Source organism: Ornithorhynchus anatinus, chromosome 5 (assembly GCF_004115215.2).
Source record: "Ornithorhynchus anatinus isolate Pmale09 chromosome 5, mOrnAna1.pri.v4, whole genome shotgun sequence".
Classification (NCBI taxonomy): domain Eukaryota; kingdom Metazoa; phylum Chordata; class Mammalia; order Monotremata; family Ornithorhynchidae; genus Ornithorhynchus; species Ornithorhynchus anatinus.
The window spans coordinates 44,307,242-44,451,420 of NC_041732.1; the positions used below are offsets into that span (position 1 = coordinate 44,307,242).

Consider the following 144,179-nt stretch of genomic DNA (forward strand, 5'->3'; position numbering starts at 1 on the left):
ATTGTCTGCCAAATTTATTGTACTGTAACCTCCCAATTGTATAATTCTCCACACCCAGAAAGTATTTAATAAATACCATTACCTGTGGAATTCCCTTTTTGCTGGGATCTATATTTTCCCTTTAAGACAGATCCAAGATTTTTGTACTACCTGACCTGCTGTTGGTGTTCAAGGCCAAGCTCTGGGACTCCTGAGGGCAGCATTAGGGAGAATGAGTTTATACTGCAGGAGAGCAGCCCCAGGACCACCTTTTTGGAAGAAATATTACTGTAAAGGTTTCGGAAACACCAGATTCCTTTACAAAGGCAGATATAGAAAACAGGGAGGAAGACTCTTTTTCTCTAATTGCAGCTTATTTTATGGTAGGCAAAAGAAATTCTTTTTCTGTAACATTTGCAGCTGATTTTATGGGAAGCAAAAGAATGGATCAAATGTCATTGATATTGCTGTTTCTTTGAAATGTCTATACGATGTTCGTAGAAGATAGGGGAAGAGGCTGCAGTCCAATTGCTTTCATTGTCCACATGAGGGCACCAGAAAATCAGGTATTGTCTTACAGAATGTGCGGTGAACATTGCGGTTCACAGAAACAGCATTGATTTTTTTTCCCCTCTCAGATTGAGAGAATCCTCTTACCATTCCTCTCCAAACTCCCTGAACCAGTTGTCCACACCACGTGAAGGCACCAGAAAATCAGGTATTGTCTTACAGAACGTGCTGTGTATATTGCAGTTCATAGAAACAGCATTAATGTTTTCCTCCCCTCAGATTAAGAAAATCCTCCTACCATTCCTCTCCAAACTCCCTGAATCAGTTGTCTACACCACTGTCTCCAGTTCCTTTCCTCCAGTTCTCTCCTTGACACCCACCAATCTGGCTTCCACCCCCTTCACTCCACAGAAACCACCTTCTCAAAGGTGACAAATGATCTCCTTCTTGCCAAATCCAATGACCTCTTCTCCATCGTAATCCTCCTGGACCCCTCAGCTGCCTTCGGACACTCTCTACCACCTCCTCCTCCTGGAAACATTATCCAACTTTGGCCTCCTGGACACTGTCCCTTATTAGTTCTCCTATATAATAATAATAATGTTGGTATTTAAGCGCTTATTGTGTGCCAACCACTGTTCTAAGCACTGGGGGAGATACAGAGTAATCAGGTTGTCCCACGTGGGGCTCACGGTCTTCATCCCCATATGATAGATGAGGTAACTGAGGCACAGAAAAGTTAAGTGACTTGCCCAAGGTCACACAGCACACAAGTGGCAGAGTCAGAATTAGAACCCATAACCTCTGAATCCCAAGCCTAGGCTCTTTCCACTAAGCCATGCTGCTTCTCTCTCGCCACTTATTCTCAGTCCTTTCTTGGGCTTCTCCTCTGCCTCCCTCCACTAACTGTGGGGGTCCCTCAGGTTGTTTAGGATATCCTTCTATTCTCCATCCCTGTCCCCACTCCCTCAGCATGGCTCAGTTGAAAAAGCATGGGCTTGGGAGTCAGTGTCAGAGTTCATGGGTTCAAATTCCAGCTCCTCCGCTTGTCAGCTGTGTGACTTTGGACAAGTCACTTAACTTCTCTGTGCCTCAGTTACCTCATCTGTAAAATGGGGATTAAAACTGTGAGCCCCATGTGGGACAACCTAATTATCTTATATCTACCCCCAGCACTTAGAACAGTGTTTAGCCCATAGTAAGCGCTTAACAAATGCAAAAAAAAACCAGACCAAAAACTCATTTGATCCCATGGCTTCAACTACTACCTCTATGTGAATGACTCCCAAATCTCTATCTCCATCTCTATCCCTGATCTCTCCCCACTTTGGCTGTCTCTCATTTCCTCCTGCCTTCAAGACATCTCTACTTGGATGTCCTGCCATCATCTCAAATCTAACATGTCCAAAAAGGAACTCATCATCCTACCGAAATTGTGTTAAGAAGTTAGCCTGACACAAGATAAGGTAGGAAGGAACCTGCTGAAAAGCAGCATGGCCTAGAGGAAATAGCACCAGCCTGGGAGTCAAAGGAACTGGGTTCTAATTCCCAGCTCTCCCACTTGCCTGAAGGGTGACCTTGGGCAAGTCACTTAACTACTCTATGCCTCAGTTTCCTCATCTGTAAAATGGGGATTCAATACCTGTTCTCCCTCCCTCTCATATTCTGAGCTCTCCATGGGTCAGGGACTGTGTCCAATTTGATTAACTTACTACCCCAGTCACTGACATGTAACTACTCTAAGGTGAGCAATTTATTCACCAAAGTTGAAGAACTACTCCCACAGTCAGCAGAATAATTGATTGATTGAACAAGTTTCTATTTCTGCAATCTCCAGCAAAAAATCATAACCACATTAAAACTACTTTAATAATGTGTTATGCACTGAATTACTTTAATAAGGAATAGAAAGTGATTTAGTGGCAATTATGATTACAGGATATAGCAGAAAAAAGGAATTTTCTCTTTTCCAGTGGTCTGGGAATGGATCCTAATGAATATATTAATAAATCATGGGAAAAAATGCCCCACAATATAACCGCACTTTCAAGGACCAGACATAGCAGTATCATGGGACATGTCCATTAGAGAAATGGCCTATGTCTCCAAGGAGCACCATGCCCAAGCCAGAGGACCCAGTTTCTAATCCTGGCTCCGCCACTTGGCTGCAGTGTTACCCTGGATAAGTCACTTAACTAATCTGTGCCCCAGTTACCTCTTCTGTAAAATGGGGATTAAGACTGTGAGCCCCATGTGGGACATGGATTATGCCCAACTTGATTAGCCTGTATCTACTCCAACACTTAGTACAGTGCCAGGCACAGAGTAAGCACTTAACAAATATTTTTTCTTTAAAAAATTTATATCCACCTGCCCTCCATTGACAAAGGAATAAAATTTGTTCAGTTCTCTTCTGTGTTATTTACCAAAGGGCCCTGCAGTAGTTGGAATCATCAGGATTGTAGGAGGAGCTTTGGATACCATTAGCACTAATGGTATTTTATTTAGTATTTACCGAGCACTGATTGTGTGTAGAGATGTGTACCTAACTGCCCCTGGTAAATGTCACTGATTGATCAAGCATCATCATCATCATTATCAATGATATTTATTGAGCACTGTGTGCAGAGTACTGTACTAAGCACTTGGGAGAGTACAATGCAACAGAGTTGGTAGACATGTTCTCTGCCCACAACAAGCTTACAGTCTAGAGGGGCATGACAATAAATACTTGAGAATTCACAGCAGAAGAAAAAGCCACAGCCCCTGCCCATCAAAAGCTTGCAATCCCAGTTTTCCTGTGGTCAACTTATAATTCATTTGGGTCAGAAGGGCTGGAAGAACTGTTTATTATTATTACTACTACTAATAATGATAGCAATATTTATTAAGTACTTACTATATGCTGAGCCCTGTACTAAGCAATGATGTATATAAGAGATAAATAGATTGGACATAGTCCCTATCCCACCGAGGGTTCACACCCAAAAGGGGAGGGAGAATAGGTATTTGATCCCCATTTAACAGATGAGGAAAATAAGGCACAGAAGTTAAATGACTTGCTCAAGGTCACATAGAAACAACGTAGTTTAGTGGATAGAGCACAGACCTAGGAGTCAGAATGACTTGTGTTCTAATCCTGGATCTGTCACTTGCCTCCTATGTGACCTTGAACTAGTCACAACTTCTCTGTGCCTAATTGGCTTGTACCCATCCCAGCACTTAGTAGAGTGCCTGGCACATAGTAAGCACTTAAATGCCATGAAACATATCAAAATGAAAACAAATTAAAAAAAATATACACACAGAAGGCAAATGGCAAAACTGGGATTAGGAATCAAGTCCCTGACTCCCAGGCCCCAGCTCTTTCCACTAGACCACACCGCTCCTCTGCATTTGGTTCAGGGCAGGCAGTATCTTCTCCCCCACTACTCCTTCCTAGGAACAGTTGTCCTGCCTCTGGAGAAGACCTGGTGTGATGCTCACAGGCAGGTCAGCAGTTCCTGTGAGCATTAACAAAAAAGATTATTCCAAGAATCAGTGTGAGCTGTAGTTGCTCTTCTAGTAGCAGTCTTTTTTTCCACTCACCCATGTTGGAGCAGCACAGCAGTCCTTCTTAAACCCAAAGAACAGGAAACAAAAGAGCAGCACCAGTTTTATTATGAAAGGACAGATGCTCAGCATGTATCCTTGCAACCCCATTCTCAGAATTTTTCTTTTTGGCATCGATAAAAGAAACTCAGAACTCTGTGACATTTTTACAAAAAAATAGCAAAATCATTTAAGAGAAAAATCATACACATTCAAAAATGCAGATGAAGTCAGTAACAAAACTGCCGTAAGGAATTTTCCAAACAGGCTGAGGTCTTTATCAAAAATGCAACAATTAGTTGGCCATTGCAAGCATATTCCTCTTTTCACTTTGTGAAAGAGATGTTTAGTATTACAAATAAGGTGGCAATTTGAGAGCTTAGTCCTACTGAAAGAAATTTGATTAGGAGTCCTCAAAAAACCAGACTTAATCTAAAATAAGAAGGGAAGGAAAGCAGGAAATTTCTCAACTCATGTACAGCACTACATAGTTTTCTAGAGCCAGTACAGTTTAGGGTATCCTCTTAGGACAGCTCATCTATATGTATTATGTCTATGATATTCTCCCGAGGCTTTGTACACTGTTTTGGACATAGTAGGAATAGAGTACAAGCCTGAGAGTCAGAAGGGTCTGGGTTCTAGTCCCAGATCCACCAACTGTCTGCTGTGTGACCTTGGGCAAATCATTTAACTCCTCTGTGCTTCAGTTACCTGGGGATTAAGACTGTGAGCCCCATGTGGGATGGGGACTGTGTCCAATCTGATTACTTTGTATCTACCCTAGTGCTTAGAACTGTATCTGGTACATGGTAAGCGCTTAACAAATACCATTACAAAAAAAAGTGTGTGTCTGCATGTGTGTCTGTGTAATTGTTGAATCTGAGTCCCTATCTCTGAGCATTTCATTGGCCCACAAATGGACCCAAACAGTGACTGCTTAAGAGAACTGGGACTCTAAAGACATGGCCAAGACACCCTTTCCCTGAAGGGCAAAGCATTTGGAAAAATAGCCTTGAGGAATGGCCGTCTCCTCCTTCTTAACTGCCTGCTCTCCATCATAGTTCCATCTCCCACAGAAGCATCGATTATTAATCAATCGTACTTACTGAGCACTTACTGTATGAAAAACACTGTACTAGGAGCTTGGGAAAGTAGAAGAACCTGACAGGGGACTAAATTCCACAGATGAATTATCTTCCTCCAGACTGCTGCAGCCAGGACCTTTCTCCCGTAGGAGGATCGGCCTGGTGGGACCTGTAAAAGCTCTGCTTTGGGTCCCCGTAACTACGTTGGAGGTAGCAGTAGGGCCCCTGGAGGGCATTTTCAGATGTGAGACTCGCCGGCCCTGCCCATCCATCTTCCTCTGGGTCACCCTCCACTAGCCTCCCCTTCACTCTAAGTGATCCTCTGATGGTCACCTCTTCTGTCACCCTTGATCATAGCAGTGTTTCTGCTGGCTATATGTTATCTTTTCAATTAATGCCATTTATCGAGCACCTACTCTGTGCTCTGTGCACAGCACTGGACTAAGCGTTTTGAAAATTTTACTCTTTATATACCTATCAAGGGCCGACTGCTTAGATTGTTGAGTTCCATGTTCTAAAATATATAAATATAAAATACAAAAAACATATCCTGGCTTCGCCACTTGTCTGCTGTGTGACCTTGGGCAAATAGTTTTACTTCTCTGTTAAATAGGGTTTGATAATAGTAATAATTATTATTATAATTAATAATAATAGTAATAATAATTATGGTGTTTTTTAAGCACTTACTGTGTGACAAGTACTGTTCTAAGCGCTGGGGGAGATACAAGGTCATCAGGTTGTCCCACATGGGAGGCTCACAGTCTTCTTCCCCGTTTTCCAGATGAGGGAACTGAGGTCCAGAGAAGTGAAGTGACTTGCCTTAAGTCACACAGCTGACAAGTGGCGGAGCTGGATTAGAACCCACAACCTCTGACTCCCAAGCCCAAGCTCTTTCCATGCTGCTTCTCTAAGAAGATTAAGATTGTGAGCCCATGTAGGATAGGGACTATGTTCAACCTAATTACCTTGTATCTACCCCAGAGCTTAGTCCAGTTCTTGGGACACAGTAAGCACTTAAGTGCCATTATTATTATTATATTTGATTACTTTATCTTCACTGGTGCCAGGCCAAAACAATTCAATGATAAATATTCAGATAAATCAAGATCTGACACCCTATAAAGGAAGAATAAATTGGGAAAAGATTTTTATACAATAAAGCACCAAAACCCAATACCAAGTGTTGGATTTATTGCTTCAGTAAAATAATATCACAAAGTGCCTAATGTCATTCTGAAGATTGGAGCCACTGTTAAATTATTTTTTTCTCCATTGTGAAACACCCAGTATAATTTTACATAAATTCAAAAGTAGTGTAAAATAGTTCCATACATTCCTTATTAGATATTACACTATTTTACATAAACAAACAGGGGAACCCCCCCCCCCCGCAAATAAATGAAACAGATACATTTTATCTTTGGCTTCCAAAGTTTCTAATATACAGTACTCTCCAGTTATTTCAGAGATGTTTTATCAGTCTCCTTTGAAAACAAACACAAGTTGTAACTCTTTTGACAATGGCCAACTCAACCAAAGAGACCCCCATGTGTTTTGGGTCTCTTACTGGTACTGCTGGAAGAGACATTACCCTTTGTAGGTGTAAACCATTCTGGTAATTTCCTTCTCCTTGAAACCTGTGGAGTTAAGGGGAGTAATCATGTTTATTTATCCTCAGAGTACATCATTAGATCAGCTATGCAAAGTAACACAAGTCCTTGGGACTATGGCCTAAAACAAATCAGGCTAAACTTAGAATTAGCATTCCATCGGCAAGCAATAAAATTAGACACCCCTCCCGCTCCAATCACAGCAATCCTATAGGCTCATTTAAACACATCATCAGAATGGCACCAGTATGTGAGGGAAGAACTGGTAAAAACGCCACATAGGCACATGGGCACACCCAGTCTCCAGTCACCCCATACAACCTAATGAGAGGATGCATGGATGAGTAGAAAGGGCACGGCTTAGAGCATCAGGGGACCTGGATTCCAACCCTGGCTCCTTCATCTGCCTGCTGTGCGATCTCGGGCAAATCACTTGATTCCTCTGTGCATTCTTTTCCACATCTCCAAAATGGGGGTAAAATACCTGTTCTCCCCAACCCTTAGACTATGAAGCTGTGTCCCTTCTGATTATCTCATCTCTATCCCATTGCATAACAATCCATAACGAATACCACAATTATTATTATTGTTATTATTAACTTAGGGATTCAGCAAAAGGCCGATCGCTATGGTCAAGTGCTACAGTAAAAATAACACTTGTGGTATTTGTTGCCAAGGATCACACAGAACTCACAGTCTTCTAGGGAACCCTTCACTTATAGGTAAGTCTCTCCCCACCTCTTCTCACCTGGCCTGGCCCAATCAATCAATGACTGGATCTTGGAGCAAGCTCTGCTCACACATTTACTTCCTCCATATGGACAATTGAAAACAGATCTTTCAAGCACTCAATCACCTTGCCCCCTCCTATATCAACTCGCTACTCTCCTACTACAACCCAGCCCACACACTTCACTCCTCTAATGCCAATCTACTCACTGTACCTTGATCTCATCTATCTCGCTGCTGTCCTCTCATCCATGTCCTGCCTCTGGCCTGGAATGCCCTGACTCCTCATATCCAACAATTACTCTCCACCACTTCAAATTCTTATTAAAGGCACATCTCCTCCAAGAGGCCTTTCCTAAGTCCTCTTTTCCTTTTCTTCCACTCTCTTCTGGATCACCCTGACTTGCTCCCTTTATTTATCCCCCTTCCCAGCCCCACAGCAATAATGTTGGTATTTATTAAGCGCTTACTATGTGCAGAGCACTGTTCTAAGCGCTGGGGTAAACACAGGGGAATCAGGTTGTCCCACGTGGGGCTCACAGTCTTAATCCCCATTTTACAGATGAGGGAACTGAGGCACAGAGAAGTTAAGTGACTTGCCCACAGTCACACAGCTGACAAGTGGCAGAGCTGGACAGCTCTGGATATGCACAGCACTTACATGCATATCCATAGTTTATTTATATTAATATATGTCTCCCCCTCTAGGCTATAAACTCACTGAGGTCAGGGAATGTGTCTGCTATATTGTTATACTGTACTTTCCCACACATTCAGTACAGTGCTCTGCATACAGTAAGTGCTCAATAAATATGACTGATTGACCAATCGATTGATTGATCTTTGTAGTAATGAAAAGAATGCATAGTACATTGCAAGAGTCCTATACCATTTTTACATGAATCATGTTCTTATTATCTGAGAGGCATCTCCAACAGTATATATCTGCCTGAAGTTTGTAGTAACTAGGTGTGCCTGATATGTTTTTGAATTTTGCAATAATCATTCAGTTGAACAAATACATAGTTTTTACTTGGGCAGAGAGAGAAATGAGGTGATATACGGTTGCCATGAAGAAGTCAACTTTGGGACTAGAAGGGAACGGTTGCCATGAAGAAGTCAACTTTGGGACTAGAAGGGATTGAAATGTTCTGCCAGAAGTGCACACACATTCCCAACTCAACCTACATCTTCGTTGCCAGTGCTTGCTGGATCACTGTTTAATGAAGCCACCTTTACCTTTAATTGATTGTCTGAAAACAACTCTTCTTCCTCAGAGTCTTGAAGCGATTCATTCCAGGAGGCGAGACTGAGGGCATCCTGGGAGTTCTCACCTTGTCGCTGGGAACCTGAAGGCTGGTTACAATTAACCTGCACAGTTCATGAGAAAGCAACAGGGTACTAAGCTTATTTTATGATGAAAAGACCGTCTAAAAAGAGTTGAATTCAAGTTGTGTTTTATGAGATAAAAAATGAACAATTATGACACAATCAACAATTATGAGTTTTTGAGGGCACGTGAAGGATGATAAGAAGGCAATCATCACATAGTTCTTGTAAGCATCTTTTGCTGCTGCTTTCAGAAGCATATTTCTGCCCCAAATTGACCAATGGTCTGACCCAGTGTGACAATGATTAGTCAGTGTAACACCCAGAAAAGTGTGAAATAAATGATTTTGATGGAGCTAAACAACAACCTATTAGTTCAATACAATATCAAGCAAAAATCTTAGTTTATTAGAATTCATCTTACACAATTGAGTGTCAACGAACCTTGGTTTCCATCCATGATACATCTTCCTTTTTATAGGCCGTTGCTGACTGCTTCTCCTTAGATTTGCACAATGCGCTCTGTTTGGTGTAATCACATTGCTGTGGGCCCTGCAACCTTCTGTCATCAGCCTTCTTCAAGAGCTCAATTGTCATCCTGATGAGGTACAATTCAATCTTTTCTGGAACCAGTGTCCTGATGGTTAGCAGTCGAGTGAAATCTTAGAAGACAAAAATTAAAAAAAAAACACTTTGAACTGTTCATTTCAAATATCTGAATTATTATTTATATTAACAGGTGTATCCCCCTCTAGACTGTAAGTTTGTTGTGAGGGAACATGTCTACCAATTCTGTTGTACCGTACTCTCCCTCATGCTTAGTACAGTGCTCTTATCACACAGTTAGTGTTCAATAAATGATATTAATTGATTTGAATTCTAAATAAAAGGCAATTACATTGTAACACTAGTTCCTCCACTTTCCTCAAGGAGAAGCACTTTTGTCCTTTTAACTGCCAGGACAAGCTAAAGTTCATTTTTCTATTTTTATTCATAACTTTAATATGATTTTCTAAAAAAAAATTAAGGAAACTATTCTAAATAGCACACTAGAACTGAGTAAAATTATAGCACATAACCAAACAGGCTGCTATGGGAGCATTTCCCTCCAGAACTTCAAGTCTCATATTGGACAGGGACTGTGTCCACCCTAAATATTTTGTATCTACCTCAGTGCTTAATACAGTGCTTGGCACATAGTGTGCTTAAACAGCTCACTATAATAATAATAATCATTATCAATGTTATTATTAAAAGTTTTCACTAGCAACAATAGGTTTTAGAACACAACATGATACAATGAATAAGATCTTTGCTGAACATCATGCACAGGGCAGAGAACCACATCAAAACCTCAAGTCGACTGCATAAAATATTTGGCATCACATGTACACCCAGCATACAGCGGCTTTTAAAAATACTTGACCCTGAGACATTCACCAAGATTCTAAGTCCAATTCACTATGCAATGGCTGGACCCAGGAGAAATGACCCATTCACATCAGCAATGAAGTTATAACAGGATTGTGGAAAAAGGAGCAGTTTTATTCAATCCATTTTATTGCAACTCTGAAACAAAGAATATAGTAGCTGGTATTGAGATATACTTCCAGACATCTGAAAAACTCCTTTAAATCAACAGGCTACAAGGATAAAAGTGCCTAAACCAATAAAACTGGAGTAGAGTACTTCTGATGACTGTATTCTGGAAGTGTTGACAAAAAACATGACAATAATTTGGAATTTGGAATAATTTGTTTTAAGGGTATTGGTTCGGCACTTACTTTGTGCCAGGCACCATACTAAGCACTATACTAACTGCATTAAAGAGTCAGCAGTGCACTGTGAACTGGTAGGCCTGAAGAAACCTTCACCCTACCATGACTCTTCAGCCAAAACTTCTCATAGGAAAAAATAGGGCTGAAAACTGTTATCAAATTCTGTTATCTGTTACCTGTGTAGTACTCTCCCTCAGCACGGTAAGAGAGGCCAAAAAGATACAAAAGGTAGAGAACTAAAACAAGGTCATCAAATCCTTAGACAACCTGAGGGTATATGTATGAAATCAAGGAGAAAAGGACAATATGTGCCAGGCATGTCAGAAGATGGATGGAAGCGGTGGTAGAATCACATCTGGCTTCTTGCAGAGATTAACAAGTATCTCCATAGTTCTTAATATAAAACTACAGCCAACAATGCAATGCGGGACTGTAATCATCCTAAAAATATTAAAGTAATGCCTGATGCAATTTAACTCCACTGGACATGAGATGAGGTTCAACAAGAGAATACCCAAGTAACTGTTCTACAGTGACCTGAGGCTATGGTTACCACACGAGAAAGGCAGAGAAACTCAGTGCTGTAGACCACTGGGAAACAACAGCAGCATATGATCTAGCAGGCAGCAGGCATGAACGGGGGGTTCTTTTGGGGCAAAAGCCTCAGTCAGACTCTGTAGAAGCTGAGTGTGCAGTCACAAAACAAAGATCACTTTTACTCAGTTACAGGCTGGAAGGGCTTGCTGGTTGCACATTGTTCCTTTTCAGTCACATACAAAGATAGCACTTTCACCACACCCTCTCCCCACCAGCACTTAGGTATGAATCTGTAATGTGTTTGTATGTTCGCTTCCCCCTCTAAACTGTAAGCGCCTTATGGACAGGGGATGTGTCACTCAACTCTCTCATATTTTACATTCCCACATGCTTAACATAGTTCTCTGCACACAGTAAGAGCTCAATAAATACCACTGATTGACTGATCTGCCCAGTGCTTTGAAAAGTGCTTGACAGCAAATAGTGGATAAAGCACAGGACTGGGAGTCAGAAGATCATGGGTCCCAATCCAGGCTCCACCATTTGTCTGATGTGTGCCTTGGGGAAGTCACTTCAATTCTCTGTGCCTCAGTTTCCTGTGAGCCCCAAGTGGGTCAGGGACTGTGTCCAACCCAATTTGCTTGTATCCATCCCAGCACTCAGTACAGTGCCTGGAACATAGTAAGGGCTTAACAAATACCATAATTATTATTAGTAGTAGTAATACATACATCATCTTCATCATCATCACCATCATCATCCATGAATACCATTAATTAACCCATTAATTCATCTTACTCATATACTGGTCACTGTACAATGATTGCGCATATTCTCTTTTCACATACAGAAAAATATGTACAAAGCAAATACAACTGAAGAAAACTACCTCAAACTGCCTCACCAGCCCCCACGAAAGGAAACATGCTTCCTAGTTGTAAATTACTAAGTGACCTTGGCTAATTAGCTAAATTCCATATAACCATAAGATAACAGAGGCCTAGAAAAACTTGCCTAGGGAAACACAGATCAAACTATGAAAGATGCATTACCAGTATTGGGATTAATCCATCCATCATTGCTACTTAGGGAGCACTTAGTAAGTGTTTGGGAGAGTGTAATATAACAACTCAGGATGCAACAACTCGCAGATGCTGCCAAACTGAAGACCAGGATCGTGTCTAACAATTCTGTACCAAGTAACAGTGCCCTGAGTAAGTGCTCAATAAATCAATGTTATTTATTGAGTACTTACTCTGTATAGAGCACAGTACTAAGTGATTTGGAGAGTTCAATACAAAAGAGTCAACATGTCTCCTGCCCACAAGGAGCTCAGTCTAGAGGGGACGACATCAATCATTCCATCAATTAGTGGTATTTTTTGAGTGCTTACTGTGTGCATAGCACTCTACTAAGCACTTGGAAGAGCAAATACAACAGTTTGGTAGACATGTTACATGACCACAAGGAGCTCAGTCTAAGGGGGAGAGATTTATTAAAATAAATTATGGATAGGTACCTAAGAGTTTTGGGACCAAGGGTGGGATGAATATCTAGTGGTTAAAGGGTACAGATCCAAGTGCATAGGTGACTCAGAAGGGAGAGGGAGTAAGGGAAATGAGGGCTTAGTCAAGTAAGACCTCTTTGGAGGACATATGATTTTAATAGGATTTTGAAGATGGGGAGAGTGGTGGTCTGACGGGTGGTAGGACCAGGGAGGGAATGCCAGGCTAGAGGGGAGATGTGAGCAAAGGATTGGCAGTGAGATAGATGAGATCGAGATTCAGTGAGTAGTTCGGTGTAACGGTGAGAAGTGTGCTGGCTGGGTTGTAGTAGGACATCAGTGAGGAAAGGCAGGAGGAAGCAAGGTGATTGAGTACCCTAAACCCAATGGCATGGAGTTTCTGTTCTATGTGGAGGTAGATGGGCAACCACTGGAGTTTCTTGAGGAGTGGGGAGACATGCCTGAACAGTGTTTTATCAATCATATTTATAAAAATGATCCAGGCAGCAGAGTGAAATATGGACTGAAGTGGGGAGAGACAAGAGGAGGGGAGGTCAGCTAGGAGCCCTGATGCAGTAGTCAATAATAATAATAATAATAATAATAATAATAATAATAATAATGTTGGTATTTGTTAAGTGCTTACTATGTGCAGAGCACTGTTCTAAGCACTGGGATAGATACAGGGTAATCAGGTTGTCCCTCGTGAGGCTCACAGTCTTAATCCCCATTTTACAGATGGGGTAACTGAGGCACAGAGAAGTTAAGTGACTTGCCCACGGTCACACAGCTGACAAGTGGCAGAGCCGGGATTCGAACGCATGACCTCTGACTCCCAAGCCCGGGCTCTTTCAAATAATGTTGGTATTTGTTAAGCACTTACTATGTGCAGAGCACTTTTCTAAGCACTGGGGTAGATACAGGGTAATCAGGTTGTCCCACGTGAGGCTCACAGTTAATCCCCATTTTACAGATGGGGTAACTGAGGCACAGAGAAGTTAAGTGACTTGCCCACAGTCACACGGCTGACAAGTGGCAGAGCAGGGATTCGAACATATGACCCCTGACTCCCAAGCCCGGGCTTTTTCCACTGAGCCACGCTGCTTCTCTTAAGTCGAGGGAGGATATAACGAGTACTGGGATCCAAAAGTGAGGAACGACCCCAAAGAAGAATCTAAAATCAAGGGCTAGTTGAAAGGTCCAGGAGGTAGGGAATAGAAAAGGACACAGTGAAGAACTTGGTCCATTTCAGCAGTGGAGGTGTGGACCAGAACAAGATGACAGGGCACTGTTTGGAGGGGGAAAATGAGAGGTCATGAGGGATCATTCAAAATGTGACTAACCACCTTCACAATTCCCTCAACATTTAAAAGTTAAATAAGATGGTCTCTTTTTTCCCCCCAAATAACACCCCATTTACCAAGTCGATCCATTTTTAATGGCAGCCTGATGTACAAGGGAAAATGGTCAACAGATTCCTTGTTCATCTCACTTAATTTTCAATGACTTTGAGTCATTAAAAGGCTACAGACTAGGGCTTCTCACCTGAGTTGATGGGAGGGTTTCGGATAACATCCGTAATGATCTTCTGAACCTCAGGAGTCAAGCCTGCTCGTTCTGTGTCAACAGGGTAGCCCACTTTCACCGCTTGGGATAAGTGAGTGCCAACCACTGTGAGGGGCAGAGTTCTGCTCTCCGCTATACTTCTCTGGGGAGACAATAAGAATAACAGAAATCAGAGAGTCTCAAAATGGATAAGAAGCTATAGAAAAATAAAATAACCAGGTTCTGGAGGCTCTAATACGCTCTAGCAAAACAGCAACACCAAATTAACTAATCAAATTAGAATATCATTTTCTTTTTCATTTCCTATTTATAGTTGTCTGTCCAAACAAAGCCTACAATAGCAGCAAGTCTTTCTTGTTAAATATTCTACATAGCAGACACTGGAATTAGCAAAATGGAACTTGGTCTTGGACAAGAATTTATCCCTCTGTTTCTGCATTCTCTCACTCTGAAAATTTCTATTAGGGTTGGAGAGAGTTGCCACTTTGTGCTGGTCTAATGATTGTCACCACCTTTTCAGGATGTAATAAACTGTAATCTGAGACCCTATACGAGAAATAGGTCTGCCGTACCTAATGTGTTGGGTAAATGGACAAATTTCCATAACGGCACATTCTTACTGCTATCCAACATGAAGCTCAAAATGCTTTTAGTAAGTGGTCTGGAGGAGGCATTAACAGAAATCTGACTGGCTCCATCCTTTAAGGGAATAACAGCTTTATTACATTGGTGCACTTAAAGTGAATTATGCTAACAGACTTAACTGGTTTTTGATGTGATAATGTGCACAGCTCTATTTTGGCTATGCTACCTAAAATAATTCCTTGGTTACATTTATGAACTCAGAAAAAGTTATGTTAAGAGAACCTCATTTTAACATATGGTGATACACTGACCTTGTAAAATTGTCCTGCAGTATTTTGTTTAGCGAGAGATTGACACACACAGGTTCAAATTTAACAAAACACTTATTCCTGCAAACACTGGTTTAAAGTTACATTCATTAGCTTTTCATCTTTACCGCCTAGGCAGTGCACCATGTGTAAGTAATATTAAGGACATCTGATACAGGGCATCAGGTTACATAACACTAATTGCACAATTGCTCCCAGTTAATTAATCCTGGGACATTTAAATTTTGTGTTTAACTGACAAGACATTCTCTGACCCTAGGGAAGGGCAGCTAATTGCATCGTCATATCACCCAATCAAACGCCTAACAAAAACATAAGCAAAGGGTATCTCTAGCGACCCGCTTTCCTCAAATTTAGCCCCAATGCATTTTTCTGCTTAAACCATAATTTAATGCATAAAGTACATCTGTAAGTGAAAGTCTATTTCCAAATCGCCCTATTCTGCTACATTACATTTGGTTAGTGGCCCACCTTAATCTTCATACTGGTACATCATGCTATGAAATATGTCTAACCATACAAACAATAAAGTATAACAAAAGTATCAGCCACTCACAGTTGCTGTTGAGAGATATGCAACTCCTGACTATTCTGGGCTCAACTTCAAAATCTGTGCAACAATCTCACTCCTGAAGATTTCCATTTTAAAAAACTATGTAGATATACTTAATTTAAATGACTATGAGATGGAATAATTAGAGAAGCACCGAGCCCTTTTGGATAGAACCTAGGTCTGGGAGCCAGGAGACCTGGATTCTAATTCCAACTCTAGAACTGGCCTGCTGTGTGACCTGAGGCAAGTCATTTGACTTTTCTATGCCTCAGTTTCCTTATCTTTAAAATAGGGATCAAATACCTGTTCTCCCTTACCCTGAAGCTGGGAGCTCCATGTGGGACAGAAATTGTGTGTGACCTAATTGTATTTAGCCAGCATTAACAAACACCACAGTTATTATTATTACTGTTACTACAAAATTTTTTTACTAAGTGCATCCGGTGGTTCTTGTCAATCTGCATTCTACCATTAAAGGGACAAGAAGTTAGAATAGTTTCGGCTAGTCGTCAAAGAGGTGGAGAAACGCAAAAAGACCCACAGATGAACTGGTTTGTTGCAAAGTCAACTTAAATGGGAGAAAGGAACAGGGGCAGAATAAGGATCAAATTGAGCCTCCTTAGATGCATCTCAACCCATAGCCATTACCTGGCCAATAATTTCAAACTTCACATTTACGCTTACTAAAAAAGAGAAAAAAGGAACAATACATTATTCCTTTTTAGTGAACGGGTAAACTCAAATGAATTGGGGATTTATGCCAAAATGACAAGGGGATGAAGAGGACATTTTTAAAGAAAATTAAAACATTTTCCATTTACGTCAAGACATTTGATCTTGACACTAAGGGTTATTAACAAACCTCTGCTTGCTTTGTATAATGCCCTCATAATAACTTTATAGTGAAAAATATGCATTTGTTTTTTCCTCTTGGCTAGAATTTAGAAGACAATCAAACCTAAAGAAACTGCTGCCAAACTACATGCAGAGAGTGAGCGATGACTCAAATAACTGGTGAAAACGAAAGTCTTCTTTGTGTTAATACAGAATCAAATCTTTTGGTAGGGCTTTTGACACTATAGAAAAATAGAATCTTAATTCTTAAATAAAAACCACAACCCAAAATATCTATACCAAGTGTAATAGGTAACTTTCCGCTCACACACAAAAACACTTACCATAGACATGTTTTTGTCTTGGAACCAAGAGTAAGTGATGGCCTCTGATGGAGAAAGGGAGCTGTATACTTCTTTCTTCTGTAAAAGTTGTGTTTCTTCTTTCGGTCTTGAGCTGGAAAATAAGTCTGTCTACAAAGTGAAGCAGAAGGTTTGCCCAAATAAAATTTCTGGAAAGTAGACATAAATATTTCCCAATTTTCTCCTATAATTGGAGCTACATATGAAAAAAATGATGCAATTTTGAGGTGTGGAAAAACATTTTTCACATAAGCCAAAGCACAATTATGTTTTTGGCAAAAATAACAACAAAACACTTTTAATACTGACAAAAAAGAATGACAATGACAAATGTGAATGTCACTCCCTCTTAGGAGTAGTTGAAACAGCAACAGCAAAGAGTTGTGCAGATGGGTGACAGAACACACTATTCTTCAGGCATATTACCTGTTTTTCCTCAATGCTTGCTACCAATCCTCTTGAGGGTAAGCTCGTTGTGGGCAGGAAATGTGTGTGTTATATTGTTGTATTGTACTCCCTCAAGCGCTTAGTACAGCACTCTGCACAAAGTAAGCACTCAAGAAATACAACTGATTGATTGACTGACCCCAAGGTACTTCCACCCCAGGATATCTGCTCTTTTCATTTTCTACCCCATCTCCGCTGAAGTGATAAGAGCACCGTAGATTATGTCCCATAAGTCTAGAAACTACATTCTAGCTCCATAACCACCATTAGTTTGGCTTTGAACATCATCATCATCAATGGTATTTATTGAGCAATGTGTAACTCTGTTCCCCCTGCTGTAAAACGGGTACAATCACTCAATCAATCAATTATTGAGCACTGCCTGTATGCAAAGCACCGCTAAACACTTGGAGAGTACAATACAACAGAGTTGGTAGGTTCGCTCCCTGACTAACCAATCTTATAGAAATTTAACTAATTAATATTTCTCAAGAAAAAAACCCAAATGTCCTTCATGTTCTCCTCTTAGAAAGAGCTATGTTAAAAGTTTAGGTGAACCTCAAACTGTGCAAAACTGGTAAATAACCAAAGTTCCAAACTTAATAAACATTAAAATTTATTCAATTATCCATCCACTAAGACGGCTTCAATTCGCTAAACTGTTTGACTAGGACGCCTAACCCCAGTAATTAATACTCAGTTTCTGTATCCTGATGCATAACACTAGGGAGTACTCCCCTGGGAGTCTTTAGCCCTCTGCCCCACTTCAACATCTTCCCTGAGAATTGAATCAGCCTTGGCACTAACCCCGACTCATTTCTCTCATTCAACTCACATATTCAGTATGTCACCAAATTGGTCATTTCAGTGTGGTTCAGTGGAATGAGCAAGGGCTAGGGAGTCAGAGGTCGTGAGTTCTAATTTTGGCACCATCACTTGTCAGCTGTGTGACTTTGGGTAAGTCACTTAACTCCTCTGTGCCTCAGTTACCTCATCTGTAAAATGGGGATTAAGACTTTGAGCCCCAACTGGGACAACCTGATTACTCTGTATCTCCCCCAGCGCTTAAAACAGTGCTTGGCACATAGTAAGTGCTTAACAAATGCCATCATTATTATTATTACCTTCACAACATTTCTTTATTCTCCATCCAAACTGCTACCATGCTTATCCAAGCACTTATCATATCTCATTTTGACTACGACATCAGCCTCCTCACTGATCGCCCCATCTCTTCCTACTTCAGTCCTTACTCTGCTGACCAAGTCACTTTTCTAAAACATTCCCCAGTCCTCGAGAATCTTCAGAGCTTGGCCAAGCATCTCCTTCCTTACCTCACTGATTGTCTACAAAACCCAACCCACGTGCTCTGTTCCTCTAATAGCAACCTACTCACTGTACCTCAATCTTGTCTTTCTAGCTGCTGATCCCTCACCCACACACTTCCTCAGACCTGGGACTCTCTTCATATCTGACAGATTACAACTCTCCCTATCTTCAAATTTCTCCTAAAAGTCACATAATAATAGTGACATTTGTTAAGCACTTCTTATGTGCCAAGCACTGTACTAAGTGCTAGGGTAGAAACTAGATAATAAGGTCCCACATGGGGCTCACAGTCCAAGTAGGAGGGAGAAAAGGTATTGAAGCCCTATTTTGCAGATGAGGGAACTGAGGTACCCAAGTTGTGTGACTTGCCCATGGTCACATAGCAGAAAAGAGGTGGAACGGGGATTAAAACCCAAGTCTTCTGACTCCCAGGCCCAGCTCCTTCCACAACTCCAATAAGAGTCCTTTCCTGTCTAAGACCTCATTGCCCCTACTCGCCCTCCTTTCTTTATCACCTGTGGAATTGAAGCTAACCCCTTAAGCACTTAATATTCACTCCACCCTCTAAGTACTTGATATTAGCCGCACTCTCATCCCAACAGCACTCATGTATATTTTCCTTATTCTTATTTTTAAGTGCCATTGAGTTGTTTCCGATTCATAGTGACTCCACGGATATACTTTTTCCAGAACGTCCTGTCCTCTGCCATTATCCGCAACCTTTCTAATGGTTCTTCCGCTATCAGTGCTATGGTCTCTAACCATCTAGAGATGCCTCTTCACATCTTCCCTGGATTTTTCCTAATATTAGTATCTTCTCCAGAGAATTAGTCCTCCTGATTATGTGTCCAAAATATGCTAATCTAAGTTGAGTCATCTGACCTTCCAAAGACCACTTTCGTTTAATTTGCTCCAAAATCCATTTGTTTGATTTTCGGGCAGTACATGGTATTCACAAAAGCTTTTCCCAACACCACAATTTAAAAGAATCAATGTTCGTTCTATCCTGTTTTTTCACCGTCCAGCTTTCAGATCCATTCAGTGTCACTGGAAACATCAGAGTTGAAAATTTGTACTTCTATGGCAATTGTTACATCAGCACATTTCATGACTTTTTCAAGGCCCTTTATAGCAAATCTTCGGCGTAATTTCTTGGCTACTAATTCCTTTATTATTGATTATAATAGGGAATCAGCATGGCTCACTGGAAAGAGCCTGGGCTTCGGAGTCAGAGGTCATGGGTTCGACTCCCAGCTCTGCCACTTGTCAGCTGTGTGACTGTGGGCAAGTCACTTAACTTCTCTGTGCCTCAGTTCCCTCATCTATAAAATGGGGATTCACTGTGAGCCTCACATGGGATAACCTGATTACCCTGTATCTCCCTCAGCGCTTAGAACAGTGCTCTGCACATAGTAAGCGCTTAACAAATACCAACATTATTATCCAAACCTTCCACCATTTCCCCATCTGCAATTTATTTTAATGTCTGTAAGTATTACTGATTCACTGTCTGTCACCCCACCTCTAGACTTCAAGCTCTTTTTGGGCAACTCTATTGCACTGTACTCTCCCAAGCACTTAGTACAGTGCTCTGCACATAGTAAGCATTCAATTACCACTGACTGATTGATTTGATCCCTCCACTATTAAGCACTGCCACTGATGCAGTGATGGGTTGCATGACTAACCACTGATAAATGGCCACTTCGTGTTTCAATTAGAAAGAAATTTAATTTAGGTATCACTCAACTAAAGTCATTTCTGCTATAACATGAGTTTTCACTATGTAGTTTGGATAAAAGGCAATGAAAGAATAGGGGAACATAGGTACATTATTGGGGTGAATTGGCAATACTGTCATGCAGTTCTCCTGGGAATCAGTTTTATTCAGTGACAGGATTTGTGATAACCCTGTTAGCATAACAAAGGAAACCAATTAGAACTATTTAAAATTTACTGTTTACTGGAAATTGATTTTAAGCAGTGCAAATTAGTTTTCATTCAATCATATCTGTTGAGTGCTTACTGAGTGCAGAGCACTGTACTAGGTGCTTGAGAGAGTACAATAATAAACAGACACATTCCCTGCCTAAAACAAGCTTACAGTCTGGGGGGGGAGATGGACATTAATGTAAATACATAAATTACAGACATGTACATATGTTGTGGGGCTGGAGGGGAGAAGTACAAAGGGAGTTTCCCTTAAGATGCTTATGACCACTCATATGTGTCAGAGAAATGTACAGAAACAAGTAAAACAGTTCACTTCAAGCTTTAATCTTATAAGTGGTCTGATTATTTCCCTCCATTTGTTGGCATTACTTAGAACCCTGGCACTGAAATTACCCATTACAATTGATTTATCGGACATTCATATACCTGCGATGGGTTTGTTTAGATTTTTATAGAAGAATTCTCTATCTTTATTGCAGTTCATCATTGTAGGGTCATAAGTGCTTATGGTGTCAGCAAAGTGCTTTTGTTTCAGGGGCATACAAAGTGTCAGCGACCATCACATTATTCTGGGAGGCCTGATATTAGTGACTGTCACTGCAAATCTAACCCCTAATAGGCATCGATTCTCTAATAGGCATTAGAGAAGGAGCGTGGCTCAGTGGAAAGAGCACGGGCTTTGGAGTCAGAGGTCATGGGTTCGAATCCCGGTTCTGCCACTTGTCAACTGTGTGACTGTAGGCAAGTCACTTTACTTCTCTGTGCCTCAGATACCTCATCTGTAAAATGGGGATTAAGACTGTGAGCCCCAAGTGGGAGAACCTGATTCCCGTGTCTACCCCAGCACTTAAAACAGTGCTCTGCACATAGTAAGTGCTTAACAAATACCAACATTATTATCGAACTGAAGAGGGAAGGCCCCTCCAAAATAAGGTGTACCTTTTACCTAACTCTGTCAGCTGCATATCAGTAGGTAGTCTAAGCTCACTTAGTGCTATACCTGGCTAGTTCATGTGCTATCAGAGCTGTTCTTATGTGCTGATGGGCTGTTTTTATTGCCACATAGAATCCTAATGTTCCTTTTTGTTTGGGACTGAAGATAAACAACTGGCCAGTTCCAGTTTACATGGAGTCTCTTTGCCTAGGAGAGACCAGCATGACTTACTGCTATCAAGTAGGGAGGTTGCTTTTTTCTAAGCTAAAGTTTTGGAGAGAATGAGAAATCATGAACACCAGGTGTTAAACATAAGACAACAAAGGTATATGCTAAACAGTGCAGACCACATTCTATTGTGCTGTTTTTGTTTCTGCTGATGTCTCGACGTTTTATTTTTTAAAAAAGATCCACTCCTTTCTCTACTGCAATGCACAAATCTGGTCTATATCCTGCAGATGTTCCCCTGTTTTCAGCTGTGATGCCTGCCTTTTTGGTCTCTTTTACTGCTTGTAAAAACATTCCTTGCCTCTTTCGATTGCCCTGTTTTAGCCACCCTATAGAAAATATTTGGGAATCCTTCTGTCATCCATTTTGCCCGCATATCTCACCTCAGAATAAAATACATGCAGGTGACAAAAAGTTAGTAGACCCCAAGGAGTTGTAAGTTTTCCATGGATAGGAGAACATAGGTTATGATGCAACACCTCAAGTCTTGAAATGGAAAAATGAATATAGATTCTCAAAAATATTTCCATTGCATCTTACCTGAAGATTATTTGTTTGACAAAATATTTTGATGACATCCAAAAGTGGGGCTAGCATCGTGGACTTGGCTTCAGACACACCATCAATCGTGATCAAGTTTTGAACAGAAGTAGGTCTGTTGGAGAAAGAGAGAAAAACCAATAAAATAGTTCTAAAAGGCTTCAAATGCATTGAATAAGAACTAGTGTACAATTAACAGGACATGGGTTCTAATCCCGCCTCCACCACTTGTCTTCTGTGTGACCTCGGGCAAGTCACTTAACTTCTCTGTGCTTCAGTTACCTCATCTGTAAAATGGGGATTAAGCTGTGAGCCCCATGTGGGACAACCTGATGACTTTGTATTTACCCCAATGCTTAGAACAGTGCTTTGCACATAGTAAGTGCTTAACAAATACCATCATTGTTATTAACATTCTAACTCTGGTTTCTCTGACACTGTCTTCTGACTTTCTGGATGTTCCTTTCTTGGGCACCATTTTGCCACCTCTTCCTCTGCTTCCCACTGCCTAACTCTGAGAGTCCCTGAAAACTGAGTTCTGAGTCCCCTTCTAGTCTCCATTTATATCCACTCACTTGGGCATTCATCCATTTCCATGATTTCAGCTATCATCTATTTGTGGATAACTCCTAAATCTACCTCACTAACCTGACCCCTCTCCTCCTTTGTAATGTCACATTTCCTCTTCGTTCCCAAAAATCTCTAAATGAATGCACTGCAGGCATTTCAAGTTCAACATGTCCAAAACTGTACTATCTTCCCTCCAAATCTTCCCTCTCAAACCCTAAGCTTTTCTATGACCGTTTACAATACTACCATCCATCCTCTCTCAAGTCTGCAACTATGGCATTTGGGGAAATGAGAGGTCAGTCAAGGGAAGTTTATTGGTGACATATGATTTTAGTAGGGCTTTGAAAATGGGGAGAATGGGTCTGTTGGATACCTCTCCCCACAGCACTTGTGTATATTTGTATATATTATTTATTACTCTATTTTATTAATGATATGTATATATTTATGATTCTATTTATCTATTTTGATGGTACTGATGCCTGTCTACTTGTTTTGTTTTGCTGTCTGTCTCTCCCTTTTAGACTGTGAGCCCGTTGTTGGGTAGGGATTGTTTCTATCTGTTGCCAAATCGTACATTCCAAGCGCTTAGTACAGTGCTCTGCACACAGTAAGCGCTCAATATGATTGATTGAATGAATGAATGAATACTGTGAGCAGAGCACTGTACCAAGCACGTGGGAGAGACCAATACAAAATTGGTAGACACATTCCTTGCCCACAATGAGCTTACAGTATAGACGACTGTAGTCTTTTAGAGAAGCATCATGGCCTAATGGATAGAGCACAGGCCTGGGAGTCAAAAGGACCTGGGTTGATAATAATAATAATCATAATAATGATGACATTTGTTAAGTGTTTACTATGTGCCAAGCACTGTTCTAAGCACTGGGGTAGATAGAAGACAATCAGGTTGTCCCATGTGGGGCTCACACTCTGAATCCCCATTTTACAGATGAGGTAACTGAGGCACAGAGTAGTTAAGTGACAGTTGACAAGTGGCATAGCCTGGATTAAAACCCATGACCTCTGACTCCCAAGCCTGTGTTCTTTCCATTAAGCCACGCTGCTCTCTCCAGGCTCCACAACTTGTGTGCTCTGTGACCTTGGGCAAGTCACTTCACTTCTCTGGGCCCAAGTTACTTCATCTGTAAAATGGAGATTAAAACTGTGAGCCCCATCTTGGTCAGGGACTTTGTCCAACATAATCAACTTTAATCTACCCCAAAAGTTAGTACAGTGTCTGGCACTTAGTAAGAGCTTAACGAACACCATAAAAAATGGCATTACCCTTGTCTCCCCTCTCTCTTTCAACCTATATATTCAATCAATCACCAAATCCTTTCAGTTCTTTCATTGCATCTCTCCACCCGAACAGCAATCTCACTGTGATGGCATTTTTGATATCCTGACTCAAATACTACTGCCTCTGCCTCCTCACTGACCTCTCTGCTTCTACACTCTCTTTTCAGTCCCAGATTGCATCCTGGTCCCGGTATCATTTTTCTAAAACATCATTTTGTGCACATTTCTCACTCCTCAAAATCTTCCACTGGCTCCCCATTCCTTTCCATATCAAGCATAAACTGACCATCAGGTTCAAGGCTCTCTCTCGCCCTACATGTTTTGGCCTTCTCCCACTAAAACCCAACCTACATGTTTCATTTCTCTAACACCAACCCACTCCGCCCTCATCTCTCTCATGGTCAACATCTTGCTCACACCCCTCTTCTGTCTGGAACTCCTTATCACTTGACATCTTGTTTAGACCACTACCCTCCCCATCTTCAAAGCCCTACTAAAATCATATAACCACCAGAAAGCCATATCTGATTTAATTTCTCACCACCCTAACATATTTTCCTCCCCAGTGTCCCCTTAATACTTTTCTGTCACCGATTCACTGCAGCCTTCACTCACTAAGCAGTGAAATACTCAGGCCCTTCTCTTTCCCCTTCAGATTTTGGAGGAATGGGGAGACTTGTAAAGAACAGTGTTTTTGGAAAAATTACCATGATTGCAGAGTGAAATACAAACTGGAGAGGGGAGAGGCTGGAGACAGGGAGATCAGCAAGGAGGGTGACGGAGGTAAGAGGGCACTCTATGAATTAACCACTCTTCCCTTCTCTTTCTAGCCTGGAGTTAACACTTCTCATGAAGAATCTCCCTTCCTCCAGTGCAACCTGTCTCCACCGGCACTACTGCATTCTGATCCTGCTCCTGTTCCTACCATGTCGAGTGCCATTATCATAGTTTACAATTAGGTACTGCAAAAAATAATCTTTTTTTTCCTCGAAAATAAGAGTGGGGAAATTATGCAGTGGAGACAATTATGTGAGAAAACAATGTAATCTGATGATAAAGTTACGATTTTATAATATACTTAATTTCAAATATTAAAGTACACAGTTCATCAAACTGCAGATCTGGCTAGACAATGGGTCAAATAATACCACTGAAAGGCAAGTTTGATTGAACCTCCAAAAGGAATCTGGGCTTGTTCTTATCATGTTACTTGGTGCAGAAAGAGTTCAAATGCATTCTAGTTTAATGTGATTTCACTTATTTTAGTCTTTAACAATATTTGTAGTTCTAACACATTACCTCATTTTGGCCATGTCCACCAGGACTTTATTGGTTGCCAATATTGCTGGGGGGATATCCTTTTCATTGGCATATTTTTGTCTAGCAGCCAACAATTTGCCATACAGCATCATCTAAGGAAAAGGAAAGAAAGAATTCCACAACTTCATTTTTAAAAACATTAACTGTTTAGGAGTCAAATTATGTGCCCTCAAAAGCACAAAAAAGAAAAGAAACCTAGGTGGCTTACTAGATCCCACCAATTAAGAAAAATGAAGAAAACTCTCTTTTAACTTGAATGGGATCAAGAATATACAATTAGAGTATGAATGTATTTTTTAATGAAATGAGATGCACTTTTTGTAGGAAACATACCTGATAATCCGGTTCACTGGAGGAAATGGCAGTTTTGGCAGATTTATATGGCTCAGGAAGAAGTTGCATCATGTCACTAATCAATTAGTAAAAAAACAAATAATGAAGTAGTATTTTATTTTTCCAAGGTCACAGTTCTTATTTTACAATTCAGTCATGGTCATTACTGAAATGACATCCTGACATTTAATAAACTCCATATCAACTCCACTCACTGTGAATTGACAAGGCTAAAATGAAAGTCTGAGCTACTACAAGATGTATGTGCTCCCTCAAAATCTTTTTCCTTTTGGAAATTATGAATTCCCTATCCTCAGTGAAGTGTAACACCACTCCCAGTTTGATTAATTCATTCTACAATGAATTGATTTTACATCACTACCTCTTAGATAGCAAAAGAGCTCATCCCATAAGTAATCTTTCTTCAGTTTTGCTTACAAAATATGATTTGCTGCCTTAATAAACTATGAATCCTTGAGTAACCAAAAATAATTCACTTATCAGATGACCAAAAGAGAAAAGCAAAAGTACATTCTAAGTGCTTGTACATTCCAAGCACTTAGTACAGTGCTCTGCATATAAGCGCTCAATATGATTGAATTGAATGTATGAATGAATAATATACTTTTAAGTTAATAAATTTGTTTAGAATTTTGGAAAACTGACTAATTTCAGGATAATTATATCAAAATAAAAATGTTAACTTTAGCATGTGAGATAATTTTCCCTGATGAAGAATATTTAAAAGGATTGCACTGCAAGAAGTGTTTTAAACTGCTACAAGTACACTGTCAATGCCTTTCAATGTCTCTTACATTATGAACAGTAAGAAAAAATGAGGAACACTGAATTTTCAAAAATCATAACCAAATGGCAGGCCCCAGCGTATTAGAATATTGCAATGGATTTATCAAAACTGATGTTTCAGGGGTGAATTCTCCAAATTGGCTGTCTTCAAAACCTCAGGAGAAAAAAAAAATTAGAACACTACCTCCAAATACTAGCCAGTGAAGTCTTCGAAAGTTTTTGTAACTGACATTTCATGTATAAAATGGGGATTAAGACTGGGAGCCCTACGTGGGTCAGGGACTGTGTCCAACCCAATAGCTTGTACCTACATCCCAGTGCTTAGTACAGTACCTGACACACAATAAGCACTTTACAATTACCATAAAAAAATTCATATGCATATTTCTTTAAGAAGCTCTGATCTTCAAGGATTATATACCCTCCCTGGGAAAGCAATCCTGTGTTTTATAAATCAATCAATCAATGGAATTTATCAAGTGCTTACTATGCGCAGAGCACCACAGTAAGCATTTGGGAGAGTGATTCAATAGACTTGGTAATAATTATGGTATTTGCTAAGCGCTTCCTGTGTGTCAAATACTGTGATAAGAGCTGGGGTAGAAACAAGTTAATCAGGATGAACACGGTCGCTGTCCCACATGGGGCTCAAAGTCTAAGAAGGAAGAACAGGTATTGACTCTCCATTTTATAATTGAGGAAAGAGTCTAGAGGGGGGAGGGAGACATTAAAATAAATAAATATGAGAAGCAGCAGGGTCTAGTGGAAAGAGGACAGACCTACGGGAGTCACGGCATCTGAGTTTCAAGCTTCGTTACATTACCTGTCTATGGCATAACCCCAGACATGACACTTCACCTCTCAATGCCTCATTTCCTCATCTGCAAAAGGAGGGCCAAATGCTCATTCACTCTCAAACCCATACTGTGAGCTCCAGGAAGATAGGGACCAAGTCTAAACCAAACATTCTGTACTATCCCAGAGTTTAGGACAGTGTTTAGCCCAGAGTAAGTGCTTAACAAATCTTATTACTATCACTGCTATTATTATTATTATTGCTATTATTTGAATAGCCATAGAATCTTGTCAGGAAGTCCTCTCTGTACCTAACCTAAAATTACAGCTCTAGGTCTTAGTCCTTGCTCTTTGTTTCTGTCCACAATGGAGTCATAGATGGCTAGTTTCCATCAAACATACGTAATCTCTAATCTCCTTGAAAACTGGTAAATGTCCCGTCAGCTTTATTTCCTCTGGAAAAATACTCTTAACTCTCTAACTTTCCCTCTTATTTAGATTGTGAGCCCAAAGCAGGACTGGGACCATCTCTAACCTGACAATCTTGTATCGATCCCAGCTTTTAGTCCAGTGTTTGGTATATCGTAAGTGCTTAACAAATGCCATTATCATTGTTGTTGCTGCTGTTGTTCAATGATCCATGAGGTTCTCTTATTTTATTATTATTATTAATGGTAATAATAATAATTGTTTTATTTGTTAAGCAATTACTACCTGCCAGGCACTTTTCTAAGCACTGGGGTGACCACAAGCAACAAATCGGGTTGGACACAGTCCCTGTCCCACATTGGGCTCACAGTCTTAATGCCCATTTTACAGATGAGGTAACTGAAGCAAAGAAAAGTGAAGTGACACCCCCAAGGCCACATAGCAGACAATTAGTGGGCCCGGGATTAGAACCCATAGCCTTTTTACTCCCAGGCACGTGCTCTATCCACTACACCATGCTACTTCCCATTCTGACATCATTCGACGCTTTGCCTAAAGACTCTAAATTGTAGGACACAGAACAAAGCCTGGACACAGCTGAGTATAACAAAATTATCTCTGCTTCCTTCAAATTATTCCACCTATTCTTGATGCATTTCTGCATCAAATTTGCACTTAAAATACTTTTTTGATGGTATGTGTTAATCACTTACTATGTACCAGGCACTGTACTAAATGTTATGGTAGGTACAAGCTAATCAGGTTGGACACAATCCACATCCCAGATGGGGCTCACAGTGTTAATCTTCATTTTACAGATAAGGTAACTGAAACACAGAGTAGGTGAAATGACTTGCCCAAGGTCACACAGCAGACAAGTGGAGGAGGCGGAATTAGAAACCAGGTCTTCTGACTCTAAGGCCCATGCTCTAGCCACTAGTTTGCTGACTCATGTTCAACTTGTGGTTCATTATTATCCCCTAACTCTCAAATCAGCATTATAAGTATTCCCACTTTCTTCTCTAATACAAAACAAAACAGAACTTATATAGAGAAGAAAATTAAACAGCATACCTTTTATTTCTGGAAGAAATCTTTTCGGCAACTTGATAAGAATACATCTTCTGCAAATTTGCCTGCTCAAAATATGCAAAAATGTAAACTAAAAATCAACTAAAGGACTATGAAATCATTTATTCAAGGGCATATTCTTCCCCTTATAACATTACTATAAGAAAATCAACACTGTTTAATTAGCTGAATCATAAAATGAAAGAGAACTCTAGATGCAATCCCAAACCAAGCCAAACCAAAAACCTCAAAAATTTTTAAAAACCAGATTTGAAATATTTCAATTCGTTCATACTAGAAGGAAATTTAACTTTTAAAATTATCACTGCAACATTAAATAATTGTATGAAAGTAGTTTATCCACTCATGTGGTACTTCTGAATTAGTGTTATTTAATCAATCAATTGTATGATGAGTGCTTACTGTGTGCTGAGCACTTACTAAGCACTTGGGAGAGTATAATAAAATAGAGTTGGAAGACACATTTCCTTCCCAGGAGTATATTAATCATGAAATTATAATACTAACTTTTATCCGCAAGTTCTTCACCCTTGATTTAGCCACTCTGTTATCCCATTACACCCTAGCTCATCCTCTTTGCTCCTGGTAATCTATTCTATTCATTATGCCCCATTCTCATCTCTCCCACCTACAACCTATGCCCAGGTCAGAGACTGCCTCTCCCTTCAATTCTACCAGACTATAGCTGTCTCCACCTACTGAGCCATTTGGAAATTTGATCTCTTCCTAAAGTCTGCTTTTCATAATTTCTCTTCCCCTCAGGTTATATCCTCCCAATTATCACTTGAGCAATTTTCCTGAAATTTACAAAACCATAAAGCACTCACATACCTTTCAATGCAAGCATTAACTCCTATACATTTCTTCTTCTTCATTCTCCTATCTATGAATTAGTTCAGTATCTGTTTCCCCCACTAGACTGTAAACAGTTTGGGGCCAGGAATTGTGTCTAATTCTATTGTATCCTCCCAGGTGCTTAGTACAAGGCTCTGAACAAAGTAGACACTGAATAACTATTACTGACTGATTGATCTGTATGATCGGTGTCAATATTTCCCAATATTTCCAATCTAAATACATTTTATAAATCTAAATCAATAGCTAAAGAACTAAGCCTCCTGGAAAAAATAAAAGGAAAAAAATATTTTTAAATCAGACCTTCTTCTCTGGCGTTAATTTAGTTAATCCCTTGCTGGGAAAATGCTGTTCTTTGTCTGAAGAGGTTGTTGTGGCACTGCTAAAAAGAGAAAAGAGAAAAGCTAGTTGTTACTCTGAAAACTTGAATAATCAAAGCACAAACAAAAATGTATATAGGAAATTACAAATCATCATGACTGGTGCTCTATGAAACCAGTAATCATTAATCCCCACAACATTACTGTGGTGTATGATAATCACCACCTGTGTCCCAAGGAGTGGCTTATCATAAATGCACAAAAGACACCTTCAGACTGGTTTACACAGGGAAGACCTAAATCTCTAGTCTGTGTCATCATCAACGGTACTGAATAAGAGCTTACTAAGTGCAGAACACTGGACCAAGTACTTGGGAGATTACAATGCAACAGAGTTGGAGACAGAAGAATGCGCTCCTGTACAATTGTTGGTGACAACGTAATAAATGGGCTCTCGGCAGTTACTGCACGAGCATGGCAGCCACTGCTCCATTCCCTTCAAGATGACTCCTGCATACCTTTCAGGACCTATCTGGGAGGAGCATTGAAGTGAATATTTACTTAGACAGGGTATAAACCTGGTTGAAGTCATCAGTCAATCATTCATATTTACTGAGTGCTTACTGTGTGTAGAGCACTGTACATAATACTTTTGATAGTATGAAACAACAATATAACAGATATATTCCCTGCCCACAACCAGCTTACAAATCTAGAGGGGGAAACAGATATTAATATAAATAAATGAATTATGGATTTGTACATAAGTGTTGTGGGGCTGGGAGGGGGTGGAAAATGAATGGAGCAGGTCAACGTGATGTAGGAGGGCTGAAGAGAGTGGAAGAAAAAGAAAAGAGGGCTTAGTCGGGGAAGGCTTCTTGGAGGAGATGTGCCTTTCAATGAGGCTTTGAAGGTGAGGGGAGAGTAAGTGAATGTTGGATAAGCAGAGAATTCAGGAACTGGGTAGGAGGCTCTACTTCAATCTGCACAAGTAGTGGATGCATATTCTGCACCCCTAGTTACCAGGGGAGAGTGTTGTTCAGCAGAATGACAGTGTTAACAGTCAGAAAAATTCATACTGCTTTTCAGGAAAACTCTTGGCTGGCCTGAGAAGCACAAAGGAAGATACTGACAATGATATTTAGATCCTGAAACTACGGTACTTAAAGGTAGATAACATATCTATTCACTTTCCACTCTCTGTATGAAAGAATGAAGAACAAGGCTTCATAAATGTGTTCTTTTAAAACTTCTTCTTTAATCAATGGGAAGATAATAATAATAATTATGGTATTTGTTAAGCACTTACTATGTGCCAAGCAGTGGTCTAAGCACTGGGGTAGCTACAAGGTAATCAGGTTGTCCCAAGAGGAGCTCACAGTCTTAATTCCCATTTTACAGATGAGGTAACTGAGGCAGAGAAGTTAAGTGCCTTGCCCAAGGTCAAACAATAGTAATGATGGTATTTGTTAAGCACTTACTATTTGCCAAGCACTGTTCTAAGCACTGGGGGAGAAACAAGGTAATCAGGTTGTCCCATGTGGGGTTCACAGGTTTCAACCCCATTTTACAGGTAAGGTAACTGAGGCACAGAAAAGTTAAGTGACTTGCCCAAAGTCACACAGCTGCCAAATGGCAGAGGCAGAATTAGTACTCATGACCTCTGACTCCCAAACCCATGGTCTTTCCACTGAGGCACGCTGAGAGCCAATGCTGAGGGAAGATGTTTTGATACAATGCTACAGTTAGCCCCTTCCTCTCAACTTCAAAAGTCTTCAGTAAGGCATATCTTTCTGCCACTGACCCCCACAAGATAAAGAACTATACAGATAGAAACAAGAAGTCTACCTTTATTTAGATTGCCTATGTGACCTGGAAATTCCGAATATAACATAATTCCGAATTGTTTTAAAATACGTTTTTTTTAAAACCTCAAGAAAACATAAAAAAGGCACCTCGGGAGAAGAAGCTTCCTTGGGCATAATTCTTCATTAGCCTGAAGCATAAGTTTCTGAGATGATATGCTCTGAGCTTCAGCAAACCAATTTTTACCCTGGTAACAAAGAAAAGATCCTTTAATACAATGTGGAAAGAAAAACAAATTCTGACAAACTAATTCCTCCACTTTGTACCTTATTTGTCAGAACACAAATGGCTGTAAATTTATTTTGTCCAGACACTTCTTTCAATAATCCCTCAAGAATGAGCTGTCGTCCCAAAGCCTTCCACCAATTACTTGGCTGACCCTTGCCAATTCCAAAGAGATGGTGGCACCGAAACTTATCTGGAAGACGTTGAGAATTCTGTAATCATGAATAAACATACCAAATAAAAAACTCTGCACAGTTACATGAACAAGCCCATAAAATGAAACAAGCATAACCTGTCAAAATAAACATTTCTTATTAACATGACTTTTAACATACGGCACTCACTGGAAAGATGTTATTTACTCAAGTGAAGGTCAGTTTAAATAACAAAAAAACAGTTGAACAAAACTGGGCAAGCACTTGTCTGAGAAAATCGGGCACAGAAATCCAACTTCATATAAACCATTCTTCATCCTAGTTAATTCAAGTTATTGATTTTCTATGGCATCACAAGCCAGGTTTTTATCTTCCTAAAATTACATATCATTAAAACTCAGTCATCTCCAGGTAGGTGGTTTAGGTAGAAGAAATGATAAGATGTAGAAATGGGCCTTCAAATTTGTCTTATTGGAATTTCAACCAAAGATTAGACAACAGCAGTAGGAAAAAAAGGCATAGCTTTGAAACTTTTCAATTATTGGCTACGTCAGCAATAAAATAAATTTGAAAATACCATGTGACTGGCAGCAGGATTCTTATGCCTTTTAGACCAACCAAAGTAATTGAACTGCATAATAAATACCGCAAGGAATGATTAAAATGGAACTATGAAGTAGCTTATTTTTATTTTTAAAGATGAGGGACCAATTTATTTTTTCCACAATGAAAGTAGAAACCAGGACTATATTATTTTCAGTTAATCAATGGTATTTTATTGAGTGCTTACTAAGTACAGAGCATTGTACTAAGCATATGGGAGAGTTCAATACAACAGAATTAGTGGACTTTTCCCTGCCCATAATGAGCTTACAGTCTTGAGAAGCTTTTGTCACCTCTAAATATGTGGGGGCAGTTCCAAGTATCAGTTTATCAATTTATACCAATTTTATATGCAGTAATACATAGGTTTTCAACCTTTTTTTAAACAATATTCCTTGAGTTTCAAAACCCAAAGAGAAGCAGTTCTTACTTCCACACTTAATACGGTGTAGGAGCAGCATGGCCTAGTGGAGAAAGCACGGGCCTCGGAGCCAGAAGGTCATGGGTTCTAAGTACTTGGGAAAGTACAATATGATAATATAACAGAGTTGGTAGACACATTCCCTGGCCCCAATGAGCTTAGTATATGGGGGGAGATAGGTGTTTTAAGTCCCTGCTTCCAGATGACGAAACTGAGGCATAGAAAAGTTAAGTGACTCACTCAATGTCACAGAGCTGGAATTAGAATGTAGGTCCTCTGACTTCTAGGCCGGTGCTCTTTCCACTAGGCAATACTACTTCTCCAATTCTCTCTAAGAGTTGGCTTTTTTTCTGATATTTGTTAAATGCTTACCGTGTATTAGGACTAAGCGCTGGGGTAGGTACAAACTAATCAAGTTGGACACAATCCCTATCCCACATGAGGCTCAGTCTTAATCCCTTCTAGATTGTAAACGTGTTATGGGCAGGGAACATGCCTGGTAATTCCGTTGTATTGTACTCTCCTAAGTGCTTAGTAGAGTGCTCTGCACATAGAAAGCGCTCAATAAATAACATTGATTGATTTATTGATTAATTGATTTTACAGATGATGTAACTGAGGCACAGAGAAATTAACTGACTTGCCCAAGATCACAAAGCAGACAAGTGGTGGAGCCAGGAATAGAACCCAGGTTCTTCTGACTCCCAGGCCCATTGCTCTACCTATTTAAGCCTCAATGCTTCTCTAATTGGTTCTTTCATCAAAAGTTAATTTGCTCTTGGGTAGACACTCCTATAGAATCTTTATGAGAAATCGAAAATAAAGTCTTCAGAAGGAGAAAAAATATTCTCCACTTCTTAGTTTTTAAGGAGTGACTTTTTAAATTGGTTCTATTTATATATTGGTCTTATATATTTAAAGGTGCTAAAAAAAACCAGTGGCCCCTAAGTCTCTAAGAAAACAACGGTTCGGCTTACAGACCAACATGGTTTATATTTAACTGCTCCTCTGACAACTAAAATAATCAATCAAAGCCTGCTATCTGAGTAAACTACTCAGCAGATACAAGTTAGCATGACTATGTCAGATTAACTCTCTTAGGGTTCAAAAATACGATGTCATAAACTACTCCTCCACTGTGCACAATGGAACCCTGAAAGAACTAATGAAAGATTAGGAATGATCAGTTCACAATAGTCAGCAATTCATAAATGGCACTACTTTTAAGATACACTATGAAAGTTTGTGAGATTCACTGATTCTTCCTTTAAAGTAAAATCATTTTAAGTAAGCAAAAATGTCAAAAGTGCCAGCTGTAACCCTAGTTCAAAGAACATGCTAAATAGCTAGGCTTCCAAACAGATAGTTATTGCCTGTTATATTAAAATAAAGTTATTCCTTTAATGAAAGATAGATGATGGAGACAATCTTAGAAACAAATATTACAAATATGTGCAGATATTCAATAATAAGATGGAAAGAAAGTTTGCTTTTCTTTTTTTACTGTAATGAATAATCCTTACATTTATTAAAGTGACACTTTAAAAAGTTCTACAGCTTTCTTTGTCTAGCAAGGGTGGTATAAAATTTCACCTAGGACAACTTCTTAATTTGAAGATTCCCAGAAGGACTTGTTCAGTAGAGAGATCTGTCTCAGTTTTCAAATAATAGGTGAAATCTGATCTCTCTTGTGTCCTACCTGAAGTCTGTCTCAGAGCCCACTTCTACTTGTTTGTTGCCAAAGGGCAGTGCTGGGTTACACCAAATTAAAACCACACTTTTTTAACTATAAATCCAACTGGGACAAATACATTTTTGGGAGAGAGGGTCAGGTGGAACATTTAATGGGCTTGTTAATATATTTAAACTCTTTGTTTCCAAGTGTTAAAAATACTGAGGTTTTAAATTGAGGATCTCACATACTTGATAGAGCAAACAGTAATAGTCTGCTATGAATGCATTTTTTGGCAGTATCTCACAATTCATTTTTTACAATTTTCAACTTAAAAATCTAAAATTTTAAACAACTTGCATTCTAAAATGATTAGCACAGTAATTACCAAAATGAAAAATTACAAGAAAGGAATCCTGGATCTATAATTTTACTGAAATCAATACTGAATTCTTCCTTAAATGATAATCAACTAATTTCTTCAATTGAAGGTCTACAAAGTTATCACATCCTCAGACAATTTCCTTCCATATTTTTCTCAAAAAAAAACCCCAAAACACTCAATATCTTAAAAAGTAACCATAAATACTGTGAAATTCGCAATGTACTTCTAACTATACATACAGAATGGACTGGAAAAAAAATAATGGCTAAAACCTTCCTAAAATAATCTACTGTTCAATAAGTACCTGTTGAAAAGAAAATGTTTTATATACAAAGTCTAAAATTTTAAATATGCTTTCACTTAAACATTTCTTCTGATGTGCATACTTTCAGAAAATACTGGAATGTTAAAAGTCCTATGTGCATTTTTCTACTCTAGTATAAGCAAAATTAAAGTGAGTGGATAAGTTCTGATAGGAATGACACTAGATAAAAAGATCAGATTCACTAGAAAGTTCACCTTTACTGTGGCAAACTATTACCAATGTCCTAGGTTAACAGAAAATGCTCAGCATATTCAAAGGTTTGTTCACATATCACTTTCTGAGTGTCAAATTAACAGCTGAGCATCAATTTCTCCTGCCCCTTGACATCGTCAAAGTTAACTTCCCTAATTATCCTAAGGAAGGCCAGTTTAATAGACTTAGTGGACTTTCATGTAACAAGTTACTAAGTAACTTGGCTAAATATCCAAACATGAGTCAAAGCCTGGAGAAGAGAAGAATATGCACAACTTTCAATTTGTCAATGGTCAGCATACCCGTCAAAATTTATATTTCATTGAGCTCATGACTTGAAACTTTTGTCTCTGCCACAGGACTCACTACGACCCAGAGCTTCCACTGGGAATAAGAGAGGCAACAAAAAGAAAACAAAGAGAGAAACTCAGAAGGTGCAGAAATGTGTTGGGAATTTTATCACACTTACAGAACCTCGAAGAAACAGAACTGGAAGTCCAATTCCAAACTTTTCTCCTAAGACTTTCACTGCAGATATAAACTGAAACGCCTGTGGCCCAAAGTCTTGTAAAGTATCTTCTGGGACATCAGTAGTGTAATAACTTGATCTAAACAGAAAGAATGATGTGGAGACCAGGATTAACAACCAAGTATACATTTCAAAATGGAAAGAGGTATAGTGGTAACTACCAGTTTTAAAATGATGGATTCACACTTTCTGTCAATCTAATTTCATTATTTATCTAGCAAGTAGAGGAGAGACAGTAATGAACGGGCTCCTTTCACTTTAATCATTATGGAATCCTAGATAATCTGAATGATGCCCCTGTCTCCAGGTAAGAATATGTTGGTATTTGTTAAGCGCTTACTATGTGCCGAGCACTGTTCTAAGCGCTGGGGTAGACATAGGGGAATCAGGTTGTCCCACGTGGGGCTCACAGTCTTAATCCCCATTTTACAGATGAGGGAACTGAGGCACAGAGAAGTTAAGTGACTTGCCCACAGTCACACAGCCGACAAGTGGCAGAGCTGGGATTCGAATTCATGAGCCCTGACTCGAATTCATGAGCCCTGACTCCAAAGCCCATGCTCTTTCCACTGAGCCACGCTGCTTCTGAATATGACTAAATCCGGTAGACAGATTGTTATTTATCCTTTTCTTAAAGATCTTCACAGGTGGAGTCCCTGACTAAACCTCTTTCAGAAGTCTACTCCACTATTTCTTGACTGGCAAAGTTATTACTTAATACATCTGAAGTCTTTCTGTTTCAGTTTAAGGTACTTTGCCTCTTCTTTGGTCCTCAGTGAATATACAGAACAATCAGTATTCTTGAAGTCCCTCTGCCTTCTATAGGCTAACAATCTCTTACTTTAACCTCTCCTCAGAGGACTTCGTCTCCAACCTTCGATTTATTTTCAGTCTTCTTCTCTGGACCTTCTCCAGTTTCTCAATATCCTGCACAAAGTTGGATGACCAAACGAGACATAGCACTCCAATAAGGGCCTGACCAATGCAGAGAAGACAGAGCAAGAGCCTAAAAGTCAGAAAGACCTGGGTTCTAACCCTCACTCTGACACTTGTCTGCTGTGTGACCTTGGGCAAATCACTTAACTTCTCTCTGCCTCAGTTGCTTCATCAGCAAAATAGGGATTAAGACTGTAAACCCGATACGGGACATGGACTGTGTCTAACCTGATTAGCTTGTATCTACCCAAGTGCTTCATATAGGGTCTGGCACATAGTAAGCACTTAACAAATACCATAGGAGGAAAAAAACTGAGGTTTCTTAGAGAAGCAGTTTGACCTAGTGGATAGAGCACAGATTTGAGAGTCCGAAGAACCTGGATTTTAATTCCAGCTCTGACATTTGTCTGCTGTGTGATCTTGAGTAAGTCACGTAACTTCTCAGTGCCTCAGTTACCTCATCTGTAAAATGGGAATTAATTCTGTCAGTCACATGTGGGACATGGACTGTGTCCAATTTAATTAGCTTGTATATACCCCATCGCTTAGTACAGTGCCTGGTACACAGTAAGCATTAAACAAATAAAATGAAAGAAGAAAAAGAAAAAAGATCAATTTCCCCAGACTGACATTTCCTGCCCCTGTTGACATTTTGTGGTACTATGGTTGTGCATTGCTGACATTCAGTGGACCATGTCTACACTTGATAACGAATCTGAGCATGTAGCTATGAAAGTTTTGGAAAGTACTCTTTCACCTGTGGCAACCTCAGAGTTCAGTTCTTCTGTACCCACCAATATATATGTGCATATGAAACCCTGTAAGTTAAAGAAAGTAAATATACCTGATAGAATTAAAACCTATTAAAATTTATACTATGGGCCGATTTCACCATTTCAAGGGCTTCCTTCAATACGGATAACTTTAAAACATAAACAGGAAAACTTCTGTCCTTATGGACATGAAATTGTGAATATAAATTTGCTTTTTAGCAAGCTGAAATTCCTTCTTTTAAGTCAAAAACTGACTTTCCAATTTTTTGAATTTTTTGGCCTATATACCTTGAACCTTGGATACTCATTGAGTGAGCTTTAGAGCACTAATTACCTAAAAGAAAAAGCGAATACCCTTAAAACTATAAAGGTAAACTTCTAAAAGCTTGAGTACACTATAAAGCCACAGTATTTTAATTAAAGAAATTCAAACTATTAATAATCTCAATAACTTTTGTTTTTTGGGTTTTTTTTTTATTTGTCCAGAGAATAAAAAGGAAGTTCTTTTAAATCCTTTAATCCTCAGGGAGCAACATTTACCTGGACCTGCAGTTATCACAGCATTTTTCAGTTCCCATGATACCTGAGGAGGCCTTTCGGAGTTGTTTGTCTTCGAAGTGAGACAAGATGATTCTACCCAAGAGAACATTGGGAATTGAATAAAAAGAACAAGAATTTACATGTTAAAATTCATTGTAGAAAATAATGAGTTGAAAAGCATCATTAGTTGATTCATCTGGGAACACATTATTTGACTTTGATTCAGATGCAGGAAAGTTTACCTTGACAAATTCCAAATGTAAGAAAAATTTGATCAAATTCTAAAGGTCTTTCAATGTTGACAATAATAGACCTAATTGTAAAGTAAAATTGTGAGTGAGGGGGAGTGAGTAATTTCTTGCTAATTCATTGAAAATGCACAATACTTACTTGCGCCTACACATACTTGAGTGAAGATATTTCTCAATCTTTGCCATCATCTTCAATTTGTACAGGCGAAATGTATCATTCTTTATCTCATTTAGAAGATGCCTGTCAATTCAAAAGAACATAAGGATGAATCAAATTACAAAGCGCTTCCAAAACTAGCTTGAAAATCTTAATGAAAAGTTTGCATTTTACATACAATCAATCACAGCATTTACAGTGCATTGTGTGCAGGGAATATGTCTTTATTGTTGTATTGTACTCTCCCAAGTGCTTAGTACAGTGCTCTGCAGAGAATAAGTGCTCAATAAATATGACTGACTGACCAACTGAGACCTTATAGTGTTTAGAGTACCATACTAAGAGCTTGGGAGATTACAATACAAAATACATCATTACGGTACTTCATACATCTGAGTTTCTGAGCCCATCCCTTCATGCCTTAATCAAACATTTGCCACCACCCTTTTGCTTCCATGACCACCCCATCTTCAACTGTTCGCTTTCCAATGGCTCCTTCCCCACTGCTTTCAAACATGCTCCCATAACTTCTATCCTAAAAAACCCATCCCTTAGTCCCACAGCTCCCTCTGATTTTTGTCACATCTCCCTCCTACCATTCCTCTCCAAACTCTTGTAGCAAACTACCCTCTGCCTCCATTTTCCTCTCCATCAATTCTCTCCCTTACCCCCTCCAATCTGACTTCTACCCTCTTCACTTCACAGAAACTGCCCTCTCTCTAGGACCACCAATGACCTAATTGCCAAATCCAACCATCTCTACTCTATCTTAATCCTTCTCAACCTCTCAGTTTTGTGGACCACAGCCTCGGGAAACGATATCTATATCTGACACTTCACTGACACTTTCCTCACCTAGTTCTCCTCTCTCTCTGGCTGCTCATTCTCAGTCTCTTTCATGGGCTCCTCCTCTGCCTCCCACATTCTAACTATGGAAGTCCTCTAAGGCTCAGTTCTAGGTCCCTTTCTATTCTACATATACACCAACTCCTTCAGAGAATTAATTCACTTGCATGGCTTCAACTACAGTTTCTATATGGATGAAATCCAAATATACATCTCCAGTCCTAATTGATCTCCTCTGCAGTCTCACAATTCCTCCTCCCTTCAGGATATATCTGCTTTAATGTCCTTCCAGCACCCTAAATTTAAATGTCCAAAACAGAACTCATCTTCCCGCCCAACCCCTTTCCACCCCCGGACTTTCCCATCACCTTAGACAGGACCCCCATTCTCCCTATCTTACAGGCCTGTAACTTTGGTATTATCCTCAACTCATCTCTCTCATATAATCCTCATATTCAATCCTGTTGGTTCTAGATTCACATCACTAAAATATGTCCTTCCTCTCCATTCAAACTGCTATTTTACTGATCCAAGCTCTTATCATAGCCCTTCTTCACTCCTGCATCAACCTCTGTGCTGACCTCCCTGCTTCTTCCCTCTCCCCACTCAGTCCTTACTGCCCAGATAATTTTTCTAAAGAAGGTTCAGGACTCCTCAAGATCTTCAGTGGATGCCCATCCATCTCCGCATGAAGCAGAAACTCCTTACAAATGGCTTTAAAGCACTCAGTCATCTTTCCCCCATCTTACTTCATTCATTTCCTAGTACAACTCCTCTAATGTCGATGTACTCACTGTTCCTTGATCTCACCTGTTTCACCACCACTTCTTGTCCAGGTCCTCTATCTGGCCTAGAACTCCCTCCCCTTCATATCCAACACACCACCTCTTTACCTATCTTCAAGGCCATATTAAAATCACAACTCCAAGAGAACTTCCCCTAAATATGCCCTCATTTCCGCTACTACCTCTCCCTTCTGCATCCCCCTTACCTTTAGACTTGTATCTTTTGAGCACTGGATATTCACTCCATTTTCAGTCCCACAGTATTTATGAACATATATTAGAGAGGTACAGTGGCTCAGTGGAAAGAGCACAGGTTTGGGAGTCAGAGGTGATGGGTTCTAATCCCAGCTCCTCCGCTTGTCAGCTGTGTGACCTTGGGTAAGTCACTTAACTTCTCTGTGCCTCAGTTACCTCACCTGTAAAATGGGGATGGAGACTATAAGCCCTAAGTGGGACAACCTGATTACCTTGTATCTACCCCAGCGCTTAGAACAGTGCTTGGCACATAGTAAGTGCTTAATAACTACCAAGATTATTATTATTATTATTACATATCTGAAATTTATTTTAATGTCTGTCTCCTGCTCTAGACTATAAACCCCTTATAGGAAGGGAAGATTTTTACCCACTATGTTGAGCTGTACTCTTCCAAGCACTTAGTACAGTGCTCTGCACACAGAAGTGAGCAATAAATACTGCTGAATGATTGATTCACTGATAAAGAGTTATTATTATTATTATGGTATTTGTTAAGTGCTTACTACGTCCCAAGCACTGTACTAAACACTGGGATAAATACAGGGTAATCAGGTTGCTCAACATGGGGCTCACAGTTTTAATCCCCATTTTCCAGATGAGGTAACTGAAGCACGGATAAGTTAAGTGGCTTGCCCAAGGTCACAGAGCAGATAAATGGTGGATCCAGGATTAGAACCCATGTCCTCTAAGTCCCAAGCCCGTGCTCTTTCCACTAAGCCACGCTGTTTCTCTATAGACAGTGCCTGCTCACAAGGAGTTTACAGACTAGAAGGGGAGACAGGCATTAAAATGCAATACAAATGACTATGTACCTAAGAGGTAGATATGGATGGAGGAAGTGTAGATATCAATGTCCTTAAGGGGACCATACCCAAGTGCACAGGTGACACAGAGGCAGGCCTATGATAGGGAAGTGAGAGCTTAGACAGGGAAGGCCTCCTGGTGGAAAGTGATTTTTCTCGGGTTTTGAAGATAATGGGAGAGAGGATGGTTGGTCAGATATGAAGGGGGAGGGAGCTCCAAGACAGAGGGAGGACATGGGCAAAGGGTCAGCAATGAGAAAAAATGAGAAAAATGATATCAAGGTACAGTGAAAAGGTTGGTGTTGGAGAAATGAAGTGTGCAGACTGGATTGTAGCAAAAGACCAGTGATACAAAGTAGGGAGGGAAGATTAGATTGAGTATTTTAAAGTGGACAGTAGGGAGTTTCTGTTTGATGTCGGGATGAATGGGTAACCATAGGAGGTTTCTGAGGAGAAGGGAGACATGGACCAAGCAGTTTTTTTAGAAAAATAATCTGTGCAGAAGAGTGAAGTATGGATTAGAGAGGGGAGAGAGGAGGCAGGGAGGTCAATGAGGAGCCTGTTGCAGTAGTGAAGATGGAACATGATAAATTCTTGGATCATGATGGTAGCAGTTTGGTTGGAGAGGAAGGGAGGACTCTAAAGATGTTGAGAAGGTAGACCTGACAGAATTTGGTGAGACAGTGCAGGCTGAATGAGACAGATGCGTAGCAGATAATGCCAGGATTACGGGCTTGTGAAACAGGGAGAATGGTGATGATGTATATAGTAATGGGAAAGTCTGGGAGAGGACAGGGATTGGGTGGGAAGATAAGGAGTTCAGTTAAGACATAATAGGCTTCAGTTGGTGGCTGGACATCCAGAGATTCCCTGAAAGCAGGATGAAATGCCACACCAGAGAGGGAGAGAGGTCAAGGCTGGAGAGATAGCCTGGGGAATCATCTGCATAGCAATGATAGTTGAAGCCATAGGAGCAAATGAGTTCACTGGTAGGGTGAGCGTAGATATGCATGTACACACTTATTGTGAAGGCTAATACTACCACAAACATAGTACCTGCTGAGTTTAAATTGCAGGACATGCCACAAATTCCCAAGTGAATACTGTTTACATTAAAAAAAAATGTAACTTGCACCTTTGTCCAAACCCACTTCTTAGCCTGAATTTACACACAACTATTAACTTTCATCAAATACCTGTTTAAGCTCATGTCTCCCGGAGCCCACAGCGTATGGCAAGAACTAGGAAGTCCGTCCCGGCCAGCCCGGCCAATCTCTTGGTAGTAGGATTCCATTTCTTTAGGTGCACCATAATGGATGACCTTGCGGATATCAGCTTTGTTAATGCCCATTCCAAAGGCAACAGTGGCCACAATACACTAAGAATAAACAGAAAAACTTAACTAGCATGCTTAATTTAAATGAATCTGTTTTTTTAAAAAAACAGAGGAAAGTGAGCATGTGGGGGAGTGGCATGAAGGAGCAAAGTGACAGGAGACTTGCTTGGGGGTTGTGACTGATCCCTATCCTCTTATGAAAGTGTCGTCTTGCTGGGCAATGCAAAATCCCCTCTTATCAGCATTCAAGCAATTAATCAATCAATCCATGGTATTTATTGAGTGTTCAGAGCATGGTACTACGCACCTGAGAGAGTACAATACAACTGAGTTGGTAGATATATGCCCTGCGCACGACAAGCTTACAGTCTAGAGGGGAAGACAGATATTAATATAAATAAATAAATTACAGCTTAATACATAAGTGCTGTGGGGCTGAGTGTGCAGTGAAGAAAGGCTGCAAATCCAAGAGGAAGGGTGATGCAGAAGGAAGTGGGAGATGAGAAAATGGGGTCCTAGTCAGGAAAGGCCACTTGGAGGAGAAGTGACCATAGAGCATGGGCTGGGAGTAGAGGACCTGGGTTCTAATCTCTGCTCCACCACATACTGGTTGTGTGATCTTGAACAAGTCACTTAACTTCTCTGTATCTCAGCTCCCTTATCCGCTAAATGGGGACTCCATATCTGTTCTTCTGACAGGTATATGAATATGTGCAATATGTGAATATGTGGTTACAGAATATCTGTCCTTTTTCAGGAAAGCCTTATGCAGGCAAAATTCCCAGAATCCAGTCCAATATAGACTGGGCCCACATGACCAGTAGCTGTGAGTCACTTTCCTCCCACAAAGAAGTGCATGGATTAGCCTAGCAATCCATGACTCCACCCATAATGAGCTCTACATTCTGAACCCTATTTTAATTTTTTATGATGATGATAATAATGGCATGTTTTAAGTGTTACTATTGCCAAGTGCTGGAGTAGATAAGACAGTCCCTATCCCACATGGGACTCGCAGTCTAAGGGTAAGGGAGAACAAGCATACAGATGAGGAAACTGAAGCATAGAGAAGTTAAGTTACTTACGCAAGGTCACACAGCAGGCCAGTGGTGGAGCCAGGATTAGCAGCTTGTCTCAGTGAATACAGCATGGGCCTGGAAGTCAGAAGGACCTGGTTCTAATCCCAGCTCCACCACTTGTCTGCTGCGTGACCTTGGGCACGTTACTTCACTTCTCTGGGCCTCAGTAACCTCATCTGTAAAATGGGTATTAAGAGTGTGAGCCCCATGTGGGACAGTGACTGTGTCCAAATTGATTAATGTGTATCTACCCCAGTGCTTAGAACTGTGCTTGGCACATAGAAAACACTTAAGTACCAATATTATTAGTAGTAGTAGTACAACCTCTAACTCCCAGGCCCATGCTCTTTCCACTAAGCCATGGTGCTTCACATGGATCTATGCATGTATGCAGTAATCTCTCCTTCATCCACCAGGACTCCAAATTCTCTAAGTAATAATTTTCAGATAAGAAGAAAAAAGATAACATTCGTTGGTAGAATTAAGCATTGGACAACAGACATAAATGCTTCCTGTCCTGCTCTGATTTTGGCCACTGGGAACATCCCAAACACAATGGGTGAAACTGAGGGAAAAATGATTCTCAGTATAAAGAAAAGTATCTTTTATTCTGGAGGCCACTCCCTTCCAGCAATTCTTGGGTTCCCCTCAATTTCTTCCAGTTCATCTCCTGGCACAGTCTCTTTTTAGCTTACAACTGGCCTCTCCATTATGCTTGCTGGAATGAGCTCAGCTTCTCCCCAATATTTAGGGGAGAAGGGATCCCTTTAAAGGTGGGCAGAGGCTCTACTTTACAAAAGTCACAAATACGCTTCTTAACTCTTGATAAAAATAACAGCCAACTAATGCCTCAGAGTACTTGCCTGTGCAAGAGGTAGAACAGCTCTAATCTACTTCAAAGATCTCTTGGGAGACATTAATTATTACAAAGGCACTTTGTAATAATTCTTGCCATAATTCAGTACTCTAAAAAACTAAATGATAATATAGTTATCAATCCAAAGGAGACTGTATTCCCCACTGCAAGAAATAACCAATTCATTTCCCCTATGAGACCATGTAAATGCAGTATATTCTCCTACCTGAATTTCATCTCTCATGAATTTATGATGGGTTTCTCTTCGTAAATTAATCCCCATGCCTGCATGATATGTACCACAGACTATATTCAGTTTCTTCAGTTCAACAGCTACTTGTTCTGTTATCTTTCTGGAAGGACAGTAGATAATGGTAGGACCTTCAAATTCTAAGACTGACCTAAAGAAGAAGAAATCAAAAACATCAACAGCATCAGAAATCTGAGAATATAAAACTGCATCTAAAACACAGTAGTCCTATAATGTGTAAGTTAGAGTCAGGGAAAATGTTGTGTCACAGAAAACTAGCATTATAGATCTCAAGTCTTAACCAATACCAAGTGCTTGTGCAAACCCGCTTCTTCTGATACTATTGTGTTAGATTCAAAGATATATTGTGGGGAAAATGCCGCTAATTTCCTATCAGTCAATCAGTAGTGTTTATTGAGTGCCTAGTGTGTACAGATCTTTGTACTACGTGCTTGGAAGATAGAGCACAGACCTGGGAGTCAGAAGAACTTGGATTCTAATCCCGGCTCCTCCACGTCTGCTGTGTGCCCTTGGGTAACTTAACTTCTCTGTGCCTCAGTTACCTCATCTCTAAAATGGGGATAAGAGTATGAGCCCTATGTCCTACCTGATTTACTTGTATCTACCCCACTGCTTAGAACAGTGCTTGGCACAAAGTAAGCACTTAAGTATTGTAATTAGCAGTCAGGATCCTTGTCCTCAAGTATTTTACAGTTTAGGAGGTGACAGTCACTAAAGTAAATTAAGAGAGTAGGAATTAATAGACAATACGAGAGATTTATATAAGTGCTATGGCTTGGGGATTGTGCATACTTAGGGTTTTAGTTGACATGGAACTGCTGATATGGCAATGGGAATATAGTAAGATAGGGATACTGGAAATTGATCTAGGAAGGCCAACTGGAGATGAGATTTGAAGGCCTTTGAAGAGGAAGAGAGCTGCAGGCTGTTAGATAATATATTCCAGCTATCCCCCATCTAAAGTTGCTCTAGCCCCTGATCATTTTAATTGTCCTTCTTTAAATATTGTAAGTCCTTTGTACGATGTGGTAGCCACAACTGTATATAATATTCCACAGTTTTACAAAGTAGCAAACTATACTTTTATAAAATTTTGTATTTCTTCATGGTTATACCTAAAATTTTGTCTTTTTAAGACTTTTGCTCAAAGGATGCGTCGATGAATTAGGGGAGCAGCTGACAATGACCTCAGGATTCGTTAATATTGGTGGGTAAGTGTAGTTGAGATAATTTTTCCTTATATGCATTACGCTATTTAAATTGAAACTCATCTCCCACTTTTTGGCCTTTTCACAGAGCTTTATGATATCTTCTTACACGAAATTCTTATTTGCACATTTCATTACCCAAAGTGTTTAGTTATCATCTAAAAACTTGGAGAGTTCACTGCATACAACTTCTTCCATGTTACTTAGGACTGTTTAATAAAACTTGGCCATACTTCACTCTGCTTCCCGGATCATTTTTCCAAAAAATAGCTCTCTACACATTTCCCAATCAATCACATTTATTGAGCCCTTACTGTGTGCAGAGCACTGTACTAAGTGCTTGTGTGAGCACAGCATAACAATATAATGAAGTGTGAGATTCATTCTCTGAAGGGCAAATCTCAAATGGTTGCCCATCTATCTCCAGATCAAACAGAAATGGCTTAGCTTTGGCTTTAAAGCCCACAGTCAACTCTGCCCCTTCTATGTAACCTCGCTCATCTCCCACTACATCTCAAACTGCACATTCACTTATGTAACATCAATTTACTTACTGTACCTTGATCTCACCTTCCTTGCTCATGTCTGCATTCCTGCCTGGAATTCCTTCTCCCTTCATATTGGACAAACGACCACTCTCTGGATCTTCAAAGCACTAGTAAAACCATTTACTTTCCAAGAAGCCTTCCCTAACTTCTTATTTCCCCACCCTATTCACTTTCTCTTCAGAGTCACCTATGCTCTGGGGTCTGAAACCTTAAAACACACTGATACTCAACCCACCCTCCCAGCCCCACAGCACTGAAGTATATTAACCTTTTATTCTGCTACTTTCCCTCTCTGTATTTTTTTTAAAACATCTCTCTCCCCCAGTAGACTGTAAGCTCTTTGTGGGAAGGGATCACATCTTCCAATTTCACTGTATTGTACTCCCCCATATTACAGTGTTCTGCACACAGCAAGCCCTCAAAAATATGACCGATCGACTATTCATTCAACTGATTCATTCAATAAGGAATGCAGAATTGGCACACTTCAAGGGCTAAACTGTTTTATATGATGAAATCAGAAAATGAGCTCTTTTTCATAAAGATTGCTTACTGACGTAAATGCTTTTGCTATGGTTTAAATGATAAAAGTGACGCGTACATGTGGAAGCAGAATGAGCTAGTGAAAAGCCCACAGGAGACTTGCGTTCTAATTCTGCTCCACCTGAAGAGCTTGCAGTGGCAGTCAGAGCAACAAAAGGAACCTGATAAAGGGCATTTAGAAAAATATGTAAATAAGCTAATCAATTTATAGACATTTTTGTGATATTTCTATAAGAAAAGAAACAGGACAAACTGTGCCTGCTTGTATCTTGCCTGCTGTGTAACTTGGGGTGAGTCAAACTCTGTTCTAAGCACTGGGATAGATACATGTTGATTAGGTTGGACACAGTCCCTGTCCCGCTTGGAGCTCACAGTTTAAGTAGTCTCCCCCAGAGAATGAAGGGCAAGCCTCAGTCTTAGACTACAGGACTAAGAGCCTGTGCAAAGGAATAGATTATTGTGATACTGGGCTTTAGAGGTGCCCCTCACACTCGACCATGCCAGGCCTTGCCAGTCGTACTCCTGTTGGGGCCTGGAGGGCAGCAAAAGAGCAGGCAGGCAAGGGTACAGCACACTGCCAAGTGGATGCAAAAACAGGGCCTGAACCTATAGCTAAGGGTGCTTTTAACAGCTGACTATATCCAACCCCTAAGGAATATGAACAACAGTAGTAAAGTGAAAAGGCTTTAATTCTGCATCTTCTGAGATTCGTGGTCTCAACCTATACATTCTCATTTGAACAAATGAATTACAGAGAGGAAATTAATAATGGCTACAAATATGTATTCTTGATTTTATGTCTGTACCTTTACATGATGATAGAACTCCTAGAAAAGTTTACATTTCAATGTCTGAGTTTCATATGTAACAAATGTGTTAAAATTTAGAAACATTACTTTCTTTCAAAATGGATGAAAGTTCAATAGAAATTATCACAATTACTTACGCATGAATTTGAGGTAAATAACCCCCAGTCATTTATAATAACAGACTACTTTCTGAACCAGACCATTTAGGAACCTAAGAGCCCATTTTAATATAATTTTGGCTGCATCCCCTAACCATTTTATCTGAGAAAAAATAAGTAGAAAACATCTAAACGGAATAATGTGGTAACTAAATTTAACAAAAGATTAAATCTCACCCTGTCTTTTTAACAAGAAACTGTTTTAGATCCTGAAGAACATTTCCTGTTTTCCGTCCAACTTCTAAGTATAGGTTAGGTCGATCAAAACCAGTACAGGTAACTTGAGGATTCTTCAACTTCAGGCAATGCATAATGTCGTCTCTGATTGAAGAGCTTGCAGTGGCAGTCAAAGCAATAACAGGAACCTGATAAAGGGCATATGGAAAAGATATGTAAATAAGCTAAAAAATGTATAGACATTTTTGTGATATTTCTATAAGGAGAGAAACAGGACAAACTGTGCAATAAGTACGCCACTAAAGATCAATTTATCCACACCTTTTACTCTAAAAGAAATATCTCTTAAACCTTAAGAGATAAGGTTTATTACTTTCCTTATCCGGTCAGCACCCTTTCCTATGTGTCTGTCATCTTTTGTAAAAGGACAAAAACATATTTTTAAAAACAGTAATATGAATTTGTCATTTTGGCTCAGCAAATACAAGGATAAATCATGCTTGGAAATACTGTCAGGTCTGTTTAGAGTGTAAGCTCCTTGTGGACAAGGAACATGCCTTGTGATTCTGTTGTATTTTCCCAAACGTTAACATAGTGCCTTCTAACCAATGGGAGCTCAACTTATTACCAATTACACAAGGATCAGGTGACTGTAAGCTTGTTGTGGGCAGCGAACATGTCTACCAACTCTGCTTTGCACATACCATCAATATTGTGGTATTGTACTTTCCCAAGCATTAGTACAGTGCTGTGCACACATGCTCAATAAATAACACTAACTGACTGATTACAAACAACCAGCAACCTCCCTGGGCCAGCCCCAGTATACGAACATGGAACTCAATGGAAGGAGTCATCTTTCTTTCTTACATACTTCAGTTCTGAAGTCAGTGGGTTTGAATGAATTCCTAGAGGACTGGGTCAGGGCTGGTACCATCCAGGCACCCACAAAAAGGGTCTGTTCCCACTGATGTCAGTACTGGGGAGAAAGGAGGACAGCAGGGAACGTGTCTACCGAATCTGTTACATTGTATTCTCCCAAGCACTTAGTACGGTGCTCTATATACACAGTAAGTGCTCAGTAAATACGATTGATGGATTGAGACAAGAGTGGACAAGCTCTAATCTCGAGGGAACTGGAAGAGCTTTCATTGGCTCCCACCTGAGTTTCAGGTCACTGCTGGGCAGGCCGAAAGTCCAGTTTGGTTTTGCCTCCCTCACGGGCATCCAAGGGCTCTTATTGCATCAGCCTCGTCACAGACCACCGTGGTTCCAGTCTTTCCCCTCATTGTCCCCACTTCACTCTACTGCTTGAGTCATTTCCTAAAACACCATTTTGCACACATCTACTCTGTTATCTCATCTGTGACATTTTAGTGTGCTAATTCAGCTAGAGGTCCAATGAAAATAGATTAAAATCATTTTTGAAATAGCTTGAAAATTGATGTGTGAATTTAAGGAATAATGACAAACCAAACCTAAGAGTTTCTTATTTACAGTCTGTTTAGGGATGCATTGATATACATGATATTGATGAGTTTTTTGTTTTATTTAATGGTATCTGTAAAGTGCTGACTGTGATCCAAGCACTATATTAAGAGCTGGGGCAGATACAAGCTAAGCAGTTTGGACACAGTCCATGTCCCATGTGAGGCTCAGATCTTAATCCCCATTTTACAGATGAGGTGACTGAGGCACAGAGAAGTTAAGTGACATCCAAAGTCAGAGAGCAGAAGTGTGTTGGGGCAAGGATTAGAACCCAGGTCCTCTGACTCCCAGGCCCATGCTCTTTCCACTAGGCCACACTACTTCCAGATGACGTGATCTAAAACCAAACTATACCCATTGATTCAATCTCAACTCACTATATTAGCACAATGCTCTGCACAAAGTATATACCCAATAATTGCTATTGATATATTCACCAGATTATCCTGAAAAATATCTGGACACACAGGAGTGACTGGGCTAAATACACAGAGCAGCAATCAATAAATTAGCTACCAAATGGAGCATTATGGATGTAGAGGAGAATTGAAGAGATGTTAGATGGTACAACCTTTACTGTTTCCATGGATGTTCATTACATAAGACAAGCATCATTCTTCATCCAGATACCCCATGCCATTATCGAACACAGAACTCGGGATGGAATAGACTGCTACTCTAATTGCTAGGTCATGGGTTCTAATCCCGGCACCATCAAATGTCTGTGTGACTTTGGACATGTCACTTCACTTCTCTGGGCCTCAGTTACCTCATCCGTAAAATCGGGATTAAGAGTGTGAGCCCTGTGTGGGAAAAGGACTGTGTCCAACCTGCCTACCTTGTATCTCTACCCCAGCGCTTAGAACAGTGCTTGGCACATAGTAAGCACTTAGCAAGTACCATTATTATCATTATTAATCCAGGAATGCCATTTCTTATATCCTATCATTCTTTTGGCTACCTGGACCCAATTTCATTACAGGAACATCTTTAATACTGGAATTTTAAAAATCTGTACTTTTAATAGGAAATAAAAACATCCTGTAAAAATGAAAGCAAGATTATTATCCAATAGGAACAACTAGCCACCCTAAATGGAATATGCTCTACTTTCAAGTCACATAAGAAAAGACAGTATTTAAAAGGAAGCAGCTTAGCCTGGGTCTGGGAGTCAGAAGACCTAGATTCTAATCGTGGCCCCAACATACATCTGCTCTGTGACTTTGGATGAGTCACTTAACTTCTCTGTGCCTCAATAACCTCATCTGTAAAATGGGGATTAAGACTGTGAGTTTCACATGGGATATGGAATGTGTCCGAGCTGATCAGCTTGTATCTACCCCAGTACTACAGTGCCTGGATCACAAATACCATTAAATAAAACACAAAAACCCACTGACATCATGTGTATCAATGCATACCTGAACAAACTATAACAAGCTCTTAGATTTGGTTTGTCATTATTTCTTATATTCACACATCAATTTTCAAGCTACTTCAAAAATGACTTTAATCTGTTTTAATTGAAACTCCAGCTGAATTAGCACACTAAAGTGTCACAGGGGAGATAAAAAAGTAGATGTATTTATTATTTTTCTAAGAATACTATGTCTACACAAATTGTTTTAGAAAAATTTTGCAGTATGTGAAACCCTTAATTAGCAGGTGGCAGTACTCCTGATAATAACAGAAATGGAAAAACAAGCCCTGACTTAAATAAATTGACTGTTTTCAAAACAGTAATTTGATCTCTACAAAACATAATTATAATTCTGCACTTGTGTGGCAGTTTCCTTCAAGACACTGAAGGTGTTTCACAAAGGGTTGTTTTTATATAGATACAGTTATGCCTTATTCTTGAATATTCAAATATGATAAATTTGTTTATTAGTGTATTTATTGTATGACTGTATGCGCAGACACATACACATACACACTCTCTCTCTCTCTCTAAAGCACCTAGCTCTAAATACACAATAAACATTATGAGTGATTATTTCATAGAAATGGCCTTAACTCTGGCATTTAATGATTTCTCTGGAAAGGGTATGGGCCACGGAGAAAATGTCAGAGGATAACAGTGAAAATATGGGAAATACAGAGAACCTGAAATAAACTAAAAATAAGGCACAAATATAGTAGAAAAAACTCAACTCAACAGCCACCAGGCGGCACTCTTCACCATTTAACAGCAGAAAGGGATTTTCAAAGGTTCAAAAAAGAACCACACCTAAAGCAATTCCTACAGGAGAAGGAATTACTTTATTTTTAAAGCTTTCCAAAGTTAGTGGATCCTATAAAATCCCTTGGAGAAACCCACTGCAGTGGCTTTAAATCCTTCAATTCAGGACATTCTTCCTTATACATTATCAGAGTAACATCAATAGTTTGTTTTGGATGCCTGTTATATGCAAAGCATGGAACTTTCAGTTTTTTCATACCATGTGTTTTTATTAGGCATTTTACATAGATTACTGTTAAAGAATGGTTTTCCTATATAGTGCATCTTCCTAGATAAAATATAATGCTGGGAAAAATGGATTTGTGGACGTGCACCACCCAGGTTATTATAAGACCTGTGTTCGTATTAGAATGTAAATTTTGTTAAGATTTTATAGGGGAACTAACTGTATGATCTGCTTAGGAAATTTACAGATGATCCCTGACCTCAAGGAGTTTACCATCTTTTGGAATGAGGCAAGCAAACAAAAAATCAAATATATATGATGATGATGATAGTCTGTTAAGCGCTTACTATATGCCAGTCACTGTACTAAGCACTGGGGTGGATACAAGCTATTTGGGTTGGACACAGTCCCTGTCCCACGTGGGGCTCATGGTCTCGATCCTCATTTTACAGATGAGGTAACTGAGGCAGAGAAGTTTAGTGACTTGCCCAAGGTCACATAGTAGACAAATGGCAGAACTGGGATTAGAACCCATGCCCTTCTGACTCCCAGGCCTGTGCTCTATCCACTACACCACATATATGTTTGAGTATAGATCCCACCACCCAAATATATATATATATATATATATATATATTCTCTCCAAACACGAACACACTCACACAAAAGGTAATGCCAAGTGCCAGACTGCTGAGGGAACGCACTGGAATTTGGCAGAGGAAGGAGACAATGTTACACAGTTGTGCCCTACGATCCTGCAAAGGGGAGGAGGGAGGACATTACAGAAGGGCTGACCCCATCATTTCTCCTCATGAGTGGGGCAAAGTTGAGGAAAGTTAGGTATGAGGGATGGCTAAGATATTACCTTGAAAAGACTGGGAAATGTGAGCTGAATCAGGGACTAGCATAACTAAAAAAACTAAGTAGGAAGGAGCCAACGGATAGACAGTTTTAAATCTGACGGTTTGCAGTTCTGCTTTAGACAAGGATCAACAGGACATCGATGGAGGATTATGGGAGGGAAGTGATGTGTATTTTGGTATTTCAGAACCTACAGTAAATCCCTAGGATAAAAACATAAGCCATTCCTCAGGTCCTATGTATCCTGTACACAAAAAAAGGACAGAATGCACATCTAAAATAGGAAGGATTATAATTTTTATATCTGCTTCCTTTGGAAATGCATGATGCCTGATTCTGACCTAGTGGAAAAAGTATAGGACTAGGTGTCAGATCTACTGGTGAATTCACCTCAGACCTGCTTTGTGACCTTGGGAAAGGTCTTACCCTCTCTGTGCTTAAGTTTCTTCATCTGTAAAATTGGGATAAAATATTAGGTCTCCTTACTTTGATCTCCCTATCTTTTAGTTTGTGAGCCCCATGGGACAGAATGTTCGATCTGACTGTAGATCTGACTCCAGACTGCAAGCTTCTTGTAAGTAGAGATTGGTCTGCTAACTCTTATTGCATTGTATTCTCCCAAATGTTTACTACCTGCTCTGCACACAATAAGACAATACCACTGATTATTTTATACTGCATTTTATAAAGAAATTCAACCCCACTAAAATCACACCACCTCCTCCTAGTAGCCTTCCCTGACTAACTCTCACTTTCCTGTCTTAGCCCTCCCTTCTGTGTCACCTATGGATTTGGGTCTGTTCCTGTTGAGCATTTGATATTCAGCCCACTTCCAACCCCTCAGCACATACATATATATTCATCTGCAATATATTTAATGTCTGTCTCTCACTCTATAGTCTGGAGGCTCCTTATGGGCAGAGATCTTTTATATCAACTGCATTGAATTGTACTCTCCAAAGCCTTAGTACAATGCTCTAAACAAAGTAAGCACTCAATAAATGCCATTAACTGAATGTCTGATTGAAAAATATGGTGAAAAGAAATCCTAATGTAAAAAAAAATTACAAACAGTTGACATTTAAAATAAGATTTAACGTTTCAAGCTTGAAACAAAGGCCAGCCTTATAATTCTCATAAGTAAACTGGCCTAAAATTAGGGGGAATAGTCATATGGTTGTACCTTATTGATACAGCCACAGTTTCAAGGAAGCAAATCTGGTCATGGGGTAGTGGCAAGTGCACGGGCTTGGGAGTCAGAGGACATGGTTTCTAATCCCAGCTCCACCATTTGTCTTCTGTGTGATCTTGAGCAAGTCACTTAACTTCTCTGTGCCTCAGTTACCTCATCTGTAAAATGGGGATTAAGACTGTGAGCCCCACTTGGGATAACCAGACTGAGCTTCCCCTTTTCCATCTGCCCCTTCTGCTGCCCCTCTACCCCCCCATTCACCTCCCCTCAGCTAAGCCCCCTTTCCCCTCCTTTCCCTCTGCTCCTCCCCCTCTCCCTTCCCCTCCCCTCAGCACTGTGCTCGTCCGCTCAATTGTATATATTTTTTATTCCCCTATTTATTTTGTTAATGAGATGTACACCCCCTTGATTCTATTTATTGCTATTGTTTTAAACTGTCTGTCTCCCCCGATTAGACTGTAAGCCCGTCAGTGGGCAGAGACTGTCTCTATCTGCTGCCGATTTGTATATTCCAAGCGCTTAGTACAGTGCTCTGCACATAGTAAGTGCTCAATAAATACTATTGAATGAATGAATAATCAGTTAGGATCAATTCTTAAACCAACTCCCAATGCAATGACTGAATACTACCAGTAAACAGAAATTGCCCTGCAAATTCCCCCATCCGTCAATTCCTTTTGTGCCACTCTGGCCATCATCACCCATTCGATGGTTTTCAAGTCTTTCCTCTCCACCACAGTACTTACCATTCCACCTCCTCCCTGTCTTCCTAGTCCCCTTCATTTTTACATTAACCATAGAGACCACAGTCGCTGCAGTCACAACCCCCATGGCTCCCCACAACTCTCCAATTGTAATAATAATAATAATCATTATTATAGTATTTATTAAGCACTTACTATGTGATGATGATGATGATGGTATTTGTTAAATGCTTACTATGTGCGAAGCACTGTTCTAAGCACTGGGGGGATACAAGGTGATCAGGTTGTCCCATGTGGGGCTCACAGTCTTCATCCCCATATGACAGATGAGGTAAGTGAGGCACAGAGAAGTGAAGTGACTTACCCAAAGTCACACAGCTGACAAGTGGCAGAGCCAGGATTAGAACCCATGACCTTCGACTCCCAAGCCCATGCTCTTTCCACTGAGCCACACTGCTAAGCGCTGGGAGGATTCAAGGTGATCAGGTTATCCCAGGTGGGGCTCAGAGTCTTAATCCCTATTTTACAAATGAGGTAACTGAGGCAAAGAGAAGCTAAGTGACTTGCTCTAGGTTACACAGAAGTCAAGTGGCAGAACCGGGATTAGAAACTATGTCCTCTGACTCCCAAGCCCATGCAGTTGCCACTAGGCCATGGTGCTTCTCTGTAGCTTCTGTTCTTCCCCACCCCAGCCAAAATCTCAGAGGCCAAGATTGATCTGGGAGAGGGCCTCTGGCCAACCCCTCTGCCATCACCTTGACTAAGATGGAGGGGAAGGACTACCAACGAGAAGGAAAAACCAGGGGTGGTGGTGGCTGGAACCACAGCAATTAACTGTAACTGGGAGGGGCTGGGGGATGGGATTCAGGATGCAGAAAGAAGGGCAAAGAAAGACCGTGACAACAGGGAAGGGTGGGGCGGGCGCTGTGTGGGTTTGATCTACCCGTAGCGACTGACTGGATATTAAATCATTGCCAAGCTTACAAATGCTGTGGTCAGGAAAGGAACAGTGCAGATCACAACCTTGAGGTGGTCATAACCAGGGACATGCCTGGATTGAAATGGATTCTGGTAGCCCCACTTTGATATAGCTTTCCAATTACCCGGTGGTGGACCAAGAGAAGTAGTAGGATTAGATGAAGCCATTTCCCTATCTTACTCTTCCCTACCCCAATATATAAGCAACACCCACAAACCTCTTTGCTCCTAGCTATCCGTAAGATCAGAGCCATACTTAATCAAAAGAGCACTGTACTAAGTACTTGGGAGAGTACACTACAACGGAGTTGGTAGATCCATTTCCAGCCCACCACAAACTTACAGTCTAGAGAGAGAGGCAGACAAGAATACAAATAATTAATTTATGTCAGATAATTGATAGATATGTTCAAAATTGTTGTGGAGCTGAGGGTGGAGAAAATATCAAATGTTTAAAGGTCACAGATCCATGTATATAGGCGACACAGAAGGGAGAGGGAGCCAGGGGAAAAGAGGCCCTAGTAGGGGTGCACTTCTTGAAGGAAATGTGACTTTAATAAGGCTTTGAAGGTGGAGAGAGTGGTGGTCAGGCATATATGGATGGGGAGGAACTTCCAGGCTAGAGGAAAGACACGGGAAAGGTGTCAGCGGCAAGATATATGAGATCGGGACACAGTGAGTTTGCCGGAGATAGAGGAGTAAAGTGTACAGGCTGGGCTGTAGTAGGAGATCACTGAGGTAGGATGGGAAAAGCTGACTGAGTGCTTTATAGCCAATGGTAAGGAGTTTCTATCTGATGCAACGGTGAACAGGCCACCGCTGGAGGTTCCTGAGGAGTGAGGAAGCATAGATGAAATTTGTTTTGGAAAAATGGTCCATGCAATAGAGTGAAGTATGGACTGGAGTGGGGAGACAAAGGAGGCAGGGAGGTCAGTGAGGAGGCAGATGCAGTAGTCAAGGTAATCCATAAGCTTAAGAACCTGGATTCGAAGGTCATTTGTGTCAAACAAGATAGCCCTTGGAATCCATTACATTAAGGTAAACTTACCAAAGGGAGTGTTGTCTTTAATGAGCCCAGAGTCCTAAATGAATTTCTGAAATCATGACCCCATTCTGAAACACAATGGGCCTCATCCACAGCTATCAGTGTAATGCCTAGAAAGACGGAAATAAACACAAATTCACGTAAAAAAAGTAAGTATCAAACACTCATCTGCATGGACTTTGAAACAAAATAAAAACCAATGACTGCATTTCAGAAAATAAGACTATTCCAAAAAGAAGAACAAACATTCTGATTCAGCCTTCAGTCTTACCCAAACACAGGCATGCATAGTTTCCAAAGAAATCTAGTTATTATTTCAGAGGGAGGGGATGGGAAAGAAGGGTAGTAAGGGAAGGAATATCATCCCATATCTCCAAGAAACGTACTTATTAGATTTTTGCCTTTTTCCCATTATTCCTCTGAGGAATGAACTGCTGCCTTAATGATTTATTCTGTCCTCAAACCTATCCTTCAGAGACCATCTTCTGCATCCACATTCTAGTAAAGAGCTATTCAATTCCACTTCTGTGATTCTTTCAATATCATTTCATGGATTATCTATCAAGAGAGTTGGACCTAGAACGCCACCTTCAAGATGAAGTGCATCGTTAGCCATGATGGGATAGGTTTTCAAGAAGCAAGACTCGCATCACCATCCAATGGAAGCCCTCTGAACATTCAAAGTCCTGCCCGAGTGATGTGCCCCTACTTAAGCACTCAAATGAACACTGAGAGAAGAACCATTTTCTTCCTTTAGATGACTATTTTCTATATATCGAGGATCAAGACAATACTAGATACACTTCAGAATAACAAGACGTTTTCTCCTCAGATAAACAAGATGACACTGTTCAGACGGGAACTTTAAAACATTAATTTTGAACTGCTTAAATTCTTGAATTATATATTTCCAATACTGAGAGCCCATGTCAGTTTAACACATACATTATTGTATTTCCCAGCTGATTCACAGACTAAAACACAGGTGTAGGGTATAATACACATGATATTGTCAAGGCAGCCCTAAAGCCCTGGGCTACTAAATTGGTTTGGTGTCCCTAGGCCTAAGGAAGCCCTTTGCCTTGCCTGATACCCTGGAGTAGCCTGTCTCTACCTCTTGGAAAAGCGGTGACAGTTTGGACAATGCAGTCTGAACTGGAGACATATAGCACAGTGAAGAGAAGTAATCTTTTACTGCCGAAGTTCTGAATTATTTGTTTCAATTTTATCCTGTTATTTTTTTCCCCTCTGCATGTCAAAGCTTTCCTTATGGCCTCTTAATCACGAGCCTTTTGTGGGCCAGGGATTGCGCCCAAAACAATACCCATGTATTCTTTGAAGTATTTAGTACAGTGTGATCTCTGCAAAGAAGTACTAGTACTAATAATAGTAATTTTGAACATTTTGAGTTTGGGATGTCCAGTTAGAGATGCCCTGAAGGCAGGAGGAAATGTGAGATGGCAAAGAAAAGAGGTCAGGCCTGGAGAGGTAGATTTGGGAGTCACTGGCGTAGTCGAGGTAATTGAAGTTGTGGGAGCAAATGAGTTCTCCAAGGAGGTGGGTGTAAAGGAAGAATAGAAGGGGAATTAAAGAAAAGAAGGGGAACTAGAACTGAGCTTTGAGGGACTCCTGCAGTTAGGAGGTGGGAGGCGGAGGAGAGGCCTGGTGACAGAACAAGAAATAGTGATCAGACAGATAGGAGAACCAAAACAGAACCATCAGAGAAACCAAAGTTTGATACTGTTTCCAAGAGAGGGGGGAGGGTCCACTGTAACAAAGACTGCCGAGAGGTAAAGGATGATTATGATGGAATAAAATCAATCAACAGAAATTACTGAGTGCTTATTCTGTGCAAAGTACTGTACAAAGAGCATAGGAGAGAACAACAGAATTAGCAGATATGATCCCTGCCCCTTGGAGTTTACAAGCAACCATGGGAAACAGACACTAAAATCAATTACAGATAGGAAGAAGTAATAGAGCGTAAAGACATGTACAAAGTGCCCTGAAGTTAATGATCAAAGAGCTCCTGCATGCTATGGAGGGAAATGGGTAGTCACTGGAGATTTAGGGGCAACAAATGGAATATGAACATTAAAAGATAATACCAAGGTTGCAGGCTGCTAGAACATGGAGGATGGTCAGGTTGTGCCCAATGGGGAAGTTAGGAGAAGAAGAATGGGTTTAGGAGGGAAGATGAGTTCAATGTAGCCAGGTTCTCTTTAACGAGTCAGCAATATCATCCCACCCCATACCATCTCTCACTGGAGCTCATCTGTTCACAAGGCTTCAGCTACCACTTCTAAATGGTACCTACCTATATACCTGCCTGATCTCAACCTCTCATCTAACCTACAATTCTAAAGACCCTCTTGCCTCCCAAATTCCTCAACTTGGTTATCCTACCGGCAACCCAAACTTAACATGCCTAAAACCGATCTTAGCTTCCCTCCTCACCCCAACTTTCCCATCTCTGTTGATAACACTACCATCCTGTTGACGCAGAAGCCCACAACCTTGCTGCCATCTTTGACTCCTTAATGCCTTGCACCTCTCCCATTCAATCTACAGCTAAATCTATTGGTTCATCTTACACAACATTTCCCTGATCGGCCTCTTCCCCTTCCCCACCCAAAATGCCACTACTTTGGAATATGTTCTTGTCACAGGGAGCTACACTATCCGTCTAACCTCCTCAAATGATCTCTCTCCTCCAGCCTATATTTCACTCTGCTCCATGAATCATCCTCTTGAAGTGTTCTTTTGCATGACTCTCCTCTTTACCGTTTAAATGGCTAAAATGACTTCCTATTCCCCCTTTGACCTAGCAAAAGCTTTTTTGTGATCAGCTCCACAGCTCTCCACCAAATCTCCTCTGCTTTACATACTAGTTCTTTCAACCCGCCAATTCCAAGTTTTCCCTCTTCATTCTTCCAAGATAAACTCCCGTGTTCTTTACCCTAATCCTGGCTCTATCACTTGTCCACTGTGTGACTTAGGGCAAGTCTCTTCACTTCTCTGTGCCCCATTTACTCCATCTGTAAAATGGGGATCAACACTGTGAGGCCCAGGTGTGTCAGGGACTGTGTCAAACCCAATTTGCTTTGTATCCTCCCTAGGGCTTAGTATGTTGCCTCGCATATTCATTCATTCAATAGTATTTATTGAGTGCTTACTATGTGCAGAGCACTGTACTAAGCGCTTGGAATGTACAATTCGGCAACAATTCAACATGGGAAGCAGCGTGGCTCAGTGGAAAGAGCCTGGGCTTCGGAGTCAGAGGTCATGGGTTCGACTCCTGGCTCTGCCACTTGTCAGCTGTGTGACTGTGGGCAAGTCACTTAACTTCTCTGTGCCTCAGTTACCTCATCTGTAAAATGGGGATTAACTGTGAGCCTCACATGGGACAATCTGATTACCCTGTATCTATCCCAGCACTTAGAACAGTGCTCTGCACATAGTAAGCGTTTAACAAATACCAACATTATTATACTAAGTGCTTAACAAATACCATAAAAATTATTATTATTATTATTATTACTCTCCCATCTCAATTTCCTCACTCATGTTGCTTTCAGGGCTTGGAACTCCCCTCCTCATCCCTAACCTGACAGCCCTTAGCTCTCCTTATGTTCAAAGCCCTCTTAAAAATTTCACAATCCAAACAGAGCAAAAGCCGCTGTGGCTAAAAGAGCAGAGTTTTCAGCTACTCTTGCCTCAGCATACAACAGTTACAATAGTCACAGACATCTAACATGACCACACCTTTCCAAACATTTTAAAGGTTGAGGAGACCCCGTGCTGTTGCTTTTCCCTTTCTAAATCTATTTATTTATTTTATGTTACTGGTTAAGTACTCACTCTGTGCAAGGCACTGTGCTAAGCTCTGGGGCAGATATGAGCTAATAATAATGATATTGATGGCATTTGTTAAGTGCTTTCTATGTGCCAAGCACTGTTCTAAGCACTGGAGGGGGGTGTTACAAGGTAATCAAGTTGTTCCACATGGGGGTCACAGTCTTAATCCCCATTTTACAGATGAGGAAACTGAGGCCCAGAGAGGTGAAGTGGACTTGTCCCAAGTCACTCAGTGGACAAGTGGACCTGGGACCTTCTGACTCACAGAACTTCTGACTCACATCAAGTGGATGTACTCTATCCACTAAGCAACCTTCCTTCTCCCTATGTGGTGGAGGAAGGAGAGGTCTTCTCTTTTTCATTCTCTATTCTCCATCTGGCACCAATAGTTTTCTGGGCTTTGGAGACGGCCCTGGGGCCAGTAAAAGACTAGGGCATAGAGCTGGAGAGGTGAGAAGTGCTACAGTGTTCTGACAATCCTAAGGTCATGCTGACTTCAGGGTTTCTGAAATGCATGGCTTTACATCCTTGGTATTGTCTGCATGGCTCAATTACTGCTAATCTTTGGGCAGTATTTACTGTGAGGCCAGCCCTATGCAAATCTGGGGGAAAACCTGCCGTTGGAAAACTCTTCTCCCAAAGACATGATTTCCGTGCAGACATGTTCTGAGTCTTCCCCATATATGGATGTTTTCTATCTCTGCTATGAGCTCCCACAGGGTACTTACATAATTTAACATACTCTGTAACAACTGTAAATGCTTTCAGTGAAATGTCAGAATACTGCCCACAGAAAATTTTCAATGTATTCATTTCTATGGAATTAATCTCATTTCCTGCAGGCAAACCCAAGGATAATATTTCAAAAGCAATTTTCAATTCATTTTTCTTTATTGTTGAACCCTTAACAGTTTACTCAAAGTAGCACAAATCCCACTCACTTAAATGAGCTAGTCTAATAACCTGAACACTTGCAAATATAACTGGAAAAAGGATATTGATAATGTGCTTCCCAAGGGATTTAATTAATCAGTAATATTTACTGTGGGGTTACTGTGTGCAGCACATTACACTAAGCACTTGGGAAAAATTCAGTACAGGAAAACTGGTAGGGACATTCCTTTCCCACAGAGAGCTTACAGTCTAGAAGGGGAGTTTAGACTATGAGCCCCAAATAATAATGTTGGTATTTGTTAAGCGCTTACTATGTGCAGAGCACTGTTCTAAGCGCTGGGGTAGACACAGGGGAATCAGGTTGTCCCACGTGGGGCTCACAGTCTTAATCCCCATTTTACAGATGAGGTAACTGAGGCACAGAGAAGTTAAGTGACTTGCCCACAGTCACACAGCTGAGAAGTGGCAGAGCCGGAATTTGAACCCATGACCTCTGACTCCAAAGCCCGTGCTCTTTCCACTGAGCCACGCTGCCAAATGGGACATAGGTCTGTATCCAAGTGATTAACTTGTATCTACCCCAGCTCTTAGAACTGTTCTTGATGGAAGTTTTGAATGATCATGATGTAATTCAACTTTTGGCAAAATACTGATTTCATCAGCGTTCACTTACCAACAATACTGTCAATTTCCTGAAGCAGATGCAAGTTCATTGAACAGAATTCTGGAGTTAGGAATACAACTCTGTAATTGCCCCTGTGGAATAAACAGGAGAGGACAGAAATCACATTGCTAGAAATGAAACAGGTAAACAATTTATTTCACTGACAGCTGTGCCCCCCAAAAAAAACCCACACCATTTCAATCTGTCAGTGACATAGGTCACTGTATTTCTGCAATTCAACCTGAACTTTCAAATCCCCTGGTAGTAATAAATCTTGGTAGCAGTTATAATTTTTGAGTTTCCACAGAGCGCAATACACTGTACAAAGCACTTGGGAAAGTAATAAAGAATCATAAGACGTGCTTCTGGCCTACAAGGAGCTAATACTCTAACAGGGGAGATGAATATAAAAATTGTTATGAATGTATAATTCTCACTTTCTACAGCAATGAAATTAGGTCTCAAGATCAATATTAAATGATGAGAACATGGGTATGGCCAAAATAGAAACAAAGTCCTGATTTCTAGCACTCTGGAAGCAATGTGGTCTAGGAGACAGAGCACAGGCCTGGGAGTCAGAAGTACCTGGGTTCGAATCTCTGTTTCACCACTTGTCTGTTGTGTGACCTTGGACAAGTCACTCTGCCTCGCTCTATGCCTCAGTTACTTCGTCTGTAAATGTGGATTAAGACTGTGAGCCTCTTGAGAGATATGGACCGTGTCCAATCGGATTAGCTTGTATCTACCCCAGCACTTAGAACAGTACCTGGCATATAGTAAGTATTTAACAAATACCACAAAAACAAAAACCTTAAGTTGTCTCTGTTTTTCCACTTTATCAATTGATGATCTAGAGATTGATACGCAATTTGATTTTTCTCCAAAATTTTAAAAAAGTTCTTCCCCTAATAAAAGATAATCTTTCTAAGAACACAAGGGACAACATTGGGAATACATGGAAATACAATGCACCATTAAGATCTTATCAGCCAACTTTAAAAGGGTGAGAAGTAGCAATAACCCTCATAAGAGATCAATATTCTGCCTAAAACCTCAAATCCCACACAGATGCACCACACCCCTTTATAGTAAATATGCTTAGTAAATGAATACCACGGATTGACTGGGTTAACACCTAAAAACTAACAAAAGACATTGGAAGTGAGGGGGGGAAACAATAACAAATACAGTCTATTAAACCAAATTACTCCATTTACAAATAAACTCACTGTTGGCAGGGAACATGTCTACCAACTCTGCTATATTCTACTCTCCTCAGTGCTTAGAACAGTGCTCTGCACATAGTAAACACTCAATGCATATGACTGACTGATTGAAAAATGACTCATGCTGATCTCCACTATTAGAATGTAAGATACCCATGGTCAGGGAACATACTTTTCCTTTCAGCTGTATCTCTCCAAGAACTTACTAAAGAGCATTATATCCAGTGGGCACTGAATAAAGACCATTACATTCAATGCCTTTCGTAAGCCTGTTCTGGGGTAAAGAATTATATGGTTTACCTCTTCAAAAGAAGCAAGTTTGGGGAAAGGGAGGCATGTGCATCCTGAGAAAAAAGAGCTTCAGGCATTATGCATGGCCCAATTCTACAATGAAACCAAATATACAGCTCCTGGAAACTGAAGTTTATTCTGACAGTTTAAAGCCCCACAGAAACGTTCATTCCTTTCTCAGTTAAAAACTTTAGCCATATTCTCATCCTCTGACGGGTCATTTCTTGTTTTGTTTTACCCTCCTACTGTTTCATCTGCCTTCATCTGCACCTACACTTACTTAATATTACAGTCTGTACACATACCTTTTCTTAAGCAGTTCAGAGTAACTTAAATTCCTCGATTCTTTCTCCCGTTTCTTTAACTGATGCTCATTCGCTCAACGATACTGAGTTTTTCTTCCACATGCCTTTTAGCTATATTCTCATTTCCACTCCTACTACAGTTTTCCCAAGCAATGCCTTACATGGGCAACATTCAAAGAGGTTCCTCTATTTTATTATAGAGGATGCATTTCTACTCCCAAGGCATGGCACAAAAATAAAGTCTTATATAGAGATTAGTTAGGGAACTAATCTGGCACCTTAGAAACTCAAATTTGTAGATTTTACACAAACCAAAAAAGACTTGTAATTTAACTCTAATGTGTGATAACACAAAATCTAGTTTATGTAAATATTTTCTGATTTAATGACTCAGATATCTAAACAGTTATGCTATGGTGCAAACTTTTCTCAAATAGAAGCAATAGAGAGGAAATGAACAACTTACGCTTTGATTCCCTCTAGGTCATTTTTTTTCTGTGCTGATCCAAGAAAGCAAGCTGGAATGTTGGACATCCTGTGAGAGTGATGGAAGTTTGAGACAAGTACATATGTTAAAAGCGGCACACTCCAAAAAAGGAGTTAAATGCTTCCAAAAAAAAAATTGATATAAGCTTCACTCAATATGTAATGTAGTAAATTACAGATAGGGAGAATTCCTCAATCAGTGACAGACAGATTATAAATACATTTGGGAAATAGTGATTATAAATACAAATGGCAAACAGTGTGGCCTAATGGAAAGAGCGCAGGAGTGGGAGTCAAAAGACTGGTGTTCAAAGCTTTGCTCTGCCACTTGCCTGCTGTGTGACCTTGGGCAGATCTTTTAACTTTTGTGGGGATTAAATGACTGTTTGCCCTCCCTCTCGAGTTGTGAGCCTGATGAGGGACAGGGACTGTGTCCAACCCGATTATCTTCTATCTACTCCACTGCTTAGTGGAGTACTTTTTATGTACTAATTGCCTTTTTTTCATAATATTTGTTTACCAGGCACTGTACTAAGCGCTGGAGTAGATATAACCTAATCAGGTTGCATACAGTCCATGTCCCACAAGGGGCTCACGGTCTTAATCTCTATTTTTCACATGAAGTAACTGATTAACAGAAGTTAAATGACTTTGCCCAAGGTCACACAACATATAAGTAGTAGAGCAGGGATTAGAAACTAGGTACTTCTGACTCCCAGACCTGTGCTCTATTTGCTAGTCCACACTGCTTCTCTAGAGCTTAATAATAATAACTGTGGCATTTGTTAAGTCATTCATTCATTCATTCACTCAATAGTATTTATTGAGCACTTACTATGTGCAGAGCATTGTACTAAGCGCTTGGAATGTACAAATAGGCAACAGATAAAGACAGTCCCTTCCCACTGCCGGGTTTACAGTCTAATCAGGGGAGACAGACAAAAACAACAGCAATAAATAGAATCAAGGTGATATACATCTCATTAAAACAATAGCAATAAATAGAATCAAGGGGATGTACATGTCATTAACAAAATAAATAGGGTAATAAAAATATATACAAATGCGCGGACGAGCACAGTGCTAAGGGGAGGGGGAATAGGGGAGGAGCATAGGGAAATGAGGGGGAAGGGGGCTTAGCTGAGGGGAGGTCAAGGGGGGGTAGAGAGGCAGCAGAGGGAGCAGAGGGAAAGGGGAAGCTCAGTCTGGGAAGGCCTCTTGGAGGAGGTGAGCTCTCAGTAGGGCTTTGAAGAGGGGAAGAGAATTAGTTTGGCAGAGGTGAGGAGGGAGGGCATTCCAGGACAATGGGAGGACGTGGCCCAGGGGTCGATGGCGGGACAGGCAAGAACGGGGGACAGTGAGGAGGTGGGCGGCAGAGGAGCAGAGCGTGTGGGGTGGGCAGTAAAAAGAGAGAAGCGAGGAGAGGTAGGAGGGGGCAAGGTGATGGAGAGCCTTGTAGTCTAGAGTGAGAAGTTTTTGTTTCGTGCGGAGGTTGATAGACAAACACTGGAGGTGGTTAAGTAAAGCAGTAAAGTCCTTACTTTGTGGCAGGCACTGTACTAAGTGCTAGGGTTGATTCAAATAAATCCCCATTTTGCAGGTGAGGGAACTGAGGCCCAGAGAAGTGAAGTGACTTCCCCAAGGTCACACAGCAGACAAGTGGCACAGCCAGGATTAAAACCCATGACCTTCTGACACCCAGGCTCGTGCTCTATCCACTATGCCATGCTGCTTCTCAGTACCAAAATTATTAATTATAGTTATGATTAAAACATAAAGCAAAAAGAATAATATTGACTATCTCTAGAATAAGATGTCAATGAAAACCAGGGGCGTGTCTCTCAATTTTTTCTTTCTTTGCCTTCAAGCAAGACACCCTACCCTTTCAGACACAAATCATTCAAATAAAATTCTTAAAACAAAAGTTTATCAAAATGGTGTACAACTGACGGAAGGCAGAGAGGTAATGGTAGGGAAAATATTTCATAGACTACTTTTTCACACTCTTTTTCTCTTGATAACTAGCTGAATTCTCAACCAAATTCCCTTAAAAGACGAATAACCTGGCTCAGTTTTCTCTCTTAGAAAACATCAAAGTTTGCTGGAAGGATCTATAGTCTACCATTTAAGAAGTAAAAATTTTTTCCTTTTAGTAAGTCCCTGGGGCGTTTAATCTATACCAAACAAGGAGCAATGAGAGAAAGATGTAATGATCCACATTTTTCATAAAAATCTGTGTTTTTATACAAGTTACAAGACATTATTCCTAAGAATGATGTAGCAGACATTTCATTCATGAACGAAAACGGAAAGCGGAGGAGTCTGTGGCAATCTACCATGAAAGCATTACTTACTCCAGCTGTAGAACTTGATCTTCCATCAGAGAAATGAGAGGAGAGATGACTATGCCAAGGCCGCCTACATAAACTGGTGGAAACTGGAAGCATAAACTCTTTCCATATCCTTAAAATGAAAACAATGCGCTAATGAAGACACCAAAAACACATTTCATTTCCTCCTTAACCACCTCTCAGACCTATAACTGTCTTCTTAAAAAAACAGTAAATATGTACAATGAGACTTGAGACAGATGGTTCCATATTTTACATTATAAATTCAATGAAAGATTAAGTATTTAAACCCTGCTATTTATCCTTTTTAAAGAGAATGTTTGATTAAGGTTAACTCACCAGTTGCCATAACAACAAGATTATCTCTCCTTTCTTGTAAAACGGAATGGATCACTTTCCACTGAACCCTTGAAAAAGAAATTTAAAAAAAAAGTAAAAAAAAGCTGCCTTCACTATCCCAAGGAGAAACCCCAAGTCTCCAGGGAACAGTTTGAAGTCCATTTAACTTTCTATTTCCTTTATTGCTCCAATTCCCTGTCATTTTTACAACATCCTAGAAGATCCTGGATAAACCCCCAAACTGAGAAGAAAACATTCCCATTCAGCTAAGCAGCCCCATCACAATAGAGATAAAGTGAGCCTCACGTGGGACAACCTCATTCCCCTGTATCTACCCCAGCGCTCAGAACAGTGCTCTGCATGTAGTAAGTGCTTGACAAATACCAACATTATTATTATTATAAAGTTAGGTTCAGGTCTTCTTAGAATAGACATGTGTCTTTCACGAAGACATATATGAAGGGAGAAAAATTAGACAAATTAGATGCCCAAGTCATTTTACAACTGATCCTCATTTTGTCCTATATGTTGAAAACAGCATTACATTATATGCTAAGGTTTCTGAGGCACTTTTTAATTATTTTATGAAACTGTCAGACAACTGCCCTGTATTCATTTTAATAGGGATGCAGTAGCCAAAACAAGCAACCTCAATGAAGAGACTTAGAAGAATAAAATTTAGTTTGAAGTCAAAATCAGATGGGAATTTCAGTTACAAACATATAAACTGTTTTGGAACTTCTTTTTTTTTATTTTCTACAAACAGAATTTTGAGTAATAACAAATAGGAAAAAGTTCCAAGGTCTAAAGGTAATTAATTCCAATTGCAATTATCCAAGTTTGTAGGTACAGATAGCTGAGTGGCTGTAATATGGACCTGAGAGTCCTGGGCTCCAATCCCAACTCTACCAGTTGCCTGCTGGGAGATCTTTGGGCAAGTTATTTAACTTCTCTGTGCCTCAGTTCCCTCACCTGTATCAATCAATCATACTTATTGAGCACTTCCTGTGTGCAGAGCACTGTATTAAGGTCTTGGGAAAATAAAATATAACAATAAACAGACACATTTCCTGCCCACGACGACCTTATATTCTAGAGGAAATATGAAGTGCTTCACGAATTTGCATGTCATCCTTAAAAAGAGGCCATGCTAATGTTCTCTGCATTGTTCTGAATTTTACTATACATGCCACCATAGCAAAATGGGGATTCAATACCTCTTCTCCCTTCCTCTTAGACTGTGAGCTCCAGAAGGGGCATAGACCCATCTTTTGACCTGGCTGCACTGTATATATCCCAGTGTTTAGAAGAGGGCTTGATACATAGTGTTTAACAAATACCACAATTATTTTTATTATTATCACTATGCAACAGACTTAGAGGAAAGAGTGACTATGGCAAGACTGATCATCAGCACTGAATAGAAATTAAGTTACTAATCAAACTACCCAGGTAGAATGTCTTCTAAAGAAAACACTTTGTCACTAGTGAGCAAACGAAGGTGCTCCATAAAACAATCATGGCAGTTTATTCCTAAGGAATACACAGCATTATGGCTGCATTGATAGAGTTAAACTGGGCATTTCACTTTATCCTCATACTCACGGTTTAAAACGAGAATGTCCAAAGTATGTCTTTAGGCAACTGATGTGTTTTGCACTGGGTTCTGGTAGCAACGGGTCTTAAGAGGAACAAACACATGAACAATCAGGTTGGAGGTGAAAAATACTTTCATCAAATAAAAGACTTACACGGTTAATATTACCAAAGATACATCACAGAGTCATGGACAACCGGAAGCTGAGAAGTTTCTATTGAATGTGCAGCTACTGTGTGGCTATAATTATTGGAAAGTGATTTAAGCCATACTTCGATATTTACCCCACTGATCTTCCTCTTCGATAGCTACACTGAATGAATCTTCATCATCTTCCTCAGTGGAAATATTCAGCTTGCTTTTTGTTTCCAAAGACTCAGAATCAATCTGCTTCCTCTTGCCACTGTCTATTTCTTCTAGCGCCTAAAAATTGAGAGGAAATTTAAAAAGTAAAGCCACCCATATTTGGCATATTTTTCAAAAAAAAACATAAAAAGAAAATTGCTAAGATTTCAATTTTGTTTGAAACTGGCAAGTGCGCAAGAAACATCACCAAAAAAAGTAGCATTCCATTTTAAAAAAGACACAGGAAGATGGAATCCTTCCAACATTCTAAAAGGGCCAACACAAGAGACCACACTTCACCTACTGGCAGTTGCTATAAATTCTGTCACTGTGGATGAGTTTTCTTTTACTGATTTTTTTTAAGTGTCCTTATCATGATTCATAATGAGTTAATCGTTCATAAACTAGGCAAAACTTTGTTCTGGTATAGAATATATCAATTTTTTAAAGCTAATCTTCCCTGGAAGCCAATTAGAGGAGTGCTTGATTGCTGCCTATGACAAGGAGCAGTGAGACTTAGTGGAAAAAGCATGGGGCTGGGAGTCAGAGGACCTGGGTTCTAAACCTAGCTATGCCAGTTGCAGGCTGTGTAACCTTGAATAAGTCACTTAGGTTTGCTGAGCCTTTTTCCTCATCTGTACAATAGAGATTAACTCCTTCTCCCTACTACTTAGACTGTGAGCCCTTTGTGGCACAGAGACTGTGCCTTAACCTGTTATCTACCCCAAGGACTTAGAACAGTGTACCACAATCCAAAAGTGCACATTTGAATATTTTTAAACTTAGTTTTCATGATGATTTGCTTCACTGAAAGGTGTGAAGAAATAAATAGCTGTCAGATTTTAGTTCCCACTTTCCCCAGGAAAAACTGCTGGGTGATCCCTGACTGCCAAAGGTGTTGAAGAGTGAGAGGAGAAGGCATTAGTACCAATATTACTTGCTGATTAATTTAGCTCTGAAAAATTGATTTTTGAGAAGGATTTTTGAGAGGGAAGTCTTCAAACCTATAACACAATTAATTGGGTGCCTTTGGGAAAGCTTACAGTGGGTAGACGGGGGCTAACCAATACCCTACAACTGCTATAGAGGAAAGGTTCTGCACATGGTAAGCCCTCATAACATTCTAACACTTTATTTTTTATTTTTAATATAGCATTTGGTAAGCACTTATTCAGTGTCATTCATTTATTCATTTGCATTTATTGAACACTTACTATGTGCAGAGCACTGTACTAAGCACTTGGAAAGTAAAATTCAGCAACAAAGAGAGACAATCCCTGCCCTCAACAGGCTTACAGTCTAGAAGGGGGTAGATGCAGCTTAATTAGGTTGGACTCAGTCCCTGTCCCACATGGGGCTCAGAGTCTAAGGAGGAGGAGGAACAGGAGAACTGAGGTACAGAGAAGTTAAGTGACTTGCCCTAGGTCACAAAGCAAGCAACTGAGAAAAACCAGGATTAGAACCTAGGTCCTCTGACTCCCAAGCCAGTGATTTTTCCACTAGGCCATGCTGCTTCATTATGCTCTTCAAAATTAGAGTAGCAGTTCAAGTAGAAGGTGCCTGCCAAGCAAATTCTGAGTCCTGGAAAAGTCTATTTTAATAGAAAAGACCACTCTACAAGCATAAAGAAGAGAAAGGAGGCTTAGTAAACATATATATGCATATTTATATATATATATATATATATACACACACACATATACATTCACATGCACTGTTGTTGCTTGGGTCATCACTTCTGAATATTTTGATTGGCTTAGATATGGTTCCCAGGCAGCATGGCTATCTGTCTAGACTGTACCTTCACTGAGGGCAGGGAATGTGTCTACAAACTCTGTTGTACTGTTCTCTCCCAAGAGCTTAGTGCAGTGCTCCGCACATAGTAAGCACTCAATAAATATCACTGATGATGTGAGAAGGGTTGGGTGCAAAGGTCACTCATGTAGCACATGTCCCCAGTAACTAGCCCCCTCCTGTAGAGGTAGAGGCCAATTTGGCCTAAAGAAAGTCAACGGCTGGCTTTATCTTCCCTGCCCTGGCCAGACAACCACCTCAACTCTGCCTCCCATAGGAGTCAGGCAGCAGGCTGAATCTGGGCAGGAAAGGGTGGGCCCCCACCTTCCCCCTCTTCCCAGAAGGCCGCTGATGTAATCTAAGGGGCCACAAAAACCTGTGCTTTGCTAAGGTACAAAGGACCAAGAAATGACTGATCATCAGAAGACCTTTGAATATATTCTCTATATTCAGCCTCTAAGGGCGCTCAAGGGGCCATATCTACTGAGTGGTTTCTACAGAGAGCATCCAAAACAACTGCATCTTGGAGAAAAGACTGGGGAACTAGTCACCAAAAAGTCCCACTCTGCCTCCTCCCCAGTCCTGAGGTTAAAGAGGTTACAGAAGGTTGCACCAACATTGTTCAGTGCCAGTCAATTAAATGATCTTGGAGTTCTCCAAATAACAGGACTGCCGTTCACAGAGAAGCTCTTCCTTCACAGAACTGACAAAATCTTTGGTGAGGTGGAACACTGTTCTGCCTGCCGTCTTTCTTCCTCCTACCCACATGGTCCCCACCACTGCCACCACATTCCTATTTTCTGCTATCAAAACCAAAGAAAATTGCAGTGAATAATACAAAGCTTAAGAAAAAGCAGGATGGAAGAGTGACAGAAACAGAATGTGAGAAAGGGAGAAGGGGAAAGGGGAAAGGTATACGTGATAGAACTAGAGACACCCAACAAAGGGTATAAAAAGGAGAGCAAAGGAGAGAAGAGGAAAAGCATAGCCTAGTGGATACAGCATGGGCCTGGGAGTCAGAAGGACTCCTGATTCTGCCACTTATCTGCTGTGTGACCTTAGGCAAGTCACTTAACTCCTCTGTACCTCAGTTATCTCACCTGTAAAATGGGGATTAAGACTGCAAGCCTCATGTAGGACAAGTGATTAGCTTGTTTAATAATGTTGGTATTTGTTAACCACTTATTCTGTGCAAAGCACTGTTCTAAACACTGGGGTAGATACAAGGTAAACAGGTTGTCCCATGTGGGGCTCACAGTCTTCATTCCCATTTTACAGATGAAGTAATTGAGGCACAGAGAAGTGAAGTGACTTCCTCAAGGTCACACAGCTGACAAATGGCAGAGCTGGGATTAGAACCTACAACTTCTGACTTCCAAGCCCGTGCACTTTTCACTAAGCCATGCTGATTCTACCCCAGTACTTAGTATAGTTGCTGGGCACATAATAAGCGCTTAACAAATATCATAAAAAAGAAGGAAAAGGAAGAACAAAGGAGATGAAAAGGTAAGGAGAAAATACATCAAATGGATGGAAAGACGAACAAGAGAGGTTCCAAGAAGACAAGGCAGTGGAGAAAGAGATGATTCCAACCAAATTAAAAAAAAATAAAGCAATGTTGAATGTCAGAAGAAAAAGAGAGTGAGGAGCAAAGAAAGTAAAGTCATAAAAGGGATCAAGCAAGATAAGACTAGGAGTGCAAAAAGAGGGACAATAAGAAAAAACAGACCAACACGTGAGTTGGAAACCCTAAACGAAGAGCTGGAAAAATTTACAAGAAAAGAGAGGGAGAAAGGATCTACGGGTGCAGATCACGTTGTTCTACTGATATATTATGACAAAAATAAAATGCTGAAAGCTGGAAAATAGTATTTACTAAGGGAAATGTCAGGATTCTTCTTCATAAGCCAAGTTATTCACTTGGCAATAACTTACATTCCATTTTTGACTCTTGTTAGTTGACAAGACATGTACTGGGGATTTAGAGTAAAGGCTTTCCCTTTCAGATCATCTTTGATTTTTGACTTTTCTTATTTCTATTTCCTCAAAAGACTGTGGTTTTCTAAAGCTGACAAGAAGAAAACGGGAAACAGCCAAACAAGTATGCACAGCAAAAATAATCTGCAGTCTTCAAGAGAAAGTTATATATGAAGCATATATGGGAAAGGTAGGAACCTGTGAAAATGTAGTTTAGAAAAAGGGTAAGAAATGACAGATAAAATGTATTACAAAGATCTACCACAACTAGGAGCATTAAAATTATATGTGATTTCAATAAGTAAATGAAATGTACTGAGTCCTACACATATAATCCAACATCATTTAACTGATTAGGACTTCAGTCACTATATATTAAACAAATGGAGTACTGGCTCGTGGTCATGGGTAGAGTTGAATTCACCATGGCTGAGAATAACATCCACATTAACTGCTTTCTCCCCTCCACCAACCCAGGATTTCCTGCTATCAGTAAGCACTACGCAACCCGGGCTGGGGAGAAAAGCTGCTGCCCCAAGCTCTCAGACTCCTCCATCAGCTCTGAGAATATTTGGGGTGACCGACCCCTTCCCTCTTGCCACAGAGAGACCCCACTCCCAGCATCTCTATGCCTTCTGGGTCAGAGATAAAAGCTGCTCCAACTGCACCACGACACAAGGGCTCCACAAAACCCCAGGAATACTGGTGGCTGCGGTAGTGCCCTGGACCCCCTAAAATTCTGTTCCTCTACCTACAACACCCTACTGATTTTGTCAAAACACAGGCATAATAATAATGTTGGTATTTGTTAAGCGCTTACTATGTGCAGAGCACTGTTCTAAGCGCTGGGGTAGATACAGGGTAATCAGGTTGTCCCACGTGAGGCTCACAGTCTTAATCCCCATTTTACAGATGAGGTAACTGAGGCACAGAAAAATTAAGTGGCTTGCCCACAGTCATACAGCTGACAAGTGGCAGAGCCCAGATTCAAACCCAAGACCTCTGACTCCCAAGCCCAGGCTCTTGCCACTGAACCACGCTGCCATGGGAGGCAGAAGAACCTGGGTTCTAATCCAGGCTCTGCCAATTGTCTGCTGTGTGAATTTGGGTAAGTCACTTGACTTCTCTGTGCTTCAGCTACCTCATCTGTAAAATGGAGATTTGGACTGTGAGCCCTATCTGGGACAGGGACTGTGTCCAACCTGATTAGCTTGCATCTATCCCAACACTTGGAAAAGGGCTTGACACAAAGTAAGTACTTAACAAATACCATCATTATTATTAATTTGTGTTGTGTTTTAACATCACTCTGTTCCTGATGTGCCTGTCTCCAGTTCTTTCTCCCCATTTATACACTTAGACTGTGAGTACCCCTTGGGACAGGGACCATATCTAATTCCCACATGTGATTTCTCTTCCAACTCGTTGTCTCTCCCAGAATTTTAATTTAAACCTCTGCACACAGTAAGTTTTTAATAAACACTGTTAGTACCTTTCCACCATATTAAACTCAAAACGTTTCCACAGTATGAAACTGCAGGCTACTTACCTGAAGCATCTCGGTTTCAAATTCCTCATCACTTTTAATGGCACAGGAAAGATCTTGCTCATCATCCAAAGAAGCTAGGTCCTGGATAAATATTTTTAAAACATATACAACATTTTTCAAGTGGCTTAATTTACATCACTCCCTCTTCCCCCTTAAAGTCAGTTTCTGGTTGTGGTTTTTGTTTTTTGATTTAAAGGGAATGATTTAAAGTTTTCTATTTTCAATCCATGAATAAGCAGTTAGAATAATTTAACAGGCTCTTTTCCAACTCTGGAAGTATCAGAGATGCTGAGGAACAAGAAATACAACTGACATTAAACTCTCTCATTTCAATAATTTAGCTTTACTCTCCAGTGGTTTCAATAATTTAAAAATGCCCACCAAAATAGTTTTCAAACCACTATCATTGTGTTTTCATTGTATTTTCTCAAAACCTGAACACAAATCTGTTATTTAACTCAGAATTGGGCACAGATTTCCAAATAACAACATATAATTGAATGGGGAAAAAAATCAGAGCGGGAACTTAAATGAATGTGGAGGTTATGACCAGTTCAAGAGACTCTACATACTAAGAAATTGCTTCACTAATTGAAGCAATGAATATGTATTAAGAAGTAAATGTAGAACATAAAAACCAAAGACTAGTATATTTCAGTCTGAGATGGAAGAACACTTAAGAATGATCAGAAAAATCATAATTAAGGCATGCTACCTAAAGATACATAAAAAGAGTACAAGGTTCTTAAATACAACTTGCCAAATGACTCCCCTGTGATCCTGAAGGAAAGCATGAGCAGGAAATGAAGAAGAAATGAAACAGGTATATATAGAACACCCAGTTTTCCTACACCATAGATGCTATGTTCAAGCAGAAGCCTGTGCTAAGGAAAATTCACACTGTAGTCTTCTTGCTGTGCGTAATGTTGCATGTATACACATAATGCATCATAGGATATACGCCCAGGTATAGGGTATACAATCAATGGTATTTATTGAGTGCTTACTATGTACAGAACACTGCACTAAACACTGGGGAACACAAAATACAACAGAGTTGATAGTCAAAAATCCCTGCTCTCAAGTAAACCCAAGTTTGGAAATGCACAATGTCGGAAGAATGGTCACTATTCTGCCACTGTGTAAGATCTGTGGTAACCTAGAGTTCCATAATAACTGTGTATATGTTGTTTTTTCTTAGTAAAAACTATTAAAATGTGATGAAAATGACTATGGCTAGGTAAAAACTTGATAGTTTGCAATGAGCAGAGTGTAAATTACACCAAATGAAAAGTACTTCATTTGCTACTAGGAATATGTATGTATTTTATTGTCAGTGGCATCTTACATGGAGCACAACTAATGATATGGGCTAGGAATCATGGAAGCAGCATGGCCTAGTGTAAACAGCATAGGTCTGGGAGTCAGACAAACTGGGTTCTAATCCCACCTCTGCAACTTGCCTGCTGTGTGACCTTAGGCAAGCTGTTAACTTCTCTGTGCCTCAGTTACCTCATCTGTAAAATGGGGATTAAAGTTGTGAGCCACATATATAGAAGAGGAACTGTGTCCAACCTGAATAGCTTGTATCTACTCCAGCGCTTAGTACAGTGTGGCATATAGACAGAGCTTAACAAATACCACTTAATTTATTTGTATACTGAATATTAAACTATTATATAAACTATTAAATAGATTTTTCTTCCTGATATATAGATTTATGTCTATGTATAATCTCTCTCTACATATATATGTAGATATATGTCTATCTATAGATCAGAAAGGAAAAACTATAAATCAAATTTCTCACAAAACGCTAAACAATCATGAAGTCAGTCACTAGAATATGAACTACACAATTTGTTAGGGGTTTTCCAGTTCTGATTTTGGATTCAAATGATCAATTCTTATATCAAAATTTGAAAGTACCATCTTTTATTCTAGCATTATACAGACTATGGCAACTCTTCACAAAATCCCCAAGAGAACATTATCCACATAAAAGATGGTGGTTGGTGCTGATAGCCTAACTTGATTCATTATGAGTGAAATGGGGGCAGTATAGCACCAAAAGAAGGAAGAAGCTTGTTTATGACCCCAATGCCAATTCCAAGCACAAAAAACAAAAGATTGAGCGGGCAAGTCAAACAGATGCTAGATGGGTCTAAAAGAAGGATCCCACATGGATGCTGAGTTTAGCTTGATATGCTACATTACAAAATATGACACCAATTTTTGAAGGAAAGCATCATCCTCATCTCTGAACGCCTCAAAATCATCAAGAAGAAGACAAGCCGAAGGAAAAGTATCTCACCTTCTGTTAAGCTCTGTATCCACATATTAAACATGATCATTTATATATATTGCAAATTATTTATTCATATTAATGGCTATGTATTATAAATTAGTAATTATTTACATTTAGGTCTGTCTCCCTCTCTAGACTGAAAGCCTGTTGAGGGGCAGGGAATGTGTCTATCAATTCCGCTGTTTTGTACTCTTGTGAGAACTTAGTACAGTACTCTGCACAAGGTTAGCACTCAATAAATACCATTGATGATGATGACTAATGATCCATATAGTATACTTTCTTTAAACCTCACTGGTAATTTTCATTTTGAATCACAGTAACTTTTTAAAATAGAAGTAAAATTTCCTGGTGAAATGACCAGGAGTTAAATTGCCCAGTAGCTAAATGACCCAGATGCATAAATGCCAGAATTTCAAGCCCATCTTCTAGACTGTAAGCCCACTGTGGGCAGGGATCATCTCTCTTTATTGCTGAATTGTACTTTCCAAACACATAGTACAGTGCTCTGCACACTTAAGCACTCAATAAATATAACTGAATGAGTGAATACATCCATGTAACAACAGTTAAATACCTCAGCAGCCACAGAAGCAGCTTCATTTAGAATTTCTTCCTTAGCTTGATGTTCCAACATGTCAAGTTCATATTCCGTAATATCTAATGACATTAGACAAATTCTGTCCATATTGTCTATGCATCGATTGATTCCAAGTCCACTTTTTGGTCCAATTTCATTACATGTCAGTGCACCCTCATTCAAATCTTCTCCTTTATGCCCAATTAATTCATCACCCGCTGCGTCCTTTGACTCCTCTGTGAATTTGCAAAATTTCAATTCTTCACATATTTTCTGCCCCTCGACTCTTGTAGTTGAATTTTCCAGTGACGACATGCTTAAATCATTGTTGGTTCTTGTTTCAGAGGTAGGTACATCAACCAAAAGGCTTCTTAATATCCCTATGTTTTCAGAAATGTCCTTCATTAGCTTTGAAATTCTATCAGTATATAAAAAAAGAAAATTAAATTAGAAGATAGTTTCTAGTACATTGAATGTTAACATACTAGCAGAGAAGGGCCCATGACTCATGAACTGAGAGGCCCCAACTATAAACACTGCATGGCCAAGACCCACAGAGCAAAATAATTTCTTAACCAGAAAGCCAAGCAGGAATTCAAGGGGGTGTGGGTGGCGAGTGGCAATGGTGGACAAGAAGAGGCTGGGGCTCGGCATCGCCCGCCTCCACCTTCCTGGACCCATGTAAGAAGGAACAACATCCCTACCAAAACAGCTGGACCAGCAGCACAGCACACCCCACCCTTGCTGTGATAAAATAACAAATGAACCATGGATCACCTCATACGTGACTAAGTCATGTGTGGTTTGCGAGTTGAGGCTGGGCCACCCATATACTCATGAGTTAGTCAGTGGCAAGAGCACAGGCTTGGGAGACAGAGGACAGGGGTTCTAAAGAGGACAGGGGTTCTAAACCTGGCTCTGCCACTTGTTTGTTTGTGACCTTGGGCAAGTCACATAACTTCTCTGTGCCTTAATTATCTCATCTGTAAAATGGGGATTAAAATTGTGAGCCCCACGTGGGACAACCTAATTACCTTTTGTCTATTATAGTGCTTAGAACAGTGCTTGGCACATAGTAAGAGCTTAGCAATTACCATTATTATATTATAAAGAAAAGTCTCGCTGTTCACTAGTGTTGATCACGTGTGGAATCTCAAAAATCTCAAGGATGCAGGCATAACCTAGGAAAAGGTGAACACCACTTTTGCACAAGGACACAACAGGCTTTAAACATTACTTGACATTTGGATCCAGCATTTATTACACTACTTTCTCCTGATAAACTTGAAGAACAGAAAAGATGACTTTATTAAACCTCCTGAGGGCAGTGGGGAAGTTGGAGGGGAGAGAACAGTCTCTTAAGAATCTCAAACTTCACTGTAGCTGGATGAGTTGTAATCATATCTTGTATTGGAAGGACATACTTTCCAAAATACTTTTGTTAGGTAGTAATGGGTATTATATATCAGAAGACACAGAGAGAAAAGAGTGAGAGTGAGGAAGGGAGGAATGGGCAAGTGGAAAGAAAAAAATACACATGTACACACGTTAGTGTTTAAGAGTGGAGCAAATCATTCCTTTTTCTTCACCCCCTATATTTATACACCTAAAAGATTGGCTATGCACATGCAAATACCCACAGCCCCACACACACAAACACACATGCACATATATAGAAAGAAACAAAGAGTTAATTCTCCTGTAACACATTTCATTACAAAATGTCTTTAGAGAAGAGTCTTTTTATAATGCACATCTGTCTGGATAGAGCACAATCCACAAGTCAGGGAAGTCGATCCAGTGTAAATAAAAATGGTTGTGCACATGTGTTTGATGACAATCAAAGGATGGATATTATAACTCAGTTTTTCCATAACACAAAATGCTTCAAGAACATATCTATTATAAGGGAAAAAATAGACACATTCTGAGCAATTTAACATCAAAAATAACACTAAGAATTGTGGTGTTTACACACAATGTGTAAGGCACTGTAATAAGCACTGAGGTAGATACAATATAAACAAAACAGACACAGTCCCTTGTCCCACATGGGACTCACATTCTAAGACGGAGTGAGAACCTCTAGACTCATTGTAGGCAGGGAATGTCTCTGTTTATTGTTGTACTGTACTCTCCCAAGTGCTTAGTACAGTGTACTGCACACAGTAAGCGCTCTATAAATACGATTGAATGAATGAATGAACAGCTATTTTATCTCCATTCTAAAGATAACTTAATTGAGGTTACAGAGAAGTTAAGTGACTTGCCCAGGGTCACAGAGCAGGGAAGTGGCAGAGCCAGGATTAGATCCCAGGTCCTTCAGAACCATGCTCTATCCACTAGACCACGCTGCTTCTATTTATGTCTGAAAGGTACCCAGAGAAACTTCTGCCCTTGTGAAGAGAACAAGGAAAATAAACTGAAATGGCATAACACCACAATTAGATAGATATCTTACATTAACATATATACGTGGGTGTTTAAATTCATATGATCAACTACCATCTCTATGCAGATGACTCCCCAAATCTCCATCTCCACCCTAGATCTCTCTCCTTTTCTGCAGTCTCATATTTCCTTCTGCCATCAGGACATCTCTACTTGGATGTCCCTCCAACATGTCAAACTAAACATGCCTAAAACACAACTCTTTACCTCCCCACTCAAACTCTGTTCTCCTCCTGCCTCTCCTATCACTGTAGACAATACCACTATCCTTCCTATCTCACAAGCCCATAATCTTGGCGATGTCAACTCATCTCTCATTCTACCCACATAGTCTGTCGCCAAATACTGTCCATTTTACCTTCGTGACACTGCTAAAATCAACCCTTTCCTCTCCATTCAAACTACTACCACATTAAGTCAAGCACTTATCCTATTCCATCTTAACTACTGTATCTGCCTCCTTGCTGACCTCCATTTCCTGACTCTCTCCACTCCAGTCCATACTCCACTCTACTGCAAGGACCATTTTTCAATGAAAACGTTCAGTCCATGTCTTCCCACTCCTCACAAACCTCCAATCGCTGTCCATCCAACTCTGCATTGAACAGAAACTGCTTACCATTGGCTTCAAAGCGCTCAATCAGCTTGCCCTTCAATTCACCTCACTGATCTCCTACTACAGCCCAGACTGCACACTTAGCTCTTCTAGCACCAGCTTACTCAGTGAGTCCCAATCTTGTGTAACTCACAGCTGATCCTTTTCCCCACATCCTCCCTTTACCCTGGAAGTCCCTCCACCTCCACATATGCCAGACTACCACTCTCCCTATCTTCAAAGCATTACTAAGGTCACATCTCCTCCAAAAGGCCGTCTTCAGTTAACCCCTCTTTTTCCCGGTTCCTTCTACCTTCTGTGTCTTCTATGCACTTGGATCTGTGACCTCTGTTCATTTGATATTCACCCGACCCTCAATCCCACAGAACTTAAGTACATATCTTTAAATTATATATCATAAATTACTTACTCATATTAATATCTGTATCCCTCTCTAGAGTGTAAGCTCGTTAAGGGCAGGGAACGTGTCTCCTAACTCTGTTATATTGTACTCTCCCAAGCGCTTTGTACAGTGCTCTGCACATAGGAAGTGCTCAATAAATACTACTGATTGACTGACTAATTTTGCCTCGTGAGAACCTTAAATTTAAAATTCCTGAGAGGAATTAAATCTCAATGAAAAATCACTTGCTCAGCTCAGCTCAGCTTCTGAGATTTCTGTGTTGTTAATGTTTTAAGATTAGATTACCCCAGTGCAATCTCTCATTCCACAGGAACTCATGCTGCTGGAGAGTCACCAGAAAGTGACTTCACAGTCTGTGCAGAAATAACTGCCCAAGAGTACAGAGAAGAAAGCACCTGCGCTATAAAGATTATAATACAAATACACTGCATTTGTACTACACTCTTCACCAAATGTTACAAACCATCTACTTCCTGTTCTAAATCTGAACACCATTTCTAAATGGTTTTCAAAAAGAAATCCCAGTCTCTTAATGAGTCAGTATGTACCTGAAATTGTAAAGGAGGCTTCCAGGGGAATAGAGAGACTACTACATAGTAAAAAAGCACCTTCCAACTTCCTAGTTTCTAAGTAACAGGGGTGGTTAAATTATATTGCACAAATTTGAACAAACAGGCTCCAAACGATTACTCAGAGTGGAAGGAGATATGAATCTTACAGTTCTCTCTCTGGTGTATGTGTTTAAATGAATTTTATCGACACATAATTTATGCTCTCAGTTTAAGACTTTCATAAAACATTCTACAAAGTACGCTGCCAAGTCCCTTTGATGTTTTAACTGAGAAAAGATGAATTATTCCTGCCTGGATACAAAGTTTTCATTCCTCCATGAATTAGCGTTCTCAGAACAAATGTTCACATACACAGCTATACTGGAATGGCTCTGTCAAATATCTTTCAAGAGCACAAATTGAAAGAAGCTTTACCTGAAGGAAATTTGATTATAAGATCCTCAAGGACAGGTACTAGGTCTTTTATTTCTACTGGAACTTTCCAAGCACTTAGTGCAGTGTTCAGTAAAATAAATAAATAAATGGTGGTATTTGTTAAGCACTTACTATGTGCAAAGCACTGTTCTAAGCGCTGGGGGATACAAGGTGATCAGGTTGTCCCACGTGGGGCTCACAGTTTTAATCTCCATTTTACAGATGAGGTAACTGAGGCACAGAGAAGTTAAGTGACTTGCCCAAAGTCACAAAGCTGGCAAGCGGTGGAGCCGGTATTTGAACCCATGAACTCTGACTCTCAAGCCTGGGCTCTTTCCACTGTGCCACGCTGCTTACATAGCAGTCACTCAATAATAGCTGTAAACTAGTTATGGTCAGGGTACATGTCCGCTAATTCTCCTGCACTGCACGCTCTCCAGTACTTAGTACAGTGCTGTGCACATAGTAAACGCTCAATAAATATGACTGACTGATTGAATGATTGAATAGTTGTGAATGGTAAAGAAGAAATAAAGGATATAGAGGAAAAAAATGTACAAGTAATATTTACCTCTGTGGACATTCTGGTTTTTGAAAAGTGACAGGAAGGTGATTAGCCAGATCAATTATCTCTTCAGACATTGATGTCAATTGCTCCTTCAAGTCTCTGGGTAACATCTCCTCTGGAACATCAGGGTCAATGACACCTTTACAAACAATCAAGCTCTAATCGAAATTGATCCACTACCAAGTCATTTTGCCACTTTATTTTACCAATTCTCTGGGCCTGAGATTTCTTTTCTGAGTAAGTAAATTGACTGCAGACCAGGCTGAAATGTTGAGCTTATTTTTTTCTTTGAGATAAAATGTGGGGACCTAAAACTGGAGGTTCCCCCCCACCCCCATCTTCACACAGGTACTGCAAATGAGAAAATGTATGGCTATTCAAAGTAGGAGTGTATAAAACATCCGGGAAATAAAAAAAATAAGAATACACTGACATTACTATGCACTTGGCATATCAAAAGAAAATGAAGGGTTGCTTATTTTTCCACTTCACTTTGGCAATGAGCAATCAATGAGTGGTTCCACTGCATGGAATGGAATGCAAGAAAGCAGTACGGCCTAATGGATAATAATAATAATGTTGGTATTTGTTGAGCGCTTACTATGTGCCAAGCACTGTTCTAAGGGCTGTGGTAGACACAAGGTAATCAGATTGTCCCACGTAGGGCTCACAGTCTTCATTTCCTTTTTACAGATGAGGTAACTGAGGCACAGAGAAGTGAAGTGACTTGCCCAAAGTCACACAGCTGACAAGTGGCAGAGCCGGGACTAGATCTCCTCTGACTCCCAAGCCCGGGCTCTTCCCACTGAGCCACGCTGCTTCTCAGATAGAGCACAGGTCCGGGAGTTGGAAGGACTTGGGTTTTAGTCCCGGCTCTACTACATGACTGTTATGTGATCTTAGCCAAGTCACTTAACTATTCTGGGCCTCCGTTATCTCAACTGTAAAATGGGTAATGAAACCATGTGCCCCATGTGGGACAGGGACTGTGTCCAACCTGATTAGCTTTTATCTACCTCAGTGCTTCAATCAGTGCTTGACGCATAGTAAGCGCTAAACAAATAGCATTATTACTATTATTATAGTATTATTATTATTATTATTGCATGAAAGCTGCCGACTTAATGGGGGCCATCTAGTTTATTTGAATGCAGAGCCCTGTTATTAGTTCAAGAACAACAAGAAGGCAAATTGGAAAAAATGATCACTTATAAAAACAGCAAATCCACACAATAGCATTTCAAATTTGGCTAAAGGTGCATGATACTGAATCCCAGCACTGAACTTCAGCCTAACATATTTTACTCTATTGAATGTTTTCCTAAAGCAAATAGATGGCACATAGCTTGAGTGTCTGTTTAATAAAATTAAGCTCACTAGATAGAATCCCACTATTCTAATTTTGCTAACCTCAACTTACCTCTTTTTACATTGAACAGTATTTGCTCAGCACAGCCCAAGGTTGCCAATTTTTGGTAAATTATGAAGCCAGCCTGAGAAAGAAAACAAAACTCAATTCTACAAACCTACTACAATATAGGTATTTAGAAAAGGGATCTATTTTGTATGTGGACAAGCTTCAGACAGATTCAAAGACGTTAATGTTACTTACCATATATTGTGAAATGCTACGAGACCACTAACTCCCTACTCCACTCTGAGAAATGCCAAGATACTGCACAAAACATTAGATTGAATTTAAATGTCTCACTTAGACACTGAATTTTCCTAGTGAACAGTGAATAGAGTCCCTTGGGATTTAGGACATGCTCATGGAAAATCTGATGAAGAATTAATGCAAAAGATCGCCACCTCAATTAAGTTCTAGATTAGCTCACTTCAATTCCTTCCCACTTTCCACTGTTCCCCAAACATTTCTCCAGATTCAGAGTGGCAATTCTAGGCTAGTCAGAAGGTCTTGACTGTTCCCAACCCACCAATTACATTAATCTACCCCTTTGGGCTGTTAAATGTAGAAACCAACGCTTATCCATCCCTGTTCCATTTTGCTTTGAGAATCCATTTTGTATTTATTCTAGCTTGTTTTCCTAAGTCATGCTTCAGCACACCCCGACCCTGTTGTCAGTTACAAAGACCGCAGCCACACTTGATGGGACCCAATGGATCATATGATCAGGAGCACCAATACTTGATTGGACTGATTGGATCACTTGATCAAAAGCACCAACTCTTGACTGAATCCCATTGATGGTGTCAGGGAACACCACATCCACCATGGACTCTAGCTACCTCTTCCACCTTTCGGTTGAACCCGCTTTTAGGACAAGGGATTCTGTCTTTCCTCACCCATACAGATCTGTACTACTAGTGAAATAATAAACCCCTTGTGCTGTGTTGCTGAGACAAGATTCTTTTGTTGGACCTGACTAGGCAAACCCAGGCCTGTACACCCCCATCCTACCCCACCCATTCTCCAATTCTGAAGTTTCCTCTTCGGTGAAATGGGGACTAAATACCCGTTCCCCCTCAAATTTGGACTGTGAACCACATGTGGGACAGGAACTGTGTCCAAACTGATTATTTGTAGCTACCTAGTGCTTAGTACAGTGCCTGGCATAAAGCAAGTGCTTAAAAAATAGCACAATTAGTATTATTTATTATTATTACTATTATTATGAAGGACTCAGTGAATGCACCTTAGAAAACTAATATTTCAGTATAGCCCTCCTAATTGCCAGTTAGTTTAATGACCTTCACCCATTTGCGAAACAAAGGGAATTACCAAACATTTTCCTGCTGAAGATAAAAGTTATTCCCTTGGATACCAGCCAGAAGTAATAATAATAATAATTACTTGTTAAGCGCTTACTATTTGCCAACCACTGTTCTAAGTGCTAGCATAGATACAAGTTAATGAGGTTGAACAGTCCCTGAACCTCATGGGGCTCACAGTCTTAATCCCCAATTTACAGATGAGGTAACTGAGGCCCAGTGTAGCTAAGTGACTTGCCCAAGGTCAAACAGCAGGCATGTGGTGGAGCTGGGATTAGAACCAAGGTCCTTTTGACTCCCAAGCCCATGCTCAATCCACTAAGACATGCTGCTTCTCATCTCCATTCCACTCCTGAGACAGGAATCAAGTAGGAAAGTGGCTTATTAATTTGATTTACCAAGAAACTTTGGGACAAAAAGCGTGCCTCAAGGAAAGATTAACAATAAACCTAGGTCTGATAACCTGAGGGTTGTGCAAAACTTAACCCTAAAGAAAATTCATGCTATAGCACTAACTCATTCCAGTATCACAGAATTGCACACAAAACAATTCCACTGACACTGTTTACATTGTAGGGCAAACTCTCCCTACTTTCCTGACAATGCCAAGCCCAATGTGCAGTGAATATACTGTTATGGCAGGGCTGAGTATATTTGTAAAGAGATATACCAATTGTTCACTGTGAATGAATTCACTGTTAATGAAAACATTTTTCACTTACCACAACAAGCCAAAACCAGAGGTCAAAATTTCAGTGATTAAAAAGGTTTTACATTAATCTCATTTCCTTATGTATTGCAATTATTTTTAATCTGAAATTTTAACAAGCCTATCAAACAATAGGAAATTAGTGCCTGACAATGAAAGGCTTATAATGTTTTCTATTTATATAAAAAGCCTGAAATGCTGGAATTTAAATTTACACAAAGAACGGGCCATTCTGTTGGCTCAATGTTAATGATATTTCCTGGAATTCAGCCATCTGTGATTAATACTAGTTGCCTGGTATTGAGAGAATTAAATGGCAAGAAAAGTGTTTCCATGAACTTTGGATCCAATTTTAGAGGTAATAATTTGGTGATACGCCAGGATCTGCAGGGTTAAAATATTTCAAACAATAAAATAGTGAGCAGGTTTCAAACAACTTATTAAATGAGTAGGATTTTAGTAAAAGGAGACAGAGATAGCAGTGTGACCTAGGGGAGAGAGCACAGGCCCTGGAATCCGAGGACCACGGTTCTAACCCGAGCTCCGCCACTTGCCTGCTGTGGCACCTTGGGCAAATCATTTAACTTCTTCATGTCTCGGTTTCCTCAACTGTAAAATAGTGTTCGATACTTGTCTTCAAGTACTTAGACTGTGAGCGCTTTGTGGCACAGGAGTGTGTCTAATCTACATATTTTATATCCCCCTCAGTGCTTAGCACAGTGCTTGGCACGTGACAAGCTCTTATTAAATACCATATTATTTTAAAATACATACGTAAGCATCAGTAGCAGCATATAACTTCTGGTCCTCCGTGAGTGGAAATTCATCCCAGCTACTACAGCGGATGGCCTTGTCCTTCAAAAGTTGCTTGTTAAAGAGGTGTTTCACCAGACTGTTGAGGCTCCATTTCTCTTTACATTTAAGCTAAGAACAGGGCAAACCAAATGCATCAAACAGGAATTATTTTTCCCAGGTGTAATCAACATTTCCTATTCACCTTTCCGTGGGTTTCAAATTCAAAGTTTTCACCAGGATACCAACCAGTTATAACTTTACATTGCTCCTGAATGAAATGACTGTCATTTCAAAGAGGATAATGGGGCCATGGTAAGGGAGGTACCTTTGATTATAGGGTGTGGAAACCAACTCTTAGCCAGCCTTATTCCACTTTGTTTTCAATCTCCATTTTCTATTTAATCTAGCTTGTTTTCCTAAATCATGCTTTAGCCACACCCTTCCGCTGTCATCAGTTAAGAAAACTGAAGCCATGCTCAATTGGATTCTATTGATGGTATGAAGGAATACCACGCCCAGCACTGACTATAACTAACTACCTCCCCCAACCTTTCAATGATGAGGTTGACCCCGTTTTTAGGACAACAGACTCCATCTGTCTTCACCCATACAGATCTGTATTAGTATTGCAATAATAAACCCCTTGTGCTGTGTTGCCATGACTGGATTCTTTTGTTGGACCCAACAATGGTATAAACGAAATCGTTCAATTAGATTCTTAACTTGGGAAATACAGTTCTGCTAGAGCATGAATTTTCACAATGCATTGTGGATAGAACATCAGAGCAGAATTAGGAAACGTTCTTCCAAAAGTGCACATCTGCTGGATTTGCCTCGTGCAGTGTCAGAAGAAACAGTTGTGGGCATGCATGAGGGACTGGACACGGAATGAGTATTACAAGGGACGTTTTCCTTAACGCAGGGCTCTGGAAAACACAATCCCTGCGTTATTGGAAAACTCAGCATTCTAACCACCATTGGCAAAGCTCTTGTATATTTTAGATCAATGGCTTAGGGGATTCTATATTTGCTACTTATTATTCACATTCATCTATTTCACCTTTCCTATTCTTGCTACTACCAGTTATATCCTTGTTCTTCCTCCTACTTCCATAATTTTGAATAGGGAAGGTGGGATTTCACAGAGGCTAAGAAGATGGGGAAAGCTGAAAGATTTTGAGAGAGTGGGGAAAGTGGGCTTAGGAGTGAGACAGTTCCAGCTCAGGGAACAGCAGGAGTGAAAGGATGGGGATTGAAGAGGTGAACGTGGGGTAGAATTAGAAGTTTAGAAGGAGTAGAGAATGCTAACCCAGGGACAGAGAGTGAAGAGACCTCATGTGTAAAAGACAGCTGGGGCAACAGTAAGCAGTTTCTGCTTGATGTAGAAAATCATTCCACGGCAACTATTCAGTCAGAACTGCTTCTATTTCCTTGGAAAATATTTGAGCAATAATAATAATGTCATGGTATTTGTTAAGCAGCATGGCTTAGTGGATTCGAGCACGGGCTTGGGAGTCAGAAGTCTGTAAAATGGGGATTGGGACTGTGAGCCTCATGTGGGACAGGGACTGTGACCAGCCCAATTTGCTTTTATCCAGAGAAGCAGTATGGCTACAGAAGCAGTGTGGCTTAGTGGAAAGAACACAGGCTTGGGAATCTAATCCCAGCTCTCCAACTTGTCTGCTATGTGACCTCAGGCAAGTCACTTAACTTCTCTATGCCTCAGTTCTCTCATCTGTAAAATGGAGATTAAAAGTGTGAGCCCCACGTGGGACAATCTGATTACCCTGTATCCACCTCAGTGCTCAGAACAGTGCTTGGCACATAGTAAGTGCTTAACAAATACCACAGTTATTATTATCATCCATCCCAGCACTTAGTTCTGTGCCTAACACATAGTGGGTGCTAAACAAATACCATAATTATTATTATTACTATTACTGCTAAACACTTACTATGTGCCAAGGACTGTACTAGGCACTTAGACACAAGACAATTTACTCGGACCAGTACCTGTTCCACATAGGGCTCACAGTCTGAAGAGGAGGAAGAAGTGGTACTGAATCTTCATTTTACAGATGAGGAAACTGAGGCACAGAAAAGTTAAGTGACATGCCTGAGGTCACACAGCAGGCAAGTGGTAGAGACAAATTAGAACCCAGCTACCCCAACTTCCAGGTCCATGCTCTTTCAGCTAGGCTGCCCTGCTCCTCAAGTTCTAGTTTAAATGGCTAGAGGAAAAATTTGTATGACTGTCTTCTACGGTCCAAAAATATAACAATTATATAAAAAAAGTTTGACCCAAGATTGAAAAGAAAAATAGAAGCATGAGAAGCAGCATGGTGCAGTGGATTAGAGCATGGGCCTGGGATTTAGAAGGTCATGGGTTCTAATCCCAGCTCTGCCACTTGTCTGCTGTGTGACTTGGGGCAAGTCACTTGACTTCTCGGTGCCTCAGTTACCTCATCTGTAAAATGGGGATTGAGACTGTAAGGCCCACATGGGACAAGGACTGTGTCTAACCTGATTTGTTTGTATTCATCCCAGTGATTAGTACAGTACCTGGCACATAGCATTTAATCATTGTCATTGTTATTGTTTAAGGAAAGATGGCAACTTGTATGCTTTTATGATTGGAAGTCATTGGGGGTGTCTTCAGGATTCCAACTATTCGAGAACACCTGTAGTATTTCTTAAAATGAATATACTCAAATAGCTAAAATGGTCCTTAAGAATAAAGAACAGTCATAAGAATTTTAAAAAAACCCATGACGCTTTTACCTTTTCATTGGCAACATCTGCAAGTTCCACAAAGCTTTTCAATTTGATTTCAAAGTCACTTAAGAGTTTCCACTGATCTCCTTCAATTCCTACACCAGCCTTTCTAATTGCTTCATTTTCCAGCAGCATTTTCAGTCCCTTCGGAAAACCTGCGACAGATTTTAACATTCCTATTAACTAAGGTTTAAAATTGTTCTTCCAAGTAGTATTTATTTCATGAACCTCAATGCTATTTTTCACACCCTTACACTTGCATCCACATTAATTATATTAACTTCTATGTTGAGTTAACATACATTACAGGAAACACACTTTTCTTGGGTTGAATCGCAAAGGGCTCTTGCAGATGAAACAATATAATCTGACAGGGAAATATTTTCCTCCTTGAAACCAAAACAATAACTGTACCAACCTGACATAGAAGAAATATGAAACAAGTAACATTTCTGGTCTGAAACACACAGCTGAATTAGTGCAACTCTTCCAAGTTTTCCTTTGGAATATGTGGGTGGCCATTCAATATCAAATCCTATCACAGATCCATCATTTAGACTTGTCCTGCAGCGGGAACAAATGTGCTTTTATGAATCATAGAGACATCTAGGACTATCTGTCCTTTACAAGAATACACCTACCCCTATAAAATGTAAGCAGTTTTTTTTTTTAAATCAGGTTGATTACTCTTCAAGTAAAACCAATTATGTAAAATGGTTGACGATCCATATTACTAAGGATACCTGTGATTTATTTTCATAAATCTTACGGCAAAGCAAGTCACTGTATGCAAGCTGATATACCTAGCCCATTCCTTAGCTTCCCCATAATTATACTCTATTTCATGCAAAATAAAAGAAGTTAAAGACCATCTTATTCCTATTGTGTTTAATTCAGCCCTTAAAATTATCTTACACCAGCAGGCTTGGGGCCTAAAAGCAATTAGGCCACATATTCTTTTGAAAAGTCATCCAGCAGCAAGCAAGAATTAAAAATGTATCATAGTTATGCCACTGGCTAGAGTGGGATGGGATGATGAAAATTTTGTAGACCAGGTGAAATTTTTGTAGGGCAGTATTTTTTTTTTTAATTTTTTTTCAAAATTGGTTGAATTCAACATTAACAGGAAAGGTGAAAGCTATTTCTTGTTTCAATTGCTTACTTCCATCCATTTATTCCTCCCTCAAAAATTCTCTATTTCCATTCTCCCACAGGATACTAATAACAGTTATGATTTTCCACTCTCCTCTCCAGAACAGATCAACATTCTCATGGCTTCAGCTGAACAAATCTATCTTGCTATCACCAACCTCTCATCTCTTCTGCACTCTCACATTGTCTTTTATTATCATGAAGATAATTATTAAGCCTTTACTATATGGTAAGTGCTGGGGTAGATACGCAACATAATCAGATCAGGCACAGTCCCAGTGCCACACAAAATTTATCACCTAAAGGGTAGGGAAAGCAGGTGTCTTATTTCTATTTTACAGACAAGGAAACTGAGCCTTCTACCTCACTGATTAACTCAGCCCCAATCACTCCCCTTGCCAATCCATAATTCTCTCTGCTGCTTGAATATTTTAAAACACTCAGCACATCTTCCCACTCCATAAAAACTTCCAATGGTTGCCCATTCCCCAACACATCAAGCAGAAAAACTCCTGACAGTGGGTTTTAAGGCACATAATCAGCTCTCTCCCCAATCAACTAATTGACCGATGATATTTACTGCATGCTTACTGTGCATATAGCACTGTACTAAGCAGTTGGGAGATTACACTACAGCAGAGCTGGAAGACATGTTTCCCGTCAAGCAGGACCTTACAGTCTAAAGAGGGAGACACACAGTAGTTTTTAGATATGTGCATAAACCTTGTAGGGCTGAGGTTGGAGTAAATATCAAGTGCTTAAAAGAGTAATAATAATAATAATAATGTTGGTATTTGTTAAGCGCTTACTATGTGCAGAGCACTGTTCTAAGCACTGGGGTAGATACAAGGTAATCAGGTTGTTCCACGTGAGGCTCACAGTAAATCCCCATTGTACAGATGAGGTAACTGAGGCACCGAGAAGTTAAGTGACTTGCCCACAGTCACACAGCTGACAAGTGGCAGAGCATAGATTCGAACCCATGACCTCTGACTCCAAAGCCCATGCTCTTTCCACTGAGCCACGCTGCTTCTCTACAAGTCCAGGTGTATAGGAAAGGCAAAAGGGAGAGAAAATGAAAGGTGATTCAGGCAAAGTCTCTTGGAGGAAATGTGATTTTTAATAAGGCTTTGATGGTAAGGAGAAGGGTGGTCTTTCAGATCTAGCAACTCTGATCTACTGTAGTCTCCCAAATGCTTAGTACAGGGCTCTGCACACAGTAAATAATAAATACAATTGATTGAGTGATATGAAGGGGGAGAGAATTCCAGGCCAGATGGAGGACTTAGGCAAGGGGTCAGCCATGAGACAGATGAGATTAAGGTACAGTGAGTAGGATGGCTGAGAAAAGTTTGTGGGCTAAGTAGGCTGTAGCAGGAAATCAGCGAGGTAATGTAGGAAGAGGCGAGCTGATTATGTGCTTTAAAGCCAATGGAAATGAGTTTTTGTTTGATGTGGGGTGGATGGGCAATCACTGGAGGATTTGAGGAGTGGGGAGATGTAAACTGAACTTTTTTTTAGAAAAATGATCCAGGTAGAATAAGGAAGCAAGGACTGGAGTGGGGAGAGACAGGAGCAGGGTGGTCAGTGAGGAAGTCGATGCAGTAGTCAAGGAGGGATATGATAACTGCCAGGCTTTGGAGGCAGATTCAATATGTGGATTGAATGAGAGAGATGAGTCTAGGACAATCCCAAAATTATAGGCTTCTAAAATGGGGGGGGGGGGGGGAATGATGTTGTCTACAGTGATGGGAAAGATAAGAGTCTGGATGGAAAGATGGGTTAAGTTTGAGGTGTCAGTGAGACATCCCAGTAGAGACATCCTGAAAGCAGGAGGAAATGCAAGACTGCAGAGATGGAAAGAGGTCAGGACTGGAGAAGTAGGTTTGGGAATCATCCACGTAAAGATGGTAGTTGAAGTCATGGGAGCAAACAAATTTTCCTCGTTCTTCTCCCATTAAACCCCTACTCACACATTTGCAAGCCCACCTATTCAATCAATCACTCAATCAGTGGTATTTATTGAGCACTTACTGTGTGCAGAACACTGCACTAAGGGCTTGGGAGAGCTCCTTATGAGCAGGAAACATGACTACCATCTCTGTTGCTTTGTGCTCTCCCAAGTGCTTAGTACAGTGGTCTTTGAGCAGTAAGTACTCAGTAAATACTTCTGATTGATAAAATACAATAGAGTTGGTAGATCTGATCCCTGCCTTCAAGGAGTCTACGATCTAGTGTGGAGAGTCAGACACTGAAATAAAGGAAGCAACAGCGAATAAGTGCTGTGAGGCCAGGGGTGAGTGAGTATGAAATTGTTTAAGAGGAACAGACCTAAGTGCATAGGTGACTCAGAGGGAATGAGGGCTTAGTCAGGGAAGGCCACTTCGAGGAGATACGATTTTAGTAGGGCTTTGAAAATAGGGAGAGTGGTGATCTGTCAGCTGTAGTAGTAGTAATAGTATTTATTAAGCGTCTCTGTGTGCAGAGCATTGAACTGAGGGCTGGAAGAGAATATACAGGTGAGATTTAGACATGGTCCCTGGCCCTCAATAGGCTCACAATCTAAGAGTATAAGTGGGAAGAAGGGACTGGAGACAGCCACCTCAGGAATGATGCAACACTAAAACAAGACAAATACACAAAATTAAGATAATATCAGTAGGATGCTGTGGTTAGAGGAGTATAATGTCAGACACCAAGGCACACCCGCAACCACAGCAACCAGTCTTCCAAAGGTTTTGTGGACACTTCATGCTTTCCTGTTTCCTAACAGGGTGTGGAAGACAGCATGGGATGGATTCTACTGAATGGCCCAGAGAGTCAGTGCTGGTTCCTGGAAAGGACACATGGCTGGCTAGCTAATGGCGGTCATGCTGACAGTGCACAGCAGCAGCTTTTATCCCTGGCCTAGCACAAAGAGCCACCACAAGCCCAAACTCTGCTCTTCTGGCCAAAAGGTTTTATCTTCCTCATTATATATATATAAGATGTCAACTTTCATGTTGTTTTTCTGTTTTTATTGTTTCATTCCTCCTCATTTGCCTGTTGCCCATCCCCTCTATCCTCCCTTATTCTGAGAGCCTCTTGACGGCCAGGGACCATGCCTAATTTTCACATCCATTTTTTTGTTTCCTCCTAGCATATAAGTACCAAGTGTTTAAAAAACCATTCATACTTTATCATTCCTCTCCACATTGACCAGAAACTCCTGATCAATGGCTTTAAGGCACTCCATCATCTCTTTTATTTTTGCATTCTTCTCCCACTACACCCCAGTTCACATCTTTTACTTCCCAAGCTCACCTTTCCCCTGTGCCTCATTGTCAACTCTCCCTGACCAATCTGTTCATGACCTTCCTCCTACCTAGAAATCCTTCCCCCTTCAACTCCACTAGAGCCCAGCTCTCATCATCTTCAAATTCTTCTTGAAGTGCCACTTCCTCTGAGAAGCTTTCCCCAATTATTTCTATTCTCCTCCCAATCACTGCCTCAGCACTTTCACACTCATAGTCTTCCACAGCTGCTGTGTAGAAAGTAATTTACATGCTCTTCTATTTAAGTACTATTCATTCACCTATCCATCTCTCCATATTCTTTTCTCACCTGTCTGTAAACTATTTTGTCTATCTCCTCTAAGTACAATAGCTTACCTGTAAAGTATCCATTCACAAAACCCCACCTTTTTACTTTAAAAAAGTTCCCTTTTGGGAAGAAAGGAAGGGAGCTTTCCTATTGTCATCTGTCCTTCAGGATAAGTTACAACAAAGCTATCTCCACTCTGAAGAGGGGGCCCCAAGATGCCTAGTTCTGGGGAATTCTGAAACAGGAAAGGCAACAGGATACTTTCCTTAGGTATAATACAAAGTCCAGGCTTGCAATCTCATTGATGGTCTTAGAGAAATTTTCTCATTCTTCCTATCTACACAATAAGGCCAGTGTAGTGAGAAAGTACAATAGAAGAATGTAAGGAGTTTGTTAGCAAAATGGCTTAAGATCCTTGGGTGACACTACTGTGTTACTCTTAAGAAATAATGAGCTTGCAGCATATGCCAAATTCAGGCATATGAGTTGTCAAACTAGAATTCTGTTGTGATTTGTGTCTTAGCATTATCTTGGCCTTCTATCCTCTCCATAATTCCAGTGTTGAACAGATACTCTCTTCAATTCTGTCCACAATTTGGGGCAGTAATTCTCAAGTCCAATTTCTTCCATCACTGTTTCATACAGGTTGGACTGAACATTTACAGGATGCCTGACACATAGTAAGTAAGCGCTTAACAAATACCGTCATCATTATTACTATTATTATTATTAGCATGCATCCAATCTATTCTTAGCTACTGCATAAACATAGGCAGCAGCACAACTGAGGATGCTCAGGGCCTTCATGTTCATAGAAGACACAACCAATGAGGAACATTCCTAGATGTGTCCAAGTTGGCTAAAAACAGCTACACATTTGAGATAGCTACAGAACATGAAAGAAATGGGGTCTGCCTTATACACATATCTCTGAATGGCTTGTATATGAAGAGGGGGGCTGATGATGGACTGAGGCACAAAGTATCTTAAGTCTTGGACTTCCCACCGAGAAAGGATCTAAATGTTTCATTCTGGCAGCGCTGCTTTTCACTCTGGCATAGAGCCCAAATCAGTGCGTTAGTTTTTCCTGACGAAAAAATTCAGCCTACTAAAATAGTTTCATTTGAAATCATCCTCGACATTCAAAAATGTTATCCTCATTCAAGTTTTCCATTCACCCTCGACATTCAAAAAAGTTATCTTCATTCAAGTTTTCCGTTTACAAGCTGGTCTGTCTACCATGACAGTTAATCAATCAATCGATCATATTTATTGAATGCTTACTGTCTGTGTGCAGCACACAGCACTTGGGAGAGTACAATATAACAGAGTTGGTAGACATAGTCCCTGCCCACAACAAACGTATAGTCTGTAGGGGAAACCAGACATTAATATAAATAAATAAATTACGGCTATGTACATAAGTGCTGTGGGGCTGGTGGGGATGGTAAATAAAAGGAGCAAATCAGGTAATGCAGAAGGGAATGGGAGAAGAAGAAATTAGGCTTTAGTCTTGGAGGAGTGGTGACTCTGTAGCTCAAGAAGGGGAGTACACATGGGGATTCTCTTCCAGCTCCCTTCTTCCCTTCCTTCCACATCCCCATGAACGAAGCATAGGTTCCATTTCCTTTCATAGGAGTTGGCAGTGCCAGCAGAAGCAGCCACAATAGCCACAGCTGGACCTACCCTGTAACCCCATGTCAATGTGATTGCTTTTTTAATGTTGCTAATATGATTGCCCTTTGCAATATGATACATTATTATTTAACTTTAATTCAGTACGCAATTCAAGATAATTTTAGTAAAATACGGCAAAAATACAGAGCTGCCCTGCAATCCCGTGTCAATAGATTGCTATTTATAGTAAAATGATTGCTGTTTACAATATAAAGTACATTAATCTTTAATTGAATAAATACGCACTTCAGGGTAATTTTGGAACAAAAAGGATACTGGCCATAGATCAGGACCCAGTAACCACTTTTAATACTGTTCCGTAGCGGAAAATCAGTCAAATTTACAACGCTTTAACTTAAGATACAGATTTCAAGAACCAATCATGTCTTCCCTTCTAGAATGGAAGGTCCTTGTGAGCAGAGCGTACTTATCAAATCTGTTGTGCTCTCCCAAGCACTTAGTATAGTGCTCTGTACATAGTAAGTGCTCAATGAATACCAATGATTAAGTCCAAGGACAGCTCATACTGTCTTCTGGATGGCGATGCTTCAGTGAATCTTTTAACTGTTTCTTCTCCCTTCTGTTCCTATGGCCTTCCCACTTTAAGTTCATTTTGTAGCAACTTCTTGGGTGTTCAGGACTTTGTTGTTTGTGATTCTGCCTTGACATGTGTTATGAAGAATGGCATATCAATGACACTGTGGGAGCTACGGCTCCTTAAAAAGTAGAATGTGGCATCCATCATAAGCTCAGCTCTCACAGCAATATATGTCCAAACAAGCATCAGGTAGTATTTCTTTGGCAATATATTAACTGTTTACAGTGGAACTTAATTTCCCCAAGGTGACTAATTTTCAATTGACTGTTCTGTAGCTTTATAGAGACACTTACTTAAATGTTAATCAGTCAATCAACTGTACTTATTGAGCACTTACTATGTGCAGAGCATTGTACTAAGCATTTGGGAGAGCACAACACAACAGAATTATCTCCATTCTTACTGACTCCCATCCCCACTGCCCTCAGTCTCTGACCACGATGAGTTTAAAGTCGAGAGGGAGACACACATAAATATAAATAATTTATAATATGTAATTTATAGATCTTGACATGTTACATTCCAGAAAAAATGATAAAGATATATCACACTTTCAGACTAATTTATAAGCACGCTTAAAGTCTCCATGTACTAATTTTAGACCTTATATAAACCTTATTTAAAGGAAAATTATACATTTTTTACAGAAAAAAGAAAGTTATCACATCGAAAAGAGAATAATGAAATACAATGATATAATGAGCCTATATCTATTCTGACTGTGAAATTTGGCATACAATCTACAGCATTATAAATTATTATTACTCTTTAAAAAGGAGAAATTCAAGCTTCAGAGAGCCAACTCCCTTACCGAATATCTTCTGACAAGAAAGAACAATCACCAGCTTCGTAGCTATAAACAATGGATCCCGTGAATTCTAAGAAGGGAAGGTCATCTTCCAGAATGATCTTCTGAAAATAAGTGTTACAGTTTACAACAGATACAATTACAATGCATGAATGATTAATTTTCTTCATTCAGATGTAGGTCTAGATTCAGGGAACAGAGTAAAATAGCACCCTAAACTAATAAAATTAATCAAATTTTAAATTATTTTATCCCCTATTCAGGTGAATTCCATGCATGTTTAGCTTTAGCCTTCCTGGTAAATCTAATGAGAGATTACAGTTACCATTAAAAAACATAGAAACAACTGATAAATCCTAAAAGATTTAAACTGGTCTGATAGCAATCAAAACTGATCACAGTAAAAAAGGATCCATTTTTGAAGCAAACTCAAATCTCCCAGATTAGATTAAATCAGGAGACAATAAGAGATATTCTTTGGAGTCAGAAAAAAAGAGACGATTGACGACGAAAGTCTGGCTTCATTTATCTCCCCAATACCAAAGCAGTCTCCCGACTTGCCCTGCCTTAGAGTAGCACTAAGAACACTGGTACTTTTAAGCCCAAAGAATAAGGGATTTGGAAATAAAAGTAAAAATTTTTTAAACTGGTTCCTGGAAAGCTCATGCTAATGAAATTTCAATAAACAGTCACAGTCACAATGAGAATTAGGAGGCAGGGTATGAAATCCACCCCACTGCCCTCAAATCAAATTTGACAGCATATATGGATGAGATGGTTTTTGGGGGAGAGAACAGAGGAATGCTGGTAAATGCATCTTATCCAGAACAAACTCCAAATTAAGATGTAGTTATGGGTTTCTTCCTCCAGCTAAAAAATTGGATTTAAGGGTCTGGCATCAATACTCAACAATACAAATTACAAATATGATTGAAGACCCTAATGAAGAGAAGAGTTCAAAGGAGTGCAGAGATCTTCAGAAGAAGTTAGCCTGCTACAGGGTGCTTTATGAAGAAAATAAGAAAGCTATTGAAGGCTAAATTGAACCAATTCTTCCCTAAGGTAATAAAACCATAATCAGCTGAACAAGCTTCTAGTTCTGCAGCCTCTTGCTAAGACACTTAACCATATTACAGCTCATTTAATATCGCAATGTTATATTTTAAATTACTCTCACTTAGTGACATTTATCTTTATTGTACATGGTGTGCAAAGAAATTTCATGTTACCTTTCCAGAGGTTCTAGAATGGGTCCTAATTTATAAATGTTATAACAACATTTTCAAGGAACAGAACATGGGTTATGCCTTTAAAAAGGATCCAACTCCAAGGATAGGGATTGTATTGCATTACTTTTACTGGAATCAATCAGTAAAAGTTTTTTATTGAGTGCTTACTTTGTGCAGAGCACAGTACTACACCCTTGGAAGTGTGTGCTCCCAAGCACTGAGTAAAATGCCAAGCATCCAAAAGATACTCTATAACAACATTTTCAAGGAACAGAACATGGGTTATGCCTTTAAAAAGGATCCAACTCCAAGGATAGGGATTGTATTGCATTACTTTTACTGGAATCAATCAGTAAAAGTTTTTTATTGAGTGCTTACTTTGTGCAGAGCACAATACTACGCCCTTGGAAGTGTGTGCTCCCAAGCACTGAGAAAAATGCCAAGCATCCAACAGATACTCATATACATGAAGGAAATAATTTGTACAGTGTTTAATTTGTACAGGAACAGGCATCTAGCTCCTAGTTAGAACACCCAAGTGACCTGGGAAGGAAGATGAGGAGCACAAGAAGAAGCATGGGAAGCAGTGTGGTCTAGTGGAAAGATCATGGGGTTAGGAGTCAGATGATCTGGGTTCTAATCTCTTCTCTGCTACATGACTGCTGTGTGATATTGAGCAAATCACTTAAATTTCCTGTGCTTCAGACACCGCATCAGTAAAACAGGGATAGAATTCTCCTCTCTCCAACTTAGACTATAAGCTCCACGTGGGACAGGGACTGTTTCCAAGCTGATAAAGGTGCCCCCGCCCCTCCAGTGCTTAGAACAGTGCTTGATACAATAAGTGCTTGACAAGTACCAATTTTTTTTAAAAAGCTACTTTTCTTTCTGCAACTAACTTGGGCTATGCAGCTGTCAGTCCCGGAATTTCAAATACATCTCTAATAATAATAATTATTATGGTATTTGTTAAGTGCTTACTATGTGCCAAGCACTGCTCTAAGCACTGGAGTAGATACAAGGTAATCAGGTTGTCCCATGTGAGGTTCAGTCTTAATCCCCATTTTACAAATGAGTAAACTGAGGCTCAGAGAAGTTAAGCAGCTTGCCCAAGGTCACACAGCAGACAAGTGGCAGAGCCAGTATTAGAACCCACGTCCTCTGACTCCCAAACCTGTTCTCATTCCACTAAGCCATGCTGCTTCTCTGCTTCTTGCATGCTGCTGCAACCCACAACATAAGGGCTCAATCATACACTTCAAATGTGCCAGGTCTCTGCCCAAAGATACTGGTGCTCCAGGCATGGCTAGTCAATGGACGAATTAAGTCCTTGGGGGAGGTGGCAAGCATCTGAACTTGGCTACTACACACATCCCAAATCTGATGTTTCCCAAATCTACCTCTCCAGCAGTGACTTCTCTCCTTCTCTGCAATCTCACATTTCCTCCTGCCTTCAGGATATCCCTACTTGGATGTCTTGCCAACAACTTAAACTTAACATGTCCAAAACAGAACTGCTTATATTCCCACTCAAACCCTGTCCTCCCCCATGTCTTTCCCTTAATTGTAGATAATACCACTATATTCCCTGTCTCTCAAGCTTGTTAGGCATTATCCTTGACTCATCTCCCATTCAACCCACATATTCAACCTGTTACTAAATCCTGTCAGTTCTACCTTCATATCATTGCTAAATTCTACCCTTGTCTCTCCATCCAAATTGCTCCTCGCTGATCCAAGCACTTATATCCTACGTTGACTACATTAGCCTCCTCGCTGACATCTCTGCCTGTCTCTCCCCACTCCAGTCCACACTTCACTGTAGTGCCTGATCATTTTTCTTCAAAAAAAAAAAAACCCAAAACATTCAGTTCACATCTCGCCACTTTTCAAAAACCTCCAATAATTGCTCATCCATCTGACCCACAAATGGCATTTTTAATATTCTCAAGTATCTCTGTCTTTAAATCAATTAATCAATTAATGGTACTTATAGAGTGCTTAATATGTGCAGAGTACTGTCCTAAGCACATGGGAGAGTACAATACAAGAGAATTCTCTGCCCATAACGAGTTTACAGTCCAGAATGGAAGACCACATTGCTGTCAGTGATATCAATCAATGGTATTTATTGAGTATGAGCGTGTGCAAAGCACTGTTCTAAGTGCTTGGGAGAATGCAGTAGAACAGAGCAGGAAGACATGCGCCTTGCCCACAACAAAGCAGTATGGCTTAATGGAAAATGAACAGGTTCGGGAGCCAGAGGACCTTGGTTCTAATCCTAGTTCTACCAATTGCTTGCCGTGTGACTTTGGACAAGTCATTTAATTTCTCTGTCCTACTTAGACAGTGAGCTCTGTAAGGGACAGGGGGACATGACTAACCTAATTAACTTGCATCTACCCCAGCACCTGCATGACATATAGTAAGCACTTAAAAAATGTAATAATAATAATCTTATAGTCTAGAGGGTGATACGGATACTAACAAACAATTTACAATATAAAACTTATAGGTATGTATGTAATTCCATAGAGTTGAAGGAGGAGTGAATACCAAATGCCCAAAGGGCACATATTTCATCACTGTGTGCAAGTGTGGCTGAATCTCTTCCACAGAATCAATTAATTTTTTTGGTACTTGTTAAGCGCTTTCTATTTGCTGAGCACTGTACCAAGTGCAGGAGTAGATATGAGATCACCAGGGAGGACACAGCCTCTATTCCAAAGGGAGCTCAGAGTCTCCAATATGTAGGGAGAGGGAGAAGGAGTCAATCTCCAGTATACAGATGAGGAAATGCTACTTGAGTGCTTACTATTCGCAGAGCAGAGAAGTAAAACGACAGTGAACATCATACCTTATCCTGGGAAGACATCCATTCAGGAAGTTTACGTGGCTGAAGAGTCATTTTGAAGTTCTTTTCATCCACCTTAGGGTAGCTCTAGTTTGTAATAAAAAAAAAAAAGACAGGGAGTAATCAGAATACACCTAAATAAAAAGTAGACAGTAGACTTTCATAACCTTGCCAAGCCCCAATCTATCATATTTTTTCTGGAAAGTACAATACAACAGAGTTGGTAGATACATTTCTTGCCCACAACAAGCTCACAGTTTATAGGTGTGGACAGATATTAATATAAATAATGTATGTATTTAAGTACTGTGGAGCTGAGGGACGGGTGAATAAAAGGAGCAAATCCAAGTGCAAGGATGATGCAGAAGGTTACGAGAAGATGAAGTGAGGGCTTAGTCGGGGAAGGCCTCATGGAGGAGATGTGCTTTCAATAAGGCTTTGAATACAGGAAGATTGCTCATCTATCGGATATGAAGAGAGAGGGCATTCCACGCCAGAGGCAGGATGTGGGTGAGAGGTCCCAGGGTGAAATAGGCCCCAAGGTCATCAGGTTAGAGAAGCAGTGTGGCTCAGTGGAAAGAGCACGGGCTCTGGAGTCAGAGGTCATGGGTTCAAATCCTGGCTCGGCCATTTGTCAGCTGTGTGACTTTGGGCAAGTCACTTAACTTCTCGGTGCCTCAGTTACCTCATCTGTAAAATGGGGATGAAGACTGTGAGCCCCACGTGGGACAACCTGATTCCCCTGTGTCTACCTCAGCACTTAGAACAGTGCTTGGCACATAGTAAGCGCTTAACAAATACCAACATTATTATTATTAGGTTATACACAAGTACCAGAAGATCAAACCTTACCCATCAGATGCTAAAATTCAAACAGGCTCTAAAAGACCATCATCAATTCCTAATTTCTCCATCATTATCAATCCTACCTATCTTAACTACCCTTTCACTTAGAACACACCCTCTTGGGTTCTTGCAAGATGTCTCCTTCTGGTGTCCCAGATTTCAGTCTTTCCCGGCTCCAATCTAACTGGCAGAATGTACTGTCCTTCTCAACATCAGTCTGATGCTGCCACTCACCTGCTCAAAAGTTCCATGGACTCTCTGGTGCCACTAGTATCAAATCCAAATGCCTAATCCTACGCTTCATTGCTCACCAACAACTTACTTTACTGCCAACTGTGCTCTGCATCCTTCCTCTTCCCTCTTGGTTACTAATGAACCAGGGAAGCAGTGCAGCCCTGTGGACAGAGCACTGGCCTGGGAGTAAGAGAACCTGATTTCTAATCCCAGCTCCACTACAAACCTGATTTGTGACCTTGGGCAAGTCACTTAACTTTCCTGTACCACAGTTCCCTCATCTGAAGCTTGGGAATTCAATCCCTGGCCTCGCTCAGTCATTCATTCAATCATATTTATTGAGCGCTTAGGGTGTGCAGAGCACTGTACTAACTGGACACATTCCCTACCCACAACAAGTTTACAGTCTACAGTGGGGGAGATAGGCATTAATACAAACAAATTAGCTCTGTAAGGGACAGAGTGGGGCTGGGAGGGGGGATGAATAAAGATGAGAGTCAGGGTGATGCAGAAAGGAGTGGGAGAAGAGGAAAGAGGGCCTTAAGTCAGGGAAGGCCCCTTGCAAGAGATGTACCTTCAATAAGGCTTTGAAGTGGGAGAGAGTAATTTTCTGTCAGATTTGAGGAAGGGTCTCTATCACTTCAGACCAAATCTGATCCATAACAATGGGCTCTAGACCCTGAGCTTCTTGTAGGCAGGGAATGGTATCTATCAATTCTACCGTACTGCTCTCTCCCAAACGCCTAGTAGAGTGCTCAGGCACATATAGTGAAAGCCCTCAGTAAATACCATCGACTGAATGACTGACAGATTGGCTGAAACGATTATAACCCAGTTTGGTGTTTTTGTTCTTACTAAGTAACTCACTTAAACCAAAACCAGAACCTAAAACAGAACCTAAGCCTCCTCCTAGTTCACTGTTCTCTCTCAGTATCTCTCAGGAGGATAACAGAACTTTGAGCCTGCCTTATTTCAGACTTTAAATTCTCACTCTGGGTGGGAAAGGAAGAGGAAAATATGTATGAAAAAACACAAATCTAATCAGATGCCAACATTCTACTTCTCTCTTAGGGACTCTTCACCCCCAACCTCTCAGGTTTGGAAGAGTTCCAGAAAAGAACAGTGAATTTCACTTTCACCTAACTTTCCCTTTTGTTGCTCAGTTTTTCAGGGGGAAAAAAAGGATCACTCCAATTCTCCCATGTCAGAATCTTTCTGAGGACTCCACCAAGACGCCCAACTTCACACTGAATTATATAATCCCTGTTACAGTTCAGAGCACTGTACTAAGCACTTGGAACAGCAGGAGCTTACAATCTAGCTAAGGAGACATAAAATAGTTTACAAACAGAACAAATGGCTCAAATAATAGCATATGTAAAATGAAATGTACAAAAAATGCAATGGGAAATAGTGAAGACAAAAGTGCTGAAATGATAGAAAGAGGATGTGACCTGGGAGAAGAAAAATTAATCAGGAAAAGCCTCCTAAAGGAGACAAAATTTCACAAGGGCTCTGAACATGGAGACAGCTGTGATCGTATTTGGCTCCCATATCCATTGCCCCTGACAGCTGTTCCAGATTTTTAAATCTCTCTTCAAACTTCCAGTCCCCCTGCCCCCTCCATCTCTTTTCCCATTGACCTGGCCAAACATTTGAACAAAATCAAAACCATCAGGCTCCCTAAAATATCCCCTGCTCCTCACCAGTCTCCCCCACCTCTTCCACACTTTCTGACTCCCCCGATATTCCCAGGAGTTTCTCATGAAGAGATTTCTCGACTCCTCTCAAAATCTATACCTTACACCTGCAATATGTTCATACCTTATTAAAACACCTGCCCCCTTCTTGACTGCCGTCTTCAATCATTCACTTTCCAGTGGCTTCTTCCCCACTACTTTCAACTATGCTTAGGCACCTCCTATCCTAAAAAAACCCTTCCTTGACCCCACAGCTCCCTCCACTATTACTCCATCTCCCTCCTACCATTCTCCTCCAAATTCCTGGGGCGAATTGTCTACACCCACTGTCTCCACTTCCTCTCCTCCAGTTAGAGAAGCAGCGTGGCTCAGAGAAGCAGCATGGCTCAGTGGAAAGAGCACAGGCTTGGGAGTCAGAGGACATGGGTTCTAATCCTGCCTCTGCCACTTGTCTGCTGTGTGACCCTGGGCAAGTCATTTCACTTCTCTGGGCCTCAGTTACTTCATCTGTAAAATGAGGATTAAGACTGTAAGCCCCAAGTGGGACAACCTGATAACCTTGTATCTATCCCAGCAAGTAAGCACATGGCACATAGTAAAGTGCTTAACAAATGCCATTATTATTATTCTCTCTTTAATCCCCTCCAATCTGGTTTCCACACCTTTCACTCCACAAAAACAGGCCTCTCTAAGGTAACCAATGGCCTTCTTTTCACAAAGTCTGACAACCCAAATCTGTGAAACTTTATCCAACCTTGGCTTCACTGAGACTGTCCTCCCTTGGCTCTCCTCCTATCTCTCTGTCCACTCTTTCTCAGACTCTTTTACCAGCTCCTCCTCTGCCTTCCACCCTCTGATAGTGGGGGTCCCTCAAGGCTCAGTGCTGGATCCCCTCTTATTCTCCATCAACACCCACTCCCTTGGAGAATTTATTAGCTCTCGAGGTTTCAACTACCATCTCTGGGCCAATGATTCCCACATCTACAGCTCCAACCCTCACCTCTATCCTTCTATGTAGTCTCACATTTCCTCCTGTCTTCAGGACATCTCTACCCCAACCTCTGACCAACCCCTCACATTAAACATGTCCCACCCAAACCCTGTCCTCCCCTATCACTGTAGACAAAATCACTATCTTTCCTATCTCACAAGATAGGGAAGATCCTATCTCTCATAATCTTGGTGTCATTCTCAACTTATCTCTCATACTACACACGCATTCACCAAACTGTCACCAAATCCCATCCGTTTTATCTTTACAACATCACTAACATCTGTCCTTTTCTCTCCAACCAAACTGCCACTATGCTGATCCAAGCCCTTATTCTATCCTGTCTTGACTATTGCATCTGCCTCCTGTCTCCCATTTCAGCCCACATTTCACTCTGTTGCCCAGATCAGAAAGTTTAGGACATGTCTCACCACTCCTCAAGAACCTCCAGGAGACGCACATCCACCTCCACATCAAAAAAAAAACCAAAAAAAAAAAAACCCACCCTCCGGCAAGTTCGCCCTCTAGACTGTAAGCTCAATGTGGGCAGGGAATATGCCTGTTTATTGTTGTATTGCACTCTCCTAAGTGCTTAATACATTGTTCTGCATACCATAAGCATCCAAAACAAATGATTATACTTACCATCATCTTTAAAGAACTCAACCAGGTCATTCCCTCCTACCTTAGCTTGCTGATCTTTTACCACAGCCCAGCCAACACACTTTGCTCCTCTACTGCCAGCTTGCTCACTGTGTCCCGATCTTGCCTACCTCTCCGCTGACCCCTTTCCCATGTCCTCCCTCTGTCTGAAACTCCCTCCCCCTCTATATACACCAATCCACCACTTTCCCTACCTTCAAAGCCTTATTAAGGTCACATCTCCTCCAAGGAGACTTTCCCCAATTAAGCCCTTTTTTCCCAGGCTCCCTCTCCCTTCTGCGCTATCTATGCACCTGGATCTGGGCCCTTTGAACATCTGGTCTTCACCAACCCTCATCCCCACAGCACTTATGTACATTTCTATACATTATTTATTTATCTTAATCTCTGTATTCCTTGCTAGAACAATCATATTTACTGAATGATTCTGTATGCAAAACTCTGCCTGAGGAAACCTGGAAGAATACAATATAACAGAGTTAGTAGAAATATTCCCTGCCCAAAAGGAGCTAAAAGTCTAGAAGGGGAAACAGGCACTAAAATACATTGTGGATACATACCTAAGTGCTATGGGCCCGAGGGTGGAGTGAATATCAATGGCTTAAAGGAATTCAGATCCAAGTGCAGAAGAGTAAGTTGGGGGGGAATGAGGGTTTAATCAGGGAAGACCTACTGGAGATGTAACTTTTAAGGCTCTGAAGGTGGGTAGAGTGGTGGTCTGTCATATATTGAGGGGGAGGCAGTTCCAGGCCAAAGGGAGGACATGGGCAGTCAGTCGGTGCTGAGATACACTAGAGCAAGGTATAGGGAGCAAGTTGACATCAGCAGAATGAAGAGTGTGGCCTGGGTTGTAGTAGGAAATCAGCAAGGTAAGGTAGGAAGGGGCAAGGTGACTGAGTGCTAATCAGTGAATAATTTACACAACAATTAAAGTAGTATAAATTAATGGAAAATATTAAATGTAAAAACATACTACATCTCTTCAAAATTCTGCTGACTCGCCTCTATGATGTCTTTCCAAAATAGCCCAACTTGGTTCAAGTTACGCCAAAGTTTTTTGCAACTCAAGTCCAAACCTTTAAGCTCATCATCTCAAAGATCACGCTGCGCTAAATCGATCAATCTATCGTATTTATTGAGTGTTTACCATGTGCAGAGAACTGTACTACATGCTTGGCAGAGTATAATGCAATAATATAACAGAGACATTCCCCACCCACAGTGAGCTTACAGTCTAGAGGGGGATCTGTGTAGCAGCTGCTGCTTGGGTATATTTCTATCATTTCCATTCACATCTATTTTTGTTTATCCTTTCTAGCCCGGTAGACAGCTCTTATCTTCTATTTCGTTTGACACTTCTCCCAGCAGCTAATAACGTACTCTGCCCCCCGAGATTCTGAAGAAACAATGACTGACTGCATTTTCCAAAGCTTTTGCTTCCTCTAATTCTCTGCTGTCTGCCCTCACACCAATTCAATGCTCACCATCATGTCTGTAAGGTGAAGGGGTGGAGAAAGAAAAGAAACTCAAATGAGTCAATTTTGCAACCTGAAGGCAGATCTGGAGTGGGGAAAAAAAAAAACAGGTGGTAAAGGAACATGATGCTAATAACTAAAACAGGCTCTTTGAAATGTATAAACAATCCAATTAGCCATGTTCTTCTGGCTACCTTTCCCATAGGTAATTTAGAGTTGGCTGTGTGTAAAATAAAATCAATTATCCTGTGGAAAGTGGCTCACGAAATGTGTCTAGTATTTGGGGGTTCTGGAAATGAGGTCATCTGGGGTCCCTGGACTATTCTGTGAGACAGAATAGTAGGTGGTGTTACACAACTGGGAAGAGAGTTTCCAAAAAAGTGTGGCTTTGATCACCTGTGCCAATGCGGATCATTCTCTTTACCTTGACACTCTTTCAGGCCAGAATTTTCCCAAAAAGGTCCTCAGCTGGTTCACTTACTAGCTCATGAAAAGCTCTTCGGTTTCATTCACTAGCTCAGCTTCCCTCTCTCATTCCCTGTAACTGTTCCACAAGGTTCTGTTCATTCATTCAATAGTATTTATTGAACGCTTACTATGTGCAGAGCACTGTACTCTGAACCCCTTACTCTTCTCAAACTCCAAACATACCCTCTTGTGGTGTTTTACCTACTCAAGTGATTTGGACTAAAACCTCTTTGCTCATCCAAAACAGAACTCTTTGTCTTCCTATCCAAATCCCATCTTCCTCTGACTTTTCTGTCACTGTACACAGCACCACCATCCTTCCAGTTTTGTTTTGCGGTACGTCACCCCCTTCTAGACTGTAAGCCTGTTGTTGGGTAGGAATTGTCTCTGTTGCCAAATTGTACATTCCAAGCACTTAGTACAGTGCTCTGCACACAGTAAGCGCTCAATAAATACAATTGAATAAATGAATGAACAAGCCCGTAACCTTGGTGTCATCCTCGACTCCTCTCTCATATTCATGGAAGCAGCGTGGCTTAGTAGCAAGAGCCCGGGCTTGGGAGTCACAGGTCATGAGTTCTTATCCCAGCTCCGCCACCTGTCTGCTGTGACCTTGGGCAGGCCACTTCACTTCTCTGTGCCTTGGTTCCCTCATCTGTAAAATGCGGGTTAAGACGGTGAGCCCCACGTGGAACAACCTCATTACCTTGTATCTACCCCAGCACTTACAGCAGTGCTTGGCACAGAGTAAGCGCTTAACAAATACCATCATTATTATTATAGAGAAGCAGTGTGGCTCAGTGGAAAGACCTCAGACTTGGGAATCAGAGGTCATGGGTTCGAGCCCCAGCTCTGCCACTTGTCAGCTGTGTGACTATAGGCAAGTCACTTAACTTCTCTGTCCCTCAGTTATCTCATCTGTAAAATGGGGATTAACTGTGAGCCTCATGTGGGACAACCTGATTACCCTGTCTCTACCCCAGCACTTAGAACAGTGCTCTGCACATAGTAAGCACTTAACAAATACCGACATTATTATTCAACCCGCATATCCGATCACTAAATCCTCTTGCTTCCACCTTGACAACTTCACTAAAATCCACCCTTCCCTCTCCACCCTACCTGCTACCATTTTAATCCAATCAGTTATCCTATCCTTGGTTACTATATCAGCCTCCTTGCTGACCTCCCTACCTCCTGTCTCTCCCCAGTCCAGGCGATACTTTTCATTCATTCATTCTTTCAATCGTATTTATTGAGCACTTACTGTATACAGAGAATTGCACTAGGTGCTTGGAATGTACAATTCGGCAACAGATACTTCATTCTGCTGCCCAGATCATTTCTCTACAAAAACGTTCAGTCCATGTTTCCCTACTCCTCACGAACCTCCAACGTCTGCCCATCCACCTCTGCATCAGACAGAAACACCTTACCATCAGCTTTAAAGCACTCAATCCCCCTGCTACCTTACCTCCCTGATTTCCTACTATGACCCAGCCCACACACTTCGCTTCTCAAATGCCAACCTATTCTCTGTACCTCGATCTCATCTCACTACTAACCTCTCGCTCACACCCTGCCTCTGGCCTGGAATGCCCTCCACCTTCATATCCGACAATCACTCACCTTCAAAACCTTACTGAAAACACATCACCTTCAAGAGGCCTTCCTGGACTAAGCTCTCATTTCCTCTTCTCCCACTCCCTTCTGCAACGCCTTTGCACTTGGATTTGCATCCTTTATTCACCCCTCTCTCGGGCCCACAGCACCTATGTACATACTCATAATTTATTTATATTAATGTCGGTCCCGTCCCGTCCCCCGAGACTGTAAGCTCATTGTGGGTAGGGAATATGTCTACCAATTCTGTTATGTTGTAATCTCCCAAGAAGTTAGTACTCTGCTAAAGGTAAACACTCAATAAACACCACCAGTTGAATGATTATGCATATGACTTCCAAATCTAGCTCTCCAGGCCCAACCATTCATCTAATCTACAATTCTGCATTTCCTAGATTCAGGGAAGCACTGCTACCTATCTTTTGACCCCATCCAATTTCCTCAAGTTGTCGCGTGCCATTTAGCCTCCATACCCAGACTACCTTCCCCTTGATGACCGAAATGACACCCTTAACACCATCTTCTCTACTGAAGTCTACAGCCCACTTTCTTCATTCCTGTCCCCGAGCAACAGTGTGCACCTGGCAGAAATCTAGATATCAGGCCAACTAATCCACTTCAAGTTTATCCTTGTGTGCTTTGCCTCTGCCTGGCAAAATTTTCGCTCCATCCTTATTGACACCCACTCCCACTGCCCTCACCAACTGTTTCAGAGGTTTAACTTCCCCTCAAACCTCCTGCCCCCCCATCTTCTCCATCTTGCCCTTAATAACCTGGACACATACTTGATTGAGAAAATTGAAACTCTCAGGCATGGTCTCCCTAAAATCCCCTCCTGCTCCTCTCCAGTCCCGGCCCTCTTCCTGCCCCTTCAACTCTCCCATCTTTCCCAGGAGTATCTCCAGAGGAAATATTCCGCTTCCTCTCAAAATCCACCCCCACCACTTGTGCATCTCCATCCCTCCCACCTCACAAGTCCCCAACCTTGGTGTCATCCTTGACTCTTCTCTCTCATTCACCTCACACATCCAATCCGTCACCAAAACCTGCCGGTCTCACCTTCACAACATCAACAAGTTCCACCCTTTTCTCTCCATCCAAACTGCTACCTTGCTAGTACAAGCTCTCATAATATCCCCACTAGATTATTCCATCAGCCTCCTCTCTGATCTCTCATCCTCCTGTCTCTCCCCACTCTAGTCTTTACTTCACTCTGCTGCCTGAATTATCTTTCTACAGAAACGCTCTGGGCATGTCACTCCCCTCCTCAAAATCCTCCAGTGGTTGCCTATCAACCTTCGCATGAAACAAAAACTCCTCACTCTTGGCTTCAAAGCTCTCTGTCACCTTGCCCCCTCTTACCTCACCTCCCTTCTCTCCTTGTACAGCCCACCCCATACACTCCACTCCTGTACCATTAACCTCCCCACGGTGCCTCATTCTCGCCTCTCCCGCCGTCGACCTCTGGCCCACATCCTACCACTGACCTGGAATGCCCTCCCTCCTCATAACCGTCAAACTAACTCTCTTCCCCTCTTCAAAGTCGTACCGAGAGCTCACCTCATCCAGGACTTCCCAGACTGAGCCCTCCTTTTCCCTCTGCCCCTCCTCCCCTCCCCATTCCCCCTATTCCCTCCCTTTGCTCTACCCCCTTCCTCTCCCCGCAGCACTTGTGTATATTTATATATATTTCTCTATTTATTAATAATGTGTATATATCTATGATTCTATTTATCTTGATGGTACTGACCCCTGACTACTTCATCTAAAGTTCATCTAAAGTTCATCTAAAATCCTACCTCTTCAAAGAAGCCTTCCCCAATTAATTCACAAAGAGCCTAGCTATGTCAAACTAACCACCACCCTGGACACTTTTGTATTTGCCTAGGATGCCTTACCATTTGCACAGAAAGGCATTTTTAGAGTTCTGTATTTATCTGTACATTTCACTATTTCAGCTGTTTCACCGTGATGTGGGGTTTTTTTATGGTATTTGTTAAGTGCTTTCTACAAGTCAAAACTGTTCTAAGCACTGGGGTAGATATAGGTTGGACACAGTCCCTTTTTCGCATGGGGCTCACAATCTAAGTGCTTGTACCGATTCTCTTCTTGGCGCTGTCACTATCCATAAATTAGCCTCTATCTTCCCCCCATTAAAGTGTAAATCTCAAGGGAGGTAATATGTGCTTATTTCATATCCTTACACTCTGACCCTTTCCTTAATTGTAATTTATTTTATCTGTCATCCCCAACAGACTGTCAGCTCCTCGAGGGCAGGGATCATGTCTACCAACTCTTGTTATATGTCTAATCCCGCTCCGTCACCTGTCTGCTGTGTGACCCTGGGCAAGTCACTTACCTTCTCTGTGCCTCAGTTACTCCATCTGTAAAATGGGGATTAAGACTGTGAGTCCAATGTGGGACAACCTGATTACCCTGTATCTACCACAGTGCTTAGACCAGTGCTTGGCACATAGTAAACGCTAAATAAATACCATAATTATTGCACACCCTCTCTCTTCTGCATCATTTATGCACTTGGATCTGTGATCTGATATCTGCCCCACCCTCAACCCCACGGTGCTTATGTACATATCTTTAAATTGTATATTAGAAATTATTTATCTATATTAACATCTGTCGACCTCTAGACTGTAAATTTGTTTTCTTTTTTTAAAAATGGTATTTGTTCAGTGCTTAATATGTGTCAAGCACTGTTCTAACTACTAGAGTAGAGCCGAGAGGATCAGGTTAGGCATAGTTCCTGTCCCATGTGGGGTTCACAGTCTTCATCCCCATTTTAGATGAATGGGGATTTGGGCAAGACAGAAGAGTTACATGACTTGCCCAAGGTCACACAGCAGGCAAGTGGTCGGATTAGAACTCAGGTCCCCTGACTCCCAGGCCCGTGTTCTTTCCACTGGGCCATTATGCTTTTTCCTAAAGACAGGGCTGGGGGTGTAAAAGGAGTCTGTCTCCCCCTTTTAGACTGTGAGCCCATTGTTGGGTAGGGATTGTCTCTATCTGCAGCACGCATCAGTGCAAAGAGGACAGGTTTGAGAGTCAGGGATCATGGGTTCTAATGCCGACTCCGCCACTTGTCTGCTGTGTGACTTTGGGCATGCCACTTCACTTCCCCGTGCCCCAGTTCCCTCATCTGTAAAGTGGGGATTAGACTGTAAGCCCGTCAAACGGCAGGGACTGTCTCTATCTGTTGCCGACTTGTTCATTCCAAGTGCTTAGTACAGTGCTCTGCACATAGTAAGCGCTCAATAAATACTATTGAATAAGACGGTGAACCTCACGTGAGACAACCCAATTACCTTGTAACCCCCCCCCAGTTCTTAGAACAGTGCTTTGCACATAGTAAGCGCTTAACAAATGCATTATGATTATTATCTGTAGCCAAATTGTACATTCCAAGCGCTTAGTACCATGCTCTGTGCAGAGTACGCGCGCAATAAATACGACCGAATGAATGAATGCCAGCTCTGCTGGATTGGACTTTCCCAAGCGCTTCAAACAGTGCTCTGCACATAGTGAGCGCTCGGTAAATACGATCGTTTTAGTGATGACACCCTAGTTGCAGCCTGTAGGTGACAACTGACCTAACTGAAAGCAAAGCAGTATGGCTCAGTGGCAAGAGCCCGGGTTTGGGAGTCAGAAGCCGTGGGTTCTAATCCCACCTCCGCCGCTTGTCAGCTGTGTGACTTTGGGCAAGTCCCTTCCCTCCTCTGGGCCTCAGGTATCTCATCTATAAAATGGGGATGAAGACTGCGAGCCCCACGTGGGACAACCTGATCACCTGGTATCAACCATCAGACTTGTTCTGTTCTGCTTTGCTGTGCTGTCTCCCCCCTTTAAGACTGTGACCCCGTTGTTGGGCAGGGATGGTCTCTGTTGCCGAGTTGTCCATTCCAAGCGCTTAGTACAGTGCTCCGCACATAGTAAGTGCTCAATAAATGACTGAATGAATGAACCCCAGCACTTAAAACAGTGCTCGGCACATAGTTTTTGTTTGTTGTTTTTGTTTTGTTCTGTTTTGCTTTGCTGTCTGTCTCCCTCGATTAGACTGTGGGGCCGTGGTTGGCCAGGGATGGTCTCTGTTGCCAAATTGTCCATTCCAAGCGCTTAGTCCAGTGCTCCGCACATAGTAAGCGCTCAAGAAATACGAATGAATGAATGAACCCCAGAGTTTAGAACAGTGCTCGGCACATATGTTTTTGTTTTGTTCTGTTTTGCTTTGCTGTCTCCCTCGATCAGACTGTGAGCCCGTCGATGGGCAGGGATGGTCTCTGTCGCCAAACTGTCCATTCCAAGCGCTTAGTCCAGTGCTCCGCACATAGTAATTGCTCAATAAATGCGACTGAATGAATGAGCCCCAGCGCTTGGAACAGTGCTGGGCACATAGTCAGCGCTTAACAAACACCATTATTATTGGGGAAGCAGCATGGCTCGGTGGAAAAGAGCCTGGGCTTCGGACTCAGCGGTCATGAGTTCGACTCCCGGCTCTGCCACTTGTCAGCTGTGCGACTGTGGGCAAGTCACTTCACTTCTCTGTGCCTCAGTGATCTCATGTGTAAAATGGGGATGAAGACTGGGAGCCTCACGTGGGACAATCTGATGACCCTGTATCTCCCCCAGCGCTTAGAACAGTGCTCAGTACATAGTAAGCGCTTAACAAATACCAACATTCTTATTATTATTATTACCTCGCTCTGAATTTTCCCCCAGTGCTTAGAACAGTGCTCAGTACATAGTAAGCGCTTAACAAATACCATTATTATTATTATTATTACCTCGCTCTAGATTTTCCCCCAGCGCTTAGAACAGTGCTCAGTACATAGTAAGCGTTTAACAAATACCATTATTATTATTATTATTACCTCGCTCTGGATTTTCCCCCAGCGTTTAGAACAGTGCTCGGTACACAGTAAGCGCTTAACAAATACCATTATTATTATTATTATCTCGCTCTGGATTTTCCCCCAGCGCTTAGAACAGGGCTCAGTACATAGTAAGCGCTTAACAAATACCATTATTATTATTATTATTACCTCGCTCTAGATTTTCCCCCAGCGCTTAGAACAGTGCTCAGTACATAGTAAGCGTTTAACAAATACCATTATTATTATTACCTCGCTCTGGATTTTCCCCCAGCGTTTAGAACAGTGCTCGGTACACAGTAAGCGCTTAACAAATACCATTATTATTATTATTATTATTACCTCGCTCTGGATTTTCCCCCAGCGCTTAGAACAGGGCTCAGTACATAGTAAGCGCTTAACAAATACCAATATTATTATTATTATTATTATTATTACCTCGCTCTGGATTTTCCCACCGGGCGATTGATGGCACGGGGCCCTGCAGGCGCGGCGCCGGACGGGGGAATCTCCCTGCAGCCGAGGACCAGGGCTTCTCTGCCAGGCTCCGGGCCGTGCATCGCCGGCTCCCCTTGCAGACGGCCGCTCCCGATCCCGCTCCCGCTCCCGCTCCCGCTCCCGCTCCCGCTCCCGCTCCCAATCCCACTCCCGATCCCGCTCCCGCTCCCGCGACTCCTTCCCCCCGCCGAGCTGGTCAGCCGTGGTTTGCGCATGCGCCGTTCCAGCCCTCCGCCGCGGGGGAGATCGGGAAATGTAGTTTCCAGAAGGGGGGGGCGGTGCCGGTCTCCAGGGCCGGGATTGGCCTGCTGGATAGTAATGCTAATGTTGGTATTTCTTAAGCGCTTACTATGTGCAGAGCATAATTATTATTGTTATTATTATGCTATTTGTTAAGCGCTTATTATATGCCAAGCACTGTCCTAAGCGCTGGGGTTGATGCAAGGTATTCAGGTTGTCCCACATGAGGCTCACGGTCTTCATCCCCATGTTCCAAATGAGGTCACTGAGGCCCTGAGAAGGGAAGTGACTTGCCCAAGGTCACACAGCTGATCATAATAATAATGTTGGTATTTGTTTAGCGGCTTACTATGTGCAGAGCATAATAATTATTATTTATTATGCTATTTGTTAAGCGCTTACTATATGCAAAGCACTGTCCTAAGCGCTGGGGTTGATGCAAGGAATTCAGGTTGTCCCACGAGAGGCTCACAGTCCCTAATCCCCATTTTCCAGATGAGGTCACTGAGGCCCTGAGAAGGGAAGTGACTTGCCCAAGGTCACACAGCTGATCATAATAAAAATGTTGGTATTTGTTAAGCGCTTACTGTGTGCAGAGCATAGTTATTATTATTATTATTATGCTATTTGTTAAGCACTTACTATATGCAAAGCATTGTCCTAAGTGCTGGGGTTGATACAAAGTATTCAGGTTGTCCCATGTGAGGCTCACCAGTCTTCATCCCCATTTTCCAGATGAGGTCACTGAGGCCCAGAGAAGGGAAGTGACTTGCCGAAGGTCACCCAGCTGATCATAATAATAATGTTGGTATTTGTTAAGCGCTTATTATATGCAAAGCACCGTCCTAAGAGCTGGGGTAGATAAAGGGTAATCAGGTTGTCCCACGTGAGGCTCACAGTCCTAATCCCCATTTTCCAGATGAGGTCACTGAGGCCCAGAGAAGTGAAGTGACTTGCCCATAGTCACACAGCTGACAGATGGCAGTGTGGGGATGAGAACCCATGACCTCTGACTTCCAAGCCCGGGCTCTTTCCACTAAGCCATGCTGCTTCTCCAAGGGATAAGCCAAGCGAGGAAGGGTCCCTCCCGCTCTCCTCGTCCCCGACTTTCCTCCACCCGCAGCTCTCTTCTTTGCTCCTTGCCCGCCCCGCCATCGGATCCTGGAATGCCCTACCTCCTCACCTCCGTCAAACTAACTCTCTTCCCCTCCCCAAAGCCCTACTGAAAGCTCACCTCCTCCTGGAGGCCTTCCCAGACTGATCCCTCCCATTCCCTCTGCTCCCTCTGCTCCCTCTCTGCTCCCCCTCCACCCTCTGCTCTTCCTCCTGCCCTTTCCCCTTCCCTCACCACTGTGCTCATTTATATATATTTTTATTACCCTATTTATTTTGTTAATGAGGTGTACATCCCCTTGATTCTATTTATTGTGATAATGTTGTCTTGTTTTTGTTTCATTCTGTTTGGCTCTGGTGTCTGTCTCCCCCCATTAGACTGTGCACCCATTATTGGGCAGGGATGGTCTCTCTCTGTTGCCGAATTGTCCATTCCAAGCGCTTAGTCCAGTGCTCTGCACATAGTAAGCCGCTCTATAAATACTATTGATGAATGAATGCTATGCGACCTTGGGCAAGTCACTTAACTTCTCAGTTCCCTCATCTGTAAAATGAAGGATTAAGACTGTGGAGACCCATATAGGACAGGGATTTGTGTCCCAACCGGACCGTCTTGTTATCTACCCGCAGTTGCTTAGAATAGTGCAACGAGCCCTGGCACATAGCGCTTAAGAAATACCATAATCCTGTTTGACATTATTACTATTCTGCACACTAGTAGCACTCAAATAAATACTATTGAATGAATGAATGAATGTTATGTGACCTTGGGCAGTCACTAACTTTTCAGTTCCCTTCCTCTGTAAAAATAAGGATTGAGACTGTGAGACCCGCGTGGGATGGGGATTGGGTCCAGCCCTGATACCTTGTATCTACCCCAGTCCTTAAGATAGTGCACAGCACATAGTCAGTGCTTAACAAATACCATAATCCCTTATCACTATTATGACTATGCCTGCCAAAATAGTAAGCGCTCAATAATACTATCAAATTGAACGAATGCTATGTGACCTTGGGCAAGTCACTTAACTTCTCAGTTCCCTCCTCCGTAAAATAAGGATTAAGACTGTGAGACCCGCTGGGACGGGGATTGGGTCCAGCCTGACTGCCTGTATCTACCCCAGTCTTAGAATAGTGCCCGGCACAGAGTGCTTAAGAAAATATTATAATCCTTATGACTATTCTGCACATAGTAAGCGCTCATTAAATGCTATCGAATGAACGAATGCTATGTGACCTTGGGCAAGTCACTTAACTTCTCAATTCCCTCCTCTGTAAAATAAGGATTAAGACTGTGAGACCACGTGGACGGGGATTGGGTCCCAGCCTGACTGCCTTGTATCTACCCCAGTGCTTAAAATAGTGCTTGGCACAGAGTGCTTAAGAAATACTGTCATCCTAAAGACTATTCTGCACATTGTAAGGGCTCAATAAATACTATCGAATGAACGAATGCTATGTGACTTGGGCAAGTCACTTAACTGCTCAGTTCCCTCCTGTGTAAATAAGGATTAGACTGTGAGACCCGCGTGGGACGGGGACTGGGGTCCAGCCTGACTGCTGGTATCTCCCCCAGTGCTTAGAACAGTGCCCGACACGAGCGCTTAAGAAATACTATATCCTTACGACCATTATGACCACCTGTGCACATAGTAAGGGCTGAATACAATAGGATGGAATGAATGGATGGGGCGCTGCGGGGCGTCCCGGGGGGCCGGGCGGGCGCGGGGAGCGGGTCGGCGGGGGTCTCCCCGCCACCCCGCTGCCCGTCTGGTCTCCCCGGTCCCCGCCCGGGTGTCACGGTTCGGGGCTGGCGTTGGTGGGAGCGGCGGGCGATGCCCTCTGCCCCGGGCCAGTCCTGCGGGGGGAGACGAGCAGAGGAGGAGGAGGGGAGGAGGAGAAGGAGGCGGCGGGCGGAGGGTCCGGGAGCCGGCGGTGAAGGGCATCGGCGTCGCCGGTGATGGCGGAGTGATGTGAGTCTCTGCTGTGGATCCCTCGGCGGGGAGCGACGAGGACGAGGACGAGGACAGGAGGGTCGGGTGGCCCGGGGAGGGCCCCGGGAAGGCGGGCAGGTGGATGGCGGGGAGGTCGACCCGGGGGCGGGGATGGGGGAGGCGCTCCCCGCCTGTGATTTTTTTTTTCCCTCCTCTCCGGGATGTATCTTGCAGCTGAAGATGGAGCGAGCGGGTCGAGGAGGAGGAGGAGGAGGAGGAGGCGGCGGCAGGAGCGTGGGGGGCTCCGGCCTAAGCAGGAGCAGCATCTATTCCCAGGCCCAGCAGCGCCGCCGCCGCCGCTCCTTCCGCCGCCGCCGCGCCGGCCTCCTACCCACTACTCGGGCTCGGGCTCGGGCTCGGCCTCGGCTGCCAGGGCTTGGCGGACATCCAGGAGCTGGCCTCCAAGCGGGTGGACATCCAGAAGAAGCGGTTCTACCTGGACGTGAAGCAGAGCTCCCGGGGCCGCTTCCTGAAGATCGCCGAGGTGTGGATCGGCCGGGGCCGGCAGGACAACATCCGCAAGAGCAAGCTGACCCTGTCGCTGTCGTGGCGGCCCGAGCTGAAGGACTGTCTGGGCGACTTCATCGAGCACTACGCCCACCTGGGCCTCAAGGCCACCGGGCCGAGCCGGCCGACGGCCGGGAGCCCAACGGGGGCCCGCGGCTGCGAAGGAGGAGGCCGCTCCCGGCCTCGACCTCGGCCCATGGACGGCCCACCCGCCCCGTCCCCGCCCTCCGGCCTCCCCGGCCTCCGACGGCCACCCGCACAGCGTCCTGAAGACGGACTCCATCGAGAGGGGACAACAGGAGATACTACTTGGACCTCAAGGAGAACCAGCGCGGCCGCTTCTTGAGGATCCGGCAGACGGCCGTCCGGGGCCCGGGGTCCATCGGTTACTTTCGGCCATGCGCTGGGCCAGGAGCAGACCATCGTCCTGCCCGCCAGGGCATGATCGAGTTCAGGACGCCTTGGTCCAGCTGATCGAGGACTACGGCGAAGGGACGTCGAGGAGCGAAAGAGGAGCGGGCGACGAGCCCCCGAGCTCCCCGAGGGGACCTCTTTTCAGGGTAGACACAAGAGGTTCTACTTTGATGTGGGCTCCAATAGGTATGGCATCTTCCTCAAGGTAAGTGAGGTCAGACCGCCTTACCGTAACACCATCACCGTCCCCTACAAAGCGTGGACACGGTTTGGGGAAAACTTTCTCAAGTACGAAGAGGAGATGAGGAGGATTTACAACAGCCTAAAGAAAGAGGATGGACGGCGGAGGGGACAGCGGCGAAGAGCAAGAGGGCCTCGACTAGCGGGCCGGACGACCGCCCCGGCGGCGGGCGCGGTGGGAAACCAGAAGCGGGCCGTGGAAGTACGGCCCCGGGGTCACACCGAGAAGTCGGTCGGGGTGGGGGGCGGGAAGGGGCCGGGGTGGGGGGACGCGGGGGGAGGGGGTGGTTGGGTTTATTCTTTCCAATTCCGGGCCCCTCGTCTGTCATCGGGAACGTCTCCAGAGTATTCTGCTTCCGGAGGGGGGTTCGCGCCTTCCATTTCACACCAATCCATCGCTCACCGATTCCCCTTGGGAAACACCAGCCTTCCCCAAGCTAAATAATTTCATCCCTTTCAACCGATCGAGACTGGGAACGTATGCGGATCAGCCTGGGGTCGGGGGTGTCGGGGGGGGAAAGGGGAGAGAGGGGGGTATTCTGCCCCGTAGATACTAGAGGTAAACCTTGCGTTGCACTTTATCGTGATCCAGAGAGAACGTATAGGCCTCATCGGGGGAGATGTGGGGGATTTCCGCTCGACGGGTTTCCCGGGGGGAAAAAAAACGTTTTCTGACCAGGCTTAGTTGAGAGCTGCCAAGCTCAACTCTGAGGGATTTTTTGTTGTGAAAACACAAGTCGGCTCTACGTAGAGCCGTGCTCTCTTCTACGGGCCTAGAGAGAAATTTTACAGGTACAGATCGGCTGCCGAATTGGAAGAGAGATTAAACTACGAAATCCGTTAGCCACTTAAAACCTTTTTTACAGGGGTAGGGACGCTCCGAGGAAAGTTGGATAATATTTCCCAGTAGGTTCATTTGGTCATAACCACGCGTGTGGCCGGAGGGAAGCCTGGGGCCGTTGAGTTGGGTGATCCTGAGCGTGAAGGTCGGGAGTATTATTCCAGGTTTCATCGCTGCATGTTATACCACGTAAGAAGACATGAGTATTTTTAAATGGTTTTTCAGAATTTCAAAAGCTATTTTTGTATCAGTGGTGAGTTGGGCTCCAGCAAGTAGTTTGTGCTGTGAGAATCTTGGTCGTTGAGCCCTTTTTTGCTGATCTGGGATTACAAGGCCTTTTTTTCTTTTTTTCCTCCCAAGTGTGAGATAATCATTGGTGCGATATGGCAAACAAAAAAGATCATTTATGTTTTTATAGCCCTAGAGGAATATTTTGGGGAGGGGGGAGGTGTCGTGCGCATATAAGTGATTATAAACACACTCCTACAAAAAACTTCATGCATTTTAGTAGCACTTTTGCATCGGCAGTTGTTAAGGCTCTGTCAATCCTTTCCGGTGTACTCTCTAAATTTTACGCCTCATAGGCTTTATAATTCCAGGGAAAGTATTTCCTCTGTCGAAACTGAGACTAAAAGATGCTCTTCTAGGGGAGAAGGATATTTTTAAAATGGGTATTGGGTGTGTTTAAAAGGAACTGATGAAAGTTTTCCAAGGTGCTCTGTGCTCATGTAATAGGTTTATTTTACAACAGGAATGCCCATTTAACTTTTTTTAAGGAGTTGCTTTTCTTAGGAATGCTACAGTAACTTCCATCATCCAAGTAGTAATTTATTTTTTTTTTCAAAGCAGTTGGTCCGTGGGCATATATTCCTGGCCATCTCTCCTTTTTTTTTTTAATCATCTCCTGAAATTTCATCTAGTCTAGCTGCATTTTATGCTGAATGAAATTTTTGTCCATCTTGGTTTTATTCAGTTCTCACACAGTTTAAGACCACATATGTTTAAGAGCCAAACAACTGCCTTCAGTCTCCCAATAGCAGCTCGCATTGACATCAGTGGAGTTGTTTGTGTGACTTGAGGCCAGAATGTTGGCTTTACTAGATAGACTAAAAATAATCCAGAGATCATTTCGAAAAATGGTTTGCACCCAAGATATTTCCAAGTGGCATTCATGTTCTGTAAAACATCGGGATTCTAACGGAAACAAAAAAAAACCAAAATTCAATTTTACTGGGTTCTGTTTATCCAAGATAACAAGATCAGTGACCCGTGTGTCAAAACACGGGGTCGTCATACAGATTATTGAGTTCACTATTCCTTAATATAATATAAAGGAATCGCAGTTCATTTTAATGAGCTGTGGATCCTCTAACATCTTCTAAATCCCGTGGAAAGGTTCAAAATAATATTACTTGGGTACTGGCACATACTGAAGTAATGGGGTGATTTTGGTTCTGGGGTTTTTTTATACTCGTCATGTGAATAGAAGAAGTACTAGTATGTTTTTTGTTGTTGTTGTTGTTTGTTTTGTGGATGAGAATTGTGTACACTTGAATTACTGTACTACTGATTGCTGTTGCTGCCCATCATAGTGCCTATAGTAACAAATCCACCTGTCAAACCACCAGACACTCTAGCTCTGAATGCTCCATTCATGCACTGTCCTATCACCGTAGAAGTTTCTACCTGTTCTTTCTGAAAATTTTCCTGTCTCAAATTGTTTGCAGCAGTCAAACGGTTGCTTCCCATCGAGGCAGCGTTCGAGGGTGAAGGGGAGCCGCGGGTGGGCTTGAAGGACAAAGGTTACAGCAGCCCCTGGGGAAGAGGTAGCCGGAGAGATAGCCCAGGGTAGCCTGGGGAAGAGGAGCACAAAGAGGGCCAGGGACCAACTGAATATAGGAAGCTCAGGGATGGCCAGCTTGGTGGGCTTCCACCCCCAGCCTGACCAGCTGAACAGGAGGACCAGGGAGACCTTCGCCTCCAAGCCGACTCTCTCCCCAGTCCTTCCAACTGCTCCCTGAGCTTCTTCAAGGCTGCTGCGCATCTGCCAACTCCAAGGCAGGTCTGCTGTTGGAAACACACTGCATGTGTGGAAGCTTCTGCTGGCCGGATAACATGTGGGCCACCTTTATCAATGCACTCATGCAAATGCTCTTGAAAGAGTCAAATTCCGTAGTTTTATTCCTCGGCCTAACTTTAGGACTTGACTTTTAAATACCAAATTTATGGGGCATTTTTTTTCAGTGGGTGATTTTTTTTTTTCCCTTCAAGAAGAGCAAATCCTTTATCACCTTAAAACTGCCAATTTGACCAATGCATTGTAAGATCTCAGCCTGTCTGTACTCTAGCTACTAAATGTGCTGTACATTCCATGAGCCATATGTGTGTCCTTTTCTCATCTTTTTTTTCCCCCATAGTTAAGAGTAATACTTTGGAAAATGGATGAAGCAGCTTGCCTTGGTTTTGAAAATAAATTCACTGCCCAGAATTCTCAAGCCATTGGCTAATAAAATCTTCCAATTCAGGCTTTGGTACTGAGGCATCTAATGCCATGTCTTTTTAATAAAATAAAGCTACTACGATTGTGTGCACATCAAAACCCATTTTACGTTTACCTGTCATTGTTCAATTACTTAGAGCGTAGGTGAATACAGAGCAGTGCAAAACAGTAAAATCTTTGCCTTGAAGACCTTAACCTTTTAAGGGCACCTGGGTCCCAAAAGGTCAAAAAATAAGTATTCAAGTTAATAACCTGCTGCATTTATTCTCACTAAAACCAAACCACTAGTTTTCCATAAAAATCTAATGCATCTCATGATTCAAGTGTAATAGGAGACAAACTCAAAATGTAATAATGAAAGTCATAATGGCTAAATTTTGAAATGAGTTCTTGGCAGCAAATTCCCAGCTATTGAAAGCAGCAATAATATGTTGCGTATATGCAGAAAGGCCACTGTAATATAAAAGAATATTGAGTTCTGCCACATTTTGAAAATATTTCCATAATTAAAGCCCCAGACTGCCATGTCACTTAAACTTAGAAGAAACACAAGCTTATTTGCACTAAAGAGCATGGCCAAAAATAAATAAAATTTTAAGGACAGGCTACAAGAATTAGTTGAACCTCTTGAATTATTGATTCTCATGAGAGAATTTCACTTTATAGTCCTCACCTCTATTTTAAAGCTATATGGTCCAGGCAGAAAGTCTGTCAGTTTTCTAATTTAATAATGATGCACTTTATCTTTTGTAAATAACAGATGTACATTTCTACCAACTGAGTGGTGGAATGTGCTTCAGTAGCTATGTAGACAGCCTCTATGTAGAATTGGCTTTTTTGCATGCACATGTCTGTGTAGGATCACTGGGAGGATCTCGTCGAATCTGTGCGTCGAAGGTTATAGAATACTTTCAAAACAGATTTTTCCAATGGATGGATTTAAAAGCGTGTTTTATATTTGTATTTTATTAAGATCCAGAGTCTATGAAAGCATACTGTTGGGTTGGTTTTCTATTGGAAGTAGCAAAGGATCACGTCATCTCCCAAAAGTTAATTTGTGGAGTTGGGCTAGGCAACTGCAATGAGAATGGTATATCGCCTTTATTGAGCCCATATTGGCTCCCATACGGGTGCCAGCTTCCCTTTCAGTGGAAGTACAGAGTGTGATATGGTGTTATCGTGGATACTTGGTCTGTGTGGTGGTTGACTGGTTAAAAGTACACTAGACAGGACCCCCCTGCACTATGCTGCACTAGAATTGCTAGGGTCACTCTGAGGTGACAGAGGACAGTATACCTAAACTGTGACCAAGATCTCTAGTCATTTATTGGAAAGTAAAGAAGTAACTAGATTTGGAAAAAGGTGGGCTATTCAGAAGGACAAGCCAGCAGCCTTCTTCAACTGAGAAAGTGAGGGATGTGGGGTAGAGAAGGGTGTATTAGTCTAAAGTCCCCACCTTGAAAACATTTAAATACATCCTAAGAATGGCTAAATCTTGCTGATTTATAATGGTACGTACGGATTTTAATCAGAAGGAACCAGTGTTTCAGAGTACCCATCTCCATTCTACATAATTGCTACTCACATTATAATCTAGGTGCATATATGTATAAATACATATGTACATGTAAACTATTTATACATTTGTGCATTTTATAACTCCCAGGGTGTCCAGTGAAATAGGAATTAGAGATTGGGGTGTGGAGAAGTAGCCTCTTAGGCTCACTGTTTTGACCAAAAACTATCAAGGGAAGTTGTTTCACATATAATTTATAATCATCCCTTTAAAAATTATCTTATAACTTATCTGTTGAAAGTGAAGGAGGAGTAATTAGAAAGGGATTCACAAAGGACAAAATGGTTTTCCAAGAGCATTTTTATGGTAAAAATATTTTTCCTATTTCAAACCATCTTGCAAGTAAAATAGAGTTTTAAAACCCTGTGCCCTGCTTAGAGTAAAAGTTTGACATTTCTTCAAGTCCATCTCTTCCTGTCAGAACACTGTCTTTGACAAGGTAAAATCATCTCCAAAAAATGCAGAGTTTGAAACCACTCTTGACCCATAAAATCAAATAAAACTAACCAAAATCATATGCACATTATCTTACTGCTAGGACAAAATTGTTGTAACCTTTTCTACGATCTCCTATTTTTAAATGCCTTCCCATCATGGGGGGGTGTTCTTGCTGTCCATTTGATTGATGGCCTTTTTGACCAACAGTGTAGTAATTTCAGAGGAAAGATGTGTTTAATGTATTAGTAGAGTGTGGACGGTGAATTCTGAGGTCACAGTCTCTCTATTGTGGTACAGATAAAATATATACCTAGTACATACTTATATATTTTTACATACAATCAGTAATGTATGTGTTTATAAACATTCTTGTATCCAGCAAATGTATTACAATCTATCACCTTTTAAACTTTTTTTTAAATTATCATTTTATTTTGACCTGCCTCATAGAAATATGAATTTAAAGCATAAGATTACTTCATTAATCTGAGTTGCATATGTGGAATGCATTTAGCCATCCAGTTGTATTTGAGCATTATTGCTTTTTATGAACGACAGAAATCTATGAATGAAATCTGGAAGTATTCACCTATATGTATCCAATTGTAAATATAAGTAAAGGATACATATTCATAAAATAATTTGATGTGCAAGCATGAAGTATGTTTTTTCAGCGTCCCAGTAGGCTGAAAGTATTGGTCTTATTCTTGTACAAGTACAGTGGCTGGATAGCGAATCAATAAATAAAGCATTTCAAAATGTTACATAGAGTAATTTAATGGTTAAATACATCTGTCTAATTCAGTGATACCTGTAACTTCTATCCTTTAGACTATCATCGTGATTATCAGAGCAAACAAATGGTCTGTTATATGAAAGCTGGATAGGATGAATTGATTGGAATTAGCCAACTTTCAGATGGCTTCCCCATTGATAAAGATTGGTAGTTGCTCATCAGGGAGCAGCCTTAAGGCTGATTGAAACTGGGTAAATGTAAAGACCTAAAATTGCTATAAAACCATGTTTCCCTGAGTAGGGTCTAGATCTTCCTCAGGTCCTCAGGGAGAAAAGGTGCCCTTGGGATGAGAGAAAGTAACAATCAATCAGTCAGTGGTATCGACTGACCTCTTATTGTGTATTACAATGCAGTATCTTAAGACGCGCCCTACCCACAGGAAGCTTACAATCTAGGGAGGAGCATGCAGTCTAGAGAAGGAATTCCACAAGACAGTTGTTTCGAAAGAGGAACTTCCACCTCGGAGATAAGTATAAAAAATGTTTCAGCCCACAAAATTATTTTACCAGGTCACCTCCCTTCTAAAATAAATATAGGCGGTAAGATAAATGGGTGTCATTTGATATTTGCCCACTAAATTGTTAGTCAAGTAGCCAGACAACTCTTGGCAAGGTCTAAAAGAAGGTAAGAGCAGTGAGACACTCCCCGATTTAATCTCTGGTTATATCTTGTAAGGAATAAAAAGTAAAGGCTCACTAGTATTGTGTTTGTGATAAAGTATTGAATTTTAGGCCATTTGGAAAGCAGAAAATAATTGTCATTTACAAAAAAATGAAAGCATGGATTTCAGTCCAATATTGTAGGATCTTTGGGGAGCAAAAAAGAACTACTTATTTGTAGTAATTTACCAATATAATAATAATAGTATTTGTTAAATGCTTCCTGTGTGCCAAACCTTGAATTAAATGCTGGGCTGGATGCAGGGTAATCAGGTTGGATGTAAGTCCCTGTCTTATGTGGGGCTAATGGTTTTAAGTTGGAGGGAGCACAAGTATTGAATCTCCATTTTACAGATGAAGAAACCAAGTCACAGAGAAGTTCAGTGACTGACCCAAGATCACACAGCAGGCCAGGTTTAAAACCTAGTTTCTCTGACTCTCAAGCCCATGCTCTTTCTACTAAGCCACTCTGCTTCACGCAGGTGGCAAGACTTTTGCGAAACTAGATTGGCTATATTGGAAAATGGAAGACTTTACAAGTAGATATACCATGTGACCTAAGTGCTTTTGCACTCTAGAAACTCTGAAATTCTAAAAATATAAGAAATGGAGACAGGTTTCATAAAACTAAAGTAGGCTTTTGGATTTAAGTTGGTGAGTTTCCTTTTTTTCAAAAAATAAAAAAGATCTATAAAGAGAAAGAAATCCACTTTCAGGACAGTCTTTTATCTCGTTTTGGGTTGACATTAATTACCTTGGATATTTTCCATTGTTACTTTGAAAGGCCTTGAGAAATGGTCCTTCAAAAGGAGTTTGCTTATGTGCCCTTTTTCTTTCTCCTTGTTATTTTTTTGGTCCGTGATTATACATCTGTGTTGAGTGAAAGGAAGGTTGAGCAGGATTGGTTTGGGGAATATTGGCCAAAGATGCTGCTGTAGTAAAGAAAAGAAAGCAATTGTTATCATCAGAAGGTAGGATGGCAGATTTTAGGTGAAAGTCTTTTTTCGGATTTGGTTTCTTTATTGTGTTTCTGGGCGTTGATTGGCCGTTATTATTTTTTCATATTTCACCTCTTTGTACACGTGTTCCCTGCTAGAGTTGTTCCTTCACTTACATCTCTTTCCTGTTCTTCCGGATGATGTTGGGAAGGTGAGAGGAGAGAGTTGCTCTAAGGTAGTAAGAATGGATTTATAGTATTTAAAATCAAGACTCCCCCAAAACTTGAAGCTGGGAAGAAAAAACTGGATTGGACCTATGTTACTTGAAAATAGCAGAATTAAATTGGCAAGATTTGATGAAATTAAAGGAGGGCCCCTTTCAGCCCAAGTTCTTGCTCTGCAAATATATAGAGAATGATTGATTTCACAAAGAAAATGCATTTGATAGAACAGTACCATTTCAGATATATCTGGGTTTTGTTCATTGAAATGATTGGGTTAGGTATTTTGTTGTTGCTGATTCTAGGTAGTTGGGAATGAAGATGAAATTGTGCAGGGTCCAGATGATTTGGGAGGATCCTAATAGAGATCAAAAAGGGAATTTCTAACATCTAAAGCCTAATCCTATCTAATTGCTATTTGCTCTACCGAGCAAAAAGCTATTGATATACCATACTGAAAACAAAAAAAGAGATACAAAAGTGAGGAATAAAGGAAGAGATAGTGAAGATGGTTTTCATATCATTTTGTATTGAAAACTACTACTTTTATAATAGATATTACACAATACAATGCCCATTATTTACCAGTAATTTAAGATTATTTTCATGGGGATGATGTGGGGCAAAGATTCACAGAGTAGAACCCACTAATGAAATTTCCTTGTTTTTACTTCTTTGCCCCTGCAAAACTGAATTAACCCCTTTCAAAAAAGCGAAACCTCAAACTCACAGGAATCTGCCATGATTTCAGTGGTGGAAACCAGAAATATCATTTTGCAACTTGGTGCTAAAATGTCACCAGAACTGTATTCCGTGAACATTCGATGTCCCGGCTTGTGTCACATGTATGTTATATGCATTCAGTAACCTTCTTTGCATTTTAAGAAAATAAAAATTAATATGCTGTGTTAACTAAAACTTTTCCTTTGGTAGAGGTCTTCCAAAAGCCTCATTTGCCTAAGTTCTTACATAATGAATGTTTATTTAATAGTTTAGTATTTTATAAATACAGAAGGAAAATCTATTAGCTAGTGCAAGAAATTTGTGCTTTGACTTTTTTACCTGAAGAAACGTCACTTTCTGAAATGCCATTATTTCTGAAATAGATTGAATTTCTTGGTAAATAAGACTGCCACTGGGGGGTTTCCAATTGGTATTTGAAGTGTGCCAACCTAGTCCCCTTCTGATATATGTAATCGCTTATCTTGTGGCAGTTCTAAAGAAGAAAAGGAATGCTGTTCTTTAATACAGGGAAATAAAATTCCAAAACATTCTCCCTCCCCTAAAACTGTTCACCAGTCTATTCCTGGCAGGATATTCCTTTATCTACCTCAGCCTCCACCACTTAATTGAAGAAAAACGCTGAGCAGCGAAACGTGCTCCACTCAGCCTCTCCACCAGTCCAGAAACTACACTCTTAGCAGGAACTGCTTGCTGAATGTGAGAGATGTGGGTTCATGCCCGCTCTGCTCAGGTGATTGTAGGATCATTGTGGGTAAAATCCAGAGCCCAGAGGAGCGAGGCAGTTTTAGATGCACAACTTTAAAGTCCATGAGAGATTCTGTCCACAACAGTTTTGTCCACAATACTCAGTAGGTGTTATTGACCATTAATTTTAGGGGGCCAAATGTCAAGCAGTCAATCAATGGGTATTTATTTAAATCTGGCTGTATTCACAGCACTGTTACTAAGAACTTTGGAGAGTGCAATAGAGTAGGTAGACACAATTCCTGCCCTCAAGAAACACACAATCTTTGGCTTAATTCAAGTTAGCCCTTGGCAGGTGGATAAGTCTGTTTAGCAGCAGAGGAGAGGAAGAGAAGAAAGGTGCTGGGAAAAACATCCCTTTGATTGATGATTATAGTTGAATACACATAAATTGAGTTAAATCAGTTTTACCTTTACTTTTTAATTACTTAAAATTAGTTTGTATACCTGTTGATGACTAGTCACTACCAAATTTTGATTGGACATCACTGTCTCAAAAATGTACTGGTAACTAAAAAATAAAGTTCACCAAAGAAATTACATTCTTTCCTCCCACACCGATTACAGAAAAGCAATTTAAAATATTTTTAAATCTTTTTAGATTTCAGCAATTTAAATGCTCAAAAACAAAATCAAAAGGAAGTAAATGAAATGGATTCGGTTTTGAAGCATTAAGATTATTTGTCACTAAATGAAACACCGTAATCTCGTAGAGTGCTGATTTTTAATCTAACCAAAGACACTTCATTTACTTGAGTAATTAATTTTCTTAGTATTTTCTCCGGGTTATTTAAAAAAGAAAAATTAGCATAAATTCTTGTTTTGCAGGAACTATCTAAGGCAATCATGGGTGTAGTTTCTTGCTTATTGCACCACTGTGCCTTTTTTCCCCCCACATTGTTGTTTTATGCTTTCTAATGGACTGGTTTTAAACTAACCTCTAGCTTTGTTTACCTGGAAGGACTGAAAGGCGATTGCCATCCATGCACACAGTACTCATGGCCTTGACAGAGAAGGCAGTTGGTCTCAATGTAAGATCATAAAATGTTTCCATCTAAACTCTGTGTAGAATAAAATGGATTAGTCATCAATCTTAAATTTGTTTTACAATCTCTCTGTGTACATAAGAAATGATATTACTGGGTCAGGCCGATGGTCCATCCAGCCCAGTACTGGGGCAGATTACTTTGGGGAACCATGAGATACTTGATATCCAGGCTACTGATTAGAGATGTACTATTTAACATCCTTAACTTTCCCCCAGGAACACATCATGAACCTTCTTCCCAAATATATCCACAACCATCAAACCTGCTAATATTTCTACCTGCATAACTTTCTGTAATAATTCCATGTGCTTACCTAAACCCTTTGTGTGATCAAGTATTTCCTTTTGTTTCAAGTTTGATAAATCCGTAAGCCTTCAGTCAGCATGATGAATCCATTAATAATATGATAGTCCAATGAATATTTTTGGTGTATTCATTGTAATTTTTCAATTTATAGAAGCATTATTCAATATCATTGGTCTCAAGAAATGCACTTCTGTGTTTCATTGATGGATACTCTTCAATACATTTTTATGTTCAATGCCCTTTTGGCATTGTCTTTTATTTGTTTGGGAAATGCATTATTCTTGATTGCAAACATGCTAAGCTTTTTTTTTAAAGTTCTTTTGAGTCATTAACATAAGTTTTGATATTCAGCCAGGTGAGCAGGTATCAATCATCTTTAATAATCTGCTGCTGCACTTTTTTGACTCATCACAAATTGGATAACACATTTCTGTTAAGCTGTGTTTCCAAGGTACGGGTTTTTGGGCCATTAGATGACTGATTGTTAGGAAGACCTAATGTCTTATATTCTCTTTCAGTTATGATTCAAACAGTGCCCTCCATTGAAATATATGTATTTGACGTAAAAAAAAAATACTGAGAATGCTACATAAAAATGGATCTAATTATTTTTAGTGACATCACCCCTGTCCAACTCCTATCAAACCATCAATAAATAGATTTAATATTAGGCAGTTTTATTAGACAATTTTCAGCAGTTGCCCCCCATTCCTAGGAGGTTAGCATATTTGTAATGAAACAAATTAGAATATTAGCAATCTTATTGCTGCCTAATACAGTGCTTGGCACATAGCACTCAGTAAATACCGTTAATTGATTGAATGATTGAACTTTCCATTCCTTCAAGACCGTTTAACATAATGCCATTAGTGCAGTGGTCTATAAATGGGATTTTTTTTCTTTGTTGAGATTGTCCAGTTATGAAGCCACTAGTAGTGTTTAATTTTCAAAATAAAGGGCCACCGTTGTAATGCTGGATTGCAGGACAACAGTGGGGACAGGCGATATCCAGAAGAAAGGGATTTTGAAGATTTATTAAGTAATACCATCCAATCTTTTATGGATTCATTCAGCAGAATTTACTGAGCACCTCTGGTGTGAAGAACCTTTGACTTGGTGCCTTCCCATTGGGCAGGGATTGTCTCCATCTGTTGCCTAATTGTACATTCCAAGCGCTAAGTATAGTGCTTAGCAACTAGTAAGCGCTCAATAAATACTACTGAATGAATGGTTCTCAATGTCACCTGAAATGTGGAAACTAAGAAGAGGTCAAAGTTACTTGACCCTTTACTGATCCTTAAACTCTCCTTTTCAGGTTTGGCCTCTCTTCTTACTGAACAAAATAGTAATGCTCTAATCTTCATTATCTCACTTTCATTTATCCAGATGTGTCAGTCTCTGTTGGCTTCCACCAAGGAATAGGATTGTAGTAACTTTTGTCCAATATTTCTATTTAAATTCTAAGGAAGATTGTTAAAGTTACTCATTTTTCTTCCCAGTGCCACAGCTGAAAATACAAATGGAACAATTTCCACTCCAATATTCCCTGAATAAAATTTTCATCTCCTACGATGGGTGCTGAAAACTTTCTCCCCTATTTATTTAGATCTTGAGAATTAAGAACAGTTTGCTTAATCTTCCCTTCTTTTGACAGACTTCTAAATGCAAGGAAGCAAGGCTAGAACGTGATTTGTATGTTTTCATAACAGCTTTATCCCCCACAGTACTGCAGACTTGAATTTAAACCCTTCAAATTGGAGGACAATTGAGATTATTATTGGGTTTTTAAATCTCTTTTTTGCACATGCCAAATTTGAACATTTTTCCAGGTGCCATTTCTTTTCAGTTTGGAAGAGTTTGCTCAATCACTGTTACTGTGAAGAAACCAATGAATTTTGCTCAGCTTTTAAATTTTAGAAGGTAATATCTCAAAATGACCCAGAATCTTTCCATATCCCCCTAAGTTCTAGTGGTTCAGTTAACTGTTGAAAATATGTTTTCATTACAGCAAATCAAAATTCAGTGGTGAATGATGCTATTTCAAAACTCAGTTCAAGGGTGACTGCTAATAAATGAATCTTTTCTAAAAATCACCTATGTGTAAAAGAATAATTTTTTTCCTGAAAACATTTTTGAGACACAATGATTAATCCTATGAAGTATTCATTTAGTTTCAAATTAATTCAACATAAAATGCATACCAAATTCTTCAAGTTCTAACACTTTAAAGAAACATTCAATAAAAATTTCAAAAATAAGAAAATTTCCAACTTTAAAAATCAGCCAAGTAAAATATAGAGTTTCAGTTTGGGCCTCGGAAGAGGATAAGGTTATGCCATCTTAAATCCACATAGGTACATATAAACAGAGAAAAATTAGAAGGAGAGAATATGTTCCCTCTCCCACTCAGAGCAAGAACCCAAGACAGCCCATAATTCAGGTTGCAGACAAAGAAAGCTTGTTTGAGCAACAGGTACACATGTGCAGCATTTCTGCTATGGGTGTGATCTTCAGAATTCCAATTCCAACAGCCATCTCCTTCAAATATCTACGAGAGAGACGACAACTACTGTCCAGAGTGGGCTTGTCTTCATGGAATCGGCACGCACCTGCTTCAAGCAGAGTTGAAAGGAGAAGTGGGGAAGAATATCGTTTTTCTACTCTGGGGCAGCAAGAATTTCTTGGGAAATTCAGATAGGAGCTAGGGATTTGGGGGGGAGGTTTAGAGTAACTTAAATTATTTAAAATTCTGCTTCAAGTAGGAAGGAAGAGGAAAAGAAAGGGGGACTTAGCACAAAATAATTTTAAAGTATGAAAATAATACTGAAGTGTAGTGAAAACCATGAATATAATTGAATAGGAATATCTCACTGACTGAAATTGCCCATGAAAAAGACACTCCTAAATGACTACATCAATTAATCTAAACCCTACTAAAGTATACAAATTGTATACTTCCACAGTGAAGATCCAGGGTTATTTTTTGAGGTTGGAGGGGAGATTGGGGTCGGTAGGGATGAGGGTGTGAGGGAAACATCATTGATTACAGAAGTAAAATGTGCTAAGAATGTGTGGCTTTAAACAATCCTAAACATAATGACCTACAACAATTGTCAAAATTATTTTTTGAGTGCCTGCTATGTGTAGAGCACTATACTAAGAGCTTGGGCAGGTACAATACAATAGAGTTGGTAGACACATTCCCTGCAGCACTTCAGATCTCAAAACTGCCCTAAATTAGTCTTTCAATATTGTTTATGGAGCGTAAACTAGTAGTAAGTCTTTATGATGTGAATACTGTGTGCTGAGTCCTTGAAAGGGTACAACAGAAGTAAAATACACATGCCACCATCCTGCAGATATAGCTTTAAGGGAAAAATGGGGAACCAGGTTGCTTTTTTTTAAACTGTGTAAATTCCAGCTAAATATCATTAGATTAAGCACAGATGAGGTTGCAGTATTATCTGAGCCAAATAGGATGTAGTATTGGGTCTTCTTTTAAATTCTTACCTCAGTAATTACATAAAGATTAATTAGGGGACTTGGAAGGTTGAAAAGTGCTTCATTTGCACAATAAATATAGTCAGGAGGGATCTGGAAGCATTAAATGATCCCTGAGCTTAACCTTCAGTTGAAAAAGATTGCCTGGCCACAGTTTTCTTAAAACCTAAGACTATGGACAGACCCCTGTTTCAAGCTTCAGAGTTACACTTGAAATAGACTAAATTACGGAGGGTCAGGGATGGCCCTCTTTTTAGCCTTTCTTTCACTTTCTCACATTACACTTCTTCATGTGTATCAGTGCTGGAAAAGTAATTGATTCCTGCCTATTAGTAAAACTCTTCCATCTGAATCACTTGCATCCAAATGGCTTTAATTTGCCAAATAAATGTATTATAACAACTCATCCTCCGAATATAATTGAATATTAATAATGTATTGAAATCTGTCTAGGAAATCTCCTGAAAGACTACTGATTCTCCAGTGTAGAAAGACCCACTCAGAGACTACTTTCTGTAGAACAGCAGGTGGTGTCCTTAATCAGGTTTTTCAATAATAAAATGACTTTCCTTCATTTTGCTCAATGATTTTGTTTGTGTTACAGGTAAAACAGCAACCCAGTCTCCAGTATCTTTTGAAATATGCTATTCAGATGGTTTTGAGCTGAATGTTAAATCTAATACATGCAAATGAAAAGGAAAATCAATTATTTAATTGCACATGTAGTGTACATAAAATAACCATCATCATTTTATATTAGCTAAGCCATGCAAATTAGCCTGTATCCACAAACCTTAGGCTAAAAAAATCAAGCAGCTGGTCTAAAGATGTCAGGCAATGAGCCTCGAAAAATGTAATCAGCACTGCTTTTCTTTGGGTTACTTTTGTGCATATTACACTCAATATTCCCCCACAGGACTGAAGTATGTGGCTCAAAGTTCACATCTGCATTATTTTAGACCAGTGAAGTGGAGAACAGTAAAAACTATTAGCTAGGAGAAATAGCACTAGCCACTGATATTAATAGCCCCTTGATTTTTTTTTAATTTATGTGAAGAGTGGACTAGTTACCAAAAAACTTGATTCCCCCTAGACTGTAAATTTGTAATGGGCAGGGAACATGCCTGCTAATTCTGTTGTACTCTCCCAAGAGCTTAATACAGTGGTCTACACATAGTAAGTGTTCAGTAAATATGATTGATTGATTTGGTCCAGTAGATCTTTATAGTATGGAATCCCTTGCCTTAGGAACTCAAGTAGTGACTATTGCCATGCTTGAAACAGTAGAGATTTTCCCATTGGCTCCCAGGATTTTCCCAGTTATTTTGCAGAGCGGTCATCCTCGTAGTGGCTGTGGCACATGGCCCAGCTGATCTGCTCTGACCACTGATGGGTCAATTTTAAACTACACAGCCTACAGAACATCTCAGGGCCATAGGACCTAAATGCTGCTGGGAAAACACCAATTCTTACCATGTGGTATTTGAAGAAGCCCCTTAAAACCTAAATGTGGTATTAGGTCTAGTTTCCGTGACCCTATAGGAGATCTTGGACCCATGCCCCAACTTCCAGCAGGTCTTCTGTTGCTTGAACTCAAACTTTGAACACCTGTTTGCAACCTCTCATTTTCATGGCTGCATTTAAACCTGTGAATTTGCAAGCTAAAGCTGAGGAGACCGATATTACTATGTTCCTCAGACTTAGTAGGGTGCATCCTAACACAGGCTTAAATGGTCATCTATTCTTTTTGCCAGTCAGTCAGTCAATCATATTTATTGAGCACTTACTTGGTGCAGAGTACTGTACTAAGCACTTGGGAGAGTGCAGTATAACAGACACATTCCCTGCCCACAATGAGCTTGTAATCTAAAAGGGGAGACAGACATTAATATAAATAAAATTACATCATAATAATAAAATGTATTAATTCACCTGTACATAACTGCTATAAGTCTGAAAGTGGCGATGAATAAAGGAAGCAGGGGTTAAAGATGTGAGAACAGGAGTAAAGATAAGCAATCAGTGGTATTATTAATTGACCGCTGAACTAAGCAGTTGGGAGAGGACTATACGATGGAGTTGGTAGGCATGGTCCCTGCCCAATAGGATCTTTCATTCAAATATTTGACATGGACTTTCCATTTTATACTTCTGCTGTTGGTCCAGTGGATAGAACATTGTTCTGGGAGTCAAGATGTCTGGGCTCCAATTCTGGAAATGCCGGCTGTGCCATCAGTGACGAAGGATTTTGACCTAAGAACCACTAGCGCATTCCTTGAGGTGGACAGGCCCAGCACAGGTCCCGAAAAATAGTTAACATGGTCAACAGCAGCAGCTACCAAGGCATCTGCCTGCTGGGTCACGACCTAGGACACAGAATTGGCCCTTTAATAATCAGTAATAATTGTCACATCTGTTAAGTGCTTATTAGGTGACAAGCACTGTACTAAGCACTGGGGTAGATACAAGATAAACTGGTCCACATGGGGCTCACAATCAAAGTAAGAGGGAGAACAGGTATTGAGTCCCCATTTTGAAAAGGAGGGAACTGAGGCAGAGGAAAGTTAAGCGACTTGCCCAAGAAAATGGGGGAGCTGGAATTAGAACCCAGGTGCTCGGACACCCAGGCCTGTGTTCTTTTCACTACACCACACTGCTTCTTGCTTTGGCTAAGTGAGCCCTGCATGTTAAAAAAAAAAAAACCCTTTCAGGTGGTTGGTACAACTCAGTAGTGTATTTGGTTCAACACTACTGGTGTTTGGTACCTTTCTTTTAATTTGGTCTCATTGATTTTTAAAGCAATCATATAAAATTCATAAAACCTTACATTCCAATGATAATTATTTTATGATTACTGATAATGAAGCTAGAAAGACATAAAAAGTATTTCCAGGACTGGCAATTTAGAGAAGTCAGCTAAGTAGTGGGTTACAAATTTATACTACTCTATTTCCAGGTGCCTGCTTTAACTCTTGTGAACTGATCACAAAACTATTGTAACCTGCCTTATCCTCTGTTCCCACAAACTGCTGTGTACCTAGAGGTTACTGTTAATCTTAAAATGTATTAACTCACCTGCTAGGCCATTTACTTTCCTTTTATCTTTTGTTGCTTGTACTTTTTTCTTAGTGGGTTCAGATTACAGTCTACCAAAATTTGATTTCAAGCCGTAATTTTAATTTGAAGGCCGTAATTTTAATTTGAAGGCCGTAATTTTAATTTGAAGCAATGGACCGTTTCATTAATTCATTCATTCATATTTATTGAGCACCTACTGTGTGCAGAGCACTGTACTAAGTGCTTGGAATATACATTTGGGAGGCTTTGAAGTATTGATAATCTCTATATTATTAAAAGTTTATTACAGCAACAATTATAGAACATTTGCCTTTCAAAAACATATTTAGCCAGTTGGAAACAGGATTTATCATACATTTGAAATTGAGGGAAAAGAACTGTTTTATTCCTATTTACAGATGAAGAAATAGGCCCACAGAACAGCAGGCAAATGACAGAGGTGAGACTAGAATTCTAAACTCCTGATTTATGAGGTTGTGTGAGGTTTTGTTGTTGGTTTTTTTTAAAGGTATTTAAGTGCTTACTGTGTGCCAGGCACTGTACTAAATGCTGAGGTAAATACAAGTTATTCAGGTTGGACATAGTAACATGAGGCTCACAGTCTTAATCTCCATTTTACAGATGAGGTAACTGAGGCACAGAGATGTGAAGTGACTTATCCAAAGTCACACAGAAGGCAAGTAGAGGAGCTGGAATTGGAACTAAGGTCCTCTGACTCCCAGAACCACATTCTTTCGACTATATCACCCTGCTTTCCACAGGTTAACCTCTTCCTCCTAATCTTAATCTTAAGGAAAAAATATAACAGTATTCTGTATTTGTCAAGTCTGCACTTGTCAAGTCTCTATTTGAGGGAAATCCTTTAATGTTTTGAATAATGAAGTTAGAAAAATTAATTGTGAACGCTAGGAAAAGTGTGTTTGCATTGATTCAAATGACTGAGCCTGGAATCTATAAACGTAGATTTTAATAACTGGCCTTAAGCAGGGATGGAGAAATTTATAAAAGTCTTTTGAAGGAGTATCAGTTTAAGGGACCCCCCTATGGGAAAGGCAAATATTTCTATTAATTGATCATATTTGTTCAGTGCTTTGTGTACTCTGCACTAAGCGCTTGAGAAAGTATAATATAATAGAGTTGGCTGATATGTTCACTGCTCACAAGGAGCTTACAGTAACTGGATGAATACTAACACTGTGGGGAACCAGAAGCCTCTGGCTAAAGATTTTTGCCCTGGAGATGTAAGTCACTCCACATTGATAGAACCAGAGATTTGGGGAAGATGAGAGCAGCTGGCTCTAAGTCTTCAAACCCAATAAATCAGAAGAGAGTGCACTTCTTAGGGCCCAGCAGAGGCGACCTCCTTAATTCTGCCCCATAGGCAAAACCAGCTTGTAGTTTGTTAGCGTGCAGTCTCACTGTCAGTATACAAAGCACTGAAACACCGAGGGGCTACAGAGCTGAGCTTCTTTGCCCAAAACGTTCTGTTGGAAATGATCCACCAGTCTATGGAATTAAATGGTTGGTCACCCTTTGCTCCCCTAAATTGCCCTGGAATTCAGACTAGATATTCAGTTTCTTTTTTTGCATTTCCAGGCATGATATACCCTAGTTAGCTGCTGGGATAGCATAGGCAGTTTGCTGGGTCCAATTTTAAAACACAGAAGGATATTGAAAAGTGGAAAAGATGTAATCCTGGAATGGCTTATTGAAAATTTGTTTTAGATGAAACGTGGTTTAGGAGTTCATCGTTAACCACATTTATCAAGCTCAGATGGTGTGCAGAAAATTAGTATGTGAATATTGTATGGATAAAGTTTTATGATATTACCTCTATTACCTCACCCCAGTCTCACAATACTTATGAAAATATTCCTATACTCCTCTATTTCCCCTATCTCTAGTCTATTTTAGTGTCTGTCTCCCCCTATAAACTGTAAGAATATTGTGGGCAGGAATCTTGTCTGCCATCTGTTATACTTTCCCAAGCATTTAATACAGCACACAGTAAGAGCTCAATAAATACCATAGACTAATATTTTAATTGCATACATTAAAGCTGAAAATAAAGAACTTTTGAGAATTTTTTTACCTTTGAGGGGGCATTTTGAAGTCTTAAACCCATAGACAGGGTCATCATGAATCCTCTATTAGTCTAGATGTCTTCACAATCATGTTGTTCTGTATTTATCTTTGAGTTTTGTCCCAAGTAGCATCAAAATTGACTTCTTCCCATCTAACTTTCCAAAAACAATTCAACAGTGGCATGCAATGAATTATATTCAACCGTGGTAGTAAAAGTAGTATCGTGTAATGTAACTAATTTGTATATTCATATGTATATACATGTCTGTCTACTTGTTTTGTTTTGTTGTCTGTCTCCCCCTTCTAGACTGTGAGCCCGTTGTTGGATAGGGATTGTCTCTATCTGTTGCTGAATTGTACTTTCCAAGCGCTTAGTACAATGCTCTGCACACAGTAAGCGCTCAATAAATACAATTGAATGAATGAATGAAAGTTTGCATATATGTATGCATACATTTAATATAGAAATATACATACATATATCTTTATTTCTACTTTTTATATATAGACAGATAGATTTATTTTTAGCTTCTCTGTAACACCCATTAGTAGGGAACGGAAATAAGACGCCAGCAGCAGCAACAGTCTTTTTCTCCATTGTTGACCAAAAGGTGGTGATGGTGGTGTTTGTTTCAGCGTCCAGTTTTTTCCCTACTCATCTTCTTGGCTGCCCCTGCAGTGTCCATTCTCCCTGCCAACTCTCTAATCATCGTAAGGCTGCAAGACCACAAACTTCCTTTTGCTCATGCACCAGTCCCTCCCCTTACATTGTGACCTCAACCTGCCCACACAATTGCTGCACAGCTATTTTAGCGTGGCATGACTTGAACCATGACTTTGACATTAAAGAGGAAAACAAGATAATCTTAGAAGCAGAAAAGCATGCAAAGGATATAAATTAGGACATGGGATTATATGACACACATAATTAAAACACATGAAAGCACAGTATAATACAATAGTAGTATTTTTGTCAAATTTTGATATTACAGGTTGGCCATAAACTGTATGACCTGCATGCTCTGAAGGCATATATCTGTTTAACATCTTCCATGGAGTTTCACCAGGATGCAGTTAGAGGGAAACTAGCACTGCAACTTGCCTGCTGTGTGACCCTGGGCAAGTCACAATTTCTCTGTGCCTCAGTTTCCTCATCTGTAAAATGGGGATACACTCCCTGTTCTCTCTCCCTCTCAGAGTGTGAGCCCTTCTGAGGATAGGGACTGTATCAGATCTAGTTATTTATATCTACCCCAGTGGTTAGTATGGTGGTTGGCACGTTGTACGCCCTCAACAAATACCACAATTATTATCATCACTACTGTAAAAAGCTTATTTTTCCTAGCTCTTTGGTGTAATATAGCAAGTTAATACATTATGCTGTCCAATCTTAGTAATACATGCTGCAGCTCATACTGAGTTCACAATTTTTATAAGATTACTGTTTTAAGTGGTATAAATCAACCTTGAAAAGCATTTCCTGTTATGGACACCTTATCTTTAGATCCTGTCTAAACACTCATCCTTTGAAATAGATTTACTGTGTTCCATAAAGGGAATTGCCTCCTGTTATTTCTGTACAAAATAGATTGATGGTATCTTTATGTGTAACAGCATTAGTAACACAAAATCCTAGTCCTCTTCAATATGGATGTATATGTGCAGGGAAATCACCAAGATAATCTTTCAGAATCAAAAACTGGTTTTGTCCCAGATCTGCCTTCACACTAGAGCCCTATCCCTTTGTTGGATAGGGATTGTCTCTATCTGTTGCCGAATTGTACTTTCCAAGCGCTTAGTACAGTTCTCTGCACACAGTAAGCATTCAATAAATACAATTGAATAAACGAATCTTGAACTGTGCTTGGCTCACAGGACTAGTGTGCCACTCCTTCCATATTAAAGCCCACAGATATCAGCCCATCTTCCTGAGTGACAGTTGTCATTTCATGTCATGCTTTCTCCCACACAACTGTTGTCCTAAGGGACCCTAGTATAGACTTCAGAGTCCAGACAGGCTGATATTCATTCAATTGAATTTATTGAGTGCTTACTATGTGCAGAGCACTGTACTAAGCATTTGGGTGAGTACAATATAACAATAAGCAGACACATTCCCAGCCCACAATGAGCTTACAATATAGAGATAAGCTTCCAGACTAGAGCAGGATGAAGAGGGGGGCAAAACCCAAAACAACAGCACCATCTACATTGGTCAATCAGAAGATAATGCAATCTCAGGGAAAAAATATCCTCCTCCTTCTGTGTAAATGCAACCTATCCCTTGGCAGGAAATGGCTTACAACACTCCCAGGACCCACAGCAGCAAACTGCACATGTGCAGGACCTCCCGTGAATGTGTTCCCAGACTAACTCTTAATGTAGCCTGAATTCACTTCTCATCCGGCACAGGGCTCTGCAAAACTGGGACAGGATACAGATCGAAATGGAGGTTGGCCAGGTTGGATGAGCTCCCGGTAGTCAGTCAGTTTAAAGCTCCCTGCTTTCCCTTTCTCACTCCCTTTCCTTTTTGAAGCTTGAAAGTAGAGTCCGGCTCATGGCCAGACTGGGCCAGCCCATAGACGAACCCATCAAGCTTAGAGAGCTTCCCCCTTCTCTTGCTCTCTTTCCTTTGGAGAACAAAATAACAAGAAATGGAGAGAAGGAAGGTTATGCATATTTACATTTTCTTTGCACAGTGGGAGGCAAAGCCAAAATAAAATGTAATTATTAATGGAACCAAAACTGTGCAGGGCTTCATGAAGTCACAGCACTTAAGTTATTTTAAAGATTCATGCCTCCTTTAAATTTTGGCCATGCCAGTCACACAGTTGTGGGTTGTATTTTTATTCTTCACTGAGGTTCTGATAGGAGGTAGCCTGTGTCTTTCAATAACCTGCTGGGATTAGGCAGGGGTGGATCTCAAAAATAAGGCTTGTATAGTACTCTATCTGGGAAGGAGATGTGCTAACCGCAACAAAACAAACTTAACCTTCCTGCAGCTTCTGGTACATTGTTCCGCAGGTTCAGCTGCTTAATCTTAGCATTGATGAATAATTGAGTGACAAATCTGTGTCCTCACTGCAGGGGAACAGCATCAGTTTGTCTTGGCCAAGGGTTCTCAACTACTCTTGGACAGGGTCAAAAGGGTTAATAGTCCTTTATTTACAAAACAGGAAACCTATGTAGGGGTCCTACAAGAAAGGATAAAGAAGGGAGCTTAGCATGGATTTTTGAAGAACTAGATTGAGGGGATAAAAAAGGCTCTGTTTTTTGAAGCTTCACCTCTCACCTTTCTGCCTACCTCCCTCTTTTCACTGATACTCAGATCCCACGATTCTTCTCCTTCCTCCACATTCTAGTTCTGTTCCTGATGCTCCCTTGTATATTGGTAATTGTGCATGTTTCCTGGTAGTAACTTGTAGGGCACTACATTGTATGAAGTCATTCAGTCAGTCAATCATTTATTGAGCACTTACTGTGTGCAGAGCACTGTACTAAGTGCATGAGAGAGTACCATATAATAGAGTTGATAAAGAAGTTCCCTGCCCACAGTGAGTTTACAGACTAGATGAGGAGACAAACAGTGATTTATGTTACGTACATTAGTGCTGTGGGACTGAGGGAGTGGTGAATAAATGGTGCAAATCCAAGTACAAGGGTGATTAGTGTGTTCTTGAATGATATTTGGTAAAATGGCATACTTATTATTAATAGGAATTGTATTTAACTGTATTAAATGCACTGGCTTCTGTAAAGAACGTCTAGAAGAGATAGTTCTGGCTTCCCTGGAATTTAAGAATCAATTTTTTGACCAAGATAGCTTCTCCAGCCCAAGCAATTTAAATGAAGTTCTTTGGAGTTTAGAAGCAATTAGGCTAACTTGCACACAATCTTTATAGAAAACTAAGTTGATAGCAATTGCATGTTCAAGTTGGTCTGTGACCATGCTTCCAAACTTAGTGCTCCTACTGGCACTCCCCTCATAACTAGTCAATCGATCAGTGGTATTTATTGAGTGCCTACTGTACTAAGCTCTTGGGAAAGTACTTTGTAATTGAATTGTTAGGCGAGGTCCTTGCCCAAAAGGACCTTGTAGTCTACAAGGGGAGACGGACATTAAAATATACATTGTGGGCAGGGAATGGGGCTACCAACTCTGTTATACTGTACTCTCCCAGGAGTTTAGGACAGTAATCTGCATACAGTAAGCACTCAATAGATTCAATTGATTGATTGGTTACAGAGTGGGGACTTAGTAGAGTATAAGGAGATTTGCATAAGTGCTGTCAGGCCAGGGTATCAGAGTGCTTAAGGGGTACACAGGCAGGTGCACAGTCAATTGTAAGGGCCAGGCAGCTAAGGGAAATGAGGCCTTAGTCAGGGAAGGCTTCTTAGAGGAGTTGTGATTTTCAGAGGGTTTATAGGCAAGGAACCAGTAGTGGAGCCCTGTAATGAGATATTGCTCCCCTCGGGAAAACGAACCCTCTCCCTCTCCTACCATGCCAGAGGACTGCTCATATGCAATATCTTCTACTCTTCAGACTTTCCCATCTCTGCTTCAAATTTGGCATTTCCCATTTGACTCCAGGCTTCTTGGGGGCCTACTTTGTGATCAGTCAATCAATCAGTGGCATTTCTTGAACACTTACTATGTGCAGAGTCCTTTACTAAGCCCTTGAGAGAGTACAACACAACATAATTAACAGGCACATACCCTGCCCATAATGAACTTACCCAGAGGAGGAGAGAGACAGTAATATGAATAAATAACTTTCATAATGTAT

The 144,179-nt window shown here is 40.9% G+C and overlaps 2 protein-coding genes and 1 non-coding gene across 7 annotated transcripts; 1 reads left to right on the top strand and 2 right to left on the bottom strand.

Moving 5' to 3' along the window:
- Positions 1-3,800: 3,800 nt before the first annotated feature.
- On the bottom strand, positions 3,801-115,507 carry WRN (WRN RecQ like helicase). 5 transcript variants are annotated; one of them, XM_029065704.2, is made up of 36 exons: positions 115,349-115,507; positions 102,028-102,111; positions 97,945-98,042; positions 90,543-90,688; positions 90,131-90,279; positions 87,329-87,478; positions 84,533-84,605; positions 83,116-83,251; positions 78,086-78,506; positions 75,201-75,281; positions 69,820-69,958; positions 69,544-69,619; positions 67,939-68,006; positions 67,603-67,711; positions 65,229-65,297; positions 62,950-63,032; positions 57,528-57,634; positions 48,849-49,036; positions 45,361-45,535; positions 43,060-43,241; positions 39,154-39,255; positions 38,764-38,856; positions 36,455-36,593; positions 32,274-32,444; positions 32,097-32,194; positions 30,125-30,203; positions 28,949-29,010; positions 25,844-25,919; positions 25,490-25,602; positions 22,316-22,430; positions 16,867-16,995; positions 14,201-14,363; positions 9,281-9,498; positions 8,747-8,878; positions 6,760-6,805; positions 3,801-3,992 (listed from the first exon to the last, which is right to left on the bottom strand). In XM_029065704.2, exons 2-36 carry the CDS (start codon positions 102,076-102,078, stop codon positions 3,928-3,930), a joined length of 4,302 nt encoding a protein of 1,433 aa, XP_028921537.1. In that variant the 5' UTR covers positions 102,079-102,111; positions 115,349-115,507; the 3' UTR covers positions 3,801-3,927. The 5 variants fall into 5 exon arrangements, with proteins under 5 accessions (XP_028921537.1, XP_028921538.1, XP_028921532.1 ...); XM_029065705.2 differs by having other exon boundaries at positions 83,116-83,227; positions 97,945-98,045; XM_029065699.2 differs by having other exon boundaries at positions 97,945-98,045.
- LOC114812470 lies at positions 69,036-69,139 on the bottom strand. The gene has a single exon (XR_003760123.1). It is a non-coding gene; the product is annotated as a U6 spliceosomal RNA (small nuclear RNA).
- Positions 115,508-118,646: 3,139 nt separating the features above from the next.
- Positions 118,647-120,136, top strand: PURG (purine rich element binding protein G). The gene is given in 11 exon segments (XM_029065707.2): positions 118,647-118,734; positions 118,930-119,050; positions 119,086-119,123; positions 119,126-119,363; positions 119,366-119,429; positions 119,477-119,552; positions 119,554-119,652; positions 119,654-119,697; positions 119,699-119,790; positions 119,793-120,003; positions 120,005-120,136. Coding segments are annotated over 10 exon segments (1,032 nt in total). The 5' UTR covers positions 118,647-118,734; positions 118,930-118,935; the 3' UTR covers positions 120,060-120,136.
- The last annotated feature ends 24,043 nt before the right edge of the window (positions 120,137-144,179 follow it).

What these genes read in the sequence shown, in the direction of transcription:
- WRN (XM_029065699.2), bottom strand. Translation starts at nt 102,078, where the DNA reads ATGACTCTTCAGCCACGTAAACTTCCTGAATGGATGTCTTCCCAGGAT. An exon ending in TCTTGTTGTTATGGCAACTG is followed by an intron (nt 67,712 to 67,938) that starts GTGAGTTAACCT and finishes TTTCATTTTAAG; the next exon opens with GATATGGAAAGAGTTTATGC. An exon ending in TTCTGTTTCTTCGAGGTTCT is followed by an intron (nt 32,445 to 36,454) that starts GTAAGTGTGATA and finishes TCATGATTACAG; the next exon opens with AATTCTCAACGTCTTCCAGA.